The 142,634-nt window shown below is 44.0% G+C and overlaps 6 protein-coding genes and 1 pseudogene across 15 annotated transcripts; 4 read left to right on the top strand and 3 right to left on the bottom strand.

Moving 5' to 3' along the window:
* Nucleotides 1–6,009: 6,009 nt before the first annotated feature.
* LOC132540280 (zinc finger protein 7-like) lies at nt 6,010–45,333 on the bottom strand. Of its 7 annotated transcripts, none has more exons than XM_060197078.1 (6): nt 44,578–45,293; nt 42,588–42,632; nt 42,211–42,337; nt 36,787–36,903; nt 19,867–19,954; nt 6,010–6,600 (listed from the first exon to the last, which is right to left on the bottom strand). In XM_060197078.1, exons 1-6 carry the CDS (start codon nt 44,884–44,886, stop codon nt 6,519–6,521), a joined length of 768 nt encoding a protein of 255 aa, XP_060053061.1. In that variant the 5' UTR covers nt 44,887–45,293; the 3' UTR covers nt 6,010–6,518. The 7 variants fall into 7 exon arrangements, with proteins under 7 accessions (XP_060053061.1, XP_060053054.1, XP_060053052.1 ...); XM_060197071.1 differs by lacking the exons at nt 6,010–6,600; nt 19,867–19,954 and adding exons at nt 30,835–32,648; nt 42,728–42,898 and having other exon boundaries at nt 44,578–44,704; XM_060197069.1 differs by lacking the exons at nt 6,010–6,600; nt 19,867–19,954; nt 44,578–45,293 and adding exons at nt 30,835–32,648; nt 42,728–42,898; nt 44,274–44,571.
* Nucleotides 14,385–16,067, top strand: COMMD5 (COMM domain containing 5). Its single transcript, XM_007516038.3, has 2 exons — nt 14,385–14,485; nt 15,191–16,067. Exon 2 carries the CDS (start codon nt 15,227–15,229, stop codon nt 15,899–15,901), a length of 675 nt encoding a protein of 224 aa, XP_007516100.1. The 5' UTR covers nt 14,385–14,485; nt 15,191–15,226; the 3' UTR covers nt 15,902–16,067.
* A 627-nt stretch (nt 45,334–45,960) lies between the features above and the next one.
* Nucleotides 45,961–48,818, top strand: RPL8 (ribosomal protein L8). Its single transcript, XM_007516041.3, has 6 exons — nt 45,961–46,079; nt 46,323–46,469; nt 46,549–46,690; nt 46,837–47,055; nt 48,134–48,249; nt 48,621–48,818. The coding sequence occupies exons 2-6, from the start codon at nt 46,332–46,334 to the stop codon at nt 48,777–48,779; spliced, it is 774 nt and encodes a 257-aa protein (XP_007516103.1). The 5' UTR covers nt 45,961–46,079; nt 46,323–46,331; the 3' UTR covers nt 48,780–48,818.
* A 3,469-nt stretch (nt 48,819–52,287) lies between these two features.
* Nucleotides 52,288–64,905, bottom strand: LOC103107264 (zinc finger protein 250). 2 transcript variants are annotated; one of them, XM_016185182.2, is made up of 5 exons: nt 64,711–64,899; nt 64,335–64,461; nt 64,112–64,225; nt 63,169–63,231; nt 52,288–53,982 (listed from the first exon to the last, which is right to left on the bottom strand). In XM_016185182.2, the coding sequence occupies exons 1-5, from the start codon at nt 64,750–64,752 to the stop codon at nt 52,685–52,687; spliced, it is 1,644 nt and encodes a 547-aa protein (XP_016040668.1). In that variant the 5' UTR covers nt 64,753–64,899; the 3' UTR covers nt 52,288–52,684. The 2 variants fall into 2 exon arrangements, with proteins under 2 accessions (XP_016040668.1, XP_060053068.1); XM_060197085.1 differs by lacking the exon at nt 63,169–63,231 and having other exon boundaries at nt 64,711–64,905.
* Nucleotides 64,906–89,868: 24,963 nt separating this feature from the next.
* ZNF16 (zinc finger protein 16) lies at nt 89,869–126,143 on the bottom strand. Its single transcript, XM_060197080.1, has 3 exons — nt 125,885–126,143; nt 120,499–120,595; nt 89,869–92,271 (listed from the first exon to the last, which is right to left on the bottom strand). The coding sequence occupies exons 2-3, from the start codon at nt 120,584–120,586 to the stop codon at nt 90,449–90,451; spliced, it is 1,911 nt and encodes a 636-aa protein (XP_060053063.1). The 5' UTR covers nt 120,587–120,595; nt 125,885–126,143; the 3' UTR covers nt 89,869–90,448.
* On the top strand, nt 93,615–94,188 carry LOC132542333 (transformer-2 protein homolog beta-like; annotated as a pseudogene).
* C1H8orf33 (chromosome 1 C8orf33 homolog) lies at nt 126,127–128,821 on the top strand. Of its 3 annotated transcripts, XM_007516090.3 has the most exons (6): nt 126,644–126,829; nt 126,912–126,957; nt 127,028–127,182; nt 127,596–127,680; nt 127,797–127,943; nt 128,272–128,821. In XM_007516090.3, the coding sequence occupies exons 1-6, from the start codon at nt 126,824–126,826 to the stop codon at nt 128,409–128,411; spliced, it is 579 nt and encodes a 192-aa protein (XP_007516152.2). In that variant the 5' UTR covers nt 126,644–126,823; the 3' UTR covers nt 128,412–128,821. The 3 variants fall into 3 exon arrangements, with proteins under 3 accessions (XP_060053155.1, XP_007516152.2, XP_060053144.1); XM_060197172.1 differs by lacking the exons at nt 126,644–126,829; nt 126,912–126,957 and adding an exon at nt 126,127–126,634; XM_060197161.1 differs by having other exon boundaries at nt 126,818–126,957.
* The last annotated feature ends 13,813 nt before the right edge of the window (nt 128,822–142,634 follow it).

The following is a 142,634-nucleotide window of genomic DNA, read 5'->3' as shown; positions in this document are numbered from 1 at the left end:
AAAAAGAAAGAGTGGTCCAGGAGGTGGAGCAGTGGTAAAGCTTTAGACTTTCAAGCATGAGGTCCTGAGTTCAATCCCTGGCAGCACATGTGCCAGAGTGATGTCTGTTTTTTCTCTCTCCCCCTATCTTTCTCATAAATAAATAAAATATTTAAAAAAAGAAAGAAAAAAGAAATTTCATTGCTGTTATCTCTTCTACTCTCTCTACCTCATACACACACACACACACACACACACACACACATATGACAGAAACACATGACTGTGGATGATGCACAGTGCATAAATTATTGTACATACAAGCATGAGATCTTGAGTTTGATCTCCTGTATGGCGTATACTGGAGTGCTGCTCTGGACTCTCTCTCTCCCACTTCACTTATTCTACCTATTACCTGTGAAGTGGATGAAACAGAAAGAAAGGAAGGAAGGAAGGAAGAGAGGGAGGGAGGGAGGGGAAAGAAACCACAGTACTGAAGCCTCCTCCAGTACAGTGGATGTGGGCTTAAACTAAGTCTCATACATGACAAAGCAGCCACATTCCTAAGTTCTGTTCCCAAGTGTCTGCCCACCACCACAGTCTAGGCCAAGAATGCCAACTGTGCCCACAGAGGCTGTTCCTCAGGCGAGCTCTTCACAATGTTTCCCATCCAGCTTAGAGCTTCTCAGTACAGCAAACACCTTCACTGCCCAAAGGAGTTTCACAGTTTATTCACCAGGCATGTATGAATACCTGCTATCCACAGACCCTGTGTAGGAATTGGGGCTCCTCTGTCACTGAATGCACACTGAAATCATGTAGCAAGAGACTTGGCTTGGATAGTGTGCTGCTTCTCCATGCGTAAGACTCAGGTTCAAGTCCAGCTTCTGCTGCACTGAAGAAAGCCTCATTGCTGTAATATATTTCGCTTTATCTCTTTGTTTCTTCATCTTTCTCTCTCTCTCTATATATATATATATCTGCAAAAAATCATTCCAAAGGGGGCCAGATGGTGGTATACCTGGTAGAGCACACACAATACCATGTGCATGGACCCAGATTCAAGCCCCCAGCCCCTATCTGCAAAGGGGAGAGCTTTATGAATGGTGAGGCAGTGTTGCAGGTGTTTATCTTTCTCTCTCCTTTTTTTTTTTTTAAACCACTGCTCAGCTCTGGCTTATGGTGGTGCAGGGGACTGAACCTAGATGGAGCCTCAAGCATGAGAGTCTGTCTGCATAACCATTATGCTATCTACCCTCGACCCTCTCTCCTTCTCTATCTCCCCCTTCCCTCTTGATTTCTCCTTGTCTATCTCTATCCAATAAATAAATAAAAATTTAAAAGTCATCCTATAGGTAAAGCTCCAATGTTGATAAGAAATTATATATGTATATCTACTTGTCCTGTAGCCCTGGACTGCTGGATGTGCAAATATGAGGTCCTAAGTTTGATCCCTAGTATCCCATGTGCCAGAATGATGGTTTGTGGAACATAACATATGGTGGTCCATTTTCAGACTACAGGGTTTAGTGAAAAATTACTAGTAGCTAGCATGTGTAACAAATTCGTCAAGTAGATAAAAACTAACCTTCAGGGGGTCGGGCAGTAGCACAGCAAGTTAAGTGCACATGACATGAAGTGCAAGGATCCTGGTTAAGGTTAAGGATCCTGGTTCTAGATCTGGGTCCCCACCTACAGGGAGGGTTACTTCACAAGCAGTAAAGCAGGTCTGCAGGTGTCTATCTTTTCCTTTTTTTTTTTTTTTTTGCCTCCAGGGTTATTGCTGGGGCTCAGTGCCTGCACCATGAATCTACTGCTCCTGGAGGCCATTTTTTCCCCTTTTGTTGCCCTTGTTGTTGTAGTCTTTCTGTGGTTATTATTGTTATTGTTAACGTTGTTCATTGTTGGATAGGACAGAGAGAAATGGAGAGAGGAGGTGAAGACAGAGAGGGGGAGAGAAAGATAGACATCTTCAGACCTGCTTCACCACCTGTGAAGCGACTTCCTTGCAGGTGGGGTGCCAGGAGCTCGAGCCAGGATCCTTACTCCCATGTTTGCGCTTGGTGCCACGTGCGCTTAACCTGCTGCACTACCTTCCAACTCCCAGGTGTCTATCTTCTATCCCTCTCTCTGTCTTCCCCATCTCTCTCCATTTTTCTCTGTCCTATCCAACAATAACAGCAATAACAATAACAAGAATAAGGGCAACATAGGAAAAATAGGAAAAAATAGGGAAAAAATGGCCTCCAGGAGCAGTGGATTCTTAGTGCAGGCACGAAGCCCCAGTGATAACCCTGGAGGCAAAAAATAAAAACAAACAAACAAACAAACAAAAACTAACCTTCATATTGCAGAACAGTTTGTTGATGTGACAACTGCAAAGTACTTGTGCCTGGAAAGTCCTTGAACTGAACATGCTAATTATTAGCAAAGTCCCAAGTCAGCCAAAGATAAAATTGTTACAATAATTAAAAACTAAACATAATTGGGGATAAAAGTAGATAAAGTAGATAGGTTACTGGACAGGGGAGATAACATAACGATTATACAAAAAGACTTTAGTGCAGTGCTCTGGTTAAAAAGAAAAAAAAAGGTTACAATTATTTCATAAGTGAGTGGTGGAACTTAGGCTACATCAGGGAAGATTGCAGTCAGCTAAAGAGGAACTGGGAGAGGGGACTTGTAAATTCCGCAATAGGATACTTCCTGCAATTGCAGTGGGTGTGCCTAACTACTAGACACCTGATCTTGCAAGACCATAATTAAAAGTTTTGCTTTCACTGTACTTCATGTCTCTGAGTCCATTCTTTGAGCTTGAACAGGTTAGTGTATTTCTCACAATGGTCTGGCTCTCTTAACTAACAAACGAATCTTTTTTTAAAAAAAGAGAACTAGCATGATAGCTATGCAAAAAGATTTCAATGCCTGAGGCTCCAAAGTGTCAGATTCATTTCCTCACACCACCATAAGCCAGAATTGAGCAGTACTCTGTTAATATAAATGAACAAATAACCCCCCCCCACACACACACAAATTGACCTGGATATATTGTACCAAAACAAAAAAGACTCTAGGGAAGGAGAGGGAGGAGGTGAGGGTCCTGGTGCATGATGGTGGAAATAGACTGAAGTTGGAGATAAGAGTGTTTTGCAATCAGTTATCATAGGAAGATGGGAAATTGGGCAGGGGTAGATAGCATGATGGTTATGCAAAGAGACTATCATGCCTGAGGCTCCATAGTCCCAGGCTGAATCCCCCACAACACTATAGGCAAGAACTGAGCAATGCTGGTAAAGGAAGATGAAAAATTATACCCATGTGTCAACAATTGTACTGTAAACCTTTAACCCCTTACCCCAATAAAAATGATAAAAGAAAAAAAAAAACTCGACCTGACATTCACAGCAGCTCTCTTTTGTCCATTTTTGCCACTAGGGTTATTGCTGAGACTTGGTATTTGCATGGCTCCACCACTATTTCTTTTTTTTTTTTTTTTAGTACCATTTTTTTTTTTGGGGGGGAATTAATGTTTTACATTCAACAGTAAGTACAATAGTTTGTACATGCATAACATTCCCCAGTTTCCCATTTAACAATACAACCCACACTAGGTCCTCTGAATCCTTCTTGGACCTGTATTCTCCCCACCCACCCACCCCAGAGTCTTTTACTTTGGTGCGATACGCCAATTCCATTTCAGGTTCTACTTGTGTTTTCTTTTCTGATATTGTTTTTCAACTTCTGCCTGAGAGTGAGATCATCCCATATTCATCCTTCTGTTTCTGACTTATTTCGCTCAACATGATTTTTTCAAGGTCCATCCAAGATCGGCTGAAAATGGTGAACTCACCATTTTTAATAGCTGAGTAGTATTCCATTGGGTATATATACCACAACTTGCTCAGCCACTCATCTGTTGTTGGACACCTGGGTTGCTTCTAGGTTTTGGCTATTACAAATTGTGCTGCCAAGAACATATATGTACACAGATCTTTTTGGATGGATGTGTTGGGTTCCCCAGGAGAGAAATTGCAGGATCATAGGGTAGGTCCATTTCTAGCCTTCTGAGAGTTCTCCAGACTGTTCTCCACAGAGGTTGGACCAATTGACATTCCCACCAGCAGTGTAGGAGGGTTCCTTTGACCCCACACCCTTTCCAGCATTTGCTGCTGTTACCTTTTCTGATGTATGACATTTTCACAGGAGTGAAGTGGTATCTCGTTGTTGTCTTTATTTGCATTTCTCTGACAATCAGAGACTTGGAGCACTTTTTCACGTGTTTCTTGGCCTTTTGTATCTCTTTTGTGGTGAATATTCTGTCCAAGTCCTCCCCCCATTTTTGGATGGGGTTATTTGTTGTCTTGTTACTACTATTTCTTGGTGTGTTTTTTTTTAAGGATTTAAAAAAATATTTATTTATTTATTCCCTTTTGTTGTCCTTGTAGTTATTATTGTTGTTGTTATTGATGTGGTTGTTGTTAGATAGTACAGAGAGAAATGGAGAAAGGAGGGGAAGATAGAGATGGGGAGAGAAAGATAGACACCTGCAGACCTGCTTCACTGCCTGTGAAGGGACTCCCCTACAGGTGGGGAGCTGGGGGCTCAAACTGGGATCTTTATGCCAGTCCTTGCGCTTTGTGCCACCTGCGCTCTTAACCCACTGCACTACCGCCCGACTCCCCCTTTTTTTTTTTTCACCACCACATCATTACTGGAGGGCCAGATGCCTGCATGATGATCCACTGCTCCTGACCATTCCCCCCCTTTCTTTTATTTGATAGGAAAGACAGAAAATAAGAAGAGAGGGAGAGAGGGATAGAGACCGAATGACATCTGCAGCACCGCTTTACCACTCCTAAAACTCTCCTGCTTTCTGCAGCTGTAGATAAGGGGCTTGAACCGAGTTTCTTACACATAGTACTCCATGGCCTTTTTTCTTTTTCTTTTTTTTTTTAGTAAAGGGGGAGACAGAGAGACATAGAAAGGGAAAGAAAAGGATAAAGACAGAGAAGGAAAGACACTTGCAGCACTGCTTGTCAAGCTTCCCTCCTGCAGCTAGAGACTGGGGGCTTGTACTGAGGTCCTCATTTTCAGTAACATATGTACTCTACTGGGTGTGGCACTCACTGTAAGCCAGAGCTGAGCAGTGCTCTGGCATAAACATCATTATCATACAGAGGACCTAGTGGGGGTTGTATTGTTATATGAAAAACTGGGAAATGTTATGCATGTATAAACTATTGTATTTACTGTTGAATGTAAAACATTAATTCCCCAATAAATAAAATTAAAAAAAAAATCATGTTAAGCGAAATAAGTCAGAAACAGAAGGATGAATATGGGATGATCTCACTCTCAGGATGAAGTTGAAAAACAAGATCAAAAGAGAAAACACAAGTAGAACCTGAACTGGAATTGGTATATTGCACCAAAGTAAAAGACTCTGGGGTTGGGGGTCGGGCGGTGGCGCAGTGGCTTAAGCGCATGTGGCGCAAAGCGCAGGGACCGGCATAAGGATCCCGGTTCGAGCCCCCGGCTCCCCACCTGCAGGGGAGTCGCTTCACAGGCGGTGAAGCAGGTCTGCAGGTGTCTATCTTTCTCTCCCCTTCTCTGTCTTCCCTTCCTCTCTCCATTTCTCTCTGTCCTATCCAACAACGAATTGTGTCAACAAGGGCAATAATAATAACCACAACGAAGCTACAACAAGGGCAACAAAAGGGGAAAAAAAATGGCCTCCAGGAACGGTGGATTCATGGTGCAGGCACCGAGCCCAGCAATAACCCTGGAGGAGGAAAAAAAAAAAAAAAGACTCTGGGGTGGGTGGGAGAGGGGTGAGAATACAGGTCCAAAAAGGATGACAGGGGACCCAGAGGGGGTTGTATTGCTATATGGAAAACTGGGAAATGTTATGCATACACAAACTATTGTATTTACTATCAAATGTAAAACATTAATTTCCCAATAAAGAAAAAAAATATATATATAATGACAGAGGACCTAGTGGGGGTTGTGTTGTTATATGGAAAACTGGGAAATGTTATGTATGTACAAACTATTGTATTTACTGTCAAATGTAAAACATCAATTTCCCAATAAAGAAATTATATATATATATAATCATTATCATAATCATCATCCACCTTCATTTATGTGGGCTTCCAGAAAAAGCCAGCAGTAACCTATAATGGAAGCAACTGCTGGATTTTGGGAAGGAGGGAAGGCTGATGGATATCAGAGTTGTGAGTGTGCCAGGAATTTGTGGCCATGTGGGCCTCAGGCAGAGTCTTTCCAAAAGACTCTCCAAAGCTGAGCTCTTCACTGTCTGTGCTGACTGGCCTTTTCCTGAAAAGCTACCCAGTGCTACAGAAAGCCAAAGATGGTCCCAACAAATCAAGGGAAAATGTGTTCATGTATTGCCCCTTGAGCTATACACATGTATTGCAGGAGCTATACACAGATCAGCCTCCCCTGCCCTCTATTTTCAAGCAGCATTTATAGAAGTAGGTGGGGGGGGGGGGTCGGAAGACCAGGATCAGGGTTCAGAGGCAAATAGGGATGGGTCTGAATCCTTCAGATCTTTCTGCTTCTGCTCTCTGTGATGGGCATGCCTTGAACTTCCTCCTAGAAGAAAAAAACAAAAAACCATGGTAGAATTTTGGGTAACCTGGGAGGTGACAGAGTGACTACAGTACCAAACCTGAACGTATGAGGCCCTGAATAGATTCCCTGGCATCACACCCATCCAAAAATATCTATGTACACATATGTTCTTGGCAGCACAATTTTTTTTACAACAATAAAACAAGGGCAACAAAAGGGAATAAACAGATAAATCTTTTTTTAAAAGAAAAAATATGTAGAAAAAAATAAATAAATAAAATAAAATGATGACACACCACGTTAAGCACACATATTACAGTGCACAAGGACCCAGATTCAAGCCCCCACTCCTGTGGGGGCAGGGGGGGAGCTTTATGAGCAGTGAAGATCCCCCCTCAACCCCATCACTTTTTTTTTTATTTAAGAAAGGATTAATTAACAAAACCATAGGGTAGAAGGGGTACAACTCCACACAATTCCCACCACCCAATCTCCATATCCCACCCCCTCCCCCGATAGCTTTCCCATTCTCTATCCCTCTGGGAGCATGGACCCAGGGTCATTGTGGGTTGCAGAAGGTAGAAGGTCTGGCTTCTGTAATTGCTTCCTCGCTGAACATGGGCGTTGACTGGTCGGTCCATACTCCCAGTCTGCCTCTCTCTTTCCCTAGTAGGATGGGTCTCTGGGGAAGCTGAGCTCCAGGACACATTGGTGGTGTCTTCAATCCAGGGAAGTCTGGCTGGCATCCTGATGACACCTGGAACCTGGTGACTGAAAAGAGAGTTAACATACAAAGCCAAACAAATTGTTGAGCAATCATGGACCCAAAGCTTGGAAAAGTGGAGAGGAAGTATTAGGGAGGTACTCACTGCAAAAATATCTATGTACACATATGTTCTTGGCAGCACAATTTGTAATAGCCAAAACCTAGAAGCAACCCAGGTGTCCAACAACAGATGAGTGGCTGAGCAAGTTGCGGTATATATACACAATGGAATACTACTCAGCTGTAAAAAATGGTGACTTCACCGTTTTCAGACCTTGAAAAAATCATGTTGAGTGAAATTAGTCAGAAACAGAAGGATGAATATGGGATGATCTCACTCTCAGGCAGAAGTTGAAAAACAAGATTAGAAAAGAAAACACAAGTAGAACCTGAAATGGAATTGGCGTATTGCACCAAAGTAAAAGACTCTGGGTTGGGTGGGTGGGTGGGGAGAATACAGGTCCATGAAGGATGATAAATGACATAGTGGGGGTTGTATTGTTAAATGGGAAACTGGGGAATGTTATGCATGTACAAACTATTATATTTACTGTTGAATGTAAAACATTAATTCCCCAATAAAGAAATAAATTTAAAAAAAATGGTAGAGCATGTTCCATCCTCCAAAGGGAGGATGGACAACATACTCTACGCTACACCTGAGGAAGATGGGTTGATACTGGGGCAGCTTGCAATGTTCCTACTCATGACCACAGAATGTGAGCTCAGATCTAGAGGGATGCAGAGGTCATACAGGCTCCTAAGCTAATTATAGGCCCCAGATCACATCAAATCGATGGGGTTTACAGTCAACAACATTTATACCCCTTTCCCATATTATGGAGCTACTCTCTTCCCTGATCCAGCTTTCTGGTCCTTTTCCCAGCCATGACATCATCTCCCCAGACAATAATTAGGATCCACCTGCATATAAGATTTCAGGCTCAGGCAAAAAAAGAAAAGAAAGAAAAAAACACTGTAGGCCCTTTGGAATATAACTAAAATATGCCTCCTAGCTATCTACAGAATGGAGCCCCCCAACACTTCATCTGCACTATTCCAGCCTTTAGGTCTATGATTCTTCAACAATTTGTTTGGCTTTGTATGTTAACTCTCTTTTCAGCCACCAGGTTCCAGATGCTAGCAGGATGTAACCAGACTTCCCTGGACAGACAACCCCACCAATGTGACTTGGAGCTCTGTTTCCCCACAGCCCTTCCCCACTAGGGAAAGAGAGAGACAGGCTGAGAGTATGGATCGACCTGTCAACGCACATGGTCAGCGGGGAAGCAGTTACAGAAGCCAGACCTTCAACCTTCTGCACCCCACAATGACCTTGGATCCTTACTCCCAGAGGTTTAAAGAATAGGAAAGCTGTTAGTGGAGGGGATGGTATACGGAGGTCTGGTGGTGGGAACTGTGTGAAGCTGTACCACTCTTATCCTATGGTTTTGTCAATGTTTCCTTTTTATAAATAAAAAATTAAATAATAAAAAAAAAGACTCTGGGGTGGGTGGGTGGGGAGAATACAGGTCCATGAAGGATGATAAATGACATAGTGAGGGTTGTATTGTTAAATGGGAAACTGGGGAATGTTATGCATGTACAAACTATTGTATTTACTGTTGAATGTAAAACATTAATTCCCCAATAAAAAATAAATAAAAAAAGAAACAGAAGGATGAATATGGGATGATCTCACTCTCAGGCTGAAGCTGAAAAACAAGATGAGAAAAGAAAACAGAAGTAGAACCTATGTGGAGTTGTACCCCTCCTACCCTATAAAAAAATAAATAAAAAAAAAAGAAGTAGAACCTGAATGGAATTGGCGTATTGCTCCAAAGTAAAAGACTCTGGGTTGGGTGGGGGGGGGGAGAATACAGACCCAAGTAGGATGACAGAGGACCTAGTGGGGCTTGTATTGTTATATGGGAAACTGGAGAATGTTATGCATACACAAACTATTGTATTTACTGTTGAATGTAAAACATTAATTCCCCAATAAAGAAATTAAAAAAAAATCCCTGGCATATGCCAGAGTGATGCTATGGTTCTTATGCTAAGTAAACTTATTTTTTTCTTTTCTTTATTTATTAATGAGAGGGATATGAGGAGAGAAAGAAAGAACTAGATATCACTCTGGCACATGTGCTGCCAGATACTGAACTCAGGAGGACCTCATGCTTGAAAGTCCAACACTTTATCCACTGCACCACCTCCCAGGCCACTTTTTTCCCTTTCTTCTTCTTCTTCATATATATATATATATATATATATATGGAGAGAGAGAGAGAGAGAGAGAGAGGCGGAGAGAGAGAAAGAGATCACACATCAAAACTTCCTACAGTGCTGTGGGGGCTGGCCTTCAACCTGGGTCATGCACATGGCAAAGCAGCACACCTACTAAAGTGAGCTATTTGATCATTCCAGCTTTTGTCTTTTTGATTTTTTTCTCCCCTAGAGCTCTGCTCAGTACTGACTTATGGTGGTGCTGTGGACTGAACCTTCGAGCTCAAAGCCTCAGGCATGAAATCCACTTGCATAATCATTATGCTGTTTCCCTAACCTCCCTCTCCACTTTTACAATTTTCTTCCATTTTCTTTTTTCTTCCTTTCTAATTTTTAAAAATATTTATTTATTCCCTTTTTGTTGCCCTTGTTGTTTTATTGTTGTAGTTATTATTGTTGTTGTTATTGATGTCATCATTGTTGTATAGGACAGAGAGAAATGGAGAGAGGAGGGGAAGACAGGGGGAGAGAGAGAAAGACACCTGCAGACCTGCTTCACCATGTGAAGCCACGCCCCCTGCAGGTAGGGAGCAGGGCTCTAACAGGGATCCTTATGCTGGTCCTTGCGCTTTGCGCCACATGCGCCAAACCCGCTGCGCTACCGCGACTCCCTCTAATTTTTATTAGTAGGACAGAGAATTTGAGAGGCGAGGGAAATAGCGAAGGGGAGAGAGGGGGCGGGGTGGTGGTGCATTTGGTTAAGCACACATAGTAGGAAGCACAGGATCTGCCCAAGGACTGGCCTCCAGCTCCCCACCTGCCGGGGGTGTAGCTTCATAAGCAGTGAATCAGGTCTTCAGGTGTCTATTTTTCTCTCTCCCTACCTCCCCGCCCACCCCCGATTTATCTGTCCTATCCAATTAAGAAATGGAAAATAATGGCCATCAGGAGCAGTGGGTTTGTAATGCAGGCCCAGTGATAACCCTGGAAGCAAAAAAAAAAAAAAAAAAAAAAAAAAGGTGGGGTGGAGACAGAAACATAGACAAGGCAGACATACTTCACCACAAATGGGAGCAGGGGCTCTAGCCCCAGGTCCTTTAGTTTGGTAATATGTGCACTTAGCCAGGTGCACCACCACTTCATCTCCAGCTTTCTTTTTTTTTTTCTTTCATAGATTTTAAAAAAATAGATATTATTTTTTAATTTTTATTTATTTATTTATTCCTTTTTGTTGCCCTTGTTGTTTCACTGTTGAAGTTATTGTTGTTGTTACTGACGTCATTGTTGTTGGATAAGACAGAGAGGAATGGAGAGAGGAGGGGAAGACAGAGAAGGGATGAGAAAGACAGACACCTGCAGACCTGCTTCACCGCCTGTGAAGCGACTCCTCTGCAAGTGGGGAGCCCGGGGCTCGAACCAGGATCCTTCCGCCGGTCCTTGCCCTTTGCACCACCTGCGCTTAACCCGCTGCGCTACCACTCGACTTCCCTATTTATTTATTTTTAAATATTTATTTATTTATTTATTCCTTTTGTTGCCCTTGTTGTTTCTTTTTATTGTTGTAGTTACTATTGTTGTCGTTGTTGGATAGGACAGAGAGAAATGGAGAGAAGAGGTGAAGACAAAGGGGGAAGAGAAAGACAGACACCTGCAGACCTGGTTCACCGCATGTGAAGGGACTCCCCTGCAGGTGGGGAGCCGGGGGCTCAAACCGGGACCCTTATGCTGGTCCTTGGCTTTGTGCCACGTGTCTTTCATAGATCTTAAAAAACAGAATGAGAATTGAGTCCATGATTATTTTTTCTCATTCCACTTTTTTCTACTCATTATTTATTATTTGTTTATTCCCTTTTGTTGCCCTTGTTACAATTACTATTGTTATTGTTATTGATGTCATTGTTGTTGGATAGGACAGAGAGAAATGGAGAGAGGAGGGGAAGACAGAGGGGGAGAGAAAGACAGACACCTGCAGACCTGCTTCGTGTCTTTCATAGATCTTAAGAACCAGAATGAGAATTATGAGTCCTTGATTATTTTTTTATTCCAATTTTTTCTACTCATTTTTATTTATTTATTCCCTTTTGTTGCCCTTGTTGCAGTTATTATTGTTGTTGTTATTGATGTCGTTGTTGTTGGATAGGACAGAGAGAAATGGAGAGAGGAGGAGAAGACAGAGGGGGAGAGAAAGACAGACACTTGTAGACCTGCTTCACCGCTTGTGAAGTGATTCCCCTGCAGGTGGGGAGCCGGGGGCTCCAACCGGGATCCTTCTGCTGGTCCTTGAACTTTGCACTTAACCTGCATTTAACCCACTGCGCTACCAACCCACTCTCCACTTTCTACTAATTTTTAAAAGATTATTTCTTTTTTCTTTTTTCTCATTTATTTATTTATTATGAGAGTTGGTAGAGAGACCAGAGCACTGCTCAGCTCTGGAATAAGGTGGTACTAGATTGAATTTATGCCTTCTTGGTATATAAGTTAGTGCTCTAACAGAGGCTGAATTGTCTCCACAGGCCTCATGTTGTTATTGTTTTTTTAAAATTTTTATTTATAAAACGGTATTTATTTATTTATTACATAGAGTCAGGGAGAAATTTAGAAGAGGGGATACAGAGAGGGAAAGAGACAGAGCTAAACACCTGCAGCCCTACTTCACCACCAAGGAAGCTTTCCCCCTGCAGGTGGGGACCAGGGTCTTGAACTTGTGTCCTTGCGTACTGTACTGTATGCACTGAAGTTGTGCCATTGCCTGGCCCCCTAAAAGATTATTTATTTATTTATTTTGCCTCCAGGGTTATTGCTGGGGCTCGGTGCTTACACCACAAATTCACTGCTCTTGGAGGCTATTTTTTTCCCCTTTCGTTGCCCTTGTTGCTTTATTGTTGCTGTGGTTATTATTGTTGTTGTTATTGATGTCATTGTTGTTGGATAGGACAGAGAGAAATGGAGAGAGGAGAGGAAGACAGAGAGGGGGAGAGAAAGACACCTACAGACCTGTTTCATCACTTGTGAAGCAATCCCCCTGCAAGTAGGGAGCCTTGGGCTCGAACTGGCATCCTTGAGCCGGTCCTTGCTCTTCACGCCATGTGCACTTAATCCACTGTGCTACCACCCAAAGATTTTAATTTATTAGTGTATGGTAGATATAGAAGATCAGAGCATCACTCTGGCACATGGGATGTTGGGAATCGAACTTCAGACCTCATGTTTCCAAGTCCAGCACTCAGTGCGGTACATCCTGGACTTGGTCTCTGATCATTACCCATTAATTTTCCAAAATTGAATTTTAGCAACATGAACTGTTCCTTGGCAAAAGAGCTCCTGTAAGCTGAGCACTGAGACTTAACTGTTATATATATATAACTCAATTTAACAGTTTGAGATTACCTCCTCCCCCTCAGTGCCCTGCCAGCTTCTATGTTGGGGATGAAGATGGGGATAGGGAACTCCCTTCCTCACCAGGCCTCTCATCCCCACTCTGCCTGGTCTTCCAGCTTCAGGCTGACAAGGACCGGGGTGGCTTAGAAAATCCTCACTATTGTGGTCCCGGAAGTGGCACAGTGGATAAAGCATTGGACTCTTAAGCATGAGGTCCTGAGTTCAATCCCTGGCAGCACATGTACCAGAGTGATGTCTGGCTCTTTCTCTCTCCTATATTTCACATAAATAAATAAATAAATAAATAAATAAATAAATAAATAAATAAATAAATAAATAAATGTGGTCCAGGAGGTGACACACTGGATAAAGCATCGGACTCTCAAGCATGAGGTCCTGAGTTCGAACCCCGGCAGCACATGTGCCAGAGTGATGTCTGGCTCTTTCTCTCTCCTCCTATCTTTCACATTAATAAATAAAAAAAAGATTTTATTTATTTTATTATTTTTTAAAATTTATTTTATTTATTCCCTTTTGTTGCCTTTGTTGTTTTTTTATTGTTGTAGTTATTATTGTTGTTGTCGTTGTTGGATAGGACAGACAGAAATGGAGAGAGGAGGGCAAGACAGAAAGGAGAGAAAGATAGACACCTGCAGACCTGCAGACCTGCTTCACCGCCTGTGAAGCGACTCCCCTGCAGGTGGGGAGCCGGGGTTCAAACCGGGATCCTTATGCCAGTCCTTGTGCTTTGCGCCACCTGCACTTAACCCGCTGCGCTACAGCCCGACTCCCAAGATTTTATTTTTTTATCCCTCTCTGTCTTCTCCTCCTCTCTCCATTTCTCTCTGTCCTATCCAACAATAACAACAACAATAACTACAACACAAGGGCAACAAAAGGGAATAAATAAATATTTTAACAAATATTAATAAATAAAAAGATTTTATTTATTAATGAGAAAGATAGGAGGAGAGGGAAAGAGCCAGACATCACTCTGGTACATGTGCTACCGGGGATGGAACTCAGGACCTCATGCTTGAGAGTCTGATGCTTTATCCTCTGTGCCACCTCCCGGTGCACAACAAATCTTAAAAAAAAAAAAAAATAGTGGTCTGCCAGGTGGCGTAGTGGATAAACCACTGGACTCTCAAGCATGAGGTCCTGAGTTCCATTTCCGGCAGCACATGTACCAGAGTGATGTCTGGTTCTTTCTCTCCTATCTTTCTCATGAATAAATAAATAAAAATTTTAAAAATTAAATAAAAAATAAATAAAATCTTAAAAAAGAGAGAGAGGGAGGGAGTAAAAAAGAGAGAGAGAAAGAGAAAGAGAGAAAGAAAGAAAATCCTCCCGATGCTTGGCCACGGATCCCGTGTACATCCAGCCCCTCGATACCACAGAGACCTGGTCCTCCAGGTTTCCTAGATCTGTCCAGCGGTAAGTCTGGTCCACTTCCGGGTGCCAGGCCTACTTCCGGCAGCCGCGGTACACTGAAATCTGCAGGCTGGTCTCTTCTGAACCACTCTCCAGGTGAGAGCGCGAGCACGAATTTGTGTCTGTGTTTTGGGGCTGTAGGATAGGGGGACCTCTGGAGTGGGGACAGTGGGACAGGTATGCCAAGGTAGCTTGGGCGGCTGGTGGCCTCCAGGGGACTGTCCAGGGCAGCCGGGAGGTTTCTGGTTTGGACCCGCCAAGAGGAGACGCTGGAGCTCACGCCCAGGATGGGCTTTTACAGCCCGCGCTGATCGAGCTGCGAGGCCGGGGCAGACGGCGCGCCCGTCCGCGGGGCTGTCTGTCTTTCTTCTGCTACGCTGGAAGTGGCGGGGACTTCAGAGAGGACAGGCCTGGGGTTTTCAGACTCACCACTAGCGCTTACAGAGCTGTTGTGAGGATTGGAGGTTGAATAGTTAAGGGGTCCCAGGTGGCCCGAGCTTATTGGGTGGCAATCACAACGCTGTTGCATCTCTGGATGCCGAGGTCCTTTTTCTCCTGTCTTCTACCTTTGTTCTATTCCCAGTTTTTGTGGGTGCTGTTCAGTGCCCTGCTTCTCTCCATTTGGTCTCATTCCATCTACGCTCTGTCAAACCCTTTTCCAGAACTGAAGCTGCCCCCGCCCCCTCTCTGCCACCTATTCTCAGCTGCCTCTCTTTTCATTGACTCACATCAGCCGTTCATGCTGTCAGCACAGTCCATGATCCCAACGACTTGGGGGTCACTGGCTCTCCTCTCCTTCAGGCATCTGGGTGACTGAACAAAGAGGAGGAAGCTGCAATGTCTGCCGCAGGCGTGGCAGTTCCATACCTACACCATCCTGGTGACAGTCACAGTGGCCGGGTGAGTTTCCTGGGGGCCCAGCTTGCTCCAGAGGTGGCAGCAATGGCCCGGCACCTGGGGGACCTGGACAGGGGCACGTTCAGAAAGCTGTTGAAGTTGGTGGTCAGTGGCTTTCAGGGCGAGGACTGCCGGGAGGCTGTGCAGCGGCTCAGGGCCAGCACCGACCTGTCAGAGGAGCGGCTGGGTTCCCTGCTTGCAGGCACACACACACTGCTCCAGCAGGCCCTCCGGCTGCCCCCAGCCAGCCTGAAACCCGATGCCTTCAAGGATCAGCTCCAGGAGCTCTGCATTCCCCAAGACATGGTGGCAGACTTGGCTAGCGTGGTGTTTGGAAGCCAGAGGCCCCTCCTCGAGTCTGTGGCCAGGCAGCAGGGGGCGCAGCTGCCCCATTTAGCTGACATCCGGTGGCGGGTGGACGTGGCCATCTCCACCAGCACCTTGGCCCGATCCCTGCAGCCAAGCGTCCTGATGCAGCTGAAACTATCTGATGGGTCAGCGCACCGCTTTGAGGTTCCAGTGACCAAGTTCCAGGAGCTGCGGTACAATGTGGCCCTGGTCCTGAAGGAGATGGCTGACCTGGAGAAGAGGTGCGAGCGCAGACTGCAAGACTGACTGGGGCTTGCCATTCTCCTCTGAGGCCCACACACATCCCTTGTCCCCAGAGCACAGCCCACCTTTTTTAGGGGGCTCTGTGAAGTAACCATGTTACACTGGGAAAAGAAACAATTAGCTTTTTTTTTTTTTTTTTTTTACACAAGTAAAGCAGCTATTAAAAAGATGTCTTCGTGACTGGGCATCAAGCCACACACTTCTTTCTTGGCTGTTGGGCTTGTTGCTGGGTGAGGACACCTATGGCACCATGAGACTTGGGTCAGGGCTCAGGTCCAGGCCAAGGCCATTGTGTAGACACTATTGCTCAGTAGGTCTCACATAGCATTGGAGCTTTCTGTTCCTTCACTTTTGTGGCCTATTTCAGTGTCGACATTTTTATTCGACTAGAGCCGACAGTAAGGGTTGGAAGAAACGGTAGCAGTAACTCACAGGGCTTGCATCACAGGGGTCCCAGGTTTAATTTCTGACATTTTCAGTAGCGAAAGTTGAGTAGTCAAACAAACAAAAAAACACTATAAAATAATTGGTGTAGCTTGTTAGTGAACGTAAGTGATGCAGGAAATAAAGTAGGATTAGGGTGATGGAAAGTGGCTTTTTGTCATAGATTGGGTCAGAGTTTGGCTTCCTTGAGAATGGAGGAAGCTGCCAGTGGTGCACAGGCCAAATGACTGCAGCCTAGAGAGGGCGTGTTGTCACTGGGGCTCAGTGCCAACACTACAAATCCACTGCTCCAGGCAGTCATTACCCCTCCCCCTCCCATTTTATTTGATAGGATAGAGAGAATTGAGAGGAGAGAGGGAGGTAGGGAGAGAGAAAGATAGACACCTGCAGACATGCTTCACCACTTGTGAAATATCCCCACTGTAGGTGGGGAGCGGGGCTTGAACCTAGGTCCTTGCATATACTATATGCATTTAACTGGGAGTGCTACTACCTAGCCCCAAAAATACATATAATATTTAAAAAGAAAAAGAGTGAGTGAGCTTGAGTGCCTGCCTGTTGGAGCCCTGTGCCACCCCTAGCACTCCCTTCCTGCCACCCTGCTCAGCATTCTTTATTGTATTCTCCCAGCATTTACACTATGGCCTGTCCCTCTGATTAAGTGTCCTGGCAAATTAGATGAGTCTAGGGTGAAAGAGGAAGCTGTCTGGGGGCACTGAGGAGGAGTCCTGTAGGGCTCAGCACTGAGCCCCAGTGGAGCAGGTCTGGCTCAGCACCAGGGCATCGTCTCCATATTCTCCACATGCTCCAATGCCAAAGGCACCCTCAAGTCCCACTTCTCTGAGTCACTTCCCTGCTCAATTGTCTGTTATTTTAATTACCACAACATACACAGGTCTGATTTATGGTGGGTTGGGGATTAGACCTAGGACCTTGTAGCCTCAGGTCTTTTGTAAAACCACTAAGCCATCTCCCCGTCCTGTTTACTTGTTTATTTTAAAAGGATTTTATTTATTTATTTATGAGAAAGATAGGAAATAGAACCAGACATCACTCTGGCACATGTGCTGCCAGGGATTGAACTCAGGACCTCATGCTTGAGAGTCCAATGCTTTATCACTGTGCCACCTCCTGGACCATTACTTTTTTTTTTTAAGTGAGACACATAATGATACCAAAGCACACTCAGACACCAGTGGTATTCCTCTGAAAACCAGAAAAGATTGGGGCCAGGTGGTACAAGGACCCAGGTTCAAGTCCCTGGTCTCCATCTGCTGGGGAGGAAACCTCGTGATTGGTGAATCAAGGTTGTAGGTGGCTCTCTTGTCTCTCCCTCTCTATCTCCCCCTCCCCTCTTAATTTCTCTTTGTCTCTAATAATAAATAGAACATATTAAAAAAAAAACAGAAAAGAAAAAAAGTTGGAAGCATATGAAATAGTTTACTACTTTGCCATGTGTGCAACGTGGGTTCAAGCCCAGCCCCCACCCCATTGAAGGAAGCTTTGGTCTCTTTTACTCTCTCTCTTACATGTATTTATTTATTTTAATAAGAAAGAGAGAGAGAAACCAAAACACTGCTCATCTCTGGTTTATGATGGTGCTGGGGATTGAACCTGGGACATCAGACTTTTTTTTTTTTTTAACCAGTGCACTTTTTAGCTCTGGTTTATGGTGATATGGGGGATTGAACCTGAGACCTGGGAGCCTTAGGCATAAGAGTCTGATTGCATAACTATTATGTTATTTTCTCCAGCCTCTAAGTCTTTCTTTAAAAAATATAAATAGGGAGTCGGGTGGTAGCTCAGCGGGTTAAGCGCAAGTGGCGCAAAGCGCAAGGACCAGCGTAAGGATCCTGGTTTGAGCCCCCGGCTCCCTACCTGCAGGGGAGTCGCTTCACAAGTGGTGAAGCAGGTCTGCACGTGTCTATCTTTCTCTCTCCCTCTCTGTCTTCCCCTCCTCTCTCCATTTCTCTCTGTCCTATCCAACAATGATGACATCAAGAACGACAATAACAACTACACCAATAAAACAATAAGGGCAACAAAAGGGAAAATAAATAAATTTAAAAAATGTATATATATATAAATAAGTGGTCCGGGAGGTGGTGCAGTGATAAAGTTTTGGACTCAAGCATGAGGTCCTAGTTTGATCGCCAGCAGCACATGTGCCAGAGTGATGTCTGGTTCTTTCTCTCTCCTATCTTTCTCATAAGTAAATAAAATCTTTTAAAAATATAAATAAATAAATAAATAAATAAATGTATGTTAGGTTTCGTAAGATAGCTTACCTAAGAAGGTATCTGCTTTGTCATGTATGACTAGGTAAGAGACCCCAGGACACCACAAGGGGGAGTACTACACTGTGGACAAAGGATTGGTGCTATGGTCTCCCCCCCCCCCCCTTCTCTGAAAAAGTTGAGCCAGAGTGGCAAAACCCTAGTCAGGATTAATGAATTAAATGAATAATTAAAAAAAAAAAACCTTTGTCAGTTTCTCTCTGTCTGTCTCCCTCTGCATCTCTCAAAAAAAAAAAATTTACCTTTGTCCAGACTGCCATGGAAACCATCTTTGTCTCTCTTTTCCAGACTACTTGTGTTTGTTCTATTTACTTAACTTTTCCTGAGCAACAATGTGTTACTGTAAAGAGGCCATCCTGCTGAGGGGTGTGCTTTATTTTCCTAAGGTGGAAGTCAGAGATAGGCTGCTGGCTATTCTGGCTATTGTGGGGAGCCATCTCATGATTCTGCTTAGATTCATGCATGATTTGTCTCCCTGGATAAATTACTTATGCTATTCTTTTCCTGGTTCAATTTTAGTGTTTTTTTTTTTTTGTATTTATTTGTTTTGGATAGAGACAAATTGAGAGATAATGGGGAGATAAAGAGGGAGAGACAGAGACACTTGTAGCAATACTTCACTACTTGTGAAGCTTCCCCTCAGCAGGTGGGGACTGGAGGTTTGTACCTGGGTCCTTATGCATGGCAATGTGGGCTCTGCTGGCTGCACCACCACCGGACCCCTTTAGTTCTGTTTTTAGAGAGAAACCACAGATAGAACCAGAGAGGGAAAGATAAAAGTGCTGCTTTGCCATGCTAGGGATCAAGTCCAGGGCCTTGTGTATGGGAAGGCACATGTTTACTCAGTGAACCATCTCCCTGACCTCTTTCCCTCTCTCTTGTTATTGAGAATCACAGTGAGGGGGGCAGGTGGTGGCTCACTTGGTTGAGCACACATGTTACCATGACCAAGGACCAGGTTCGAGCCCCTGGTCTCCACCTGCAGGGGGAAAGCTTTGCGAGTGGTGAAGCAAGGCTGCAGGTGTCTCTGCCTCTCTCCCTCTATCATGCCCTTCCTTCTTGATTTCTGCCTGTCTCTGTCCAGTAATAAATAAAAATAATTTTTTAAAAAGAGAGAATCACAGTGACATAGTGGTAAAAGAATTTTGCTTATTGAAACTTAAGAAATAATAACAGGAGGAAAAAATGAACATTTCAACCCCCTCGATATTGATTGGTCAAACTTACCCAGTTTGAGGCCTTCCTGCCTCGGAACAGGTCTTGAGCACCCTCTTCAGGCCAGACTCTGGTGGTGCAGCCATACACAGAGAAAAAGCTGTAGGTGGAATGGGCCGCTAAGTACCAGTCTTAGCGTAGCACATATGTTCACTCATTAATTCAGCAAGGTTAAGATGTCCATGCTTTATATACCATGAATACATGAACTTGGCAGCTGTCACTGCTGCTGAGGAAGCCGGTGCTGTGTTCTCTGCCAGCCCTTCCAACCCACCTGGACTAGGCTTCCCTTGCTGACTTCCAGATCTTGTGACTGTAGAAGCTGACAAGAAGGACTGTGTGAGCCTGCTGCCTTGTGCCTAGAGTGACTGCTGGTCCCAGAATACTGACACATGTTTAAGGTTAAAAGCCCACTAGAGTTGGGGCTTCTGTTGTACAGGGTTACTGCAGCCTAGCGGAGAGAGGGAAAGAAAGAGAGGGGCGCTGGCAACACTGCTTCATCTCTTGTGAAGCTTCCCCCTTGCAAATGGGGACAGTGGCTTGAACCTGGGTACATGGTAATGTGTGTTCACACAGATGCACCATCACCCACCCCATGTTTTAAAGTTTTTGTTTTTTTTTTAAGATTAATTCATGGGGGACAGGTGGTGGTGGTGCACCTGGTTAAACACACACATTAAAGCGTGCAAGGACCCAGATTCAAGCTCCTGGTCCTCACCTGCAGGGGGAAAGCTTCAGGAGTGGTGACACAGTGTTGCAGGTATCTCTCTACCTCTTTCCTTTTCTGTTCTGCCCCCATCCCTCTCAACTTCTTTCTGTCTCTATCCAATAGTAAATAAATAAACATATTTTTAAAAAATTCTCATTTATGACAGGAGGGAGAGAGAACAGAGTATCACTCTAGCACATGGAATGCTGGGGATCAAACTCAGGACCACATGCTTAAGAGTCCAACACTTCATGCATCGTACCACTTCTCTGGGCTCCCTGCAGCCAATTTTTTTTTTTAAATGTCTTGAACTTTTATTTTTTTATTTTATTTATTTATTTTTTAATTTATTTCTTTACTGGGGAATTAATGTTTTACATTAAACAGTAAATACAATAGTTTGTACATGCATAACATTCCCCAGTTTCCCATTTAACAATACAACCCCCACTATGTCATTTATCATCCTTCATGGACCTGTATTCTCCCCACCCACCCACCCCAGAGTCTTTTACTTTGGTGCAATACCCTGCAGCCAAATTTTAACAGTGTCTCAGCCACACACTAGGTGACAGCAGGCAGCTCTTGGCTCACCATGGCGTTGGCATCCATGAGAAAATGCAGACTGTGGTCTGGGAGGTGGCACAGTGGATAAGGCACTAGCCTCTCAAGGATGAGGTCCTGAGTTCAATCTCTGGCAGCACATGTACCAGAGTGATATCTGGTTCTTCCTCTCTCTCTCTCTCTTCCTATCTTTCTCATTAATAAATAAATAAAATAATTTAAAAAAAAAGAAAAGAAAAAATGCAGACCTTCCCAAGGATAACTCAGGAGGGCATAGTTGTCCTTGAAAACTCCTTCCTGGGGAGTTGGGCGGTAGCGCAGTGGGTTAAGCACACGTGGTGCAAAGCGCAAGGACCAGCATAAGGATCCTGGTTTGAGCCCCCGACTCCCCACCTGCAGGGGAGTCACTTCACAAGTGGTGAAGCAGATCTGCAGGTGTCTATCTTTATCTCTCCATCTCCGTCTTCCCCTCCTCTCTCATTTCTCCCTTTCTATCCAACAACAATAACTACAATAAAACAACAAGGGCAACAAAAGGGAAGAAATAAATAAATATTTTTTTTAAAAAAAACTCCCTCCTGCCACTTGTCTGTGAAGGTAGACAACTCAGTGTGGTTACCATCTGATCATGGGTGAGCCTTGGAGTTCTATACTTCCTCTGCCCATTAGGAGCCCCTTTGTCCAGGGAAGTGCCTGGTTGTTTGTCTCCATGGCTGTTGGAGCATCCTAGGTGAGATCTGAGACAGGCTCATATGTGGATGGTCAAGGAAGACCAAAGAAGGCAGGCACTACAGCTTGGCAGGTGGCAGTTTCCCCAAGTGAGGGGCTGACGAGGCTTGTCTAGAACCGCTGCAGAGAAGCATATCTCCATGCTTGCTGGCTAACTCTTATAAATTCACCTTGCAGCCCAGGAGATGGTGCAGTGATAGAGCTTTGGACTTAGAAACAGGAGGTCCTGTGTGGTCTGGAGGTGGCGCAGTAGATAAAGTATTGGATTCTCAAGCATGAGGTCCTGAGTTCAATCCTCAGCAGCACATGTACCAGAGTGATGCCTAGTTCTTTCTCTCTCCTGTCTTCATGAATGAAAAAATAAGATCTTAAAAAAAAATGATAGGGAGTTGGGTGGTAGTATAGCAGGTTAAGTGCACGTGGCGCAAAGCACAAGGACTGGTGTAAGGATCCCAGTTTGAGCCTCCGGCTCCCCACCTACAGGGGAGTCACTTTACAGGCGGTGAAGCAGGTCTGCAGGTGTATATCTTTCTCTCCCCCTCTCTGTCTTCCTCTCCTCTCTCCATTCCTCTGTCCTATCTAACAATGACAACATCAGTAACTATAACAATAATGAAAATAACAAGGGCAACAAAAAGGGAAAATAAAAAAAAAAGAAAGAAACATGAGGTTCTAGGACCCGGGCAGTGGCACGCTGGGTTAAACACACATAGTGTGCAAGGATCTTGGTTAGAGCCCCTAGCTTCCCACCTGCAGAGGGGTCACTTTGCAAGCGGTGAAGCAGGTCTGCAGGTATCTTTCTTTCCCCCTCTGTCTTCCCCTCCTCTCTCTGTCCTATTCAACAAGAATAACAATAATAACAGTAACAACAACAACAATGGAAAGAAGATGGAGCAGTGGATTCGTGGTACAGGCACTGAGCCCCAGCAATAACCCTGGAGCAAAAAAAAGAAGAAGAAACAGGAGTTCCCAGGGTCAGTCCTTGGCACTGCTAGGCCAGACCACCTCTCTGGCCTGTGTGTCTGTCTGACTCTATCTCCGTATAATGGAATAAATAAGATAAATCTAAAGTTCATCTCAAGGCCTTCATGGACTCAGTGATGTACACAGTTTAGACTGTCTCAGTAACATTAGTGTCTCAAGGCTGTGTCCTCGCAAGGGCTCCTAGCATAGGGAAGACATTCCAAGGACAGTGCAGGAGTGTGGAGCCTTGATCACCCAGCCCAACCTGTAAGGCAACTGGGGGCCACATCCTCAGCAGCTTCAGCAGTGGGCTGTGCTCGTGTTGGGGTGTGCACTCTTCAGCTCACCTTCTGATGGCCCCTGGTGTGGTCAGGTTATCTATCATTAGACGCAAGGAAGGGCCCTAGGCCCTCCGAGGCAGATCATCTGCTCACCTGTCTTTGCTCTGCCTCCCCCTTCGCCAGCTCTACATAAGGAGGTCCTTCATGTTCTGATCGCTCACCAGTCTTTTGCCCCCCATCCCCAGCCCAAGTTGCTGCTCCCTTTGGCACTTGTCCAGAATTAATGTATTGTTCTCATCCTTAGTAGACTGACTACGTGACCCTGACTGCTTCCAAGGTTTTTGCTGAGGTCTCGTACTTATAAGATTCCTCCCAAGAGGGAGGCAAAGACAAAGACTGGGGAGAGAGCATAATGGTTATGCAAACTGACTTTCATGTTTGTTTTTTTAAATTTATTTCTTTATTGGGGAATTAATGTTTTACATCCAACAGTATGACTTTCATGTTTAAGGTTCTCAGCTCCCAGGTGTAATCACCACCACCACCACCACCACCGCCACCACCACCACCAAAAGGCAGAGTTGGATACTTCTCTGACAAAAAAGTAAACACACACCACAGCACTGCTCTACTTGCTAAGAAGCTTCACCTGGGTGGTCCATGGTAACCACTTAGGTTTATTAGAGAGAGTGCAAAACACTGCTTAGATCTGGCATATAGCAGTGTGGGGATCAAATCTGAATCCTCTGGGGTCCTCCGGCATGCAAATCCTATGCTCTTAGCATGGAAGGAGGAAGGGAGAGAGAGAGAATGAGAATGAACTAGAGCATCAGTCTGATACACTGGGAACTGAACTAAGCATTTCATTATTTCATTTGCAAGTCCTGTACTCTAGCCACTTACCATCCCCTGGGCTATTCTTTTTTAAAAAACTTAAATTTTTTTTTTATATTTATTTCCTTTTTGTTGCCCTTGTTGTTTTTATTATTGTTGTTGTAGTTATTGTTGTTGATGTCATCATTGTTGGATAGGACAGAGAGAAATGGAGAGAGGAGGGGAAGACAGAGAGAGAGGGAAAGACAGACACCTGCAGACCTGCTTCACTGCCTGTGAAGCGACTCCCCTGCAGGTGGGGAGATGGAGGCTCGAACCGGGATTCTCACACCACTCCTTGCGCTTTGCGCCACATGCGCTTAACCCACTGTGCTACCACCCGACTCCCTTTTATAAAAATTTTTAAAAGAGGCTTATTAATGAGAGAGAAAAAAAAACAGTGCCACTGGCATATATGATGCCCAGGAACCTGAACTTGGGACTTTATGCTTCAAAAGGTTTATCCACTGTGCTATCTCCCAGGCCATAAGATTTATTTCAGAAGGGAGGGATGGATACACACACACGAACACACACACATACAAGAATACACACATACAAACAACCAGTGACCTGGGAGGTGACTTCTATGATGCATGATGCCCTGGATTCCATTCTCAGTGTTGCACATATCAAAACTGCTCTTATTTCTCTTGCTGCCACTCATGAAATAACAAATATATATATTTTTAAACTTTATTAGTGACTTAATATTGATTAACAAAGTTATAAGATAATAGGTATAATTCTGCACTGTTCCCACCACCAGAGTTCTGTCTCCCCATTCCCTCCACTGGAAGCTACAGTAGTTCTCCCAAAGTTGCAGATATGTTGTTGACTATTATTTATTTTTTCAATTTAAAAAAAAATTTATTTTCCCTTTTGTTGCCCTTGTTTTTTATTATTGTTGTAGTTATTGCTGTTGTTATTGATGTTGTCACTGTTAGATAGGACACAGAGAAATGGATAGAGGACAGGAAGACAGAGGGGGGGGAAGATAAGACACCTGCAGACCTGCTTCACTGCCTGTGAAGCAACTCCCCCACAGGTGGGGAGCCAGGGGCTCGAACTGGGATCCTTACATTGATCTTTGCGCTTCACGCCATGTACACTTAACCCGCTGCACTACCACCTGACTCCCTTGATTCTGATTTATGATGGTACCAGGGGATGGAATCTGGAACCTTGAACCCTCAGGCATAAACATCTTTTGCATAACCATGATGCTATCACCTTAGCCTAAGCCTGGAGTTTCACTTATTAATTTTTTTAAAGATTTTATTTATTTATTAATGAGAAAGATAGGAGAGAGAAAGAACCAGACATCACTCTGGCACATGTGCTGCTGGGATCGAACTCAGGACCTCATGTTTGAGAGTCCAAAGCTTTATCACTACGCCACCTCCCAGACCACAACTTACTAATTTTTAAAAAATATTTATTTATTCCCGTTTGTTGCCCTTGTTGTTTTATTGTTGTAGTTATTGTGTTATTATTGATGTTGTCGTTGTTGGATAGGACAGAGAAAAATGGAGAGAGGAGGGGAAGACAGAGGAGGAAAGAGACACCTGCAGACCTGCTTCACTGACTTGTGAAGCAACTCACCTGCAGGTGGGGAGCTGGGGGCTCGAACTGGGATCCTCATGTCGGTCCTTGTGCTTTGCGTCATCTGCACTTAACCCACTGTGCTACTGCCCAACTCCCCACTTACTAATTACCAGAGCACTGCTCAGTTTTTGGCTGTGGTGCTGCAGGGATTGAACCTGGGACTTCAGAGCCTCAGGCATAAGCAACTTCTACATAACTACTATGCTATCTCCCCCCCAGCCATGTTTTTTTTTTTTTACTGACTTTGCAATCACCTTTTTTTTTTTTTTTTAATTATCTTTATTTATTGGATAGGGAAATCCAGAAATTGAGAGGGAAAGGGGAGAAAGAGAGGCACCTATAACACTGCTTCACCACTTGTGAAACTTTCTCCCTGTAGGTGGGAACCAGGGGCTCCAACCTGGGTCCTAGTGCATTGTAATATGTGTGCTTAACCAGGTGCACCACCACCTAGCCCCTACAATTACCTTTACTGGAGCCCAAATTGTCAAGTATAACTTGAAAGGACAGAATATTTCCAAAACCTGCATTCCTCCCTCCCCACTCCCTCCCATAAGAAGTGCCAGTATGCACTATGTCGCTATAACACATTGTTGGGAACTCAAACCTGTGCAGTTGAACTTGAATTCATAATGTCTCACCTGCTGAGGGGCCTGGGAGGCAGCTTAGTGGTAGAGAGCATATCTATAGAATGCTCAGGTGTCTCCCCATAAACAAAATTAAGTGAAAAATAGGACCTTGGAGGTGGTTCAGGAATATGGCACATGCAGATGGCCCAAGTTCATTCCTGGGCTATGGATTAAAACAAAAGTTACAGTCTGGGAGGCTGTGCAATGGTGGAGTTCTAGACTTACAAGCATTAGGCTCCAGGTTTGGTCTCTTACATTGCATGTGTCAGAGTGATACTGTGGTTTTCTCTCTCTCATGAGAGAAAACTCTTGGGACTAGAAAAGTGCTCACCAGGTAGAGCACCTGTAATGCCATGCACATAAACCAGATTTGAGCTTCTCCCAAGTAAGGTGCTAGGGCAATGGAGAAAGTTATTGTGCTCTGGTGTCTACCCGAGTCTACCTGAAAAATAGGTCCTGGAGCAGTGAAAACAAACATGCATGAAGCCCCAGTTGTGTACACACACAGGTTGTATGTGTGGGTAAGAAATGTTAGGGGGAAAAATACTAGGGGGCTCTGAAACCCAATTCCATTAGGACCCAGAGAGAGTAGAGGGGGAAAAGGAAGACATTTGGAAGTAGTAATAGGTATAGCTGTGACTTAAAATAGAAGAGAAGCCAGGACCACAGAAAAAATAGAAAATAGGGGCGGGGTAGACAGTGTAATGGTTATGCAAAAGACTCTCATGCCTGAGGCTTCAGAGTCCCAAATTCAGTCCCTTACACCACCATAAACCAGAGCTGAGCAGTGCTCTGGCAGGGAAAAAAAAAACAAAAACAAAAGAAAGGAAAAATATTAGACAGATAGTTGTAGAGTTGTATAAATAATAGTCAACCCATATCTGTGACCTTGGAAGAGTCACTACAGTTTCCAAAGGAGGGAATAGGGATACAATTCTGGTGGTGGGAATGGTGTAGAATTAATTGTATTGTACCTGTTATTTTGTAACACACTAGAAGAAAAAAGACAAAAATGGTTAGCTGCATGGACACATGAATATCACACATAGCCACAACTAATTCTGCAGCTAGTTTATTTATTTACCAGGGCACAGCACAGCTCTGGCTTGTGGTGCTGGGGGTTGAATCTAGGACCGCAAGGCCTCAGGCACAAAAGTCTCTTTGTATATCCATTGTGTTATTTTCTCAGCTGGAAGCTAATGTTCTATAGTGGCATGGAAGACACTAGGTTTATTCCTATTGAATTTTCAACTAAACTGACATTTAGGTAAACAAATCATGGGTAAAATGAGAGGACAGAGAAGTTGGGGCCTGCTCTGTGGTGGTACAGAACTGACCAGAGACAACAGGTACACACGCAGACCCAAAATGTTGTAATAAACTTTATTTGGGAACACTGAAATTTGATTTCAATTGTTTTTACTTCCTTTTAGAAAAAAGACCAAGAAACAATTCAATGTAATTTTCAAGTGTCTAAAATCGTCATCTTTTGCTTTTTCCTAACCATAAAGAAATTGTATAAACCATTCTCAGACCTGTGACAAACTAAGGAACATTAACAGTTTCAAGAATTTATATGAGGAACCAGTTCCAATAAGACAGCACTAAACCAAAAGTGGCTAGGAGGACAGGAGCTCCTGTGGACAAAAGCTAGAGGCAAACTTTTACAAGACCAGAAGCAAATTGAAGGATCTGGCTAACAACTGGGGTCACTTAGCTGATTTTTGTGCCCACTCTTAAATTTCACTTCCTTGGATACAAGTGCATTTACAGGGATTTAATCTGGCTCAGGTTTGGGTCTCCTCATGTAGGGAAAAGGCTTTGGAGCCACCCACCCACCCAGCTTAATGGCTACACAAAAATAGACTATGCCAGTCCTGCTCCAGGACCACATCAGTCCACAAATAATCAAGCACTGGAACAGAATTAAGTTTTAATCCTCTGGCCCTTTTGTCAGCTTGAAGTTTTTGTTAAGAGAAAGAAAGCAGTATTATGCACAGAAGAACCTGGAAAACATATGGCCTCACCCTCTGGTTCTGACTGTACCCATAGTGCTGCAAAGCCAATTCCCTTCTGGGAAGCATATAATCAGTGACCAACTTGTCTTTCTGAGAGGATGGGATCAGAGACCCTTTCAGTGCTCAGAAGTTCCACGTGCCAGAGAATGGCTGAACAGGTGGGCATGTATACCTATGATGTTGGTTCCTGTCTCATTGTTGGATAGCCCTCAAAGCCTAATGCTTACTTTATAGTCTGTTAGAGAACAAGCCTAACTATCTGGGTGAGTAGCCAAGGAAAGGGTTATAAAACCCATTTCGTCAGTTGATAATAGTCTTGGATCTTTTACACTGACCCTTCTGGACACAAGTTCAGGGTGGAGGAGGGGGTGTCTAGGACCTGTGCTTTCAGTACCGGCATTGCTGCCTGAGAATATATCACAGGGTACCTGGCTCTGCAACAGCTGGCAATTAGGCCAGCCCACTATGGGGCTGAAATCCTCATTCACATGTTGAAATGCCTCCTGAATTCTGTTGTTTTCTGATACCACCAGAAAGCTCCAGAGCTTCCTAGGGCAAACACAATAACTAGGACTCGTTCACTTGAAACAAACCCCACAATCAACTAGTAGCCAGGAGTGCTGCCAAAGCTGCAATATCGGGAGTCGGGCAGTAGTGCAGCGGGTTAAGTGCAGGTGGCGCAAAGTGCAAGGACCGGCATAAAGATCCCGGTTCAAGCCCCCAGCTCCCTACCTGCAGGGGAGTCGCTTCACAGGCGGTGAAGCAGGTCTGCAGGTATCTATCTTTCCTCTCTGTCTTCCCTTCCTCTCTCCATTTCTCTCTGTCCTATCCAACAACAATGACATCAATAATAACTATAACAATAAAACAACAAGGGCAACAAAAGGGAATGAATAAATAAATAAATATTTTTAAAAAGCTGCAATATCTTAGGACCTGCCTTGGTTTAACTACACCAGTGTGGTGGCCACCCAAATTGAGTATCACCTCTGTACCTCTGGGTCCTGTGTGACTATGGGGAAAATGGGCCTTTGCATGAAGACAGATGTCTTTGACTCAAATACTGTCTCTGATTCCTGGTGGTAACACTACAACCAGCAGGTCTCACATGACATCAGTGGGCCACATAGGAACCTGTTTACAGTTGATGAGTCCAGTATCCAGTCAGGGTAGACAATGCAGGCCAGATTCCCAATCGTTTCCTGGAGGCTACAATGAATACTGTGACAGAAAGAGAACTGAACATATGGTGCCAGTTTGCAGGTCAGATAACTGGGTGGCTGACATATATGAAAAAATCACGTTCAGTGAAGAAGGCTTCAGACTAAGGGACAGGCAGGAGGTGATGTTTCCTGCATGTCATTAAAATGTCACATGACATCTGACCTGGGCTGGGTTTTTTGTTTGTTTGTTTGTTTGATTTTTTAACCAGAGCACTGATCAACTCTGGCTTATGGTGGTGGTGTGGGAGTGTTGAATCTGGGACTTGAGAGCCTCAGGCACAAGTGTCTCTTTGCATAACCCTAAGGCTATCTACCCCACCCCCCTGGGCTGCTTCTTAAGGTCCTGCAGTAAATACTTGTGGGGTGAGGCAATACTTAGCATGCCAGTTTCTAACAGAGAGGCTTGCTCACCACTTCTGGTAAAAATGTAAGGCTGCCCAAGTTGTTTCTTGGCTGACACACACCTAGCACATACAGTACCAGGGCCCTGTGCTGCCTCCTGCTAAACAGTTGTGGAAAGGGCTCATTGGTTGGTTTGTAGGTATCCCCAGCTCTGGCAGAGATACATGCTTTGAGGAAATCCAATAAGAGCAAAAGGTGTTGTATAGACACCATGCTCAGATCTCATTGAGTAAAAGGTGTGATTAAAGGATGGTATGTGGGCACTCTTCTGCAGGCACAATTAGAGGTAACTTCACAAAGTGTTTAGCTTTCCTTATGACCCTATGCTCAGATAAGCAAACAGGCTCTTGATTTCAGGAGTCATTGAAGTCACACAGCAAGTCCCGGGTTCACACCTTGTTAATGAAGTTTGTATAGTTCCTACTCAATTGACTTCTACCACAATGATCAGCTCAGGGGGCTTTGGTAGCTATACCCCTGGGATGCTGTAATGGGGGATAAGATTAAAGCTACAAGGTAGAAGGGAATTTGGACTTGGGTAGCATGAGCTAACACACCCTCACTGAAGCATCTGGTACTAAATAGAGCTGCTTGGTTAACTCCTAACCTTATCTGGCAGAGCTCATGGGCTTTCCCATGTCTTTTCTTCATCCAAAGGGTGTCTGTGTGGGGATCCTCCTTCTGTGTACCCAACTGTATACTTGCCTTTGATGAGGAGCACATAACAGGTCACAAATATTCCATCAACTAAATTTTATGAATTTGGGTATTTCTTTTTTTTAACCAGAGCACTGCTCAGCTCTGGCTTATTGCGGTGTGGGGGGATTGAACCTGGGACTTGATGGAGCCTCAGGCATGAGAGTCTGTTTGCATAACCATTATGCTATCTACCCCCCACCCAGGTATTTCCTTTTTTAAGAGCAACCCTGTTTCTTAACTATTATTCTACATTATTGTCAATATAAAGATTCCCATATGAAATAAGTTAAGGCTGTAGGTTTATTCACATTTACAATGGCAAATGCTCTATCCCATGTGAGTTTTCTGGTGCTGAGTAAGTCTTGAGCTCCGATTAAATGCCTTTCCACATTCATTACATTTGTAGGGCTTTTCTCCAGTATGTATTCTCTGATGTATAATTAGATGAGAACGCCACCTGAATATTTTCTCACATTCATCACACTTATGCAGTTTCTTTACAGTACTAGCCTTTTTGCGGCTCATGTGGGCAGAGCCTTCTAGAGTACTCCCATACTCATGACACCACTGGGCTCGAGTATGGATCCTCTGGTGCTCAATGAGATAGGAGCTGCGGCTAAAGGCCTTCCCACACTCGCTGCACCCATAGGGCTTCACTCCAGCATGGATTATCTGGTGTTGGAAAAGGGTTGAGTTTTGACTGAAGGCTTTTCCACACTCACTACACTTATAGGGCCTCTCCCCAGTGTGGACTCTCTGATGGATTGTGAGCTGTGTGCTCATGCTAAAAGCCTTCCCACACTGTAGGCACTCATAGGGCTTCTCCCCCTTATGGATTCTCTGATGGTAAATGAGGCTAGAACTCTGGCTGAAAGCTTTTCCACAATCACTGCATTCATAGGGCTTCTCACCGGTGTGAATTCTCTGGTGCTGAATTAGGTGGGAACCTTGGACAAAGCCTTTCCCACACTCCTCACATTTAAATGGCTTTTCCCCAGTGTGAGTTCTCTGGTGGCGAATAAGTCGAGAACTACAACCGAAAGCTTTTGCACACTTGTTGCACTTATAAGGTTTCTCACCAGTGTGAGTTAGCTGATGTTGACTAAGGCGAGAGACCCATCTAAAAGCCTTCCCACATTCATCACACTTAAATGGTTTCTCTGTGGTGTGAACCCTTTCCAAACTCTCCAGGGTTCTAGGGACTTGTGGTTTCTCTCCCACATGCATCCGCTGGTGCTGAGCAAGGGTTGAGCTCTGGCTGAAGGCCTTCCCACACTCTTTGCAGGGGTAGGGTTTCTCTCCAGTGTGAGTCCTCTGGTGTCTAACTAGTTGTGACTGCTGACTAAAGGCCTTTCCGCACTCATGGCAGGAGTAGGGCCGCTCTCCTGTATGCACCCTCTGGTGATGAATGAGGCTAGAGCTCTGACCAAAGGCCTTTCCACATTCCTCACATCTGTAAGGCTTCTCTCCAGTATGTATTCTTTGATGTTGAATCAGTTTTGAGCTCAAGCGAAAGGCCTTCCCACACTCAATGCATTTGAATGGCTTCTCCCCAGTGTGGATTCTCTGGTGTTGATTCAGTTGTGAGCACAACCTAAAGACTTTCCCACACTCCTCACACCTGAATGCCTTATCTCCATCACAGTGTCTTTGGAATCTCCCTTGGGGGCAGTTAAGTTTTTCCTGGCATTCCTGACATTTGCCAAGTTTCTTCTCTGTGTTAATCTCACACTGCAGAGTAATTGCTGATGTACATCTGAAACTTCTGCCACACATATCACATTTTGAGGATGACCCTTCTGCAGAGCTACCCTGACTTCTATCAGGTTGATGACCTAGATGACCACCTTCCTCGTCATCCTCCTTGAAGGTCTTTCTGGGAGCCAAGCTTCCTGTGTTCTGGAGGAGGGAGTTTACTCTTAGCACAGGGCTGCATGGTTGACTTTCAGACCAAATCTCAGAACCACAGGTGTATCCAAAGTCAGGACTCTGAGGAAGACTGTGTGGGGGAGTTTTGACCATGACCACATGGGATTCTGATTTTAAAATGACAGTGTCCTCACAGGCCTGCCCACTATCAGTGCCAATTGTAGAATCTGAAATAAAAATAAAAAGTCCCTTATCCTTTGTGCTTAGAGAAAGTTGAAGATAGTGGGCCAGGTGGTAGTGCACCAGGTTAAGCACACATAGTATGAAGTACAAGGACCCATGCAAAGATCCCAGTTCAAACCCCCTGGCTCCCTACCTGCAGGCAGGTCACTTTGCAAGTGGTGAAGCAGGTCTGCAGATGCCTATCTTTCTCTCCCCCCTTCTGTCTTCCCCTCCTTTCTCAAGTTCTCTGTCCTATATAACAATATATACACACACACATATATAAATATATAGATAGATAGATAGATATTATTATCCTATATGACAACAGCAACAACAATAATAGCAACAACAATGGAAAAAAGATGGTCACCAGGAGCAGTGGATTCATAGCGCAGACACCAAGCCTCAGTAATTAACCCTGAAGGCCAAAAAAATGCAAAGATGGGGTGGTTTGTGGGGACTGAGCTGCCACAGGGCAGACTGTATAAAGCAAGGATACTTCCAAGGGCAAGGTACTGAGATGTTGATACCTTTGGCAGTTCTCAAAATGTAGTTTCCTTCTTGTACCCACTCAACTGAGCACTTAGCATAGTTAACCATACTTGTATGAGGATGAGACATTAGTGGAGAGGCTCATCTCAAAGGAACTGATATGAAGAAAAACCCATAAATAAGCAAAATGAAGACTGAGGAGGATGTGGAAAATTCACTGAAAGAGGGGGCCAGGTGGTGGCACACTTGGTTAGGCCCACACACTACAGTGTGCAAGAGCCTAGTTTCAAGCCCTTGGTCCCCACCTGCAGGAGTGAAGCTTCATGAGAGGTAAAGTAGGTCTGCAGGTGTCTCTGTGTCTCTTTCTCTATTTCCCCCTTTCATAAATTATTTTTTTTATTTTTATTTTTGCCTGCTTTCTTTTTTAACCAGAGCACTGGTCAGCTCTGGCTTATGATGGGGATTGAACTTTGGACTTCAGAGCCTCAGGCATGGCAGTTTGTTTGCATAACCATTATGCTATTTACCCTCACTGAACATGTTTTTTATTTTAGTTTTTTATTGCCACTAGGATGAGAGGAGGAATATTTGTAACACTGTCCCCACTGCTTGTGAAGCTTCCCAATGAAACCTTAGTGGCAAGAAAAAAAAAAAAGGAAGAAAGGAAAAAGCAAAAACTAATCAGGAGTAGAGGGGTAGGTAGGAAAAAGAGAAGGATGAGGTGAATGAGCTGCTCAAGCACATACAATGGGTTAGCCCAAGGAAAGGCTATCTACTTGGATGGAATATGTATAGGACTCCACATTAAACTCTTCCTCCTTCAGCTGTATCAAATCCCTCCTTCAGACCTGTGCCTACTAGTCCCTCTTTGCTGCCCACACTCACTGGTTCTCAAGACATCTTCCTTATGGACTCTCTAAACAAGTTAGCCTCTTTCTGTTCTTCAGTCCAGACCCCACCTCCTCTGCAGTCAAGATCATATCCAGGATCTTCAAAATGAACATTATGAATATAATCATAACCAATTTCATAACCAGTTTCATGAGCAGCTCAGTTCTACTCCATGGTGAAATTCAGGAACAGGTTCAGGGTTCCTGGTAACTCCTGACATGAGTGCTTAGTTCAGTGATATGCACATTGGTTATGGGTGTGGGACAGGCCACCATACACTGAGCATCTCTATGCATAAACAATAGTCATTCTTCCATTAGTCTTCATGATAACCTAGTGAGATCTAATAGCTCCCTGACAGAGCAAGAGGTTGTGGCTGCCTATAGTTGGACAGCTATGGACATTCAGGAACAAACTTGGATCTGTGCCCTTAAATATGCACCATATCAATCTCATTAGGACCTGAAGACATAGAGACGCTCCTGTTTGGTTCTCATGTATCTCTTTCTCTGTGCAATCACAAAACTTGGCAAGCCCGCTCCTTTAACAGGGCAGGATGGGAGCTGGGTAATAGTGCAGCAGGTTAAGCGCATATGGAGCAAAGCATATGGACTGGCATAAGGATCGCGTTTCTAGCCCCCCCCGCTCCCCACCTGCAGGGGGGTTGCCTCACAAGAGGTGAAGCAGGTCTGCAGATGTTTATCTTTCTCTCCCCCACTATGTCTTACTCTCCTCTCTCTGTCCAATCCAACAACAATGACATCAACAACAACAACAACAATAAACAAGGGCAACAAAAGGGAAAAAATAACCTCCAGTAGTGGATTCATAGTGCAGGCACTGACAGTGACAACCCTCGAGACCAAAAACCAAACAAACAAAAAACAGGGTAGGATGTTCCTTTTGCTTTCCTCTTCTGTGAAGATGAGTATGTATAAGTGTACTCTCTCTGCATCTTTCCAGAAATGCATGGCTCCAAAAGCCAGTCACAGAAGAAGGTCACATTGCCTACTAGGTGTGAGCTGGGTCTTCTGCCAATTAGGAGATAGCAAGCCTGTGTGGCTGGATAGCTGCATATGTGGGAACAAGGCCTCACTCTGGTTTCTGGCTACTGTGTCATGTTTTTTTTTTTTTTTTTTTTTTTAACTCCCCTACAACTGGTTTCCAGGCAGCAACCTCAGGTTTTTCTGTATGACTTAGATCTATCCATACCTACATTACAGTGCACAGAGCAGGGCCTGTGTTTTCCTGTTTACTCACTTGTGATACTCCATGTCACCACCCTAGGTGATCCTATGCCTCCTCCTCTCCTCAACCACTTAAACACCTGCCTGAGAAAGTCAAAGTTGCCAGAATCTAAAGCTGTTCCAGCTGCACTGACAGGACAGGCTTTATTAAACAGCACATGGTAGTTTGTCAGGTGTGTTTCACATGGATTGGTTCTTCCCAAGTATGTAATTTGTCACTACCATGATTCTTTGGAGCCCCACTCACCATCTTGATACTCCCTACTCACCTATCAACAAAATGAAGCTGAGTTCAGCTCACATTTGATTAATTTCTCTACTAGGATAATAATCAAGGAGTAACATTTTTTTTTTCTTTCCCCAGAGCACTGCTCAACTCTGGTTTATGGTGGAGTGGGGAATTGAACCTGGGACTTAGGAGCTTCAGGCATGAGAGTCTCTGCATAATCATTATGCTATCTACCCCCACCCAGGAGAAACTTCTTTGTCATTTTGACTGTGTACCATTGTGTTTACTGGTGATATCCCCACTGGTCCCATCAGCAACACATAACTAAAAGCCCCAGCTTTTTCTTTTAAGTTTATTTACTGGGCCTGCAAAATAATTCACTTGGATAGTGTGCTGCTTTGCCCTGTGTATGAACCAGGTTTGAGCCCAGCCACTACTGCATGAAGAAAGCTTCTGTGCTATGGTCTATCTTTCTCTGCTTCTTTGTTTCTATCTTAAAGAAAAACAAAGGAAAAAAAAATGACAACAATAACAAAAACATAACAACAAGGGCAACAAAAGGGAAAAAATAGCTTCCAGGAGTAGTGTATTCATAGTGCAGGCACCAGAGCTGAGCAGTGCTCGGTAAAAAAAAAAAAAAAAAAAAAAAAAATGAGAGGAAGGGAGATAGGGAAAGAGAAAGGTAGATACAGGGCTGAAGAGACAGCATAATGGAGGGACTGGGTGGTGGCACACTTGGTTGAGCATATGTTACAATGCATATGGAGCCAGGTTCGAGCCCCTAGTCCCCACCTGCAGGGGGAAATCTTTGTGAGTGGTGAAGCAGTATTGCAGGTGTCTCTGTGTCTCTCTTCCTCTCTATCACTCTCTTCCCTCTGAAATTCTGTCTTCATTTTTGTCAAAAGGTGTGTTTTGTGCTTACTTTTATCTCCCCTGAGGCAGGCCTAGGACTAGCTTATACTCGCAATGGGCTAGCCCCTGTGGTCCCATGACATTGCCAGGTACCCCACAAGCTTGCATGATTGACCCCTGGACTCAGTGTCCAGGCTCCCACACTCAGGGCCATTGCTAGGAGCAGATTTTTTTTTGCCCAGAGCACTGCTCAGCTCTGGCTTATAGTAGTGCAGGGGAGAGACTTTGGAGCCTCAGACATGAGAGTCTCTTTGCATAACCACTGTGCTATCTAACACTCCCCCCACCCCCCTGTCAGGAGCACACTCTCTGCACTCTCCTCTACTGCTGTGTCTGAGTACTACACTCAGCTATAGACCCCAGCCTCACCTGTCTGGGATGTCCTTGGCATCTCTGTCCCCTCCACTCCCTGCAGGTCGAGGACCCATGGCTCTTGCCCCTGCTCCAGCCGGGAGATCAGCTCAGGCTTGAAGACCAGGAATCCTGCTGTGGAGGGGTAGAGGAGACTATGTCAGTGTGGGGTGTGAAGGCACAGACAGAACTTTTGATTACAGCATCATGGGTTGGAGAATGGCCTCTCCAACTGGGTCTGCTGGGTCTCTGAGTCTGGAGAGTGACAGATGTCTGGATTCCCGGTCCATTCCTATCACAGAAAAGCCAGGATCCCCAAGAGACCCTATCACCAGAGTCTTCAAAGAACATGCTCTCATTGCCCCAGGGAGAGATGTAGGAACTGCTCTCTTTCAGTTCAGAGCTGGGATGCTCCCACAGGTGGGGTTGGTTAGAAAAGACAGGAGAGGGAGTTGGGCGATAGCACAGTGGGTTAAGCGCACGTGGTGCAAGGTGAAAGGACTGGCTTAAGGATCTAGGTTCAAGCCCCCGGCTCCCCACCTGAGGGGAGTCGCTTCACAGGCGGTGAAGCAGGTCTGCAGGTGTCTATCTTTCTCTCCCCCTCTCTGTCTTCCCCTCCTCTCTCCATTTCTTTCTGTCCTAACATCGACATCAATAACAACAATAATAACCACAACAGCAATAAAAAAATAAGGGCAACAAAAAAGGGGAAAATAAATTAAAAAAAAAAAAAAGACAGGAGCAGGGGCCAGGCGATGGTGCATCTTAGTTAAGTGCACACACTACACCGTGCAAGGATCTGGGTTCAAGCCTCTACCTGAAGGTCCTTACCTACAGGGGGAAAACTTCATGAGTGGTGAAGCAGGGTTGCAGGTGTCTCTCTACCTTCCCCTCCCCTCTCAATTTCTGTCTCTATCCAGTAATAAATAATAGTAAACACATGCAATGCTAGGAACTGAACCATGACCTCACGCACGAAAATCCTACCAATGGAGCTATTTCTCTAGCTGCCTGTCTATTTTTGTCTGAAAAAGTTGGCCTAGAGTGGAGAAGCTGTGGCAGTAGCAGCAGGAGGGGCCAGGTGGTGGCACACCTGGTTAAGTGCACACACTACAGTGTTCAAGGTCCCAGGTTTAAGCTCCTGGTCCCCACATGCAGAGGGAAAGCTTCATAAGTGGTGAAGTAGAACTGCAGATCTCTCTCTCTCAATTTTTTTTTTTTTTTTGGCCTCCATGGTTATTGCTAGGGCTTGGTGCCTGCTCTATGAACCTACTGTTCCTGGAGGCTATTTTTTCCCTTTTGTTGCTTATTGTTGTTATTGTCATTGTTATTGCTGGAAAGGACAGAGAGAAATCGAGAAAGGAGGGGAAGACAGAGGGGGAGAGAAAGCTAGACACCCACAGACCTGCTTCACTACCTGTGAAGTGACGCCCCTGAAGGTGGGGAGCTGGGGGCTCGAACTGGGATCCTTGCGCTGGTCCTTGCACTTTGCACCATGTGCGCTTAACCCGCTGCACTACTGCCCAGCCCCCCTGCAGATATCTCTCTCTTTCCCTCTCTACTCCCCCTTCTCTCTCAATTTCCCTGTCTCTATCTATCCAATAATAACTAGATTAATTAAATAAATCTAAAGAAGAAAAGAAAAGAAATAAAAGAAATAGGTTCAGTTCCTAGCATCACAGACCAGAGCTGAGCAGTGCCCTGGAGGAAAACAATGTTGGGCCTGCAAGAGAGAGAGAGAGCTCATTTTTTTTGAATGATACAGACAGAGGTAGAGTCTCTGAGAAAGGGAAAGAAACCATAGTACTGAAGCTTTCTTTAATGTGGTGGGGGCTGGGCTTGAACCTGGGTCATGACCATGGCAAAGCAGCAAGCTATCCAACTGTATTATTTCGCCAGCCCAAAATAGCTCACTTGGACAGTGTACTGTCTGGGCATGTGTGCTACCCAGGTTCCAGTCTGGCTCATACCATAGTGGAGGAAGCTTTGGTGCTATGGTGTCTTTCCCTCCATCTCTTTCTTTGTGTCTCTATCTGAATATGCCATCCAGGACTGGTGAAGCCCTGAGCATGACAGAAAAGAAAAACAGAGACACCCTCCTCCCCTCTCTTTTTTAACCAGAGCACTGCACAATTCTGACTTAGAGTAGTTCAGGGGGATTGAACCTGGGACCTTAGAGCCTCAGGCATGAAAGTCTTTTGCATGACCATTATACTATCTCTCTCCTCCTGCCCCAGAGAACTCTTTAAAAGTACAAAAACAGGGGCCAGGAGAGTGCTCAGCAGGTAGAATGCATGTCTCATCATCAGTGAGCCCCTGGGCTTGATCCCCAGCACCACATGGAAGCACTAAGGAAACTCCAAGGACAGTAGAACTGAACTGTGCTTTGGTGTATGTCCCTCTAAATATAAATAATTTTTAAATTGCAACCAGGAGGCCACTAAGCAATAGCATGCATATGTGAAGCTCTTGGTTCATCCCCCAACACTGCAGATAATAAAAAAAAAAGGAAGTGGGGAGTCTGGTGGTAGCGCAGTGGGTTAAGCACAGGTGGTGCGGAGAGCAAGGACTAGCGTAAGGATCCCAGTTTGAGCCCCCGGCTCCCCACCTGCAGGGGAGTCGCTTCACAGGCAGTGAAGCAGGTTTGCAGGTGTCTTTCTCTCCCCCTCTCTCCATTTCTTTCTGTCCTATCCAACAAAAAAATAAGAAAAAAAAAGGAAGTAAGGCTGGGATGGTGGCTCACTCAGTAGAGTGCACACATTGCCATATATGAGGACTTGGTCCCTATCTGCAAGGGGGAAGTTTCACAAGTGGTGGAGCAGAGCAGCAGATAGCTTTTCCTCTCTGTCTCTTCGTATTTCTGTCTCTCCATCAGAAAAGAAAGGGCTGGTAAAATAGATCACTTGGATAGTGTGTTGCTTTTCCCTGTGCACAACTCAGGTTTGAGGCCAGCCCTTACTTTACTGAAGAAGTTTTGAGGGAGTTGGGCAGTAACGCAGCGGGTTAAGCACACGTGGCACAAAGCACAAGGACTGACTTAAGGATCCCAGTTCCAGCTCCCAGCTCCCCACCTGCGGGGGAGTCACTTCACAAGTGGTGAAGCAGGTCTGCAGGTGTCTGTCTTTCTCTTCCCCTCTCTGTCTTCCCCTCCTCTCTCCATTTCTCTCTGTCCTATCCAACAATGACTACATCAATGACAACATCAAAACAAGGGCAACAAAAGTGAATAAATAAGTAAATACATATTTTTTTAAAAAGGAGGTTTTGGTGCTATGGTCTCTCTCTTTTACCTTCCCTCTTTCTGCCTCTAAGAAAAAGAAAGAAAGAATGAGAGGAAGAAAAAAAGAGGCTGCCAGGAACAGTGGAGCCATGCAAACACTGACTCCCAACAATAACCCTGGTGGTATAAATAAATAAATAAATAAATAAATAAATGTAAAAATACAAAAACAAAACAAACAAAAAATAGGTGACATGAAATTTATACTGTAGTAAGGGAGCTGAGTGGTGGTGTACCTGGTTGAGCACATTACAGTACTCAAGGACCTGGGTTTGAACCCCCAGTCCCTGCCTACAGGGGGAAAGCTAGCATAATGGTTATGCAAAGAGACCCTTATGCCTGAGGCTCCAAAGTCCCAGGTTCAATCCCCTGCACCACCATAAACCAGAGCTGAGCAGTGCTCTGGTTAAAGTAATAACAGGGTATCCGGCCGTAGCGCAGTGGGTTAAGCGCATGTGGCGCAAAGCCCAAGGACCAGCATGAGGATCCTGGTTCGAGCCCCTGGCTACCCATCTGCAGAGGAGTTGCTTCACAGCTGGTGAATCAGGTGTGTAGGTGTCTATCTTTCTCTCCTCCTCTCTGTCTTCCCCTCCTCTCTCCATTTCTCTCTGTCCTAACAATGACAAATTCAACAACAACAATAATAATAACTACAACAACAGTAAAAAACAACAAGGGCAACAAAAGGGAAAATAAGTAAATTTAAAAAAACCAGAAAAATTGAAGTAGAAATGTTTCAATGAACAATCATCTATTGTATCTCAGGTGATGGCACTATACTGTGGTGATTGTATTAGTTAAGGGACTGTGAGTAAAACCCAAGGAATAAGACCATAAGGTGAAAGCAAATAATAATCGGCAAAAATAAATAAATAAATAAATAAACACTTCTGAGTCAAAATGGCTTAGCATCTCTAACAGAAAATAGGCCACGGCTCTGAGCACTCTCATGAAGCAATCTGGCTTGTATCAAATGTAGTGAGAGTGACAAGATGGGCAGAGTTAGTAACAGAAGAGCCCAGGCGTGACCTAGCCTGCCAAAAGGCACTAGCTGAACCTCTCACCCTGTCTAGGCTCCTCTCTCACTAGTCCCAGGTACTTACATGCTATGGGGCCAATGCTGAAGTTACCCCATTTCTCAGTGGTGCATTTCAAACAACAGGGAGTAACTTACAGGAATACAAATTAGCAAAAAGACAGACATGAAATGAAGCACATTTGAACTGTCCATGGTGAAGAAGAAGGAAGGAAACATGGGAGAGGAAGGTAGCAGGGCAAGAAAGCAGCTTGAAGGCTGGGGAGACAGCAAAATTGTTATGCAAAAAGGCTTTCATGCCTGAGGCACCAAAGATCCCAGGTTTAATCCCCAGCTCCACCATATGCCAGAACTGGCGGGGGAAAAAGGGCAAGCACCACTGGCACAACCATGTGGTGGCCATCAGAACACCTTTGCTCAAGTCACTGTACTTCCTCAGGTATGGAGGTCCAGCAGACAGTTCACTCAGCAGAATTCATGCCTTCTACACATGAGGTTTGGGGTTCAAGCCTCTACCACACAGGTAGCACTGGGGGATGGGGAGCTCCATGGATGGTGGAGTGGTGCTGTGGTGTCTATCGTGTCTCTTTATCTGTCTTTCCCTCTTTCAAAGAAATCAAGAAATGAAGAAACTTGGACTTAATCCTTAGCACCCACTCCCTCCTGCAGCTCTGAGAACTGAATCATGTGCCACGCACAAAGCTTGGAGCCTGTCTAGCTCATTGGGACCCCTTTGGGGGTCAGTTCCTGGCCTGCAAAGAAATATAGACCCAGGGACCAGGTGGTGGTACACTTGGTTGAGCGCACGTTACAGTGTTCAAGGACCCAGGTTGGAGCCCCTGGTCCCCGCCTGCAGGGGGAAAGCTTCACAAGTGGTGAAGCAGTGCAGCAGGTGTCTCTCTCTCTCATCCCTTTCCCTCTCAATTTCTGACTGTCTTAATCCAAGAGATAAAGATTTAAAAAAAAAAAAAAAGATATATAGACCCAAAGTCCCTGTTTAGCCTAAAAGGGCCTGACCACACAACTTTCATATCCCTTCTCTGAGAGACACCTGCTGGGTAGGTGCTGCTATCTCAGGATGGGCTGTGTTGGGGTGAGAGTGGGGAGCCCCGAGGTATAGCCTCACCTAGTCCGGCCACACTGTTGTGGTTCTCTAGCATCACCTCCTTGTAGAGGGCCCTCTGGCCAGGGTCCAGGCATTGCCACTCCTCCCTCGAGAAGTGCACAGCCACATCACCAAATGTCACAGCCTCCTGAAAGGATAAACGCCAGCACCACAAGGACTCCTGAGTACCAGCCCCCCCGGCACAACCTCCTGGTTTGTCTCAGGCACATGCACCACAGGATTGGGCCAGAAGGGCCCCCTGGCTGGAAAATAATAGCAAACAGTTTGGGGCAAGAGAAACCCAGGCCACAGTGATCCAAACCCACCCCCAAGAACAAGGAAAAGGTTTATGTGGACCTGGGAGGAGTGAGTGAGGTCAGAAGTCACTTGGCTCTTACCATGAGGCTTGTCGACTGGGCATCCACACATTCTGGCTGAGAGACCTGTTGGCAGTTAGGAAAAGGATCAGGGTGTTTCAGGGCTCCACCCCTTACTTCTTGGCTAATGGTGGGAGGTCTTGTGTTCTCTGACCCTTTACCTCCATCCCCAGATGTCCTCTGGTGAGGGTGCATGGTGGGGCTGCAGTGCTCATGGCTTGAGTGTCTGCCTCCTGAAGATTTGTTCCTCAGTCAGTGTGTGGTATGTGGAAATCACTCCATGGACAGTAAACCCCCTGTGCCAGGTGCCTGGCCAAGCAATGGAGACACAGCTGTGAACAAGTGCACAGGAACTAGACCATGGAGCAAGGTCTAAGGGAAAAGATTCAATAACCACACAAAGAAACACAGAATTATAAGCTTGGTACCACCAGTTCAAAATACTCTGACTCAAACTGAGGATCACTTTCCTAAGTAGCTGACCTGGCCAAGGTGGTGGCAGTTGGAAGGTTCTCCTTAGGCAAAGGGCCTGAGGTAGGAAGGAATGTGGCCAGAAGAACCATTAGTGTGTAATCTCAGACACTGTGACTGGGGGAGATTGTGGCAGGAGCCAGCAGTTTGATGGATTACAGGGGAAAAGGATGGATACAGGAACCTCCACAATCACCGCATATCTGGTCCATCAGAACTTCCACGGGGCACCAAGCTCCAGTTTGTGAGCTGATGTAGGCTATCCACTGCATTGGAACCAAAGACCCACCCCCGCACCCCGCCCCATGCATCCCTCATGAAGTCAGAATGAAGAGTGAGCATCCTAGGGGAGCTTCGGGTTCAGAAAAGCTATAGGGCCCAGTGAAATAGGCCAGCCTTTTATAGCACCAACCTGCATGCTTGAGGCACCAGAGGTTCCAAGTTCAATCCCTGGCACCACCTTAAGGCTGAGCTGAGCAGTGCTTTGGTATTTCCTCCCACTCTTTCCTTTTTTTTTTTTTTTTTTTTGACCAGAGCACTGCTTAGCTGATGGTGGTGTGGGGATTGAACCTAAGACTTTGGAGCCTCAGGCATTAGTCTCTTTGCATAACCATTAGGCTTATCTACACCAGCCCTGACTTTCCCTTCAATCTATCTCATAATAAATAAATATATCGTGGTCCGGGAGGTGGCAGTGAGAAAGCTTTGGACTCTCAAGCACGGGGTCTAGGGTTCCATCTCCGGTGCACATGTATCAGAGTGATATCTGGTTCTTTCTCTCTCCTCTTATCTTTCTCATTAATTAATAAATAAATAAACAAAATCTTTAAATAAATAAATGTCTTTTAAAAAGTGGGAAGGCCAGGCCAGGTGGTGGGGCACCTGGTTGAGTGCACTAGTTACAAAGCTCAAGGACCCAGGTTCAAGCCCCTGGTCCCCACCTGTAGGGGTGATGCTTCACGACTGGTGAAGCAGTTATACAGGTGTTTTTCTTTCCTTATTCCCTCTCGATTTCTTTCTGTCTCTAATAAATGAATAATAAAAGTGGCTCACATTACAATGTACAAGGACCTGGGTTCGAGCCCCCACTCCACTTGCAGTGGTGACGCATTGTTGCTGGTGTTTCTGTCTCTCTTCCTATCTTCCCCTCCCCTCTCAATTTCCTTCCTATTCAGGAAAAAAAAAGTGGCCATGGGGGAAGCAGTGACCACAGCCGGTTAGGGCCCTCGCCCACACCTGCCCAGGAGAGCGGGGGCTAGTGATGGAGCCTGGGGTCCCCGAGCGGCAGCCGGAATCCAGAGGAGGCAAAACTACGCTGCCAGCGCCATCCTTGTTGTCACTGTAACTAAAGGCAGATCTCCCCGCGGCCGTGGTCTGCAGAAAGGGGAGCCCGCCAGCGGCCCGACCACCTCCGCACCGACGCTCCTGGCTTCCCCCGGCCGCCCGACCCGCGCGCTGCCCCGGACACTGCAGAGCCGGCCAGTGGCCACAACCCCAGAGGACCAGTCACACCCCGCCAGCGGCTGCCGAGCGGACTCACCCGCCCAGAGGACCGCTCGGGGCTTGGAAACGCGCAGCGGCTCTGGGAATGGGCCTTCGCCGCTCGAACCCGCCCTCTCCGCAGACTTCCGGCCGTTCTGGGCAACTGGGAGGCCCGACCATCTCGGTGGTTCCCAGCCAGCAACCCGCACTGGGAAGGGGCGGTGGCCTTAACCGAGAGGGGGCGTGGCCTCGATCTGGAAAGGGTGAGACCGGGAGTTCCAAGTTCTGGGTTGATACTGCTGGTACTTCTCACAGGAGCGCAAATCATTGGTGAGAGGAAATCCTGGTGAAGTGCTCTCTCTTTCATTCAAAAGATAATGGTTATGCAAAAAGACTTTCATGCCTGAGGTACTGAAGGTCCCAGATTCAACCCCCAGTACCACAAATAAACCTGAGCTAAGCAGTGTTCCTATTCCAAAGAGACTCCGGTGCCCCTTGAGCCCGTGGACCATGCTGCCGCTACATCCATCTCCGCTAATCCTAGCACTGTTGTCTCCTGGGGTCTCATGATCCAGTCCCCTCGTTCCACTTCAGCATGTGCCCCAGCCCAGGGTCTCTAGTATTTTTCATGAAGTTCTTTGTGTCCCCCTGCAGGGCACTGGTGATAGAACTCCCTTACCCCATCCTGGCCAGCATGCCTTTCTACCCACTGGACCACGGCCCTTGGACCACATCCCCCTGCTAACTTTATCTCATCAACACAACCACAATCCAGTCAAGAAGTGCCCCCTCTCCAGCTTGCTGATGTCTCCCCTATCAGGACTCGCCAATCCTTCGCTGCCACCTCCAGCGACTTCTCCTGAAGGACCCCTACTCAGCAGCGAGAGCCCCGCTGGCAGGTGCCAAATCAGATTACACGCCTAACCCCTTCTTCTTCTTTTTTTTTTCTAACCCATTCTTTATGGGCTCCTCCCTCATAGGATTCTGGGCTGGTTCTTCCTAAACCCTGGGGTCGCTTTCCTCATCCTTTAAACAGTAGGTGAGTTCCACCCCTCCCTTCCATCAGAACCCTGGAACCTCCACCCCCTAGCTTTGCCCTCCCCATTTCCTGCCGGCTGAGAGGACCTTGAAGGAGAGCAGGGGCAGCTCTCATTTGGGGGTGTCCCTCCATTCCAGCTGTGCTTTCCCCCCAACCTCCCGGTGGCTTCCACTTACAGTCCTCCCTGGCCCTTCAAAGACCGGGGCCTCTGATTCTCTTCCCAACACCCACATCCATGAACGACAGCTCTAACGTTCCCGGGACCCAACAGTGCAAAAATCCCCCGTTCCCGTTCCCGTTCCCCTCGGAAAAAGCAGACTAGCCCCTTGGCCTCCTCCTCCTCTTCCTGGTTCCTGGTGCTGAGGCAGGACCGCCTTGCAGGGAGGACTATTGCACAGACTACATATCCCAGTGTGCACTGCACTCTACCCACCCGGAAGTCAAAATTGCCCCGACACGCCCCGGAAGATAAGGCATCTCGCAGGCTTCACGGCTCCTCTTTCGGCCTCGCTAGGCATCAGGTAGGACGTATTTACGGCGCGGGGATATGGCGCCATCCACCGCCATCCGCCGTCTTAGGGCCCCCGGGGAGCATCACGGCAATCCCAGCAGGGCCCTGAGAGGGTGCCGGGCCTCAAAAGCGGGGATGGGGTCGCGGAGGGACCGGGACCTGGAGGGTGGAGCCCCGGGCAGCTAGGGGCCCTGAAACCGGGGTGGCGGGGTATGCATAGGCCTCCGAGGCGCTGACCGAGAGCCACCCGCAGACCGTCGCTATGGGCCGCGTGATCCGAGGACAGAGAAAAGGCGCCGGCTCCGTGTTCCGCGCGCACGTGAAGCACCGCAAGGGCGCCGCCCGTCTGCGCGCCGTGGACTTCGCCGAGCGCCACGGCTACATCAAGGGCATCGTGAAGGTGCGGGGTGGTGGGCGGGCGGGGTGGGGGCGCGGGCAGCCTCGCCGGGACCCTCGGCTCACGCCACCTCGACCCGCAGGACATTATCCACGACCCGGGCCGCGGCGCGCCCCTCGCCAAGGTGGTCTTCCGGGACCCGTACAGGTTTAAGAAGCGGACGGAGCTGTTCATCGCCGCCGAGGGCATCCACACCGGCCAGTTCGTGTACTGCGGCAAGAAGGGTGAGCCCCGGGGCCGGGTGGGGGCTGCGGAGCCAACTGCGTGCTGTCGGGGTTCGCCCGAAGTCGGGAAGGAGCTCCGCAGCCCCAAGTTGGTGCGAGACTTGCCCGGACCGTCGGGTATGAGACGTCTTCCGACACTCTTGCAGCCCAGCTCAACATCGGCAATGTGCTCCCGGTCGGCACCATGCCCGAGGGCACCATCGTGTGCTGCCTAGAGGAGAAGCCTGGCGACCGGGGCAAGCTGGCCCGAGCCTCCGGCAACTACGCCACCGTCATCTCCCACAACCCCGAGACCAAGAAGACGCGCGTGAAGCTGCCCTCGGGCTCCAAAAAGGTCATTTCTTCCGCCAACAGAGCCGTCGTCGGTGAGTGCGTGGCGTCTGCTGCGGGGTCTGTAAGCCCTGGAGCACTTGGTGTGAGGCTGCACACACCGACCCAAACTTGTGTTCTTGCAGATCGCGCGCTCCTGTACTCAAGAAGCTTTATTTATTTTACCAGAGCACTGTTCATTTCTGGCTTATGGTGGTGCAGGGGATTGAACCTGGGACGTTGGAGTCTCAGGCATAAGAGTCTATTTGCATAACCATTATGCTACCTTCCCTCCGCCCGCCGCTTTAAAAATTAAGGAACATCGATAATGCAAGGGTGACATTTCACTTTTGGTTCTATCTGGTTTATTTAGCTTTTTAAGGTGAAAAGACACGGCGGAAGTAGTTAGGGGTAAATGCGATTTAGAAAGGAAGAGTCCAGGGTAGATAGCATAGAGACTTAAGACTGAGGCTCCAAGTCCCAGGTTCAGTCCCCTGCACCACCATAAGCCAGAGCTGATCCGTGTTCTGGTAAAAGAGGGGGGGAGGGAAGGAGGACAGGACCGTAGAAATAGTCAACCCACATCTGTGGTCTTAAGAGAATTACTGCAGTTCTCAGTGGAGGCAATAGGGCCACAGAACTCTGGTGGTGGGAATAGAAAACAACCTTTTAGGGATCAAGAAAAATAACAGGGCCTGGTTTTGTCCTTGATACTTAATAGCACATATGAATGTCTGGTAAATTCAGTGCTCCCGGATGATGGAAAGGACAGCTTTGGGGGGGGGATGTTCACATTAGACAAAATTATGACTGTTTTGTTGTAGGCTTTCTCTGCTACCTTCTGAATTTGTATCACTCTGATAGTTGTCAGCCTTGAGCCTTGGTTCCAACTAGACATTCCAGGTGCCCCCATGAAGTCTAGAGCAACATGGCAGTCAGCTAACAGGCTGCAAAAAATGCTTCCTGAGGCAGAGGCTAGTAGACAAACTGCCTGGTAGTTGTAACACAGTGCTGAGGATCTTGGGAACACACTTGCGGGAGTAGGGGGTTACTCAGGGAGGGCTGGACCACAGGCAGGGTCCAAACAGGGACCAGGGTGGGTGAACCTTTCTGAACTGTCTTCCTTCCTAACAGGTGTGGTGGCTGGTGGTGGCCGAATTGACAAGCCCATCTTGAAGGCTGGTCGTGCTTATCACAAGTACAAGGCAAAGAGAAACTGCTGGCCAAGAGTGCGGGGTGTAGCCATGAACGTAAGTAGTTGAACTAGCTAGGGTAATGCTGTGCATTTCTAGGCTAGATGATCCTTTTAGGGCAGGGGTGGGGTGCTGTATATAGCTAGCCCTCTTAAATCATTTGATATGGTCCCACCCAGGCAATCACAGGTGAGACTCATTAAAGCTGAATATATCTATAGCTTTTTTTTTTTCTGTGACAATGCTAAGTGCCAATTTAAGTTTGTAATTTTATGTGGTCTGAGAGTGACATGTCATAATCCACATGGCTATTGGTAGAAGGTGCCCCATCCCTGAGTAGAGTGGGGTTCACTGGGTAATGATGGTGGTCATTTGACCCTTCAGAGGTACGGCCATTCCCCAGTTGACACTGTTTCTTCTGTCTGCAGCCTGTGGAGCATCCCTTCGGTGGTGGCAACCACCAGCACATTGGCAAACCCTCCACCATCCGCAGAGATGCTCCTGCTGGTCGCAAAGTGGGTCTCATTGCTGCCCGCAGGACTGGACGACTCCGAGGAACCAAGACTGTGCAGGAGAAAGAGAACTAGGGCAGGGGATGCTGCCAATAAAGTTTGTCCTGCCACAAAGTTGGTCTTGTCTTTGGTCTAAGGGGAGGTTGTACAGGGAGGATGCTGGAGGAATTAGAAACTCAGATTCTTGTAAAAACTCCACCCCCTCTGCAATTACAGAGATGTATATGGAGCAGATCCCTTCAACTGCTTGGGCCAGGGGATCAGGGAGAATTTGCTTCAACAGTTTAGGAGACCTTAGGGGGTTTGCCCTGAAATTTCACCAGAGCTTCAAGCCATGCTTTCCTGGAGGCTTTGGCACCTTAACTATACCCTATCTGAGGTAGGGAGGGAGCCTTCGAGACATAGATGAGTACTGAGTGTCTCTTCATAGGGCAAATTTTTCCTTTTATTGCCTCCAGGGTTATTGCTGGTGTTTAGTGCCTGCACCATGAATCCACTGCTCCTGGTGGCCATTTTTTCCATTTTGTTGCCATTATTGGATAGGACAGAGGAAAGGAAGATGGGGAGAGAAGGATGCATAGATATCTACAAACTTGCTTAACTGCTTGTGAAGTGACCCCCTGCAGGTGGGGAGCCCGGGGATTCAACCAGGATCCTTATTCAGGTCTTTAGGCTTTGCATCATGTGCATTTAACCCCATGTGCTAACTACCCACCCCCAGCAGATTCATTAAAATATATTTATTATTTAATGAGAAAATTACACAGAGGGTCCAGAGCACTCAGCTTTGGCTAATGGTCGTGCTGGGTCTTAAACCTGGCACCTGAGACTCAGCATGAAAGAGGCAGACTTGTAACACTGCACTGCATATGAAGCTTCTGATAGAGGGTGGGAGAATCAGCATGACTGGCACAGTGGTATTTCTCAAGTAGGTGACAATTTTCTAGGGAGAAATAAACTTCCCTCTGAGGTAGAACTTTGAAGTGGTTCTGACTAGGGGGAAAGAGCTCATACTGAGCTCTGGTTTGTTTCTGACAAGCTTTTTCTCTTTAAGAATTTTGGGCAGGTGTAGGTAGTATAATGGTAATGTAAAGCGATTCCTGCCTGAGGCTCCAAAGTTCCAAGTTCAATCCTCTGCACCACCATGAGCCAGAACCCACATGTTAAAATGCACCAGGACTCTGGTTCTACCACTCCTTCCCATCTGCAGGGGGAAAGTTTTGTGAGTGGTGAAGCAATGCTACAAGTGTCTCCCTCTTGATTTCTGGCTATCCAATAAAGACAATAAAAATGGTTCTTTGTTGTGTTAATAAAACCAATTATTTCATTTATTACCAGAGCACTACTGAGCTCTGGCTTACTTGGTGGTGCTGAGGAATGAACCTGGGACCTTAGTCTTTCACATACCATTGTGATCTGACATAATTCGCATTTGTGGCTATTAGAAACAGCTCAGCTACAAATGCAGTTGCAAGGTCTTATGTTTCAGAAGCGAGCAAATCTGATTTTTTAAAAAAAATTTTTAACCAGAGCACTATTCAGCTCTGGCTTATGGGGAGGGGGGCACTGAACCTGGGATTTTGGAGCCTCAGGCATGAGTGTATTTGCATAACCATTATGCTATCTGCCCTAAATAGATATATATTTTAAAATTTCTTTATTGGGGAATTAATGTTTCACATTCAACAGTAAATACAACAGTTTGTACATATGTAACATTCCCCAGTTTCCCATATAACAATACAACCCCTACTAGGTGCTCTGTTGTCCTTGGACCTAAATAAATTTTTAATCATACTCAGGACTGGGGAGATAACAATGGTTATGAAAGACTTTTATGCCTAAGGCACTTAAGTCCCAAGTCAGTCCCCAGCATCACCCTAATCCAGAGCTATGCAGTGCTTTGGTCCCTCTCTCATTAAATTCAAAATGGGTGGGGGATATAGCATAATGGTTATACAAAGAGACTCTCATGCCTGAGGCTCCTAAGTCCCAGGTTCAATCCTCTGCACCGCCATGTGCCAGATCTGAGCAGTGCTCTGGTGTTTCTCTCACTCTGAATCTCTCAAAAATAAAATATTTTAAAAATAAATTCAAAACAAAACATTCATCTTAATATATAAAAACAATAGACTCTTAGAACTAGAAAAAAAAATGCACCAAAGAATAGTCTTTTGGTATCTTAAAAGTGTACAGAGACAACTGGTATAAGAGCTCAGGCTCTGGGCTGAGTGGAGCTCCTTTCCTTTACCCAAATGAGTCTGAGCATTAATGGTCTCCTGGATATAATATCTGTAGACCAGAGGGCTGAATTTGAGAAAAAGATCCAGTTTTGAGTTTTCACTAAAAAACCTAGACTCTTCTGAATCAAAATAAAGCTCAGACACTAACTAGAGGATATATAAAAAAATTTTTTTAATTACATATATTGGATAGAGACAGCCAGAAATAGGGAGAGAAGCACACCAGCAGCACCACTTCACCACTCAAAGTTTTCCCACTACAGGTGGGGACCAGGCGTTTAAATCTGGGTCCTTGCACGTGAGCTCAACCAGGTGTGCCACCACCCGACCTGTCTAGAGGATTTTCTAAGCATCACTGTCTTTTTGATTCATCTTTTGAGTTTTCCCCTTTTTCCAAATAGGTGGTTTTCAATGACATTACAGGATACTCAATAACATTCTTTTTCCATATTTTTATTCACAGAGCACATTAGTGTTTTGAAAGAATATTGAAAGTAATCTAACATCTTAATTTCATTATTTTTTGGTGGTCCAGGGGTGTTGAGTGTGATTTCACTGTCCTGGGCCACTTTTTTTTCATTCAGATATAGACAGATGCAGGTGAGAGGAACAGGACACTAAAGATTAGACACCAAGGCACTGAAGCTTCCTTCATTGCCACAGTACTTCCATTGGTGCTGGGGCTTGAAGCTGGGTCATATGTATGGCAAAGCAAGCATCCTACCCAGTGAGTTCTCTCTACATCCCCAACATTTTAATTTCAAGTGCAATAACTAGTCAATTATATATAGGGAAATTACATAATGGTCTCAGAATGTTACAAGAAAAATGATTGGGAATGTAAGAAGTTTCACTGTAACTAGTCTTTATACCTTAAGACTTAAACTTCCCTTAGCATTCAGTAAAAAAAAAAAAAAAAAAAAAAGTAATATTAACAAGTTATGGCTGTCTTGATCAAAATTGACTACATACAATTTGAATGCATGATTACTTTCCAGTATAGCTTCAGGACATTGATAAAAATAAAATAGGCATTCTCTGCTTGTCTCAGTCTTTTTTTTTTTTAATATTTATTTTCCCTTTTGTTGCCCTTGTTTTTTATTGTTGTTGTAGTTCTTATTGTTGTCGTTGTTGTAGGATAGGAGAAAGAGAAATGGAGAGAGGAGAAGATAGAGAGGGGGAGAGAAAGACACCTGCAGACCTCTTTCACCACCTGTGAAGTGACTCCCCTGCAGGTGGGGAGCCAGGGGCTTGAACCGGGATCCTTACACTGGTCCTTGCGCTTTGCGCCACGTGCACTTAACCCGCTGCGCTACCTCCTGATTCCCTTTTTTTAAAAAAATTTCTAGTTATTCCCTTTTGTTGCCCTTGTTTTATTGTGATTATTATTGATGATGTTGTTGGATAGGACAGAGAGAAATGGAGAGAGGAGGGGAGAAAGATAGACACCTGCAGACCTGCTTCACTGCCTGTGAAGTGACTCCCCTACAGGTGGGTAGTGGGGGCTCGAACTGGGATCCTTACGCCAGTGCTTGCGCTCTGCGCCATGTGCACTTAACCCACTGCGCTACTGCCCGACTCCCTTGCTTGTCTGTCTTACCACAGGAACATGCCAAGAGTTTCTCTTTGGAATAATTTTGTGACACAGAACTGCCAAAGGTAGTTTCCCACGGGGGGCCACACAAGCCTCTAGGCTAGAGGCTTCTCGAGTTTGTGTGCAGACTCTGGCAGCTGAGCTCACAGCTTCTTGTGCACCTTCTGGTGCTGGATCAGGTGGCCGTGCTGGTTGAAGGCGCGTCCACATTCCCCACACTCATAGGGCCTCTCGCCAGTGTGGATCCGCTGGTGCTGGATGAGCACGGAGTACTGGCTGAAAGCCTTCCCGCAGCGGCTACACTCGTAGGGCCGTTCGCCGGTGTGGGTCCTCAGATGGACGATTAGCGTGGCCTTGAGGCTGAAGGCCTTGCTGCACTGAGAGCACTTGAAGGGCCGCTCACCTGTGTGGATCCGCTCGTGCTGCACCAGTGACCGGCGGGCGCTGAAGGCATGCCCACACTCGTGGCACACGTAGGGCTTCTCACCGGTGTGCACTCTCTGGTGCTGGATCAGGTGTGAGTGCTGCACGAAAGACTTTCCGCAGGCGTAGCAGCCGTAGGGCTTCTCCTCTGTGTGGATGCGCTCATGGTTCATCAGGGTGGAGCGGTGGCTGAAGGCCTTCCCGCACTCGCTGCACTCATAGGGCTTCTCCCCAGTGTGCACGTTGTGGTGCTGGATGAGGACAGAGCGGTCACTGAAGGCACGCCCACACTCACTGCAGGTATAAGGCTTCTCGCCCGTGTGCACCCGCTGGTGCTGCAGGAGCGTCCTCTTCACACTGAAGGCTCGGCCGCACTCCTCACACTCATGTGGCTTCTCACCAGTGTGCACCCTCTGGTGACTGCGCAGGACGGTGCTGTGGTTGAAGGCCTTTCCGCACAGCGGGCACACATAGGGCCTCTCCCCCGTGTGGATGCGCTGGTGCTGGATGAGGTGTGACAGCTGAGTGAAGGCCTTCCGGCACTCTAGACACTCGTGGGGTTTCTCTCCTGTGTGGATTTTGTGATGCTGAGCAAGATCTGAGCTCACCCGGAAGGCCTTTCCACACTCATTACACTCATAGGGCTTCTCTCCCGTGTGGATTCTCCGGTGCTTACTCAGGACTGAGCTCTGGCTGAAGGCCTTCCCACACACGCTGCACACATAGGGCTTCTCTCCTGTGTGCGTTCTTTGGTGCTGGAGGAGGTGGGAACTCCGCCCAAAGCATTTCCCACACTCAATGCACTTGTAAGGCCTTTCCCCACCAGGAATAGTCCTGCTCTGGTTCACGGTCTGGCCTTTGGGGGTGTGAGCAGGGCCTGGATTCGGATGAAAGTTCTGTTCAGGCTCCTGACTTCCTTGATGAATCCACCGTGTCTCCACTACTGCTGACATTTCATCTGAAACTAATGGCTCCAAACCCAAGTCTCTACTTTGGTTTTCTGCCTTGTTTTCACAATCTGAAATGAAAAACCCAAAGTGAAAATGTTAACCGCATATTGAACTGAAGAGTAAGTACAATCTTGGAGGTGACTTTGCTGATGAAGGACCTCCAAAATGTATATGGCTCTGTGAACCAGAGGAACACAGAAACCATGGCTGAGTCAAGTAGCTGGAAATGGTGAGTGGGCTAATACCATGGTCTAAGAGAAAGGTGAAAGCTCTGTGCCAGACTGAGGCTGTCTTTCTTTATTTTCTTTTTTAAATTTTTAAAAATATTTATTTATTCCCTTTTGTTGCCCATGTTGTTTTTTATTGTTGTGGTTATTGTTATTGATGTCGTCGTTGTTGGATAGGACAGAGAAATGGAGACAGGAGGAGAAGACAGAGAGGGGGAGAGAAAGATAGACACCTTCAGACCTGCTTCACCACCTGTGAAGAGACTCCCCTGCAGGTGGGGAGCCGGGGGCTTGAACAAGAATCCTTATTCCGGTCCTTGCTCTTCGCACCACGTGCACTTAACCCATTGTGCTACCACCCGACTCCTGAGTCTTTTAAATGTTGACTCTCCTAAAAGCTTAGACCAGGAGAGCAGAAGCAACTGGTGGTGTCACTTTATAAAATATAAATATATATATGTAAATAACATCAAGAAGAAATTATGATGAGGTCGTGTATGATACAGCAAATCTTAACAATGGAATTTTCAAAGTCAACCCAATTGCCAAATAATTTGATTATAGCAGTAACTAGCAATTGCCTTCTTAAACCCTAAGATAGCAGGAACCTCCTACTTTCTCTATAAAGCCCAAATTTCCCCCAGTCCTGGAACCTCTAGGGTGGGAATCACTTTCCAGCATGCTTCTCTCAATTCATACCCACTGATACTGCATCTGCTGATCCCAACCTATTCAATGCCAATGAGTACCACCTCAGCATGCTTCACTTTGGACTGTGTCCAGAGACATCAGGCATGGAACATCAACCCTTCAGCATCATTACTCAGGTGAGACCTTTCCTTTCTCATAGGAGTCTCTAATTCCATTTCTGGTGGTCCACTATCTAACAAAGCCTCAAAACCTAGATCTAGACAGGTCCCATGAGATATGGCAGAAGTACACATATCCATAAATTAGGGGAAAAATATATATATACATTAAAGCAAAAGTGCACAATAGTTTGCAGTGAGTCAATAAATGAAGCAAGCAAGTAGACCTAAAAAGACATCATAAAGTACCTAATGAAATAGTTTCTACTTAGACCCAGATACCCTTCTCACCTCCTTCCTATTACACTTCCCTCAGTCACTCCAAAACTTACTTTATCAAAGTAAGGAGACTGGCATACTTTAATGATGACTCTTTAGTCACTATCAGGCCACCCCATCAGCTGGGGCCCTAATGAGGGAGTCTTGGGATTCCCACACAGACATGATGAGCCTAGACCTTGAATAGATCCCTCTCTCCATTATCATTGGTCATCTCCATCACTGAAGCCCAGCAATAACCCTGGAGGTAATAAATACATAGCTACTTTCTTTTTTTAATATGTATTTATTCCCTTTTATTGCCTTTGTTGTTTTATTCTTGAAGTCATTGTTGGATAGGACAGAGAGAAATGGAGAGAGATGGGGAAGACAGAGAGGGGGAGAGAAAGACACCTGCAGACCTGCTTCACCACCTGTGAAGCAACTCCCTTGCAAATGGGGAGCCAGGAGCTCAAACTAGGATCCTTGTGCCGGTCCTTGCGCTTTGTGCCACATGCGCTTAACCCGCTGCGCTACCACCTGATTCCCACTGATTTATTTTTTAAGATTTCTATGTTTAAAGAAAGAATGATTGAGCAAAGCACTGCTCAGGTATATTTGATGGGGGGTTTGCATGCAAGTTCTAAGCTTTCCCTGCTAACCACCTCCTTGGCTGCATCAGTGGTACTGATTCCCACATACAGTAATGACACTGAGCTCATTCTCATTTTTATTGTTTTTTCTATCAGGAACTTGTTCAAGTTTGTGTCCACTTTTTCTTTTTCCTTTTAAACATATTTATTTTGATAGAACAGAGAGAAACTGAGAGGAGAGGGATTCAGGTGGTAGCACAGCTGTTAATCACAGGTGGCGCACAGCAAGGACCAGCTTAAGGATTCCAGTTCGAGCCCCCAGCTCCCACCGGCAGGGGACCGCTTCACAGGCGGTAAAGCAGGTCTGCAGGTGTCTATCTTTCTCTCCCTCTCTCTGTCTTCCCCGCCTCTCACCATTTCTCTCTGTCCTATCCAACAACAACAACATCAATAATAACTACAACAATAAAAACAAGGGCAACAAAAGGGAATAAATAAATAAAAAAATATTAAAAAAAAAAAAAAAGAAACAGAGAAGAGGAAATAGAAAGGGTGTGGGGAAATCTCCAGTACTGCTCTACTGCTTATGAAGTTTCTGTCCCACAGATGGGGACCTAGGACTTGAACATGGATCCTTGTGCATGCTGATGTGTGCACTTAACCAGGTACACCACCCCTAACCCTGTGCCCACTTTTATTCTGTATATTTGTATCTTTTTTTTTAATGTATTTTTTATTTAAGAAAGAATAAATTGAATTCGACTTCCGGAGGCGGAGCTACGAGCAGCAGATCGCTTTCTGTCCTCTCCTCTCCTCTGCCGGAATCAACTAGGAATACCAAAGGAGACCACCCGGGACTGAAACAAGACAGGACTAGAATGACCACAGGAATCCAGTAAATCACCGGTGAGTACAAACACGTGTGGCTGGTGACAGAGAGGAGAGAGGGGCCAAAGGAGAGATTAAGTGACTGCTAACAGTTCAGCAGTTTATCAGTTGAGACACTACCTCCAGTCTGTTCTACCAACAAGGGGACAGCTTAAGGGAGGAGAGGACTCCACAGAGACTCACCAAGTGCAACTCTGAGTCTCCATTGCTACTACCCTCAGAATCTGGAGCAGTGACAGGAAGGGACACTAGGGGACAGAGATCTAACCAGGAAACTCAGAAGACCTATACCTTGGTGGCATAGCTGAGGGGCTGTGAAAGTCTCTTTACATAACCAATGGATTATCTCTGCCACACCCTGCTTTATCTCTTGGTCAGGAGTCAGTGATTAAGCTAAGAAGCCTATTGATAGTTTAAAAGCCCTCAGGCTCCCATAGCCTACAGGAAAGGAAAAAAAAAAAAAAGAAAGAAAGAGGCTTTTAAACCACTGAGCTCCAACTCAGGGATTGAAATAACTGTTAACTTCCACCACTGTGAACCCTTTAATTAACTTACTTAGAGACAAGTCAATCCAGGCAACAGTGATCAATAATTTGAAAAGTACTGATAAAAGGAACTCATAACATAATATATAAAATGGTTAAAACAACAAGAAAAAATATTGGAGAACCGAACCAGGACAAGCGTCCAGCTAAAAGTCCTCCAGAGGGTGAAGCACAAAATAACGAGTTCAACATCCAAACATTAGCTAAGGAAATAATAACAGGTGTGAGTAAAGAATTTGAAAAAATTGTAATCAGAAAGGCAGGAACAACAAATGAGAATATGGAAGAAAATACTAATTATCTCATGGTTATTAGAGAGCTGAAAGCTGAAATCACTGAGCTAAGAAGGCAACTAGCTGAACAGGCTAAAACAGTATCAGAGCAGGGCAACAAAATAGATGAACTCCAGAAAACAGTAGAGGGCAGAGAGAATAGAATCTATGAGGCTGAAGACAGAATTAGCAAGATTGAGGATGAATTAGAGACAACTAAAAAAGAAGTAAGAGATCTCAAAAAGAGACAACAACAGAGTCCTATGGGATGACTTCAAAAGAAACAATATAAGCATTATTGGCATACCAGAGGCAGAAAGAGAAGGAGAGGAAGAAAGCATTTTCCAGGCCATAGTAGCTGAAAACTTCTCTAATCTAGACAACATCAAAGACATAAAAATTCAAGAAGCCCAGAGGGTCCCAAACAGAATTAACCCAGACCTAAAGACACCAAGACATATCATACTTAGAATGGAAAGGAATAAGGATAAAGAAAGGAACCTGAAGGCTGCAAGAGAAAAACAAAGAGTCACCTACAAAGGAAAACCCATAAGATTAGCAGCAGACTTCTCCATACAAACACTACAGGCCAGAAGAGAATGGCAAGATATCTATCGAGTGCTCAATGAGAAAGGCTTTCAGCCAAGAATACTATATCCTGCTAGACTGTCATTCAGACTAGATGGAAGTATCAAAACCTTCTCAGACAAGCAACAGTTGAAGGAATCAACCATCATCAAGCCTGCCCTGAAAGAAGTTCTGAAAGGTCTCCTATAAACAACCAGACCATCACAACAAATAGGACATATATCAAAACACTCTAAAACTACAAGAATGTCATTAAAATATCTTCAGTCTTTGATATCAATAAATGTCAATGGCCTGAATTCACCTATTAAAAGACACAGAGTAGGAAGATGGATCAGAAAACACAACCCAACAATATGCTGTATAGAGGAAACCCATCTGACTCAACAAGACAAACACAGACTTAAAGTGAAAAGATGGAAAACTATCATACAAGCCAAGAGCCAAAAAAAAAGGGCAGGAACAGCTATTCTCGTATCTGATATAATAGACTTTAAAATAGATAAGATTAAAAAAGATAGGAATGGACACTACTTAATGCTCAGAGGATCAGTCAATCAAGAGGAATTAACAATTAATAACATCTATGCACCCAATGAGAAGCCATCTAAATACATCAAACTTCTACTGAAAGAGCTACAGCAATATATTAACAGTAACACAATCATAGTAGGGGACTTCAACACCCCACTCTCTCAACTTGACAGATCATCCAGGCAGAAAATCAATAAAGACATAAGAGAGCTAAATGAAGAGATAGATAAACTAGAACTATTGGACATTTTCAGAGTCATTCATCCCAAGAAACTGGAATACACATTCTACTCAAATCCACATGGGTCATTCTCAAGGATAGACCATATATCGGGCCACAAAGACAGCATCAGCCAATTCAAGAGCATTGAAATCATCCCAAGCATCTTCTTTTCTCAGACCACAGTGGAATTAAACTAACACTTAACAATCAACAAAAGATTAGTAACAATCCCAAAATGTGGAAGCTCAACAGTACACTTCTTAACAACTTCTGGGTCAAAGAGGAAATCAAGGAAGAAATCAAAATGTTTCGAGACTTCAATGAAAATGAAGACACAAGCTATCAAAATATCTGGGACACAGCAAAAGCTGTCCTAAGAGGGAAGTTCAAGCACACATTAGGAAACAAGAAAAAGCACAAATAAACAGCCTGATTGTACATCTTAAAGACCTAGAAGAAGAACAACAAAGGAACCCTAAAGCAACCAGAAGGACAAAAATCACTAAAGTTAGGACAGAAATAAATAACACTGAGAATAGGAAAACTATACAAAAGATCAACGAAAGTAAATGTTGGTTCTTTGAAAGAGTAAATAAAATCGACAAACCTTTAGCCAGACTCACAAAACAAAAAAGGGAGAAGACCCAAATAAATCGGATAGTAAATGAAAGAGGAGATATCACAACAGAAACCGCAGAAATTCAACATATCATGCGAGGCTTCTATGCACAACTATATGCCACCAAGCTAGAGAACCTGGAAGAAATGGACGATTTCCTAGATACCTACCAACTTCCAAAACTAAGTAAAGAGGAAGTGGATAACATGAACAGGCCCATCACAGCTAATGAAATTGAAACAGTTATCAAAAATCTCCCCAAAAATAAAAGTCCTGGACCAGATGGTTTTACAAATGAATTCTACAAAACCTTCAAAGAAGAACTAATACCTCTACTTTTAAAAGTCTTCCAGAAGATTGAAGACACTGGAATACTCCCTGCCAGCTTCTATGAAGCCAACATCACCCTGATACCAAAAGCAGACAGGGACACAACCAAAAAAGAAAACTACTGACCAATATCTCTGATGAACATAGATGCGAAAATATTGAATAAAATTCTAGCCAACCAGATACAGCAGTATATCAAAAAGATTGTTCATCATGACCAAGTGGGGTTTATCCCAGGCATGCAAGGTTGGTTTAATATACGTAAATCAATCAATGTGATCCACCACATCAACAAAAGCAAGACCAAAAACCACATGGTCATATCAATAGATGCAGAGAAAGCCTTTGACAAAATACAACATCCCTTTATGATCAAAACACTACAAAAAATGGGAATAGATGGAAAATTCCTCAAGATAGTGGAGTCTCTATATAGCAAACCTACAGCCAACATCATACTCAATGGTGAAAAATTGGAAGCATTTCCACTCAGATCAGGTTCTAGACAGGGCTGCCCACTATCACCATTACTATTCAACACAGTGTTGGAAGTTCTTGCCATAGCCATCAGGCAGGAGCAAGGAATTCAAGGGATACAGATTGGAAGAGAAGAAGTCAAACTGTCCTTATTTGCAGATGACATGATAGTATACATGGAAAAACCGAAGGAATCCAGCAAGAAGCTTTTGGAAATCATCAGGCAATACAGTAAGGTGTCAGGCTACAAAATTAACATTCAAAAGTCAGTGGCATTCCTCTATGCAAACACTAAGTTAGAAGAAATTGAAATCCAGAAATCAATTCCTTTTACTATAACAACAAAAACAATAAAATATCTAGGAGTAAATCTAACCAAAGAAGTGAAAGACTTGTATACTGAAAATTAGGAGTCACTACTCAAAGAAATTGAAAAAGACACAAAGAAGTGGAAAGATATTCCATGTTCATGGGTTGGAAGAATTAACATCATCAAAATGAATATATTACCCAGAGCCATCTACAAATTTAATGCTATCCCCATCAAGATCCCAAGCACATTTTTTAGGAGAATAGAAAAAAATGCTACAAATGTTTATCTGGAAACAGAAAAGACCTAGAATTGCCAAAAAAATCTTGAGAAAAAAGAACAGAACGGGAGGCATCACACTCCCAGATATCAAACTGTATTATAGGGCCATTGTCATCAAAACTGCTTGGTCCTGGAAAATGAATAGACACAGTGACCAGTGGAATAGAATTGAGAGCCCAGAAATGAGGCCCCACACCTATGGACATCTAAACTTTGACAAAGGGTCCAGGCTATTGTATGGGGAAAGCAGAGTCTCCTCAACAAATGGTGTTGGAAACAATGGGTTGAAACATGCAGAAGAATGAAACTGAACCACTGTATTTCACCAAATACAAAAGTAAATTCCAAGTGGATCAAGGACTTGGATGTTAGACTACAAACTATCAAATACTTAGTGGAAAATATTGGCAGAACTCTTTTCTGCATAAATTTTAAAGACATTTTCAATGAAACGAATCCAATTACAAAGAAGACTAAGGCAAGTATAAACCTATGGGACTACATCAAATTAAAAAGCTTCTTCACAGCAAAAGAAACCACTACCCAAACCAAGAGACCCCTCACAGAATGGGAGAAGATCTTTACATGTCATACATCAGATAAGAGTTTAATAACCAACATATATAAAGAGCTTTCCAGACTCAACAACAAGACAATAACCCCATCCAAAAATGGGGGGAGGACTTGGACAGAATATTCACCACAGAAGAGATCCAAAAGGCAGAGAAACACATGAAAAAATGCTCCAAGTCTCTGATTGTCAGAGAAATGCAAATCAAGACAACAATGAGATATCACTTCACTCCTGTGAGAATGTCATACATCAGAAAAGGTAACAGCAGCAAATGCCGGAGAGGGTGTGGGATCAAAGGAACCCTCCTGCACTGCTGGTGGGAATGTCAATTGGTCCAACCTCTGTGGAGAACAGTCTGGAGAACTCTCAGAAGGCTAGAAATGGACCTACCCAATGACCCTGCAATTCCTCTTCTGGGGATATATCCTAAGGAACCCAACACATCCATCCAAAAAGATCTGTGTACACATGTTTTTGGCAGCACAATTTGTAATAGCCAAAACCTGGAAGCAGCACAGGTGTCCAACAACAGATGAGTGACTGAGCAAGTTGTGGTATATATACACAATGGAATACTACTCAGCTGTAAAAAATGGTGACTTCACCATTTTCAGGTGATCTTGGATGGACCTTGAAAAAACCATGTTGAGTGAAATAAGTCAGAAACAGAAGGATGAATATGGGATGATCTCACTCACAGGCAGAAGTTGAAAAACAAGATCAGAAAAGAAAACACAAGTAGAACCTGAAATGGAATTGGCATATTGCACCCAAGTAAAAGACTCTGTGGTGGGTGGATGGGGAGAATACAGGTCCATGAAGGATGATAAATGACATAGTGGGGGTTGTATTGTTAAATGGGAAACTGGGGAATGTTATGCATGTACAAACTATTGTATTTACTGTTGAATGTGAAACATTAATTCCCCAATAAAGAAATAAATTTTAAAAAAAAGGATAAATTAACAAAACCATAGGGTAGGAGGGGTACAATTCCCACCACCCAATCTCCATATCCCATCCCCTCCCCTGATAGCTTTCCCATTCTCTATCCCTCTAAAAGCATGGACCCAGGTTCATTGTGGGTTGCAGAAGGTAGAAGGTCTGTCTTCTGTAACTGTTTCCCCGCTATACATGGGCGTTGACTGGTCGGTCCATACTCCCAGTGTATCTTTTCTTTTAATCACAACACTGCTCACCTCTGGCTTCAGGTAGTGCAAGAGATTGAATGTGAGATCTTGGAGCCATGGGCATGACATCTTTTGCATAACCACTATGCAAGTCTCTCTGACCCATACATTTTTAACTTCTTATCAGCTCATTAAATGTGTGCTATGGGCCCTGGGTGGTTATGCACCTGGCTAAATGCACACATTACAATGTTTAAGGACATGGGTTCAAGCCCCTGGTCCCCACTTGCAGGGGGAAAGCTTCACAAGGGGTGAAGCTGGTCTGCAGGTGTCTTTCTCTGCTTCCCTCTCAATTTCTCTCTGTTCTATCCAATAAAATAAATAAAGTTAAAAAAAAAAGAAATTAACAAAATGTGTGCCATGTTAATAAGCACAGATAATATTTACTGGACTACTTCCTGGGGCCCTGAAAACTATTGTTTTTACTATCTAAAATTTCCTGAATTAGTGCTTCTGGTTTCATAGAGCAATAAGATGAGCAAGTTAACTTTAATATTAACATGCAAATTAACACTTCTGAGATAAACACACTTACCCCATGGAAAAGATGAACTGTCTTGTTGATCAGAAAATGTCATGTGATCATATTTGAGGTCATCTACAAAAGTTGAAATAGCAACAAAATACCTGAACCAACAAGTTCTTTCATTTGCTGTTACAATGCATAAATACTTCATTGTCTTCTAACCCATGCTTATGTGAGAGTGTGATTGCTTGCTAAGACATCCATGCAACTCTGGTTTGAGTCTTGGCCCTCATGGCACTGGGTAAAGCTGGTGATATGTTTTCTCTTTCTGTCTGAAAAAAAAAAAAAAAAAGGCCTGGAGCAGTGAAGCTTTCCCCTAAGCACAGGGACCTAGAAGGAACAGATTACCTCATGTGCTCTATGCTCCCATGCACAAAATGCCCTTTTCCTGCTCTGCATGCTGCTCTTATTTATGTATTTATTTATTTCCACCAGTTCTGTCATCAAAGGTCTGTGTCCCCATCCTCACCCACTATAGTTCTCCCACAGTCTTAAAAATAGGTTGATATTCTGTTTTTTTCACATTGCTATACTTGATTTTTCATATTCCACAGATGAGTGGAACCTTTCTGTAGTTATCTTTCACCTCCTTACTTGCTTCACTGAGCATAATCTTCTCCAGTCCCACCCACTTTATCCCAAAGGACACACTATCATCTTTCTCTATTGCTAAATAATACTCTTGTTGAGTATATGTCCCATAACTTTTTTATCCAGTTATCTGTCATCAAAGGGCATTTTGGTTGTTTCCAGGTTTTTGCTATTGTGAATAAAGCTGCTCTTGCTGCCCTTCCTACCCTCCTTAAGGAGCAACTCACCTTAATGAACTGAGTCTGCCTGGCTCAGCCCTGCCCTATCTGTAGGTCCTTTTGCCGGGAGAGGTCTCTTGTGAGTAGCCATAACCTCTGTGGCCTGCTCAAACCTCAGAGAAGGACCAACTCTTCTCACTCACCTGAGTGGCCAATGCCTGGATCCCAACTCTCCTTAGTTTCCTGGCCATCCCGGACCCACGGCTCTTCCCCTCGCTCCAGCTGTGAGATCACGTTGGGCTTAGATCCAGGAAGTCCTGCTCATGGAGAGGAAAGTCCTTGTTGATGCAACATTGGTCATCCCACCACCACTGCCCACCCTACAGGTGTGTGAGGCCACCCAAAGTGCACACAGAGGGGTCATACCCAGTGAGACCACGTTCCCATAGGTCTCCATCATCACATTTCGGTAGAGGCCCCGCTGAGCAGGACCCAGGTGATCCCATTCCTCCTGGGTGAGTAGCACTGCGACATCATCAAAGGTCACCTTGACCTGGGAAGACAGAGGCTGCTGGTCTGACTGTGGCTCCTCTACCACAGATGGGGTGGGGGCAGGTTGTGTGGGAGAGGCCTAGGACATATGTTGAACATGGGGAGAGGAGAGTCACATCTGGAAGGGGCCAGCATTCAGGCAGGATTCAGAAGTCTTTACACTTGGCCTGCCCCAGGGAGCCCTGGTGTGGAGGGCTGAGTACATCTGTGAGGAAACCTGGAGTGCAGTGAGGCCTCAGAGGTGGCTCACCTGCGTGTCTGCTGGAGGTGGCAGGAGCCTGACTGTTGCCATCGTCTGTGCTCTTGGAGACCCCACTTAGATGATGACAACAATAGAGCCTGTGGAACTGAGGAAAGGGGAGAATATGAGGGTTCAGAAAGATCTGAGATGTGGTCCAGGAGGTGGCGCAGTGGACAAGGCATTGGAATCTCAAGCAAGAGGTCCTGAGTTCAATCCCTGGCAGCACATGTACCAGAGTGATGTCTGGTTCTCTCTCCTATCATTTCTCATGAATAAATAAATAAAACCTTAAAAAAAATAAAAAAAAAAAGAAAGATCTGAGATGACTGGGGACAGACACTTGTGCACCCCAAGGATGTTGGCCTCAAGTCTTCATTGACCCCTGGGGCCCTCAGGGTTGTTCAGTTGTATTTGTGGCTGGGAAGCCAGCAAGAGCTCTGGGCAGTTTGCCTGGCTCACCTGGCTTGGTGCAAGGTCCTGCCCACACACTGGGGCCAAGCTGTCACCCTGCCAAGTGTGGCACAAGTGCCCTCCACAGATAACCCCCAATGAGAAGCTGGAAATGGATGATCTGGGAGGTGGTTCAGTGGACAGGATATTGGTCAAACATGAGGTCCTGAATTCAATCCCAGGCAGAACATGTGCCAGAGTGATGTCTTTCTCTCCTCCTATCCCTTTCATTAATAAATAAATAATTTTTTTTTTTTTTAAAAAAAAAGCTAGATCTCCTCTCCGGGATCAACTAGGAATACAAAAGGAGACCACCTGGGACCGAAACAAGACAGGACTAGAATGACCACAGGAACCCAGTAAGTCACCGGTGAGTACAAACACGTGTGGCTGGTGACAGAGAGGAGAGAGGGGGGCCTAAGGAGAGATTAAGTGACTGGTAACAGTTCAGCAGTTTATCAGTTGAGACACCACCTCCAGTCTGCTCTAACAACAAGGGGACAGCTTAAGGGAGGAGAGGACTCCACAGAGACTCACCAAGTGCAACTCTGAGTCTCCATTGCTACTACCCTCAGAATCTGGAGCAGTGACAGGAAGGGACACCAGGGGACAGAGATCTAACCAGGAAACTCATAAGACTATACCTTGGTGACATAACTAAGGGGCTGTGAAAGTCTCTTTACATAACCAATGGATTATCTCTGCCATACCCTGCTTTATCTCTTGGTCAGGAGTCAGTGATTAAGCTAAGAAGCCTATTGATAGTTTAAAAGCCCTCAGGCTCCCATAGCCTACAGGAAAGGAAAAAAAAGAAAGAAAGAGGCTTTTAAACCACTGAGCTCCAACTCAGGGATTGAAATAACTGTTAACTTCCACCACTGTGAACCCTTTAATTAACTTACTTAGAGACAAGTCAATCCAGGCAACAGTGATCAATAATTTGAAAAGTACTGATAAAAGGAACTCATAACATAATATATAAAATGGTTAAAACAACAAGAAAAAATATTGGAGAACCGAACCAGGACAAGCGTCCAGCTAAAAGTCCTCCAGAGGGTGAAGCACAAAATAACGAGTTCAACATCCAAACATTAGCTAAGGAAATAATAACAGGTGTGAGTAAAGAATTTGAAAAAATTGTAATCAGAAAGGCAGGAACAACAAATGAGAATATGGAAGAAAATACTAATTATCTCATGGTTATTAGAGAGCTGAAAGCTGAAATCACTGAGCTAAGAAGGCAACTAGCTGAACAGGCTAAAACAGTATCAGAGCAGGGCAACAAAATAGATGAACTCCAGAAAACAGTAGAGGGCAGAGAGAATAGAATCTATGAGGCTGAAGACAGAATTAGCAAGATTGAGGATGAATTAGAGACAACTAAAAAAGAAGTAAGAGATCTCAAAAAGAGACAACAACAGAGTCCTATGGGATGACTTCAAAAGAAACAATATACGCATTATTGGCATACCAGAGGCAGAAAGAGAAGGAGAGGAAGAAAGCATTTTCCAGGCCATAGTAGCTGAAAACTTCTCTAATCTAGACAACATCAAAGACATAAAAATTCAAGAAGCCCAGAGGGTCCCAAACAGAATTAACCCAGACCTAAAGACACCAAGACATATCATACTTAGAATGGAAAGGAATAAGGATAAAGAAAGGAACCTGAAGGCTGCAAGAGTAAAACAAAGAGTCACCTACAAAGGAAAACCCATAAGATTAGCAGCAGACTTCTCCATACAAACACTACAGGCCAGAAGAGAATGGCAAGATATCTATCGAGTGCTCAATGAGAAAGGCTTTCAGCCAAGAATACTATATCCTGCTAGACTGTCATTCAGACTAGATGGAGGCATCAAAACATTCTCAGACAAGCAACAGTTGAAAGAATCAACCATCACCAAGCCTGCCCTGAAAGAAGTTCTGAAAGGTCTCCTATAAACAACCAGACCATCACAACAAATAGGACATATATCAAAACACTCTAAAACTCTACAAGAATGTCATTAAAATATCTTCAATCTTTGATATCAATAAATGTCAATGGCCTGAATTCACCTATTAAAAGACACAGAGTAGGAAGATGGATCAGAAAACACAACCCAACAATATGCTGTATAGAGGAAACCCATCTGACTCAACAAGACAAACACAGACTTAAAGTGAAAAGATGGAAAACTACCATACAAGCCAATGGCCCACAAAAAAGGGCAGGAACAGCTATTCTCATATCTGACATGATAGACTTTAAAATAGCTAAGATTAAAAAAGATAGGAATGGATACTACTTAATGCTCAGAGGATCAGTCAATCAAGAGGACTTAACAATTAATAACATCTATGCACCCAATGAGAAGCCATCTAAATATATCAAACTTCTACTGAAAGAGCTACAGCAATATATTAACAGTAACACAATCATAGTAGGTGACTTCAACACCCCACTCTCTCAACTTGACAGATCATCCAGGCAGAAAATCAATAAAGACATAAGAGAGCTAAATGAAGAGATAGATAAACTAGAACTATTGGACATTTTCAGAGTCATTCATCCCAAGAAACTGGAATACACATTTTACTCAAATCCACATGGGTCATTCTCAAGGATAGACCATATATCGGGCCACAAAGACAGCATCAGCCAATTCAAGAGCATTGAAATCATCCCAAGCATCTTCTCAGACCACAGTGGAATTAAACTAACACTTAACAATCAACAAAAGATTAGTAACAGTCCCAAAATGTGGAAGCTCAACAGTACACTTCTTAACAACTTCTGGGTCAAAGAGGAAATCAAAGAAGAAATCAAAATGTTTCAAGAGTTCAATGAAAATGAAGATACAAGCTATCAAAATATTTGGGACACAGCTAAAGCAGTCCTAAGAGGGAAGTTCATAGCTATACAAGCACACATTAGGAAACAAGAAAAAGCACAAATAAACAGCCTGATTGCACATCTTAAAGACCTAGAAGAAGAACAACAAAGGAACCCTAAAGCAACCAGAAGGACAGAAATCACTAAAGTTAGGGCAGAAATAAATAACACTGAGAATAGGAAAAGCATACAAAAGATCAACGAAAGTAAATGTTGATTCTTCGAAAGAGTAAACAAAATCGACAAACCTTTAGCCAGACTCACAAAACCAAAAAGAGAGAAGACCCAAATAAATCGGATAGTAAATGAAAGAGGAGATATCACAACAGAAATCGCAGAAATTCAACATATCATGTGAGGCTTCTATGCACAACTATATGCCACCAAGCTAGAGAACCTGGAAGAAATGGACGATTTCCTAGATACCTACCAACTTCCAAAACTAAGTAAAGAAGAAGAGGATAACATGAACAGGCCCATCACAGCTAACGGAATTGAAACAGTTATCAAAAATCTCCCCAAAAATAAAAGTCCTGGACCAGATGGTTTTACAAATGAATTCTACAAAACCTTCAAAGAAGAACTAATACCTCTACTTTTAAAAGTCTTCCAGAAGATTGAAGACACTGGAATACTCCCTGCCAGCTTCTATGAAGCCAACATCACCCTGATACCAAAAGCAGACAGGGACACAACCAAAAAAGAAAACTACAGACCAATATCTCTGATGAACATAGATGCGAAAATATTGAACAAAATTCTAGCCAACCGGATACAGCAGTATATCAAAAAGATGGTGCATCATGACCAAGTAGTTTATCCCAGGCATGCAAGGTTGGTTTAATATACGTAAATCACCACATCAACACATCAACAAAATCCACCACATCATCACATCAACCATATCACATCGGTGATGGGGAAGCTTTATAAATGGTGAGGCATTGCTACATGTCTTTCTCTCCCTATCTCCCTATCTCACCACATCAACATATCAACAAATCCACAACATCAACAAAACCAAGACCAAAAACCACATGGTCATATCAATAGATGCAGAGAAAGCCTTTGACAAAATACAACATCCCTTTATGATCAAAACACTACAAAAAATGGGAATAGATGGAAAATTCCTCAAGATAGTGGAGTCTCTATATAGCAAACCTACAGCCAACATCATACTCAATGGTGAAAAACTGGAAGCATTTCCACTCAGATCAGGTACTAGACAGGGCTGCCCACAATCACCATTACTATTCAACACAGTGTTGGAAGTTCTTGCCATAGCCATCAGGCAGGAGCAAGGAATTCAAGGGATACAGATTGGAAGAGAAGAAGTCAAACTGTCCTTATTTGCAGATGACATGATAGTATACATGGAAAAACCGAAGGAATCCAGCAAGAAGCTTTTGGAAATCATCAGGCAATACAGTAAGGTGTCAGGCTACAAAATTAACATTCAAAAGTCAGTGGCATTCCTCTATGCAAACACTAAGTTAGAAGAAATTGAAATCCAGAAATCAATTCCTTTTACTATAACAACAAAAACAATAAAATATCTAGGAGTAAATCTAACCAAAGAAGTGAAAGACTTGTATACTGAAAATTAGGAGTCACTACTCAAAGAAATTGAAAAAGACACAAAGAAGTGGAAAGATATTCCATGTTCATGGGTTGGAAGAATTAACATCATCAAAATGAATATATTACCCAGAGCCATCTACAAATTTAATGCTATCCCCATCAAGATCCCAAGCACATTTTTTAGGAGAATAGAAAAAATGCTACAAATGTTTATCTGGAAACAGAAAAGACCTAGAATTGCCAAAACAATCTTGAGAAAAAAGAACAGAACGGGAGGCATCACACTCCCAGATATCAAACTGTATTATAGGGCCATTGTCATCAAAACTGCTTGGTCCTGGAACATGAATAGACACAGTGACCAGTGGAATAGAATTGAGAGCCCAGAAATGAGGCCCCACACCTATGGACATCTAAACTTTGACAAAGGGTCCAGGCTATTGTATGGGGAAAGCAGAGTCTCCTCAACAAATGGTGTTGGAAACAATGGGTTGAAACATGCAGAAGAATGAAACTGAACCACTGTATTTCACCAAATACAAAAGTAAATTCCAAGTGGATCAAGGACTTGGATGTTAGACTACAAACTATCAAATACTTAGTGGAAAATATTGGCAGAACTCTTTTCTGCATAAATTTTAAAGACATTTTCAATGAAATGAATCCAATTACAAAGAAGACTAAGGCAAGTATAAACCTATGGGACTACATCAAATTAAAAAGCTTCTTCACAGCAAAAGAAACCACTACCCAAACCAAGAGACCCCTCACAGAATGGGAGAAGATCTTTACATGTCATACATCAGATAAGAGTTTAATAACCAACATATATAAATAGCTTGCCAGACTCAACAAGACAACAAATAACCCCATCCAAAAATGGGGGAGGACTTGGACAGAATATTCACCACAGAAGAGATCCAAAAGGCAGAGAAACACATGAAAAAAATGCTCCAAGTCTCTGATTGTCAGAGAAATGCAAATAAAGACAACAATGAGATATCACTTCACTCCTGTGAGAATGTCATACATCAGAAAAGGTAACAGCAGCAAATGCTGGAGAGGGTCAAAGGAACCCTCCTGCACTGCTGGTGGGAATGTAAATTGGTCCAACCTCTGTGGAGAACAGTCTGGAGAACTCTCAGAAGGCTAGAAATGGACCTACCCTATCACCCTGTAATTTCCTCTCCTGGGGATATATCCTAAGGAACTCAACACATCCATCCAAAAAGATCTGTGTACACATATGTTCTTGGCAGCACAATTTGTAATAGCCAAAACCTGGAAGCAGCCCAGGTGTCCAACAACAGATGAGTGGCTGAGCAAGTTGTGGTATATATACACAATGGAATACTACTCAGCTGTAAAAAATGGTGACTTCACCATTTTCAGCCGATCTTGGATGGACCTTGAAAGAATCATGTTGAGTGAAATAAGTCAGAAACAGAAGGATGAATATGGGATGATCTCACTCTCAGGCAGAAGTTGAAAAACAAGATCAGAAAAGAAAACACAAGTAGAACCTGAAATGGAATTGGCGTATTGCACCCAAGTAAAAGACTCTGGGGTGGGTGGGTGGGGAGAATACAGGTCCATGAAGGATGATGAATGACATAGTGGGGGTTGTATTGTTAAATGGGAATCTGGGGAATGTTATGCATGTACAAACTATTGTATTTACTGTTGAATGTAAAACATTAATTCCCCAATAAAGAAATAAATTTAAAAAAAAAGAAAAAAAAAAGCTTCTTCACAGCAAAAGAAACCACTACCCAAACCAAGAGACCCCTCACAGAATGGGAGAAGATCTTTACATGTCATATATCAGATAAGAGTTTAATAACCAACATATATAAAGAGCTTGCCAGACTCAACAGCAAGACAACAACCCCATCTAAAAATTGGGGGAGGACTTGGACAGAATATTCACCACAGAAAAGATACAAAAGGCCGAGAAACAGATGAAAAATGCTCCAAGTCTCTGATTGTCAGAGAAATGCAAATCAAGACAACAATGAGATATCACTTCATTCCTGTGAGAATGTCATACATCAGAAAAGGTAACAGCAGCAAATGCTGGAGAGAGTGTGGGGTCAAAGGAACCTTCCTGCACTGCTGGTGGGAATGTAAATTGGTCCAACCTCTGTGGAGAACAGTCTGGAGAACTCTCAGAAGGCTAGAAATGGACCTACCCTATGACCCTGCAATTCCTCTTCTGGGGATATATCCTAAGGAACTCAACATATCCATCCAAAAAGATCTGTGTACACATATGTTCTTGGCAGCACAATTTGTAATAGCCAAAACCTGGAAGCAGCCCAGGTGTCCAACAACAGATGAGTGACTGAGCAAGTTGTGGTATATATACACAATGGAATACTACTCAGCTGTAAAAAATGGTGACTTCACCGTTTTCAGGCGATCTTGGATGGACCTTGAAAAAATCATGTTGAGTGAAATAAGTCAGAAACAGAAGGATGAATATGGGATGATCTCAGTCTCAGGCAGAAGTTGAAAAACAAGATCAGAAAAGAAAACACAAGTAGAACCTGAAATGGAATTGGCGTATTGCACCCAAGTAAAAGACTCTGGGGTGGGTGAGTGGGGAGAATACAGGTCCATGAAGGATGATAAATGACATTGTGGGGGTTGTATTGTTAAATGGGAAACTGGGGAATGTTATGCATGTACAAACTATTGTATTTACTGTTGAATGTAAAACATTAATTCCCCAATAAAGAAATAAATTAAAAAAAAAAAGCTAGAAATGGAACCCACACTCCTGTGACAATCCTACCCCCAGGCCAGGCCCTGTGCTCCTAACTGGACTGTGGCCCTCCTGCAGCCATATGGGTGACTTGGCCATTCCTGGTATCGCTGGTGCTCAAATGAGGCAGCAGAGACATGAGACATACTGGGTTCTGTTGGACTGAGTTCAGCCTAAGAACCTAGTGATCTGGCTAGAGTATCTGACAAAATAGTCTGGGGGTAGGCAGGTTCTGGGGACATAACAGGACAAGTTAAGCCAAGGTGAGGTGTCACCACTTGATCCCCTGGGGGAATAGGGTTATATATCAACAGAGTTATGACAGGGGTAATGTCCAGCATGGAGACTCCTCCAGGAAAACAGCACAACACTACCATGAGCACAAAGCTCAACAGGTACCCAGACAGGATGCACTACACTGTGAACTGTCTGGAGTGGGCTGCAGGTATGCAGTTGGGGGACCATAACCCCATTATTGATACATGTTTGCACAGACACATACTGAACTATGAGCCTAAGCTGCCTCTAATGATGGGGGTGAGAGACTTGGGATAGAGAGCAGCTAGCTCTCACTCTGTTCTCCAAAAATACTCATTTCATCCCATATTTCTGTGTAAGTAAAAATGAATTCTTATTAGAAATGCAACATGAGGGAGTCTGGCAGTAGCGCAGTGGGTTAAGTGCATGTGGTAAAAAGTGCAAGGACCAGTGTAAGGATCCTGGTTCTAGCCCCCGGTTCCCCACCTGCAGGGGAGTCGCTTCACAGGCGGTGAATCAGGTCTGCAGGTGTCTATCTTTCTCTCCCCTTCTCTGTCTTCCCCTCCTCTCTCCGTTTCTCTCTGTCCTAACAACATCAATAACAACAACAATAATAAAAAACAACAATGGCAACAAACAGGAAAATAAATAAATAGTAAAAAGAAAGAAAGAAATGCAACATGAATATTTTACTTTAAAGAAAATCTATAATTTATGGGCTGGGGAGCTAGTATAATGATCAGGCTTTGATGTTCCAGAGTCAGTCATTAGCACCACCATAAGCCAGAGCTAAGCAGTGTTCTGGAGAAGAAAGAAAGAGAAAAAGGAAAATAAAAAGAAAATCTGTTTCTATGGTGGGTAGACATTCCAGAGCACCACTTAGCCCTGGACTTATGCGGTGTCAGTGATTGCACCTGGGACCTCTGGCATGCAAGTCCTGTGTGATACTACCATGTATTTCCTAGGTCATACGACATGAGTATCTGATTTATTTCAGTTTATTTTTCAAAAGATTTATTAATATAAGAGAACACCAGAGCATCACTCTGGGATGTACAGTGCCAGATCGAACTCAGGGCCCTATACTTGGGAGTCCAGTGTTTTATCTACTGTACCGCAGACCGCTCGCTGTAAGCTAAGCTTTAGGAAACCATCACCCTAGGAATTACTCATGGTCTTGATGTAAAAGAGCAAGCATGCTTGTTGTTCCAAAGACACCAACCATGGTAATAGGTCATGACAGGCACTAAGTCCATGGTCTTGGGTGAAGGCTACCAGGCCTTCCTCTGTCCTTATTCCCAAGTTTTCCTGCTGGAATGCCCAGCCACTCTTTATCCCCACAAAGCTTGCTGCTCTGAAAGTACCTATATAATGGAGCAGCACTGAGCCATTGGTGAGACAAAACACAATCTTGCAGTACTCCAAGTGCAACCAAACTGATAGCTTCCTACACACCAGCAATGTTTAGTCAGGAAATATAAAGGGGGAAAGATTCCATTCACAAGAAATAAACTAGAAATGGCTACTATTTAGAGTCAAGGTGCTGAGAGGCGAGTAGCCCTGGACAAGAATGGACAGCTCAGAAACAGGCAGAGCAAGGCCAAGTCTACATAAACCAATGGGCAGAGAAAAGGCATCACACTCTCAGATCTCAAATTGTATCATAGGGCCGTTGTCATCAAAACTGCTTGGTACTGGAACATGAACAGACACACTGACCAGTGGAATAGAACTGAGAGCCCAAAGTGAGCCCCCATACCTATGGACATCTAATCTTTGACAAAGGTGCCCAGACTATTAAATGGGGAAAGCAGAGTCTCTTCAACAAATGGTGTTGGAAACAATGGGTTGAAACATGCAGAAGAATGAAACTGAACCACTGTATTTCACCAAATACAAAAGTTAATTCCAAGTGGATCAAGGACTTGGATGTTAGACCACAAACGATCAGATACTTAAGAGGAAAATATTGGCAGAACTCTTTTCCACATAAATTTTAAAAACATCTTCAATGAAACGAATCCAATTACAAAGAAGACTAAGACAAGTATAAACCTATGGGACTACATCAAATTAAAAAGCTTCTTCACAGCAAAAGAAACCACTACCCAAACCAAGAGACCCCTCACAGAATGGGAGATCTTTACATGCCATACATCAGACAAGAGTTTAATAACCAACACAGATAAAGAGCTTGCCAAATTCAACAAGAAAACAAATAACCCCATCCAAAAATGGGGGGAGGACATGGACAGAATATTCACCACAGAAAAGATACAAAAGGCTGAAAAACACATAAAAAAAATGCTCCAAGTCTCTGCTTGTCAGAGAAACGCAAATAAAGACAACAATGAGATATCACTTCACTCCTGTGAGAATGTCATACATTAGAAAAGGTAACAGCAGCAAATGCTGGAGAGAGTGTGGGGTCAAAGGAACCCTCCTACACTGTTGGTAGTAATGTCAATTGGTCCAACCTCTGTGGAGAACAGTTTGGAGAACTCTCAGAAGGCTAGAAATGGACCTACCCTATGACCCTGCAATTCCCCTCCTGGGGATATATCCTAAGGAACCCAACATATCCATCCAAAAAGATCTGTGTACACATATGTTCTTGGCAGCACAATTTGTAATAGCCAAAACCTGGAAGCAACCCAGGTGTCCAACAACAGATAAGTGGCTGAGCAAGTTGTAGTATATCTACACAATGGAATACTACTCAGCTATAAAAAAATGGTGACTTCACCGTTTTCAGCCGATTTTGGATGGACCTTGAAAAAATCATGTTGAATGAAATAAGTCAGAAACAGAAGGATGAATATTTTTTAATATTTATTTATTTTCCCTTTTGTTGCCCTTGCTGTTTTTCACTGTTATTATAGTTATTATTGTTTTTGTTATTGATGTCGTTATTGTTAGATAGGACTGAGAGAAATGAAGAGAGGAGGGGAAGACAGAGGGGGAGAGAAAGACACCTGCAGACCTGCTTCACTGCTTGTGAAACAACTCCCCTACAGGTGGGGAGCCAGGGGCTCAAACCAGGATCCTTACTCTGGTCCTTGCACTTGGTACCACGTGCGCTTAACCCACTGAGCTACTGCCTGACTCCCTCCATAAATATTTTTTTAAAAGACAAAAATATTTTATTATCTCCTACCATTCACTGAAAGTCTACTGAATCTACAAGGTAAGGAATGAGTAAAAGTTAAAATCTTAATTGCACCCTAAAAGGAACTTGAATGATCTACAACAAAACTACTACAGGTAGTTTCTTCTTTCTTTGTTTTTTAAAATCATTTTAGATAAAAAGGTCCTTCCCAAGCAAAACACCAAAAGCAGAAAGCACTACTGCACGCAAATCTAAATTTATACACATCAAATGACTACAAACTCTAAAAACATGTAAGGATATACAACAAGGGTAGAGTGGTTTTCCCAATCAACCAGGAGATGAATTATTCAACAGGCAGTGTTAGAAACAGCAAGAGTTAGGGGGGAAAAAAACAGACTTGGACTTCCAATTTACCCCGTATCAAAGCAAATTCCAGACAGATCTAACATTTTACATGTATCAAGGGAAAATATTTTTATTTAAGAATATAGGGGTGAAAAAAAAAGGAATATAGGGGTGGAGGTAGACAGCATAATGGTTATATAAAGAGACTCTCATGCCTGAGGCTCTAAAAGTGCCAGATTCAATCATCCCCACCACCATAAGCTAAAGCAGAGCAATGCTCTGGTAGACAAAACCAAACGAAACTATAGTCATGAGGTGGTGCAGTGGATACAATGTTGGATGCTCAAACAGGAGGATGCAAGTTCAATCCCTGGCACTGCCTGTGCTACAGTGACTCTGCTTCACTCCTTTACTTTCTCCATAATGAATAAGTAAGTATTTTGCATTGTCTTGGGGCTTGGAAGGAATCAAGTGGATAAAGCACTGGGACTCTCAAGCATGAAGTTCTGAGTCTGATCCCCAGCATCTCTGTGGCAGAGGGATGCTCAGGACTTCTGCAGGTAAGTGGTTCCGGGTGGAGCACAGGACTTGCAAGGGCAAGGTCACACACTGCATATGCCACAGCAATAGTGAATTTTTTTCTTTTTTCTCTTTCTCTCATTAAACACACAAATTATTTAAAACCAAGCACAACACGAAATTCCAAGAGGGCAAGGGTAAATAAATAACAGTGCATCTGACTTGTGTGCAGAGAGCCCTAAATTGCACCCCTCACATCACATGTGCCAGAATGATGAACTGGTTCTCTCTTTCATGCAAATAAATAATCATAGTAACAAAAAGTAAGTAGCTGACAGTAAAAAACTGAAATTACAGAAAAACAAAACAGGGAGTCGGGCGGTAGCGCAGCGGGTTAAACGCACGTGGCGCAAAGCGCAAGGACCGGCACGAGGATCCTGCTTTGAGCCCCTGACTCCCCACCTGCCGGGGGGTCACTTCACAGGTGGTGAAGCAGGTCTGCAGGTGTCTTATCTTTCTCTCCCCCTCTCTGTCTTCCCCTCCTCTCTCCATTTCTCTCTGCCCTATCCAACAACGACATCAATAACAACAATAACTACAACAATAAAACAAGGGCAACAAAAGGGAATAGTTATTAAAAAAAAACAAAAAACCCAAACCAGAACAAAACCTCATCCAAGTGAGAGATAATTTGGGAAGAATATTCTCAACAACATGAGAAAAACTATGAACCAGCAAAGGCTAAAAGGCCCATCTGGACTTCGGACTTGAGGACCCTCCCCCGCCCCAGTTCCCGGGAGAAGAGGGGGCGCAGCACGACTTGGGCTACCCACGCCGGGTCTTCCCGGGTGCAGAAACAGTGCACAAAACTGGGCAGGTTCAAAGATCCCAGCCCAAGGACCGAGGGATTTCTTTCCCTGCTTTCTGACATGGCTTGCATGGGAAGAAAAAAAAAAAAAAATCTTTTTTGCATGCTTCCTATTACAAATATTTTTTTAAAGGAGACATTTGCAAACCATCTTAGGAAAAGTTGCTCTCACGCATTCATAAAGGGGTCTTCCGGGAATGGAGGGCCGTGGGAGGGTGGCGTCCCGAGACGTGGGGAGCCGCTGACGCTGCGGGGCGCGGCCTCCAGTGCTGGGCCCTCGGGAGACCCCGCCTCAGCCTGTTCCCGCCGGGGTCGGTCGTCAGGGAGAGACGGGGCGCGGGGAAGCTGGAGAAGGGGGTGCGGGCAGGAGGGGCTCCCGGGGGCAGGATGTGGAGGATGTGGGATTTCGGGGTAAGGCAGGAGTGCAGGAAGTGGGGGCTCAGGGAGCGGCGTGGGCGTGGGGGGCGCCAGCAGGGAAACGCCTGGCCGTGTGGAGGGCGGCGGCGACGCCCGCAGTCTGGAGCGGGGAAGGCCTGGGCCGCTCGGGCGCCGACAGGAACCCCACTCACCGTCCACACCGCAGCCTCACGCGCGAAAGGACGGCGGCGCACAGCGCACGCAGACAAAGGAGCCGCTCCGCCCCGTCTGCGCACCCACCAATCCCTGGAGGCCCCTGCCCTACCGGGTCCCGCCCCCACGTCCCGGACCAGCCATGCTGGCCGGTCGTAGTCTCCGCTGTCTGACTGACAGCGCCGAGCCCAGACTCCCGCAGCGCGGCCAGAGCGCTCGCGTCACTCAGGCTGCACTTCCGGCAGGCCCGCGGCACTTCCGGCGCGGCCAGTGAACCTATCTTCTAGTGCGTTTCTGTCCTCGCTTGGCTGCTGGCGAGCCCCTCGGCCCACGGGGCCTGCGGTGGTGTGTGGCGGTGGCCCTCTCGTTACCTGCACGGGCGTTTCCGGGCTGGGCGGGGCCCTCGAGGTGAAGCAAACCGATGGGGGGGCGGGGTCGTGGGGGTAGACTTCATTCTGCACGCACCCAGGACCCTGTACTAATGGCCTGAGATCCCAGGCGACTGGAAGGACGAGTTTGTCCTTCTGATCGGTGCTCCATCCCGTCTGACGGAGATGTTGGAGGGCAGTTTAGGGAAAGAAGTACCCCTCCCCCTGCATCCTGCAGGAAGCCCTGAGAAGGGTTCAAATTCAAGGCAGGGCCCTGAAGCCCAGTGTGTCTGCATCCTGCCCCAGCTCTTACTCGGTGACATGCAAACGGAGGCAGGTGTGAGCACCTGAAAGCAAAGGCATAGCCCCTGAGAATCCAGCCCTTCTTCTGAAGGGACTAGAAAGCCTCCGTGTTTCTGTGTCTGTTTTCTCGGAGGTCTATATGCCTTTTACTTTCTTCTCCTTTTCTGTCCTTATTTTCTCCCAATAATTGCTCATCTTCTCCCTGAAGCATGACGGGCTCTCTTTGTGATTGTTCCATGTAGGAGTCAGTCTACAAACCGCCCCTCTCCCCGGGAGGGGACTGGGGAGCAGTCCTTTTACAGAGCCACAATCCGGGTGTTAGTGAGTCCGCCCCACTGCAGACGCTGCTAACAGGAGGAAGAGCAGACCTCTGGTTTTATAACGGGTGTCAGTCTATCACACGCACCCTGGGATTGCAGGAGCCCCATTGCTGTGAAGCTGAGGGTCAAGGTCATCAGTGTTTACCTCCACTACTGGACCCTACCAGGCAGTTTTACGAGCTGGTGGTGGGGCTAAAATAAATGTCATTACACTGGACCCGGTCATTATAAAATCTTGGCACTTATATAAACAAAACTTAAGCCAGAGCCAACACAGTGGATCAGAGAGAAATACATCTTCAGAGAACTGGTGAAATAGTTCACCTGGGAGGGTGCTATCCTGAGAATAATATGGCCGAGAGAAGCTTCAGAGCTGTTGTCTATTAGGGAGAGACTCTGGAAGCAGAGGTGGCCCAATCACACCAGAAAGACAGGGAAAGGAAGGGAAGAAGGAATTCACAACTAATCACATTCACAACTAATCAGCTAGCTGGTCTTTAACAAGGCAATTGCTTCACCTACAGACAACCAAACATGGGTTTGTTTTCATCTCCACTATAAAACCCATCTATCTCCCTGGAGGCCTGTGGTAGCGCAGCAGATTAAGAGCACATGGCGAAATGCAAGGACTGTCGTTAAGGATCCCGGTCTGAGCGCCGGTTCCCCACCTGCAAAGGGGTTACTTCACAAGCGGTGAAGCAGGTCTGCAGGTGTCTGTTTCTGTCTTCCTCTCCTCTCTTGATTTCTCTCTGTCCTATCCAACAACAATGATAAACAACAAGGGAAACAAAAGAGAAAAAATGGCCTCCAGGAGCAATGGATTAGTACTGCAGGCACCAAGCCCCAGCTGTAACCCTGGAGTCAAAAAAAGAAAAATAAACAAGAAAAACCTCCCCTAACTTCTGTTTGCAGAGAGCTTCTAATTACTTTCAGTTTGACAATGCTAATTTGAGTGTATAAACCCTTCAAACTTAAATGTACCTCAGTTAACCTTTAATTAATTTTATTTATTTATTTTTAATAATATTATTTTAATTTTTACCAGAGCACTGCTCAGCTATGGTTTATGGTGGTGCTGGGGATTCAACCTGGGACCTTTGGTGCCTCAAGTGTGAAAGGCTTTTTGCATAGCCACTATACTATCTCCCCAATCCTACCTTTAATTAATTTTAACATATTAATGAGCACAGCATCACTCTGGTACATGAGATGCATAGCATTGACCCTTACCAATGGTAAAAAGCCATTCCACCTTGAATCTCAGAAGCAAGGAAAATAAAAACAAAAATAGGCCATTGGGACTACATCAAACTGAAAAGCTTCTGCACAGCAAAAAGAAAAAAAAAAAAAGCCTGTCACCAAAATAGAGTAGGAAAAGACAGGTACATAGTGTTTATAAGGCAAAGGACTAATAATCAATAATAATGTGTGTGCTTAACCAGGTTGCTGGCACTCACATGGAGTGGATCCAGCCAGGGGGCAAGTCTCTGAACCTCCCTCACTGGCTCTTAGGGACCGAGTGATTCAGAAAGGAGGCATCTGGGAGTATTCTGGTACAAACACTCATTTATTTGGAGATGGGTACAACTTTATATAGAGAGTTAAACAAAGAACATTTTTCACATGTCAGAAATTACAGGTTTCTTAAAGGTCAGCTTGCCCCTATGATAGGGGGCTGGTATGACAAGAATTGATGTGATACATAAAGGTCAAAATGATTATTCTCCATGATGCAGACAAGTTAATTATCCAGAGGCATTTGAGAGAAGCATAGGGGTTAAACCAGTAAGGTGAGGTAAAGAAAAGAAAAACAAAGCTTGATGTAAATCATAGATATCAAAGGACACAAGGAAATGAGATTTTGGGGTCTCACTGCCGGGGTGTATGATAGAGTGTGTTCTCCTATATGATCAAAAGATGAAGTGGATGTGTGAACTTTGAGTGAACCCTAAAGTGGGCAGCCATTTGGCCTGCTGCTAGCAGGGGAAACTAAATGTGAGAGGTTTGTAGGCTTTCTGTGAGCTTGAGAGACTAACAAGGAGAAACTGAGTCTGGGAGACTTTTCCCTTTTGGCTCATCTCTATAAGGAGAGAGGCTAACAAGTGGGGTGTTTTTCCAGACCTCCATCCAAGGATGGGAGAGCTTCCCTATGCTCTTCCAAGCTTTCACATAGTCCCACACCAGGTGTGCCACTGCCTGGCCCACTGAACCAAAATATAGAGTTAAAGAAATTTGGCAACAACCGTCAAATGACCCCTGTTAAAAAATGAGAGAAAGAGGGAGTCGGGTAGTAGCGCAGCAGGTTAAGCGCATGTGGCACTAAGTGCAAGGACCAGCGTAAGGATCCCAGTTGGAATCCCCCCACACTCCCCACCTCCAGGAGAGGTGCTTCACAGGAGTTGAAGCAGGTCTTCAGGAGTCTATCTTTCTCTCCCCCGCTCTGTCTTCCCCTTCTCTCTCCATTTCTCTCTGTCCTATCTAACAAAGACAACATCAATTATAACTACAACAATAAAAAACAAGGGCAACAAAAGGGAAAATAAATAAAAAATTAAAAAAAAATGAGATAAAGAACTGAACAGACTCTACACCAAGGAATGTATTCAGGAGCCAGCAAAATAGTTCACTTGGATAATGCTCTTGCTTTGTCATGGGCATGACCCAGGTTTGTTGATCCCAACTCCCACTGCACTGAGGGAGGTTTCATTGCTGTGTTCCATTTCTCTGTCTCTCTTTTAATTATCTTTATTTATTTATTGGTTAGAGACAGCCAGAAATTAAGAGGAGGCGATAAAGAGGGAGAGAGACAGAGAGGTACCTGCAGCCTCATGAAGGTGGTGAAGCAGGTGGGGACTATGGGCTTGAACTTGTGCACTATAATATGTGTGCTTAACTAGGTGCTCCACAAACCAGCCCTCTCTCTGTTTCTCCATCTCTGTCTTTCTCTCTGAAAAAATAGCTTCAAGAGATGAAGCCCCAGTGATGACACACACAAAAAAGATAAGATATTCAGATGGCCAACAGACACAAGAAAAAAAATGTTAAAGATCACTGATTTTGTGGTCCAGGAGGTGGCGCAGTGGTAAAGCTTTGGACTCTCATGAGGTCGCGAGTTCAATCCCCAGCAGCACACGTGCCAGAGTGATGTCTGCTTCTTTCTCTCTCCTTCTATCTTTCTCATAAATAAATAAAACCTTAAAAAAAAAAATCACTGATTTTCAGAGACATGGAAATCAAGACAAAAAATGAGATGCCACCTTACTCCTGTAAGACTGGTCTACACTAATAAAAGACAAACAGCATTTCTTTAGGCTACTTGGGCACAAAAGTAGAATGTTATTTATTTATGGAGTCGACCTCATGCATGTACAATTTCACCATTCCTGGACTGAATTTTTAAAGTTTTCATTTTCATTTTTTTTTTTTTTTGACAGCACTGCTCAGCTCTGGCTTATGGTGGTGGTGGGGGATTGAAGCTGGAACTTGACAGAACCTCAGACATGAGAGTCTGTTTGCATAAACATTGTGTTATCTACCCTCCCCCCCACCCTAACCATTGTGCTATCTACCCTCCCCCCCACCCTAACCATTGTGCTATCTTCATCTCCCTAAAATTTTCATTTTTAAATTATCTTTTTAAAAATATTTATTTTCCTTTTTGTTCCCCTTTTTATTGTTGTTGTAGTTATTATTGTTGTTGTTGTCGTCATTGTTGGATAGGACAGAGAGAAATGGACAGAGAGGGGAAGACAGAGAGGGGGAGAGAAAGAGAGACACCTGTAGACATGCTTCACCGCCTGTGAAGCGACTCCCCTGCAGGTGGGGAGCCAGGGGCTCGAACTGGGATCCTCATGCTAGTCCTTGCACTTTGCGCCACCTGCGCTTAACCCGCTGCACTACCACCCAACTCCCTTTAAATTATCTTTATTTACTGGATAGAGATAGCCTGAAATCAAGAGGAAAGGAAGACAGAAAGGGAGAAAGGGCGGGGCTAGATAGCATAATGGTTATGCAAAAAGACTCTCATGCCTGAGGCTCCAAAGTCCCAGGTTCAATCTCCTGCACCACCATAAACCAGAGCCGAGCAGTACTCTGGTTACGAAAGGAAAAAAAAAAAAAAAAGAAGAAAAAGAAAGGGAGAGAGACACTTGCAACACTACTTCATTGTGGGGAGTCTGGGGGCTTGAACCCAGCCAGGTCCTTGTGCATATGCATTCAGCTAGGTGCACCACCACTTGGCCCCTTGAGCTGCTTTTTTTTTTTTTTTTTTTTTTTGCCTCCAGGGTTATCGCTGTGGCTGGGTGCCTGCAGTAGGAATCCACTGCTCCTGGAGGGTATTTCTTTTTTTTCATTTTTGTTGCCAATGTAGTTGTCGTTATCGCTGTTACTGTTTAAGGATAGGACAAAGAGATCAAGAGAGAAGGGGAAGACAGAGAGGAGGAGAGAAACACACCTGCAGACTGGTTTCACTGCTTGTGAAGAGACCCCCTGCAGGTGGTGAGCTGTGACCTCTAACTGGGATCCTTGAGCAGGTCCTTGTGCATCGCACTATGTGCACTTAACCTGCACTACTGCCCAGCCCCCCTGAGTTGCTTTTTATTCACACACACACACACACACACATTCCCCACAGCACCAGTGCTCCCCCAAAGTAATTTAATTTGTTAATAAAAGAGAAGAGGGGGCAGGGGTAGATAGCATAATGGTTATGCAAAGAGACTCTCATTCCTGAGGCTCTAAAGTCCCAGGTTCAACCCCCTGCATAAGCCAGAGCTGAGCAGTGCTCTGGTAAAAAAAAAAAAAGAGAGAGAGAGAGAGAGAGAAGAGGAAGAGGGTGAGAGTGAGGGAAAGAGGGAGGGAGAGGGAGGGGGGAGAGAATACCAGAGCATCACTGTGGCATATGTGACATCGGGGATTGAACTTGAATCTCATGTATGAGAATCCAATACTTTATCCACTGTACTACCTCCTGGGGTTCTGCTTCCTATTTTTTACTAGTAAACTAATGCTTCAATGAATACTTCATGGTTTGTTTTTTTGGACTCAGGGACTCATGCATGAGCAACTTTATTGCTATTGGGCTTTTTCATCTAGACAATGGAGAGACATTATAGTACTGGAATGTCCCCTGGTCCCATGACACTCCCTTGTGCTGAAATGCAAACCTTGGTGGAGTGTACGGGACCTATGTAATGCCCCTTTTCTGTCAGTCTTTTCATATTTTGCCAATTTAATTTTGAGATGGATTCCTGGGAATTGCTTGGTTGATGGCATTTGTAATATTTTATGACATATGTTACCTTCCATGTGATCGGACCATCTTGTGTTCCCATCTGATGTTTTCTCACAGCCTGTGAACCAAGTGCATTACCAAATATTTGAAATTTTTCATCAGTCTGAGAAATAAGAAATGGCATTTCAGTGTGGTTTCCTTTTGCATATTTCTTGTCGGTGAAACTGAGCAACTTTCCGTGTTTAAAGCCTTTTTTTTTTCCTTTCTTTTCCCTATTTTTTCCCCCCAACTTGTTTTTTTCTCCTACAATATTGCTTGTATTTTCTATCTGGTCTCCCCCTCCTCCTTCTTTTTTCTTCTCCTTTAAAAAGAATTTACTTATTTATTAATGAGAAAGTAGGAGGAGAGAGAAAGAACCAGATATCACTCTGCTGGTACATGTGCTGCTGGGGATTGAACTTGCGTCCTCATGCTTGAGAACCCAATGCTTTATACACTGTGCCACCTCCCGGACCACTCTGGTCTTCTTCTTCCTCCCCCCCCCCCACTCCTCCTTATCACTGTTATTATATTTTTGTCATTGCTGGGACTTCACTGTTCCAGGCTGACTTTCTCCAGATAGAGAGAGGGAAAGACACCAAAGCACTGTAGTTTCCTTGAAGCCTCCTCCAATGTAGGGAAGCTGAGCTTTCCTTCTACCTCTTCTTCTCTAGTTCCCCACTATACAAACCTGTTATGTAATATCACTAAGTCTCTTTTGAGAAAAACAATTAATTCAGTCAATTCAACTGGGTGGGAAAAGGACTAGGCCAGGACTAGGCCAGTGAAATCAGTCACTTGGATAGTGTGTTGCTTTGCCATGTGTATGACCCAGTTTGAGTCTGGCCCCCACAGCACTGAACAAAGTTTTAGTGCTGGGAGTTGGGCAGTAGCACAATGGGTTAAGCACAGGTGGCACAAAGCGCAAGGATCAGAGTAAGGATCCCAGTTCAAGCCTCTGGCTTCCCACCTGCAGGGGAGTCGATTCACAGGCGGTGAAGCAGGTCTGCAGGTGTCTTTCTTTCTCTTCCCCTCTGTCTTCCCCTCCTCTCTCCATTTCTCTCTCTGCTCTATCCAATAATGACGACATCAATAACAACAACAACAACAACAACAACAAAAACAAGGGCAACAAAAGGGAATGAATAAATAAATATTAAAAAAAAGAATATCAGGAGTCGGGCAGCAGGTTAAACGCACGTGGTGCAAAGTGCAAGGGTCGACATAAGGATACTGGTTCGAGCCTCCAGCTTCCTACCTGCAGGGGAGTCGCTTCACAGGTGGTGAAGCAGGACTATAGGTGTCTGTCTTTCTCTCCCCCTCTGTCTTCCCCTCCTCTCTCCATTTCTCTCTGACCTATACAACAACAACAACAGCTATGACAACAATAACAACTACAACAAGCACAACAACAAGGGCAACAAAATGGGAAAAATAGCTTCCAGGAGCAGTGGATTCGTAGTGCGGGCACTGAGCCCCAGCAATAACCCTAGAGGCAAAAAAAAAAAAAAAGGTTTTTTTAAAAAAGAATATCACAGATTATTCTTTAAAAAAAGTTTTAGTGCTGTAGTCTCTTTCACTCTCTCTGCCTTCTCTGTCTCTAAAAAGGGAAAGAAAAAAGAAAAGGACCTATTATCTTGCAAGTTTCCCATGGCCTATCCTATCTTAGTGATCACCCAGCCACAGATGGGTCCTGATGACTCTGTCAGTGATAGAGACTTCTCAGGCTTTTTCAAATGAACAAGCTGACTCAGCAGGTGTTTCCCTAAGAAACATTCTGGAGACAGCATGGAAGTCAAAAGAGAGAAGCAGATTATGGCTGAGAGAAAAAAAAAATTCAAGACTATTTATTTTTAGAAATACAACATTCCTCAGGCTGTCATGCCCCTAAAATCAGGTCAACTCTACTCAGGTACCAGGCAGGACTAAGGAAGAAGAGAAGCTCAACATTACTGCTCTCTGTGGACCCAGACTTGCCAGCATCCCTCAGCAGGCCATGTCCACCTCTGTTGGGGGTGTGTCTCTCAATAGTGTGGAGGAGGTGAGAGGAGGCACAGAGGAGTTGAGAATGGAGTCACATAGAGAGGAACATATGGGGGCAGGGGTAGATAGCATAATGGTTATGCAGTGAACTCTTATGCCTGAGGATCCAAAGTCCCAGGTGTAATCCCCCATAAACCAGAGCTAAGTAGGACTCTGGTGAGAGAGAGAGAGAGAGAGAGGGAGAGAGGGAGAGAGAGAGAGAGAGAGACAGAGGGAGAGAGATCTGTTTTTTTTTTTAAACAGAATACTCTTGTTAGAATGTCTGATCAGCCCCACACCTATGGACATCTAATCTTTGACAAAGGGGCCCAGACTATTACATGGGGAAAGCAGAGTCTCTTCAACAAATGGTGTTGGAAACAATGGGTTGAAACATGCAGAAGAATGAAACTGAACCACTGTATTTCACCAAATACAAAAGTAAATTCCAAGTGGATCAAGGACTTGGATGTTAGACCACAAACTATCAGATACTTAGAGGAAAATATTGGCAGAACTCTTTTCCACATAAATTTTAAAGACATTTTCAATGAAACAAATCCAATTACAAAGAAGACTAAGGCAAGTATAAACCTATGGGACTACATCAAATTAAAAAGCTTCTTCACAGCAAAAGAAACCACTACCCAAACCAAGAGACCCCTCACAGAATGGGAGAAGATCTTTACATGCCATACATCAGATAAGAGTTTAATAACCAACATATATAAAGAGCTTTCCAGACTCAACAACAAGACAACAAATAACCCCATCCAACAGTGGGGGGAGGACTTGGACAGAATATTCACCACAGAAGAGATCCAAAAGGCAGAGAAACACATGAAAAAAATGCTCCAAGTCTCTGAGTGTCAGAGAAATGCAAATAAAGACAGCAATGAGACATCACTTCACTCCTGTGAGAATGTCATACATCAGAAAAGGTAACAGCAGCAAATGCTGGAGAGGGTGTGAGGTCAAAGGAACCCTCCTGCACTGCTGGTGGGAATGCAAATTGGTCCAACTTCTGTGGAGAACAGTCTGGAGAACTCTCAGAAGGCTAGAAATGGACCTACCCTATGACCCTGCAATTCCTCTCCTGGGGATATATCCTAAGGAACCCAACACATCCATCCAAAAAGATCTGTGTACACATATGTTTTTGGCAGCACAATTTGTAATAGCCAAAACCTGGAAGCAGCCCAGGTGTCCAACAACAGATGAGTGGCTGAGCAAGTTATGGTATATATACACAATGGAATACTACTCAGCTGTAAAAAATGGTGACTTCATCGTTTTCAGCCGATCTTGGATGGACCTTGAAAAAATCATGTTGAGTGAAATAAGTCAGAAACAGAAGGATGAATATGGGATGATCTCACTCTCAGGCAGAAGTTGAAAAACAAGATCAGAAAAGAAAACACAAGTCGAACCTGAAATGGAATTGGAGTATTGCACCAAAGTAAAAGACTCTGGGGTGGGTGGGTGGGTGGGGAGAATACAGGTCCATGAAGGATGATAAATGACATAGTGGGGGTTGTATTGTTAAATGGGAAACTGGGGAATGTTATGCATGTACAAACTATTGTATTTACTGTTGAATGTAAAACATTAATTCCCCAATAAAGAAATAAATTTAAAAAAAAAAGAGAGAGGAAGACTGGTGGCTTCATGGATGGTGGCAGGAGTAGTACACAGATCCCTATCACTGGGAAGAAACTGGAGTCACGAGTGACAACTGCCTTGCAGATCACCCATCAGGTGATTAGAGAGACATACGACTTGAAAAAGGTACAACATGCAGGTACCTGCAACACAAAGGTTTAACTGTATCTCTAGGGGTGGTGGGGGTGATGTGCAGGCACAGCAAGAAAAATAAGAAATCATCCTTATGTGATGACTGTATAGAGATAATCATTTCCTCAATAAAGTGACCTACTGATAAATACATTCTTAGGTTACTAGAGACTTTGAAAGCAAAGATTCCTTTTCTTTTTAGCCACCATAGTTTACATATTTACAAAGAGCAAAGTTCAACACATGACATCACACAATCTTCTTAATGATGATCTCAAAGAATTTTGTAAAACAACAAAATAATATATTAAAGACCTATTACCTTTGTTCTGGAAAAAAAAAAAAAAGAATGTCTGATCAAGTGGGTGGGGGTATAGCATAATGGTTATGCAAAGAGACTTTCATGTCTGAGGCTCTCAAGTCCCAGGTTCAATCTCCCACACCACCATAAACCAGAGCTGAGCAGTGCTCTGGTAAAAAACAAACAAACAAAACAAACAAAAAACAAAACAAAACAAGAATGTCTGATCAAAGTCCTTTAGCATCTTCCCATTCCACTAAAAGTCAGTGTTCTTGTCATGGCCCTGGTTCTTCTAGATATGGTCCCATGACCCCATTCCATCTGCTGCTGGTTTTGTTCACTTCATGTCTAGCTATGCTGACCTTTGATGATCCTTGCACACTTGGGCACACTTGACTAAGGTGTTTGCACTAACTTTTCTCATTGAGATCTCTGACTGCTCTCATTTAAAACTGAAATCCTCAGGCCAGGGAGGTGGCTTAGCAGTAGAGTGCATGTATTAGGCCTTGAGTTTAATCTTGGCACCACATTAGAAAACCCAAATTTCAAAATATCAGACTCCATCTTCTCTAATTTTGCTTCAGAACACTTAAAACCATTAAATCATTTCCTCTCTTCACTGAAATGTAAACTCGAGTCAACTCTTCTACATTTTCTAATCTCTTCAAACTTCCCAAAACCTTTGCCTCATTTGCATCTGATACTTTGCCTATACTTCCTTAAAGCCAGATTATTACTTCTATACAAACTACAAACCTGAATACCTGTAGCTACTTTCTCCTCTCCTATAATAAAGAGGCGCTCACATTACTCATACAATACTGCTGTTGTCCATGGGACTCCATGATGACAAACATATTGTTACTGGGCTAAACTCTCTTAGCTCAAGAGTTTGAAGGATGTGAAACTGAGAAACTGGGGCAGGGACCCAGGTCTACCTACTAAAGGCATCTAGTAGATGTGCCATATTTGCTGATTAGCAGGCTGAGGGAAAAACAGACTTGACTGCTTATGGCAAGACAAGGAGAGGTTTGCAGCCAGGAATGTTGGCACTATAGTTTATATATAGTTTGTAGAACTATAGTTTGGTGGCCCTGGAGGGGATGCAGTGGGGAATATTGGACTTTTAAGCATGAGGTCCTGCACTGCATATGCTAGAGTTGTTCTCTTTATTTTGCTCTTCCTCTCTCTCTCAAAAAAAAAAACACAAAAAACTGAAACCATAGGTTGGTGAATATCTAAATACATGCAGCTGAGTAGGGCTCTAGTACCGGAATCATAGCAGAGCTACTGGTGGCAGAAAGTATGACCTCAGACTGCAGAAAGCTACAAAGGAGTGAGAGATCTTGCTTCCAGTTAGGGGGTGGGAAGGATAATAATTTGATGGTAACAAGTATACACAATATCTGGGGGGAAGGAAAGAATAATCAGGCCTGAAATACTTTCTCCTGATTTTATGTAAACAGAATATTAATTACAGTAGAACTCATCCTTGTGATTAATTACTAAACAAAATAATTACTTTAGTGGTCTTCAGTCAAATGTCAGTTCAGTTTTTGAATGTGCAGCTTCTTCTCCCTGATAATAAATGTGGCAATCAGAGGACAAAATGTAAAACCAAAGGATCCACACAAGAATCCTAGTTCAAACCTTCAAATCCCTGGCTCCCCACCTGCAGGGGGGTCACTTTACAAGTGGTGAAGCAGGTCTGCAGGTGTCTATCTCTCCTCCTCTTTATCTTCCCCTCTCCTCTCAATTTATCTCTGTCCCGTTTAATAATAATAATTATAATAACAACAACAACAATAACAAGTCCTACAGGACATAGTGCAGACACTGAGCTCCAGCAATAATCTTAGAGGCAATAATAAAAAAAAAAAGTAAAACCAATACAACCAAGATCAAGTAGTCATATGAGGCAGGAGCAATAGAGGGAAGGAGGGAGTGAAACTGCAAAGGTTGTCTCAAAGGAGAATCTGCTTTGTGGTCAGTGGATTCAGAGAGGAACCAGACTCACCATCACTCTCTGGTGTGAGTCAGTTGGTGTTTGACCAGCTTTGATCGCTGGCTGAAGGCTTTTCCACAAGTAACACAGTCATAGGGCTTCACTCCAGTGTGAATTCTCTGGTGCTGGATAAGGACTGAACGTTGACTAAAAGATTTTCCACACTCATTGCACTTATAGGGCCTCTCACCAGTGTGGATTATTTGATGTTGAATAAGGTGTGAACTTTGGCTGAAACCTTTACCACATTCAACACATGTGTAGGGCTTCTCTCCAGTGTGAACTTTCTGGTGGTGAATGAGGTTGGAGCTACGGTTGAAGGCTTTGCCACACTGGCTACATTCATGGGGTTTCAATCCATTGTGGATTCTTTGATGCTGAATGAGAGTTGAACTCTGGCTGAAGGTTTTTCCACATTCAGTACATTCATAGGGTTTCTCTCCAGTGTGAACTCGCTGGTGAAGGATCAGGTTGGAGCTGCGACCAAAGGTCTTCCCACATTCTTGACACTCATAAGGTTTGTCACCTGTGTGTACGCCCTGATGCTGAATGAGGGCTGAGCTGTGGCTGAAGGCCTTCCCACAGACACTACATTCATATGGCTTCTCTCCTGTGTGGATATTCTGGTGCTTTCTAAGCACTGAGCTATAGCTAAAGGCTTTTCCACATACATTACATACATGTGGCTTTTCTCCAGTGTGAATTCTCCGATGCTGAATGAGGCTTGAACTTTGACTAAAGGCCTTTCCACAGTCACTGCACTTATAAGGTTTCTCTCCAGTGTGAACCCTGTTATGCTTAATGAGGTTGGAGACACGGCTAAAGGGTTTACCACACTCACTGCAGGCATAAGGTCTCTCTCCAGTGTGGACCCTCTGATGCTTTCTCAGGTGTGAGCTCTGGCTAAATGCTTTCCCACACTCATTACACTGAAAAGGCTTCTCACCTGTGTGGATCCTGTGGTGCTTAATGAGGTTTGAGCTTCGCCTGAAGGCCTTTCCACATTCACAGCACACATAGGGTTTTTCCCCAGAATGAATCCTTTGATGTTGGATGAAATTTGAGCTTCGCCTAAAAGCTTTCCCACATTCACTGCATTCATAGGGCTTCTCACTCATATGGGACTTTTGGTGTTTTTTAAGGCTTGAGTTCTGACTAAAGGCTTTTCCACATTCATCACACACATAATATTTCACTCCACTGTGGTTAATTTGATGCTTAATGAGGTTTGAGTGGACACTGAAGGCTTTCCCACATCCACTATAATGGTAGGGTTTCTTGCTTACATGAGACTTCTGATGATTTTTCAGAACTGAGTTCTGGCTGAAAATTTTTCTGCACTCCTTACATATGAAGGACTTTGGTCCATCATAGACTATTTGATGCTGAATAAGCTCAGTGTTTCCTCTGAAGGTTTTTCCACATTCATTACATATGAAAGGGCTTTCAGCCACGTGAAGCCCCTCATGTTCAATTAGGCCCACATTGTGATGGAAGCTCTGGCTGTAAATGTCATGTGTATGTGACCTTTGTTCATTAGGCAGTTCCTGATACGACATGGGATTTGGGCTCAGACTGAAGCTTTGCTCAAAACCATCACAGTCCATCTCTTTCTCTCTTAAGGTGCTCCAGTTCTCCTCCTGGTAGAGGGACTGTATGTGTCTCTCATGATCAGAGACTCCCCAGTCTCTTTCTAATATATCATCACAGAGTTCTTCAAACTCAGTTCCCTGGTAATCAATATTGGTATAGTTTTCTGGTATTCCTGCCTGTGACTTCAAGTCCTCCAAATTTCCCTTCTGGAGAATTATTTTGCCCTTAGTCCTGATGTCCCAATCTGAAATGACAAAAGTAAAATAATTTGGGGGAAAAGAAAAAACACTGATGTCGTATGCTTTACATTGGTTTGTTCTAACCCTCCCCCACCAAGAGAATTGGATCAGTCCAGTTAATTTCGCAGGCCCGCTTGGCCCCGCCCCAAGGAACCCGGAGAGAGGGTTCCTGAGTTCGAGAGTGCCAGAGTTGGAGGGTTCCTGAGTTCCTGAGTTCGAGAGTTTCAGAGTTACAGAGTAAGAGAGAGTTCCACAGTGGAAGAGTTTCAGAGGGTTCCCCAGTACGAGAGTTCCAGAGTTCCAGAGTTGGAGAGTTCCCGAGTTACAGAAAAGGAAAGAGTGCTTGCGCCACCGCAAAGAGACAGCAGAGTTCTGTTTGGTGATTAGTTTGTCTTGGTTTATGAATCATTGTTCCTGAATAAAGAAATACAGCTGCCCTGCCCAGCCGTTGTCTCTGTGTCTCTGTTACCCGCCCGTGAAGCTAACCGGCCCGGCAAGAGCCTACGAAATTTTAACAACACACTGACAAATCAGGAGAGTGGATCCATAGTTGTAAGCCTTGATCTTATGAGGCACCCCAAGAATGGCTGGGAGAGAACTGAAGCTGTACAGCAACTAAAGACTGGCCTTGCTTCCAGCCTCAGCACCTCACCGCTTGAAACTATTAGAAGTTCTTTGACTGGTTCAGTCTAAACTCTGGTGCCTGGTTATCCCTCCATAGCATGTCATAGCATGTCATAGCATGTCATCATTACTTTCTGCCAGCCCTTCCCTTGAGTGTGTTCCTAATACAGGGGCTCAACTCTTTACTTACAGAAGAAAAATATTATATACCTCAAGTTACTATTAAATATTCATCCTTTTTTAAAAAAAGATTTTATTTATTTATTAAAGAGAAACAGGAGGAGAGAGAAAGAGCCAAACATCACTCTGGTACAGGTGCGGCTGGGGATTGAACTCAAGACCTCATGCTTGAGAGTCCACTGCTTTATCCACTGCGCCACCTCCTGGACCACAAATATTCAATCTTTTTAAAAAACCTTTTCTCTGGGAGCCAGGTGGTGGCACAGTGGGTTAAGTGCACATGGTGCGAAGCACAAGGACCAGCATAAGATTCTGGGTTAGAGCCCCCGACTCCCCACCTGCAGGGGTTTTGCTTCACAGGTGGTAAAGCAGGTCTGCAGGTGTCTTATTTCTCCTCTCTGTTTTCCCCTCCTCTCTCCATTCTTCTCTGTCCTATCCAACAACAATGACAGCAGTAACAACAACAATAATAACAACAATGACGATAAACAAGGGCAACAAAAGGGAAAATAAATAAATAAATAAATAAATAAATAATCTTTCTCTCATGTCTACTTGAAGGTGTCATGTTGGGAATAGGGCAAATCCTGACCCCAACCATTGTCTTGGAGTTTGTAGATTGAGTTTATACACTACAGAAAGAGTTTTAAGAGAAGTGTTATCTAAGTATGTCCCCATTACTGATGTATCCATTGTATACGACCAACAGTCTAGACATTCAAGAGGATTTGCTTTTGTGTATTTTGAAAATGTAGATAATGTCAAGGAAGCAAAAGAGCATGCCAATGGAATGGAACTTGATGAATACAGAATTACAGTTGATTTTTCTATAACAAAATGATCACATATCCCAACCCCTGGGTTTACATGGGGAGATCTACCTATGGCAGCTCACACTTGGGATTACTAGGACAGAGAATATAATAGAATCTGTGATGATTGAGACTAGTATCGCAAGCCATACAGAAGAGGAGGTAGTGGTAGAGGAGGATGGAGAGCTGTTCAAGCCAGGGATCAGATTTACAGAAGACAGTCACCTTTTCCATACTATAGTCATGGTGGATATGGACCATATTCCAGATGTCAATCATATTCTCTCTGTTGATACTAAAGCATGAAGTTGCATGCTTTCTGAAACCTTCCCTATAGTTGGGATATTATTTGTGAACAATATTTCTTTTTTTAAATTGTTTTTATTATCTTCTATATATTGGATAGAGACAGCCAGAAATCAAGAGGGAAGAGGGCTATAGAGAGGGAGAAAGACAGATAGACACCTGCAGCCCTGCTTCACCACTTGCAAAGCTTTCCCCCTGTAGGTGGGGACTGGGGGCTCGAACCCTGGTCCTTGCGTACTGTAATGTGTGTGCTTAACCAGGTGTGCCACTACCCGGCCCCGTGAACAATATTTCTATTGTCTCCTGTTTAAAAAGTGAAGGGTAGGGGCTGAGTGGTGGCGAACCTGGTTAATCATACATGTTATAATGTGTCCCCAAGACTAGGGTGACCTCTCACTTGGTTGCACTTGATGGTTGGGTAAAGAACAGCCCCATGGCTCCACTGCCCTCTGATCTGTCAGGTTCACACCACCTTGTCCCAACTGGAATTTCTAAAATCTGTTACCACAACAGTATTCTGTCTCCCTATTTCATCTAGATGCTTCTGTCCTGCTTGGAGCCACTACTGACCTCAATATAAACCACACTTGGTCACACTCAGAGCCTCTCTGCTCACCATTCTCATGTGTTTGGTGGGAAGAGTTCATGTCTATCACTTAAGCCATGCATGACTCCACACAGTGTATGACAACCCCAGCTAGAAGCTCTGGCATGTCCCTTGCCCCCTACATAGAGTCTATGTCAGACATCACTCTTGTGGAATTCAGCATTTGGCTGACACACATATATGGGTCCTGTACTTTACTCTGATGCTTCCCCCTAGCACATCTGTCATCACACCACTGCTCACCATGGAATCCCTGGGAGGCACTGCAGGAAACAAGTATTTGGACAGCATGACTTAGGGCTCATTATGCTTCTAGCAACTGACCCAGAGAATCCTTTTCTTCTGTAGACAAGGGAATGGAAGGGGATAGTATACATGAAGGGACTGTTCTGTGTATGTTGTCTCCTTGACCTTACCCTCATCCCAATATCCTAATCTGAAATAACAGTCAGAGGGAATAAGAAAATATATGGACTACAAATTAGGAATGTAGTCCCAGATTTCATGGGGGACACAGAAGGTGCTTGAGAACATACATATTACCAGGACAGAGGTAAGGGGACCATACACAAATAAGAGCTTTCCTGTGAAGGGTCACAGAGAGCCCATTAACAACAGCTTTGTTGTTATATGGCCTCTTAAAAAAATCTCAAAATTGTTCTTTGCTTATTGCCTATAGGCCATAAAAACAAACAACAAAACTTCACTTACTGAAGGGCCAGGGAGGTGGCACAGTATGGCATAAACTTGGAAGCATAGGGTCCTGAGTTCAAGCTCCAACATTCCATTTGTCAGAGAGATGATCTAATCTTCTCTCTACTGTGTTAATAAATAAATAAATAAAACAGTGGTCTGGGAGGTGGCGCAGTCGATAAAGCATTGGACTCTCAAGCATGAGGTCCTCAATTCAATCCCCGGCAGCACATGTACCAGAGTGATGTCTGGTTCTTTCTCTCTCTCCCTCTCTCTTTCTCCTCCTATCTTTCTAATAAATACAATCTTAAAAAAATTTAAATAAATAAAACTGGGGGTGGCACAGTAGACTAAAAGCATTGGACTATAAAGCATGAGGTCCTGAATTCAATCCTCAACATCACACATGGCAGCATGAAACTCTGGCTGTTTTTTCTCATAAGTAAATAAATTTTTTAAAAATAAAGTATTTAAAAAAATTACCAGGGAGTAGGGCAGTAGCACAGCAGGTTAAGCGCACGTGGCACAAAGTGCAAGGACTGGTGCAAGGATCCCAGTTCGAGCCCCCGGCTCCCCACCTGCAGGGGAGTCGCTTCACAGGTGGTGAGGCAGGTCTGCAGGTGTCTATCTTTCTCTCCCCGTCTCTGTGTTCCCCTCCTCTCTCCACTTTCCTCTGTCCTGTCTAACAACAATGACATCAATAACAACAATAATAACTGCAACAATAAAACAACAAGGGCAACAAAAAGGGAATAAATAAATATTTAAAAAGAATTTTAAAAAATTACCAACTGTATTTTATGTGGGTCATGGTTTGCTGACATATGCTTAAGATAAGGTCAGTGATGTGGATCTGAAGGTGGTGGCAAATGTGATTATTTTTCAGGTCCAGGCCACAGCTGACTTATAGTTTATTTTTAATTTCACCAGGGTTATGATTGGGGCTCAGTGCCTGCACAACTTCACTATTCCTGCCAACTTAAAAAATATATATTATTATTGTTATAGAGGTGTTCAGAGCCCTGGTTTAAAATTTTTTTTTTCTTTTTTCTTTTCTACCAGAACAATGTTCAGTTCTAGCTTATGGTGATGTGGGGGATTGAACCTGGGATGTTGGATCCTCAGGCATAAGAGTCTATTTGCATAACCATTACACTATCTACCCTCTGTCCCAGGAGCCTTGTTTTTATTTATGGTGATCAAAGTGGATTATGGGACATGAACATAATTAGCATATGGCTGAAGTTAGGCTAACATCAATAGCATATGACAGATACATGTAAACTCACAAGGAATTGTGGGTATAAGAAACTAGACAGGGCCAGGCAGTGGCACACCTGGTTAAGCGCACACATTACAGTGCACAAGGACCCAGGTTCAAGGCCCTGATCCCCATCTGCGGGGGAAGGCTTCATGAGTGGTGAAGCAAGGCTGCAGATGTCTCTTTCCCTCTCTATCTTCCCCTCCCCTCTCAATTTCTGTCTGTCTCTATCCAATAATAAATTAATAAAAATATTTTTTTAAAAAAAAACTGTTTAAACAAGCTTCGGGCTGGAGTTCCCCCCTTTTGGCTTTTCTCCTCTTCACTCCCTCCTGCTCACCCTTTGGCTGTTGCCATTCCTGACTCATCATCTACCCAGACCCGATAATGCCATTCGTTTCCCCTGAGAGCTGCATGTGTTGTAGCTGAATGTTGGCCACCGAGTTTAAGGAGACATGGCTCCCTGCAAGATGTCTAGCAAGCATTTTTCTCCTATTTTCCCATGGTGGTTTTTATGTATCTGAATAAACCCTCATTTCTTAAACCCTATAGCAAAGTCCAACAGAGCTTTTTAGTTTGTTACTTTATGGAGGGAGAGACACACCTGTAGAACTACTCTGCCACTTGTGTAGCTTCCCTCCTGCAGGTGGAGCTGGGGTTTAAACCTGAGTCCTCACAGATGCTAAGTGTGCACTCTATCAGGTGAGCCACCACCTGGCCTATAAGTCTTTTTATGAAGACAAAGGAGATTCTGGAGGTTGAGAAGTCACTTTAGATTTGTTAAATCTTATGTGATTCTCTGCAACAAAAGAAATGCAGGAGGGACCAGCTAACCTAGCAGGGTGTCTGCCTTGCCATGTGCACAGCACAGGTTGGGTCCCCTGGCACAGCACTGGGGAGAACTCTGGCACTGGGGGAAGCTTTGGTGCCATGGTGGCTCCCTCTGCCTGTATCTACAAAGCTGGCCTGGAGGTGAAACTGTATACCTGTATACCTGCAGGTGGGGAGCTGGGGGCTCGAACCAGGGTCCTTGTGCTTTGCACCACATGTGCTTAACCCATTGCGGTACTGCCCGACTCCCAACAAGTAAATATCTATTTACTTTCTCTTTTTTTCTTTTTACCAGAGTACTGCTCAGCTCTGATTTATGGTGGTAAGGGGGACTGAACCTGGCACTTTAGAACCTCAGGCATGAGTCTCTTTGCATAACCATTATGCTAGCTACTCCCACCAAATATTTATTTACTTATGAGAGAGAAAAGGAATGATCTAGAGCAGAACTCTGGGACAAGAACTACTGGGACTCAAACTCAGGATCTCATGCTTGAGAGTCCAAAGCTTTATACACTGAACCACCTCCTGGGCCATACTACCAAAATATTAAAAAAAATATTTATTAATGAGGGATGGAGTACAGCAACATTCTGGCACAAGTAGTGACAAATCAAACTGTGGAACTCACATTTTAATTTTTTTATTATTTTATAGTTTTCAATTTTTAATATTTTATTTATTTATTAGATAGAGACAGAGAGAAATTGAGAGGGGAGGGGGGAGAAGGAGAGGGAGAGAGAAAGAGAGACAGCTACAGCACTGCTTCACCACTTGGGAAGCTTCTCCCCACAGATGGGGACTGAGGACTTGAACTCAGGTCCTTATGCATTGTAGCACGCACTCAACCAGGTGGGACACCACCCAGCCCTTTTTAAAGTCACATTTTTTATATTTATTTATTTTCCCTTTTGTTGCTCTTGTTTTTTATTGTTGTTGTAGTTATTATTGTTGTTATTTATATCGTTGTTAGATAGGACTGAGAGAAATGGAGAGAGGAGGAGAAGACAGAGGGGGAGAGAAAGGTAGATACCTGCAGACCTGCTTCACCATCTGTAAAACTACTCTCCTGCAGGTGGGGAGCTGGGGGGCTCGAACCGGGATTCTTGAGCCAGTCCTTGCGCTTTGCACCATGTGCGCTTAACCCACTGCACTACTGCCTGACTCCCCATATATATATATATATTTTTTTACCAGAGCACTGTTCAGCTCTGGTTTATGGTGGTGTGGGGTGCTTGAACCTGGGACTTTGGAGCCTCAAGCATGACAGTCTGTTTGCGTAACCATTATGCTATCTACCCTCCTTAAAGTCACATTTTTAGGTCCATCACTCTAGTCACTGTACTGCTTACTGGGCTGTCCCTGAAACACACACACACACACACACACACACACACACACACACACACACACACACACACACACACACACACACACACACACACTAGCAAGGCAGCTCACTTGGATAGTGTTCTTGCTTTATCATGTCCACAACCCAGGTTGGAACCTTGCCTCACTCTACTGAAGGAAGTCTCAGTGCTGTGGTGTCTTTCTATTTCTGCCTCTGTCTTTCACTCTGAAAAGTCAGCTTGGAGTGGCAGAGCCCCAGTGATGATGAAAATTTAAATACACATATATTCTTTTTCTCCTCCACTTTATTAGGAAGTTTAATGATTTAAACACAAATGTCTACACAGGTTTCAGTTCCCAGTTCTGCATCATGGATCTCTGCAAAATACTCTCACCCTAATGTCAGACCCTCTTCCCCCAATCTTCCTTTTCCATTCTTTCCCTAGAGTTCCTCACATTGGTCCGTTTGTATATTTTCTTTTTCTCAAGATTTTTATATTTTTATTCATGAGAAAGATAAGAGGAGAGAGAAAGAACTGGACATCACTCTGGCACATGTGCTGCCAGGAACTGAACCTAGGATCTCATGCTTGAGAGTCTAATGCTTTATCCACTGGCCACCTCCTGGACCACTACTTCTCTCTGTATTAAATTTGTTGATTATCTTTATCTATTTATTAGATAGAGATAGCCAGAAATCAAGAGGGAAGAGGGTGATAGGGAAAGAGACAGACAACACTGCTTCACCATTTGCAAAGCTTTCTCCCTGCAGGTGGGGACAGAGACTGATTAGTACTCTGGTTAAAAAAAAAAAAGAAGTATTTAAAACAACAAGGACAACAAAAGGAAATAAATATTTTCTAAAAAGAACTTACTTATTCATGAAGAATGATAGGTGGAGAGAAAAAACCAGATACATTCTGGTATGTGTGATGCTGGGGACTTATTTAACTTGGGGCCTCATGCTTGAGAGTACAATGCTTTATCCACTGTGCCACCATCCGGACCACTATTTTTTTCTTAATATTTATTTATTTATTTTTGGTAGATACAGAAAGACACTGTGAGAAAAGACACCTATAGTACTGTTTGTGAAACTTCTCTTGCAGGTGGGGAACCAGGGACTTGAACCTGGGTCCTTGTGCACTGTAATGTGTGTGCCACACACCCACTTTGTAGATTTTTTAAAAAAGAGTTTATTTATTTATTCATGCGAAAGATAGGAGGAGAGATAAAGAATCAGACATTACTCTGGTACATGAGCTATCAAGGACTGAATTCAAGACCTCATGCTTGAGAGTCCAGTGCTTTATCTACTGCACCACCTCCTGGACTACATTTGTATGTTTTGTTTTTTTTTAAAATTTATTTCTTTATTGGGGAATTAATGTTTTACATTCAACAGTAAATACAATAGTTTGTACATGCATAACATTCCCCAGTTTCCCATTTAACAATACAAACCCCACTATGTCATTTATCATCCTTCATGGACCTGTATTCTCCCCACCCACCCACCCCAGAGTCTTTTACTTTGGTGCAATATGCCAATTCCATTTCAGGTTCTACTTGTGTTTTCTTTTTTCTTTTCTTTTTTTTAAATAATTTATTTCTTTATTGGGGAATTAATGTTTTATATTCAACAGTAAATACAATAGTTTGTATGTGAATAACATTCCCCATATTCCCATTTAACAATACAATCCCCACTATGTAATTCATCATCTTTCATAGACCTGTATCCTCCCCACCCACCCACCCCAGAGTCTTTTACTTTGGTGCAATACTCCAATTCCATTTCAGGTTCTACTTGTGTTTTCTTTTCTAATCTTGTTTTTCAACTTCAGCCTGAGAGTGAGATCATCCCATATTCATCCTTCTGTTTCTGACTTATTTCACTCAACATGATTTTTTCAAGGTCCATCCAAGATCGTCTGAAAATGGTGAAGTCACCATTTTTTTTACAGCCGAGTAGTATTCCATTGTGTATATATACCATAACTTGCTCAGCCACTCATCTGTTGTTGGACACCTGGGCTGCTTCCAGGTTTTGGCTATTACAAATTGTGCTGCCAAGAACATATGTGTACACAGATCTTTTTGGATGGATGTGTTGAGTTCCTTAGGATATATCCCCAGGAGAGGAATTGCAGGGTCATAGGGTAGGTCCATTTCTAGCCTTCTGAGAGTTCTCCAGACTGTTCTCCACAGAGGTTGGACCAATTTACATTCCCACCAGCAGTGCAGGAGGGTTCCTTTGATCCCACACCCTCTCCAGCATTTGCTGCTGTTACCTTTTCTGATGTATGACATTCTCATAGGAGTGAAGTGATATCTCATTGTTGTCTTTATTTGCATTTCTCTGACACTCAGAGACTTGGAGCATTTTTTCATGTGTTTCTCTGCCTTTTGGATCTCTTCTATGGTGAATATTCTGTCCAAGTGCTCCCACCATTTTTGGATGGGGTTATTTGTTGTCTTGTTGTTGAGTCTGGAAAGCTCTTTATATATGATGGTTATTAAACTCTTATCTGATGTATGGCATGTAAAGATCTTCTCCCATTCTGTGAAGGGTCTCTTGGTTTGGGTAGTGGTTTCTTTTGCTGTGAAGAAGCTTTTTAATTTGATGTAGTCCCATAGGTTTATACTTGCCTTAGTCTTCCTTGTAATTGGATTCGTTTCATTGAAAATGTCTTTAAAAATTATGCGGAAAAGAGCTCTGCCAATATTTTCTTCTAAGTATCTGATAGTTTGTGGTCTAACATCCAAGTCCTTGATCCACTTGGAATTTACTTTTGTATTTGGTGAAATACAGTGATTCAGTTTCATTCTTCTGCATGTTTCAACCATTTGTTTCCAACACCATTTGTTGAAGAGACTCTGCTTTCCCCATGTAATAGTCTGGGCCCCTTTGTCAAAGATTAGATGTCCATAGGTGTGGGGCCTCATTTCTGGGCTCTCAATTCTATTCCACTGGTCACTGTGTCTGTTCATGTTCCAGGACCAAGCAGTTTTGATGACAATGGCCCTATAATACAGTTTGAGATCTGGGAGTGTGATGCCTCCGGTTCTGTTCTTTTTTCTCAAGATTGTTTTGGCAATTCTAGGTCTTTTCTGGTTCCAGATAAACATTTGTAGCATATTTTCTATTCTCCTAAAAAATGTGCTTGGGATCTTGATGGGGATAGCATTAAATTTGTAGATGACTCTGGGTAATATATTCATTTTGATAATGTTAATTCTTCCAACCCATGAACACGGAATATCTTTCCACTTCTTTATGTCTTTTTCAATTTCTTTGAATAGTGACTCATAATTTTCAGTATACAAGTCTTTCACTTCTTTGGCTAGGTTTACTCCTAGATATTTTATTGTTTTTGTTGTTATAGTAAAAGGAATTGATTTCTGGATTTCAATTTCTTCTTAGTGTTTGCATAGAGGAATGCTACTGACTTTTGAATGTTAATTTTGTAGCCTGACACCTTACTGTATTGCCTGATGATTTCCAAAAGCTTCTTGCTGGATTCCTTCGGTTTTTCTGTGTATACTTTTTAAAAAAAATTATTTATTTATTTATTGGGGAATTAATGTTTTACATTCAAAAGTAAATACAATAATTTGTACATGCATAACATCCCCCAGATTCCCATTTAACAATACAATCCCCACTATGTCATTCATCATCTTTCATGGACCTGTATTCTCCCCACCCACCCACCCACCCCAGAGTCTTTTACTTTGGTGCAATACTCCAATTCCATTTCAGGTTCTACTTGTGTTTTCTTTTCTAATCTTGTTTTTCAACTTCTGCCTGAGAGTGAGATCATCCCATATTCATCCTTCTGTTTCTGACTTATTTCATTCAACATGATTTTTTCAAGGTCCATCCAAGATCGTCTGAAAATGGTGAAGTCACCATTTTTTACAGCTGAGTAGTATTCCATTGTGTATATATACCACAACTTGCTCAGCCACTCATCTGTTGTTGGACACCTGGGCTGCTTCCAGGTTTTGGCTATTACAAATTGTGCTGCCAAGAACATATGTGTACACAGATCATTTTGGATGGATGTGTTGGGTTCCTTAGGATATATCCCCAGGAGAGGAATTTCAGGGTCATAGGGTGGGTCCATTTCTAGCCTTCTGAGAGTTCTCCAGACTGTTCTCCACAGAGGTTGGACCAATTTACATTCCCACCAGCAGTGCAGGAGGGTTCCTTTGATCCCACACCCTCTCCAGCATTTGCTGCTGTTACCTTTTCTGATGTGTGACATTCTCACAGGAGTGAAGTGATATCTCACTGTTGTCTTTATTTGCATTTCTCTGACAATCAGAGACTTGGAGCATTTTTTCATGTGTTTCTCTGCCTTTTGGATCTCTTCTGTGGTGAATATTCTGTCCAAGTCCTCCCCCCATTTTTGGATGGGTTATTTGTTGTCTTGTTGTTGAGTCTGGAAAGATCTTTATATATGATGGTTATTAAACTCTTATCTTATGTATGGCATGTAAAGATCTTCTCCCATTCTGTGAGGGGTCTCTTGGTTTGGGTAGTGGTTTCTTTTGTTGTGAAGAAGCTTTTTAATTTGATGTAGTCCCATAGGTTTATACTTGCCTTAGTCTTCCTTGTAATTGGATTCGTTTCATTGAAAATATCTTTAAAATTTATGCGGAAAAGAGTTCTGCCAATATTTTCCTCTAAGTATTTGATAGTTTGTGGTCTAACATCCAAGTCCTTGATCCACTTGGAATTTACTTTTGTATTTGGTGAAATACAGTGATTCAGTTTCATTCTTCTGCATGTTTCAACCCATTGTTTCCAACACCATTTGTTGAAGAGACTCTGCTTTCCCCATGTAATAGTCTGGGCCCCTTTGTCAAAGATTAGATGTCCATAGGTGTGGGGCCTCATTTCTGGGCTCTCAATTCTATTCCACTGGTCACTGTGTCTATTCATGTTCCAGGACCAAGCAGTTTTGATGACAATGGCCCTATAATACAGTTTGAGATCTGGGAGTGTGATGCCTCTGGTTCTGTTCTTTTTTCTCAAGATTGTTTTGGCAATTCTAGGTCTTTTCTGGTTCCAGATAAACATGTATAGCATTTTTTCTATTCTCCTAAAAAATGTGCTTGGGATCTTGATGGGGATAGCATTAAATTTGTAGATGGCTCTGGGTAATATATTCATTTTGATGATGTTAATTCTTCCAATCCATGAACATGGAATATCTTTCCACTTCTTTGTGTCTTTTTCTATTTTTTGAGTAGCAACTCATAATTTTCAGTATACAAGTCTTTCACTTCTTTGGCTAGGTTTACTCCTAGATATTTTATTGTTTTTGTTGTTATAGTAAAAGGAACTGATTTCTGGATTTCAATTTCTTCTAACTTAGTGTTTGCATAGAGGAATGCTACTGACTTTTGAATGTTAATTTTATAGCCTGACACCTTACTGTATTGCCTTATAATTTCCAAAAGCTTCTTGCTGGATTCCTTCAGTTTTTTCATGTATACTATCATGTCATCTGCAAATAGGGAGAGTTTGACTTCTTCTCTTCCAATCTGTATGCCTTGAATTTCTTGCTCCTGCCTGATTGCTATTGCAAGAACTTCCAACACTATGTTGAATAGTAATGGTGATAGTGGGCAGCCCTGTATAGTACCTGATCTGAGGGGAAATGCTTCCAGTTTTTGACCATTGAGTATGATGTTGGCTGTAGGTTTGCTATATATAGACTCCACTATCTTGAGGAATTTTCCATCTATTCCCATTTTTTGTAGTGTTTTGATCATAAAGGGATGTTGTATTTTGTCAAAGGCTTTCTCTGCATCTGTTGATATGACCATGTGGTTTTTGGTCTTGCTTTTGTTGATGTGGTGGATCACATTGATTGATTTACGTATATTAAACCAACCTTGCATGCCTGGGATAAACTCCACTTGGTCATGATGAACAATCTTTTTGATATACTGCTGTATTGGTTGGCTAGAATTTTGTTCAATATTTTCGCATCTATGTTCATCAGAGATATTGGTCTGTAGTTTTCTTTTTTGGTTGTGTCCCTGTCTGCTTTTGGTATCAGGGTGATGTTGGCTTCATAACAGCTGGCAGGGAGTATTCCAGTGTCTTCAATCTTCTGGAAGACTTTTAAAAGTAGAGGTATTAGTTTTTCTTTAAAGGTTTTGTAGAATTCATTTGTAAAACCATCTGGTCCAGGACTTTTATTTTTGGAGAGATTTTTGATAACTGTTTCAATTTCGTTAGCTGTGATGGGCCTGTCCATGTTATCCACTTCTTCTTTACTTAGTTTTGGATGTTGGTAGGTATCTAGGAAATCGTCCATTTCTTCCAGGTTCTCTAGCTTGGTGGCATATAGTTGTTCATAGAAGCCTCGCATGATATGTTGAATTTCTGCGGTTTCTGTTGTGATATCTCCTCTTTCATTTACTATCCGATTATTTGGGTCTTCTCCCTTTTTTGTTTTGTGAATTTGGCTAAAGGTTTGTGATTTTGTTTACTCTTTCGAAGAACCAACATTTACTTTCCTTGATCTTTTGTATGGTTTTCCTATTCTCAATGTTATTCATTTCTGCTCTAACTTTAGTGATTTCTGACCTTCTCGTAGCTTTAGGGTTCCTTTGTTGTTGTTCTTCTAGGTCTTTAAGATGTGTAATCAGGCTGTTTATTTGTGCTTTTTCTTGTTTCCTAATGTGTGCTTGTATAGCTATGAACTTCCCTCTTAGGACTGCTTTAGATGTGTCCCAGATATTTTTATAGCTTGTATCTTCATTTTCTTTTTTTTTTTTTTTTTAGTTGTTGAAAATAAGTTTATTAAATATCTATGTTTAGCAATTTTGATGAAATATTAATATGCCACTCAAAACATTTACTTTTATTTATTTTTTTCTTTTTTTTTAACATTTACTTTTAATTGTGACTTTGAAAATTTTTCTGCAGAGCATATTCAAAATCTCCTAGATGAACAGGCATCTTTGCAATCAGAAAATACACAATTGGAAAGTGAGAATCAAAAACTTCAACAAAAACTTAAAGTAATGACTGAACTCTATCAAGAAAATGAAATGACACTTCACAGGTAATAAAAATTTTGTTGAATAGAGGACCTAGTGGGGGTTGTATTGTTATACGGGAAACTGGGCAATAGTATGCATGTACAAACTATTGTATTTGCTGTTGAATGTAAAACATTAATTAATTCCCCAATAAAGAAATAAAAAAAAAATTAAAAAAATTTTGTTGATAAACACCATGAAATTTATTTAAAAATTTTAGTTTAGGTCGTGTATTTATTTGAGGTTCGTAACATAATTATAATATCCTTTACCGTTTAATTTTTTTTATTTTATTTATTAGAAAGGTGGGAGGAACGAGAAAAAGAACCAGACATCACTAGCCCATGTGCTGCCAGGGATCAAATTCAGGACCTCATGCTTGAGAGTCTAATGCTTTATCCACTGTGCCACCTCCTGGATCACAACATTTAATTTTAAGACCAATATTATTATTCTTTAAAATATTTATTTATTCCCTTTTGTTGTCCTTGTTTCTTTTTATTGTTGTAGTTACTGTTGTTGTCGTCATTGTTGGATAGGACAGAGAGAAATGGAGAGAGGAGGGTAAGACAGAGAGGAGGAGAGAAAGACAGACACCTGCAGACCTGCTTCACCACCTGTGAGGCGACTCCCCTGCAGGTGGGGAGCCGCGGGCTTGAACCAAGATCCTTCCCCTGGTCCTTGCGCTTCGCACCACGTGCGCTTAACCCACTGTGCTACCGCCTGAGTCCCAATATTGGAATTTCTAAACTAGTTTATAGAATCCTCTTTAACTTCTACTATGTAGCATATTACTGCTAATTAAATGTTTCAGTATTGCAACCCGGGTCAGGGAATTTGGGTGGGCATCCTAATAAATGATTACACTTTAGTTCCATCTCTAACACATGGAATTAAAGGGCTTCCTTTTCCTCCTGTCAATTGCTCCTGACGAGGTGTGTTATGTCTCAGTCATAGCAGTAGCATTTGCTCAAATGCTTAAGGCAGCTGTGTCCCAAATATTTTGATAGCTTGTGTCTTCATTTTCATTGACGTCTCGAAACATTTTGATTTCTTCCTTGATTTCCTCTTTGACCCAGAAGTTGTTAAGAAGTGTACTGTTGAGCTTCCACATTTTGGCACTGTTACTAATCTTTTTTTGATTATTAAGTGTTAGTTTAATTCCACTGTGGTCTGAGAAGATGCTTGGGATGATTTCAATGCTCTTGAATGGGCCGATGCTGTCTTTGTGGCCTAACATATGGTCTATCCTTGAGAATGACCCATGTGGATTTGAGTAAAATGTGTATTCCAGTTTCTTGGGATGAATGACTCTGAAAATGTCCAATAGTTCTAGTTCATTTATCTCTTCATTTAGCTCTCTTATGTCTTTATTGATTTTCTGCCTGGATGATCTGTCAAGTTGAGAGAGTGGGGTGTTGAAGTCCCCTACTACGATTGTGTTACTGTTAATATATTGCTGTAGCTCTTTCAGTAGAAGTTTGATGTATTTAGATGGCTTCTCATTGGGTGCATAGATGTTAATAATTGTTAAGTCCTCTTGATTGACTGATCCTCTGAGCATTAAGTAGTGTCCATTCCAATCTATTTTAATCGTATCTATTTTATAGTCTATCATGTCAGATATGAGAATAGCTGTTCCTGCCCTTTTTTGTGGGCTCTTGGCTTGTATGATAGTTTTCCATCTTTTCACTTTAAGTCTGTGTTTGTCTTGTTGAGTTAGGTGGGTTTCCTGTAGACAGCATATTGTTTGGTTGTGTTTTCTGATTCATCTTCCTACTCTGTGTCTTTTAATAGGTGAATTCAGGCCATTGACATTTATTGATATCAAAGATTGAAGATATTTTAATGACATTCTTGTAGAGTTTTAGAGTGTTTTGATATATGTCCTATTTGTGGTGGTCTGATTGTTTCAATAGGAGACCTTTCAGAACTTCTTTCAGGGCAGGCTTGGTGATGGTTGATTCCTTCAACTGTTGCTTGTCTGAGAATGTTTTGATGCCTCCATCTAGTCTGAATGACAGTCTAGCAGGATATAGTATTCTTGGCTGAAAGCCTTTCTCATTGAGCACTTGATAGATATCTTGCCATTCTCTTCTGGCCTGTAGTGTTTGTATGGAGAAGTCTGCTGCTAATCTTATGGGTTTTCCTTTGTAGGTGACTCTTTGTTTTTCTCTTGCAGCCTTGAGGATCCTTTCTTTATCCTTATTCCTTTCCATTCTAAGTATGATATGTCTTGGTGTCTTTAGGTCTGGGTTAATTCTGTTTGGGACCCTCTGGGCTTCTTGAATCTTTATGTCTTTGATGTTGTCTAGACTAGAGAAGTTTTCAGCTATTATGGCCTGGAAAATGCTTTCTTCCTCTCCTTCTCTTTCTTCCTCTGGTATGCCAATAATTTTTATATTATTTCTTTTGAAGTCATCCCATAGGACTCTGTTGTTGTTTTCAGCATCTCTTAATCTCTTTTTGAGATCTCTTACTTCTTTTTTAGTTGTCTCTACTTCATCCTCAATCTTGCTAATTCTGTCTTCAGCCTCATAGATTCTTTTCTCTCTGCCCTGCTTTTTCTGGAGTTCATCTATTTTGTTTCCCTGCTCTGATACTGTTTTAGCTTGTTCAGCTAGTTGCATTCTTAGCTCAGCGATTTCAGCTTTTAGCTCTCTAATAACCATGAGTATTTTCTTCCATATTCTCATTTGTTGTTCCTGTATTTCTGATTACAATTTTTTCAAATTCTTTACTCACTCCTGTTATTATTTCCTTAGCTAATGTTTGGATGTTAAACTCATTATTTTGTGCTTCACCCTCTGGAGGACTTTTAGCTGGACTCTTGTCCTGGTTCAATTCTCCAATATTTTTCCTTGTTGTTTTAACCATTTTATATATTATGTTATGAGTTCCCTTTATCAGTACTTTTCAAATTATTGATCACTATTGCCTGGATTGACTTGTGTCTAAGTAAGTTAATTAAAGGGTTCACAGTGGTGGAAGTTAACAGTTGTTTCAATCCCTGAGTTGGAGCTCAGTGGTTTAAAAGCCTCTTTATTTTTTTCTTCCCTGTAGTCTATGGTAGCCTGAGGGCTATTAAACTATCAATAGGCTTCTTAGCTTAATCACTGACTCCTGACCAAGAGATAAAGCAGGGTGTGGCAGAGATAATCCAGTGGTTATGCAAAGAGACTTTCACAGCCCCTCAGCTATGCCACCGAGGTATAGGTCTTCTCCTGAGTTTCCTGGTTAGATCTCTGTCCCCTGGTGTCCCTTCCTGTCACTGCTCCAGATCCTGAGGGTAGTAGCAATGGAGACTCAGAGTTGCACTTGTGAGTCTCTGTGGAGTCCTCTCCTCCCTTAAGCTGTCCCGTTGTTGGTGGACTGGAGGTGGTGTCTCAACTGATAAACTGCTGAACTGTTAGCAGTCACTTAATCTCTCCTTACGCTCCTCTCTGTCAGCAGCCACACGTGTTTGTACTCACCGGTGATTTACTGGGTTCCTGTGGTTGTTCTAGTCCTGTCTTGTTTCAGTCCCGGGTGGTCTCCTTTGGTATACCTAGTTGATCCGGGAGAGCAGAGGAGAGGAGAGAAAGCGATCTCTCTCTCTTTCTTTTTTTTTCTTCCTGGGTTATTGCTGAGGCTTGGTGCCTGCACTATGAATCAACTGCTCCTGTTTCGAGCCCCCAGCTCCCCACCTGCAGTTGGGTAGCTTTATGGGTGGTGAAGCAGGTCTGCAGGTGTCTGTCTTTCTCTTCCCCTCTGTATTCCCCTCTTCTCTCCATTTCTGTCCTATCCAACGACAGCAATAACAACAATAACAGCAACAATGAAAAACAAGGGCAACAAAAGGGAAAAAATGGCCTCCTGGAGCAGTAGATTCATAGTGCAGGCACCGAGCCCAGCAATAATCCTGGAGACCAGCAAAAAAAAAAAAAAAAAAAAATTAGTTATAGACCCCTTGGAACATACCCAAAATAGAATTCCTAGCTTCTTCCTACATGAAGACCCCTAATTTCTTCTGCTTTATTCCTACTTTGGGGTCCCTGTTTATAATAATTTATCCTGCTTTATATCTTACTGCCTTTCAGCCATCAAGTTGCAGGTGATACTATGATTCCATCCTGACTTCCTGGGCTGACAACTTCACTAATGTGTCCCAAAGTCTTACCTCTCCAGAGCCCTACCCCGTTATGGAAAGATAGAAACAGACTGAGAGTATGGATCTACTTGCCAATATCCATGTTCAGTGGAGAAGCAATTACAGAAGCCAGATCTTTTACCTTCTGTACCCCATGAAGACTTTTGATCCATATTCCCAGAGGGATATATAATAGGTACATTTCCAATGGTGGGAACTGTATGGAATTGTATATTTGTTATTTTACCTTCTTGTTAATCAACATTAACACATGGAAAATTTTTTTCTTTTTTTATTTATTTACTTATTTATTCCCTTTTGTTGTCCTTGTTGTTTTATTGTAGTTATTATTGATGTTGTCGTTGTTGGATAGGACAGAGAGAAATGGAGAGAGGAGGGGAAGACAGAGAGGGGGAGAGAAAGATAGACACCTGCAGAGCTGCTTCACTGCTTGTGAAGTGACTCCCCTGCTCGTGGGGAGCCAGGGGCTTGAACCAGGATCCTTGCGCCGGTCCTTGCGCTTTGTGCCAGGTGCACTTAACCTGATACGCTATTGCCCACCACCCCTCCTCTTCTCTTTTTCTTTTTGATACTAGGGTTTCATTGCTCCAGGTAAACTTTTTTCAGATAGCAAGACAGACACTGGGAAAAACGCACCATAGCATGGAAGCTTCCTTCAGTATGGTAGGGGCAAGGCTTGTACGTGGGTCATGTGCATGACAAAGCAAGGATGCTATGGAAGTGAGCTATATTGCCAGTACTTGAGTCTTATTTTTAAAAGTGATTTTTTTTTTTTTAACCAGAGCACTGTTATGCTCTGGCCTATAGTGATGCAGGGGATTGAACCTGGGGCTTGACAGAGCCTCAGGCATGAGTTTGTTATGCTATCTACCTCCACCCTAAAAGTAATCTTTAAAAATTATTATTTTTTTCCCATTGGATAGAGACAGAGAGAAATTGAGAGAGGAGACAGAGGTAGAAAGACACATGCAGCACTGCTTCACCACTCATGAAGCTTCCCCTGTAGGTGGGAACAGGGGGTTTGAACCTGGGTCCTTGAGCATTGTAACACATATGCTCTACCAGGTAAGCACTGCCAACCTCCCTCATTTTATCTTTGTAGCTAAACTAAGGTGTTTGTTTTTGGACAGTATGCATAGGATCACAATTGGGGGGAAACTATTTTGTGTCTTTAAAAAAATTTTTTTAATTATCTTTATGATTGGATAGAGACAGACAGAAATCAAGACGGTGATAGAGAGGGAGAGAGACAGAGAGACACCTGCAGCACTCGCAAAGCTTTCCCCCTGCAGGTGGGGACCAGGGACTCAAACCCGGATCCTTGAGTATTGTAATACATGCGCTCTACCAGGTGTGCCACCACCTAGCCCCTATTTTGTGTCTTTTGACTGCATGGTTCAATACGTTTATTTAACATAACTATGGAGTGGTCTGGGAGGTGACACAGTAGATAAAGCATTGGATTCTCAACCAAGAGGTCCCAGGTTCAATCCCTGGCAGCACATCTACCAGAGTGATGTTTGATTCTTTCTCTTTCTTTTGAATAAATAAATAAAATAGTAAAAAAAAAAAAAAGACTAAGTAACTATGGAGGAGTTGAATTGTGACACTCTTGGTAGAGTAGACATGTTGTCATGTGCAAGGACCTGGGTTCAGGTCCCTGGCCTCCATCTGTGGAGAGGAAGATTCACAAGCAGAGGAGCAGGGCTGGAAGTGTATCTCTTTCTCTATTCCTCCTCTCTCCCTATTTTGCTGCCTCTTTAAGAAAGAAAAAAGGCCAATAGAAACAGGAATTATTGTACAGACACAGTCCCAGTGATGACCCTAGAGGCAAAACAACAACAACAAAACTAAACTAACTACTGATAGTGAAGGGGGCTGGGCCAGGCAGTGACCCACCTGGTTAAGTGCACATAAAACTAAGTTGAAGGGAGTCAGTGGTAGCACAGTGGGTTAAGCGCACATGGCGCCAAGTGCAAGGACCAGCGGTTCCAGCCTCCAGCTCCCCACCTGCAGGGGAGTCGCTTCACAAGTGGTGAAGCAGGTCTGCAGGTGTCTTTCTCTCCCCTCTCTGTCTTCCCTTCCTCTCTCCATTTCTCTCTGTTCTATCCAACAACAGCATCAATAACAACAATAATAACTACAACAATAAAACAACAAGGGCAACAAAATGGAATAAGCAAATAAATATTAAAAAAAAAACTAAGTTGAAGAACCTATGCAAGGATCTGGGTTTGAGCCCCTGGTTCCCACCTGCAAATGGGTCACTTCACAGCAGTAAAACAGATCTGCAGGTGTCTGTCTTTCTCTCTCCCTCTCTACTCTCAATTTCTCTGTCCTGACTGAATTCTTTTTTTTCCCCCTAGAGGTATTTATTTATTTATTTATTTATTTTTACCAGAGCACTGCTCAGCTCTGTTTTATGGCAATGCAGGGAATTGAACCTAGGACATTGGAGCCTCAGGCATGAGAGTCTCTTTGCATAACCATTATGCTATATACCCCCCAATTTCTCTATCCTAGCCAATAAAATTGAAAAAATGGTTGCCAGGAGAGTGGATTCATAGTGCTGACACTGTGCCTCAGAGGCAAAAAAAAAAAAAAGGACTGATAGGAAAGCATTTCTGCAACTTTAAAAAAAAATTTTTTTATTGTTGTTGCTGTTGATGTCATTGTTGTTAGATAGGACAGAGAGAATGGAGGAGGGAAAGACAGAGAAGGCGAGAGAAAGATAAGACACCTGCAGAACTCCTTCACCGCTTGTGAAGTGACTCCCCTGCAGGTGGGGAGCCGGGGGCTCTAACCGGGATCCTTAGGCCGGTCCTTGTGCTTCGTGCCACCTGCGCTTAACCCGCTGTGCTACCGCCGGACTCCCATCTGCAACTTAATTTTTAAAAAATGTTTTATATTTATTTATTTTCCTTTTTGTTACCCTTGTTTTATTGTTGTTGTAGTTACTGATGTCATCACTGTTGGATAGGACAAAGAGAAATGGAGAGGGGAGGGGAAGACAGAGAGGGGTTGAGAAGGATAGACACCTGCAAGCCTGCTTTACTGCCTGTGAAGTGACTCCCCTGCAGGTGGGGTGCTGAGGGTTCGAACCGGGATCCTTATGCCGGTTCTTGGACTTTGCGTCACGTGCGCTTAACCTGCTGCAATACCGCCCGACCCCCTGCAACTTAATTTTTTAAATTTTTTATTCTTTTAGAGAGAGAAAGGGGAAGAGACCACTGTACCAAAGTTTCCTTCAATGCATTGGGGCTGGGCTCAAACTTGGGTCATGCACAAGGCAAAGCAGTGCACTATCCAAGTGAATTATTCTGCTGCCACTTCTACAACTCTGATATTTGTTTTTGGTGTATATATATTCCTCATTTCCTTATCATCACTTACATTTGTGTTCAGTCTTCTACTGTTTGTAGTGTGCCATCTTGATTTTCATCTTTCCTTTTCTTCTTCTTTTTTTTTAGATAGAGAAAGAGTGAAAGAGACTACAGCACTGTGGGGGCTGGGCTTAAACCTAGGTTGCAAAGCAGCACACTATCCAAGTGAGTTATTTTGCTGACCCTTTTTCTTGTGTGTGTGTGTGTGTGTGTGTGTGTGTGTTTACCAGAGCTTACCTCTGGCTTTGGTGGTACAGGGGAATCTCCAGATCTTGGAGCCTCAGGAATGAAAGTCTTTTGCATAACCACGATGCTGTCTCCTTAGCACTTGTATATTATTTTATGGTATTTTCTTAGTGGGATCATGGAGATTATAATTAACATTCTAAAACAATCTAGTTTGTTTTGTTCCTATAAAATTTATTGAGGTACTGACAGATATACCATGATGTAAATTTAAGGTATACAGAATGGCTTGATGAACATACATACTGCAAAATTATTACCATAAGGTTAGTTAATATATCTATCATACCTCGCATGGTTATGACTTTTTGTGTGTGTGTGTGTGTGTGTGATGAGACCCCTCCTTATACTCTCTCTCAGCCACAGTAAAAACTTTCAAGATTTACTCTCAGCAACTTTCAAGTATACAATATAGCATTATTAACTATAATCAACATACTGTACATTTTTTTTTGCCTCCAGGGTTATTGCTGGGGCTCTCGTGCCTACAGTACGAATCCACTGCTCCTGGAGGCCAATTTTCCCATTTTGTTGCCATTGCTGTTGTTGTTGTTAGATAGGACAGAGAGAAATCAAGAGAGGAGTGGAAGAAGACAGAGAAGGGGAGAGAAAGACACCTGCAGACCTGCTTCACTGCTTGTGAAGTGAGCCCCCTGCAGGTGGGAAGCCAGGGGTTGGAATTGGGATCCTTAGGTAGGTCCTTGTGCTTCAGGCCATGTGCACTTAATCTGCTGTGCTACCTACCACCTGAGCCCCATGCCTGGCCCCTTCTATTATCTTTATCTGTATGAGTCCCTTTAGCATTCCTTACAGGGCAGGCCTATCAGTAAACTTTATCAGCTTTTGTTTATCTGGGAATGTCTTAATCTCTCATTTTGTGCCAGATATAGAATCAATGACAGCCCCTACCCCCCACCCAACTTTAATGTCATTCTACTGCCTTCTAAACTCATAGAGTTCTGATAAGAAGCTAGCTGTTAATCTTAGGGAGGATCCTTATAAGAGACAGGCTGCTTCTTTTGTTTTCAAGGTTCTATCTGTCCATGATTTGATTGATCGTAATGAGTCTTGATGTGGGTCTTTTTGAATTTATCCTAATCAAAGCTTGTCAAGTTTTTTGATGTGTAAACTCATGCTTTTTTTTTTTTTTCTTCCATTCTCACCAGTGTTATTGCTAAGGTTCCATACCTGCATGATCACGAAGTTACCATTCCTGTAGACTTTTAAAAACATTTATTTTATTGATAACATTTACATATGAGAGTGTTTGTTTGACATGGAGGTTGGGGCAGGAGAGAGAGATAAAGACATATACCAGAATACTACTTTGGCACAAGCAATGCAAGGATTGGACAGGAACCTCAGGCATCTACCAGTTGAGCTATCTCCCCAAGCCAAGCAGAATCTTTTGATTTTTTAGAGGATGTGAGACAAGAGGTGAGGCAGCGAGGGAGAAGATACCACAGAACCACTCCACCACTTGCTAAGCTCCCCTCTGGTTCCCAGCACATGGTAAAGTACATGCTCTATCACATGAGCCGTTTCACAGTCCCTTTATGGCTCTCATCATTCTGAGATGTTCTGGTCACTACTCTTCACTCTTTCTGTCCCTTTCTTTTTTCTTAGACTTACATGTGTATGTTGGTGGTGTTTCACAGCCTGTTTGGCTTTGTTCAGATTCCTTTGACCTTTTTTTTTTTGTACTACAAACTGAATCATTTATTCTGTCTTCAAACTTGCTGATTTTCTCTATTCCTTGCTCAAATCTGCTGCTGAAACCCTCTAGTGAAATTATATTTTCAGTTGTTACACTTTCTAGCCTGTAATTTCTATTCAGTTCCTTTTTATAATTACGTAAATACAACCTATTGTTCATGATTGTTTTAACTTAAAATTTTTAAATTTATTTTCTTAATTTTAACATATTTGATAATTATTAATTTTGGTTAGAGACAGAAAGGGAGACGGAGAAAAAGAGAGAGACCTGTAATACTCCTTCACTGCTTATGAACCTTCCCCCTGCAGGTGGGGATCAGGGTTTAAATCTGGGTTCATGTGTGTAGTTAACTAGATGTGCCATCACATGGCAATTGTTTAACTTAAAACCTGTTGACTGATCTGATTTCAGCCATCCATCATTTTTCCTAATTTCCTTTAGATTTTTGTCATCACCCCCCCCCCCCACTTTGGTTTTCTTTTTACCAGAGCATTGCTTAGCTCTGGCTTATGGTGGTGCTAGGGACTGAACCTGGGACCTTTGGTGCCTCAGGCCTGAAAGGTTTTTTTTGCATAACTACTATACTGTCTCCCCAGCCCACTTTTAGCTCTTCATCACATTTAAACAGCTGATTTACAGTCACTATTATGTGTTTTTTTCAGAGGCACTTTCTACCAATTAATTATTTATTTTTTATTCCCTCTAGTTATTTATTGGATAGAGACAGTCAGAAATTGAGAGGAATGGTGGGAGCAAAGTCAGGCCTGCTGTATGGCACAGCCTCAGCAGGCATGGGCTAACTGCAAAGCAGGGAGTCCTAAGACTAAACTGAAGCTATTTTTCCTTACACTGATAGTTTAAAGACCTATTGGCTATATTGGATATGCACAAGTAATACCTGGAGACAATAAAAGGAGATCCCTGGGGGAAGTACGTGTGACAACAATTATGGCAGTGAGTATGAAAAGGCTAAAATTGGACTAGGAACAGAAGCTGCTGTACCCATTGGGAGGCTTTCAGAAAAAGAGCTATTTGTCACCATTATAGCTTCTCAATTAGCTGGACTCAGACCAAAAGCCAGAACTACAGGTGGCTTTAGCATGAGTGGCAGACTGTGGTCTCCATCTAAATATAAAGAAGCCCTATTGCTTACCCTCACCCACAAACACCCTGTTTCCACTTACAGGCATCCATGATGAGTATTAGGTTGTGTAGTTAAATAGCTAATGTTAGGATTTATGGGTGGAAGTAAGTAAACTTTCATTAGCTAAAAGTTAGTGAACTTTCATATATGTAAACGTTGACCAGAAGAGAGCCCCCATGGTGTGTGCTTACTTTACAGCAGAAGATTTCTTTAGGTGGACAGCCTACTATAATTTAGTTAGACTCATCCAAGAATGGGTTCATCTTACATGATGTCAACTATATCCGTGCAAAAAGTGTTTAAATAATAAACCTCTGCAGACAGAGAGCAGAGACACCTCTCTCCTGCACCTGAAGCAGATGACATGTCTCTCACTTCTTTATCACTGATTCCCCCTTTCCTTTAGGGACACTTAATAATTTTTGCTGGGGCTGGCTCCCGGCAGAGGAAGGGGGAGATAGACAGGGAGAGAGACACCTGCAGCCCTGCTTCACCACTCACAAAGCTTTCCCCCTGCAGGTGGGAACTGGGGGCTCGAAGCTGGTCCTTGTGCATTGTAACATGTGAACTCAACCAGGTATGCCACCAACCGCCCCCCCTGGATTATTTCTTTAAAATTAATTTTCTGGGGGGGGTCAGGTGGTAGCGTAATGGGTTAAGTGCACGTGGCGTGAATTGCAAGGACAAGCCTAATGATCCTGGTTCAAGTCCCTGGCTCCCCACCTGCAAAGGAGTTGCTTCACAGGCGGTGAAGCAGGTCTGCAGGTGTCTATCTTTCTCTCCCCCTCTCTGTCTTCCCCTCTTCTCTCCATTTCTCTCTGTCCTATCCAACAATGACAACATCATCAACAATAACAACTACAACAATAAAACAAGGGCAACAAAAGGGAAAATAAATAAAAAAGAATATTCTTTAAAAAATTAATTTTCTCATTTTATTTTTTTAATATTTAGTTTTCATTTGATAGGACAGAAAGAAATTGAGAGGGGCAGGAAGGTAAAGAGGGAGGAGAAACCTATAGCACTGCTTCACCACTTGTGAAGCTTCTCCCTTGTAGGTGGGAATGGGCGGCTTGAATCCTGGTCTGTGTGCATGGTAACCTGTGCACTCAACTGTGTGCACCGCCACCCGAGCCCCACTAATTCTTTAGATAGGCAGCCACTCTTTCCTGCTTCTTAGTATTGTGATTTTTTAATTCTTTTTTTTTAAAACTTTATTTATTTATTATTGGATAGAGAGAGAGAAAAATTGAGGAGGAAGGGAGAGAAGAGATGGAGAGAGACAAAGAGACACCTGCAGCCCTGTTTCACCACTCATGAAGCTTTCCCTCTGCAGGTGGGGACTAGGGGCTTGAACCTGGGTCCTTGTGCACTGTAGTGTGTGCTCTTAACCAGGTGCGCCACTGCCTGGCCACTTGATTTTTTTAAATTATAAACTGCACATCTGAGCATCTAGCGATAATTCTGTAACCAGAGTTTTACTATTCTTAACTGTTGGAAGTCTATACTCATCTAACAAATTTTCTGAAATATTTTATTAAAGAATGTCCTCCTTGTCCTACTAGGTCATTGTGATCTGTTTCTTTTCTTTTTCTTTTTTATATTTTTAAGTTTTTTTTTAAATATTTATTTATTCTCTTTTGCTGCCCTTGTTATTTTATTGTTGTTATAGTTATTATTGTTGTTATTGAGTGATCTGTTTCTTTAGCTTGTATTCAGATACTTTTGGGCAGATTCTCTCAAATGCTAACAATGTAAGCAAAATACAACACATCTCTGTCATTGTGAGTTGGTTCTGTGCTGAAGTACAACTTTACTACTATTTATGATTTTACCTTTCAGTGATTCCAGAAATCAGCTAAAGTGGAGCTACAATCTCCACAGAGTTTTTTTTTTTTTTTTTTTTTTTTGGGGGGGAGGCATACCTACCACTCTGGGCACACATGTGAGTTGTTAAATTCCTACATATACAAGGGCACCTTTGAATGTCCTCATTTCCTCAGCTTTCGCCCCAAGGCTTTATATATCTGACTGTACTGCTAAGTGATGTTTGAGGCAGCTGTGAAGTTGAATTGAGGCCTGGGATAAAGTGTTGTACCCTCAAATATGAGTTTCTGAGTCTGATCTGTGGCATCACATATGGTGATGCTCTGGTTCTCTGTCTCTCCTTAATAAAGTTTAAAAATATTTTGAGCCCACTGCTTTCCTACTCAGAATAAGCTCTGAGTTAACAAAAGCAACAGAAAAAAGTACTTTGTATCACTGCTTTATGAAAACTTGTACAGGATAGAACAAATAAAATACTATCTGTAAGATTTGCTCTGGGATCTGGGACTAGGGCTGTGCAGGGAATACATACCACTGGTAAACTACTAAGTGTTTGGGACATAAGCAAGTAAAGTTCCACAAAGCTTTTCTACCATTTTTAAGTTGTCTTTCTCTTGGTTTGCATCAATCCTTTGCTATAAACCTTTTAATGTTTTACAGATCTCTGACAAAATGGGTTGGTAGTTTCTACTTGCTTTTCAGTGTTTATGTGAAGGGACATTAGTTGCTTTCTCCAGGGGCCTTGTGCATATATGATTTCACAATTCCCAGGCCATGTTTTCATTCCGATAAAAAGTTACAGCACCTGTCATATGGTGCTGGGGCTTAAATTTGGATCACATGCATGAAGTTATTTCCTTTTGTTGCCCTTGTTTTATTGTTGTAGTTATTGTTGTTATTATTGATGTCGTTGTTGGATAGGACAGAGAGAAATGGAGAGAGGAGGGGAAAACAGAAAGGGGGAGAGAAAGATAGACACCTGCAGATCTGCTTCACCGCCTGTGAAGTGACTCCTCTGCAGGTGGGGAGCCAGGGGCTTGAACCGGGATCCTTATGCTGGTCCTTGTACTTTGCACCACCTGTGCTTAACCCACTGCACTACTGCCCAACAATGGCTTTTTAAACAAGAGTTACCACCAGTCTTCTTTTTTCTCTTGGGGCTAGAGTTTTAGCCTCCTTCCCCATCCTCTGTCCAGTGTATCACTGAGCATTTGGTTAATAGTGGTTAGTGGGTCTCTTGAGTCACTTCTTTGGACCATGTCATGCCTTTCTTTCTTTCTTCCTTCTTTCATTCCTTCCTTCCTTCCTCACTTCCTTCCTTCCTTTTATGTCTTTCATTTTTTATCTCCCTCCCCTTTCCAATATACCTAAAACTGTTTTGAATCCTTGACAATCTTTTGAACCACAAAGCATTGACCAAGGCACTCCTGAGTATAACTGGATCCATACTGCAGTGTCTTCTTGTGAAAGATCCAATGTCAGATCCCAGTTAAGGAAAACAGAGATTGAGTAACCAGCTATCCCGATAATTCCTCAGAGGTCCAAAGAAGAGATGAGCAAGTAAGGGGTCTTTGGAAAGAAAGCATCTTTGCCAGGGTTCTGAGGGGCTGGCTGGGGGCAGCTGAACAATGTGAGTGCAGCTGAAGGAATAGGGCCAAAGCCTAAATTAGGGTACAGGAACACTACGGCCCTGGTGATTGGACTGGGCAGAGCTCTGTTGGTAGACATGTCACACCCTTCTATGACAGGTGAGAACCCACTCAGGGCACCAGGCAACTTTCTCTCTGACCTGCAACCTTGCTTGCTCAAGTTCATGAGACACCCAATCCCTAATGAAGATGGACAGTACTTGAGATAAGTGCAGAGAGATATGAAGAATGTCCCCCCAGAGTAAGAATATGAGTGGGAAACTCACTCCCAGTACCTGACTGTTGATGTTGAGGGGGGCTGCTTCCTGGTTCAGTGTTGTCACAACAGAATGGACCAAGGAGTGCAGATCCAGGGCAGGTCATGGTGGCAGTGTCACTCACACAGGCCTGGGCTGCAAGGGTCTGGAGGGATGGTCCAGAAACAGGGTTCCATTTCTACCTCTTCAGAGTAAGATGGGTGGCTGGGCATGGCTGGGATCTAGAGATCAGCAAGAACGCAGGTGAGCAGGCAGAGGAAGAGGCTAGCTCCAAGAACCCATCTTCCCACCAGGCAGAGGTCTCTTCTTCTATCCTGAGGCCTGAGGAAGGTCTAACTCAAGGTCTCAGTGACTGATACTATGCTTCCCAATATTAGATATAAGGGGGAAGACTAGCTAGGCCTGGTGACACAGGCTTATGAGCCAGAGTCAGAGGTGGGAGGGAGATACATACTGACCCCCAAGCAAGTTGGGTACACAGTATCTGGCAGGCAACTCTTCCCTGGAAGGGTCCACCCCTCATTCTGACACAACACTGAGTTGAACTACTGAAATCACTCAATGATAACAGCAGCTCTAGAGGCTGCGTGGCCTGGCTGCAGATGTATACATGGCCATCACAGTGTCACCTGGCCAGTTCTGACTTACACCCCCTAGTAGCAGCTACAATGGATGCCCCCATTTCTCTCCTCCTGAATTGTTCTCCCCATGTGCCAGCTGCCCCTGCTCAGATTCCTACCCATTTCTGATGCTGATGTCCCTGGTTCACTTCTGAACCTACATCTACTTTCTGTTAACCTGATGTCCCTGGTTCACTTCTGAACCTACATCTACTTTCTGTTAACCTGCCTAGCTCTGAGGCATCGACACCCCTTATCTTGTAAAGACTCCCAAATATGGGTCCATTGTGAGTCCTAATTGATCCCTCGGAATAGGAAATAAGACAATCCTATTTAGATGCAAGGATCAACTGTCTATTTTCTGTGCAAATGCACCATACCCAGTGGCCCACCTGATAGTGGGGCTTGACCTTTTGCCCCCCTAATCATACCGCATAAATACCAGGTAACTAGCTGATCCTTCTGACATTTAGGGATACAGGGAAGGCTGGCAGATGCTCAGTGTGGACACAACATACTTATAGACTAGATTTCTCCTATAGGACATATATTTTCAGTGTTTCCTTGGCACCTACCCCATGCCAAAGTTTGTTATGGGAACAATGTAAGGTCACTGAGATGGTCGACACTCTCATGGACTTCATCAGAAGAGATCACAGCAAAGGCACCAGTGTTCTGAACAGAGACAGAGGCAGCAGGGAAGTAGTAACACCCTAGGACACTGAAACCAGTTCCGGTGAAGGCAGGAGAAAGGGACTGGCTGGTGGTTGAGTGCATATGTTACAATGCATAAGGACACCAAATTCAAGCCCCCAGTCCTCACCTGTGGTGGTGGGGAAGCAGCGCTGCAGGTGTCTCTCTATCTTCATCTCCCCTATCAATTCCTCTGTTTCTATCCAAAATAAATACTTTTTTTAAAAAAAAAGAAGGGGCCAGGTGGTAGTGCAGCAGGTTAAGTGCACATGGCACAAAGTGCAAGGACCAGCGTAAGGATACCAGTTTGAGCTGCCGGCTCCCCACCTGCAGAGGGGTCTCTTCAGAGGTGAAGCAGGTCTGCAGGTGTCTTTCTCCCCCTGCCCCTCTTCCCTCCATTTCTCTCTGTCCTATCCAGCAACAATGATAATAACAACAACAATAATAATAACAACGATAGACAACAAGGGCAACAAAAATTAAAAAAAGACAAAAAAAGATTAAAAAAAGAAGAAAAGAAAGGTTGGAAAAAGGAGGGGAGAACCAGGCTGGAAGTGCAGACAGAAGCAGGATTATTAGGAGACAAGCTACAAGAAGCCTGGGCTACCACTGAAGATGGGGATTCAGCCACCTTTTAAAAAAATATTTTACTTATTAATGAGAAAGATGAGAGGAGAGAGTGAGAGAGAAAGAACTAGACATTATTCTGGTATATGTGCTGCCAGGGATTGAACTCAGGACCTCATGTTTGAGAGCTATATCCATTGTGCCACCTCTTGGATCAACCCCCCCTTTTTTATTAAAAGAAAAATTGGGCCAGGGAGATATCACAGCAGTTATAAATAAGCCTTTTACAAGGTCCAAGGCTCTAGAAGTCCCAGGTTTAGTCCCTGGGTACTACCATAAACCAGAGTTGAGCTATGATCTCTCATTAAAAATAAGAATGTCTTGGTGGGGGAGATACCATAATGGTTATGCAAACAGACTCTCATGCCTGAGGCTCCAAAGTCCCAGGTTCAATCCCCTACGCCACCATAAGCTAGAGTTCAGCAGTGCTCTGGTGTTCCTCTCTCTCTCTCTCTCTCTCTCCATCCTTCTCAAGAAAAAAAAATAATGTCTTAAAAAATAAACATGCCTTTAATTAAAAGTGTATTTTGGGGACAAGAGATAGTTTACCTGGTAGAGTGTAAACACAGACACATACAAAGACCCAGGTTTGGGCCCCAGACACCATCTGAAAGCAGTATGCAGGGGAAGTTTTAAGAATGGGGAAGCAGTACTGTGGTGTTTCTCTTCTTTCTCTGTCTTTCACCCAGTATCTGAGTCCCATCAGCATATATATATATTTTCTTTTTACCAGAGCACTGATTAGCTCTGGCTTGTGGTGGTGGTGGTGGTGGTGGTGGTGGTGGTGGTAGTGGTGGTGGTGGTGTGTGTGTGTGTGTGTGTGTGTGTGTGTGTGTGTATTGAACCTGGGACTCAGGCATGAGAGTCTCTTTGCATACCCATTATGCTATCTATATCTACTCCTGCCTCTCTACCCAAAAATCTTTGTAATCTATTACAACAGTCTAATTAGTCAAGACTAGATCCTCAAAAGTGACCTAATTTTTTTTCCAGGCTGGGGAGAGAGCTTACTGGTGGGGTATCCACACTGCTATATGCAGAATCCAGGTGTGAATCCTGGTGCCACAAGGGAGGTAATGGAGGAAGCTTCAGTGTTGTGCTGTATAAACATTTACTCTCTCTGTTGAATAGGAAAAAAAAAAAAAGACAGAAAAGAAAAAGCCTGGAGCAATGAAATCATATATACAAGGTTCTACCAAAACACTTTTTTAGTGCTGTGTATGCTCTACAGTAGAGCTATCTCATCAGTGCTCATGCACATTGAGAGACAAAAATGAAACCTCTCGGGAGAACTGCTCTATGGGATGAATGGGGTGGCCTAGAGGAGATTCAGATCAGGGAAAGAAAGCACTGCTGTCAATATGGCAGCAGAACAGAGCAAGTATTACCTTCAGAACAGAGCAAGTATTACTTTCATGTCAGAGTACAGGAGGACTTAGCTTTCTCTTACAAGAGGAGACATTTTTCTGTTCATTTTATTTTAAAACAAGATCAGAAGAGAAAACACAAATAGAACTTGAACTGGAGTTGGTGTATTGCACCAAAGTAAAAGACTCTGGGGTGTTGGGGGGGAGAGTTCAGGTCCTGGAACAGGATGGCAGAGGACCTAGTGGGGGTTGTATTGTTATGTGAAAAACTGAAAAATGTTATGCATGTACAAACTATTGTATTTACTGTCAACTGTAAAACATTAATGCCCCAATAAAGAAATAATAAAAAAAATAGGAAAGCTATCAGAGGAGGGGATGGGATATAGAATTCTGGTGGTGGGAACTGTGTGGAGTTATACCCCTCTTATCCTACGGTTTTTGTCAGTGTTTCCTTTTTATAAATAAAAATTTTTAAAAATTATCATCATCATTGTTTTATAACCAGTGCACTCATTGCTCAGCTCTGGCTTATGGTGGTGCAGGGAAGTGATCCTGAGACCTGGGAGCATGGTGTACATAATCATTAAGCTATCTCCCTGCCCCCCTAAAACTGTCATGATCTGCAGAGCCAGGTCACATTTACACACACACACACACACACACACACACACACACACACACACACACACACACACACAGCATTGGAGCTTCCTCCAGTGCCACTGCATCTACTACATGGTGCCAGGGTTGGAATATTGGAAGGCAGATGCCTTACTCAATGAGCTCTCTCTCCAGTCTTTAAAATTGTTTTAAAATATTTTATTTTATAAGAGACTGGCACAACTCTGGCATTTGTGGTGATGGGGCTTCATATCTGCAAATCCTGTACTCTACCTATTGAATTATCTCCCAGGCCACTACCAAACACTCTTATAGCTACCATCACTGTAACTGAACAGTGTACCCCCAGTCCAATGGCTGAGTACACGTTATAATGTACAAGGATCTGGGTTTGAACCCCTGGTCCCCACCTGTAGGTGGTGGGAAGCTTTGTGAGTGGTGAAGCAGTATTGCAGGTGTCTCTCTCCCTATCTTCCTTACCCTTCTCGATTTCTGACTCTCTCTATTCAATAAATAAATAAATACAATTTAAAAATTAAACAAAAGAAAGAAACCTAAAAGGTAACAAGGACTGAATGGCCAGGGAAGTTCAGGATTTGCATGTGTGAGGCCCTAGTAGTACATATGCAGGAGAAGCAATGAAACACTCCAGTCAGCTGCTCAGTTTTCCCTCCCAGCGTCTAGTATACCTTTCCAGATTATGCAAGGCCTGCACAAGCATTTAAAAAATATATAAATTATCTGAAACCATGCTCCTCTTATGTCCTGCCTATCTCACATCAGTCTAAATGGGAAACACTGCATCTGTGGGTGACAGAATGTCCTCCTCATCCTCACTGTCCACAACCTGGTCTCCAGAATCCGCAAATGTGCTATACCACCCAGCCCAAAAAGCTCTGCAAAAAGAATTCGGGTGATGGGTCTGGGTTAGCCTAGTGAAACCAATTTCTCTACATCAGCCCAGGAAATATCTGAGACTCTGAGATCCCCGGGTCATGTGGAGTCTGTCTTCAGGAGTGAGAACGAGAGCATCACTCTGGCACATGCAATGTCCGGAACTGAACCCAGGACCCCGTGCTGGAGCTTTATCTACGACCCCATTTCCCAGGCCTGGGAGTCTGTCTTCAGAAGGCAGGAACAGTCAGCAAGGAGAAGGGCACTTCCATGTAACAACCCCAACTCCAGGAAACGTGGACAGACCAACAGCTCAAAGGACAGCAGACACCCCTTCACAGACGCGACAACGCTCCTCCGGCTGCGGGCGCTCTTTCCCCGCAGCCCCCCTTGGCCCGCTGGGGGAACCCAACCGCTCCGCACCGGCCTGAGCAGCGCCGCCGGCCGCGGTCCTCGCACCCGCGCGGGGCCACCGTGGCCGCACGGCGGACGGGCTCCCGCTGCAGCTCCGCCCTGAGGCTCTGCAGCCCCCTCCCTGCAGCTGGGCTCGGCCTCGGGCCGCACCGGCATCCTTCGGGGGGCGCTTCCTGGAGACCCTGCCACTGCCTCCAGGCCGAGCCGCCTTAGCCCCCCTGCCCACAGCTCCCACCACTCTTCCCCTAGACTGCCCGGGGCTGGCACCCACCGCAGAGATACTGGAGACGTGCCGGGAGGCGGTCCGTGGCTGGGAGGTCGGACCCCGCGAAGGCCCCACCTCCCGAGGTCGCTTCAGGGAAGGCCGCAACGCGGCCACACTGGGGCGGCTCCCTCGGAGGCGGATCCAGAAAGTCCCGCCCCCACTTCCGGCCCGCGGCCCGGCTGAGCCTTTCTGGGCGACTGGAGGCTCGCCGGTCTTGCCCGCCCCTCTCAGAGTCGGGAGCAGGACGTTCCTGCGGCCGGAGTCAGACGGGGAGCTGTGAGGTGGATGCAATTCGTTACTGAATGATGTGAAATGTGAAAGACTATGGACAGAAGATCAGGAAGGCCAAATCAACAGCTGACAGCGCCTCTGTTTTTGGCGGAGGACCAAATGCCAGAACTGAATCCCCTAAACCGTGGTGCTTTGACTGGTAGATGGAATAACCCAAATTACTTTTTCCTCTTTTTAATTTTTTAAAAATTTTTGTCAGAGCACTGTTCAGCTCTGGTTTATGGTGGTGCTGGGGATTGAACCTGGGACCTCAGAGCCTCAGGCATGAAAGTTGCTTTTGCATCACCACTGTGCTATCTCCCTTGCCCTAAAGAGCGCATCTTCATGTTCTGGCCGCTGCAACATGTCCACTGTCCAAAGCTGTTACTTTTCCTGCTTCTTTCTCAAGACTATTTAGGAGATAAACCGAGAAAACCTGGCGGTTGATGGACTATTAGGGGCCTTGGAAGAGCATGGAGTCTTGCTGTGAGTCCTGACATTAGTCTGGATTGAGAAAGCCTGTCCGTAGTGTTCCGGGCTAAGTCATTCACACTCTGAGCCCGCCCACCGCACCCTTCCTCGGGGGTTGGAATGAGTAGTCGCTCGTGTGTTTCCGGAGGGGCGAGTTACTTGTCGGACTCGGGTCTTTAATAGGCTCCAGCACCGACTGCACACATGGCGGTGAGCTATGCGCCCATCTGCGGGGGGCGGCCTGGGGTGGTCAGAGGCCTCCAGTGACCTCGTGCTGCCCAACTCTCTCCAGGCCCTGGAACGTCCTGCCCCGGAGACGGCTGCGGCCCCCGGCCCAGGTAGTGCCCCTGCATCCCGGCCCCGCCCTCGCCCCTCCACGGGGATTTCACCCCTCGCCCTTCTGCGTAGGGCGCCCCGAGAGCTGTGACGCCGCCCAAGGTCCCGCGGCCTCTAAGAAGCAAAAGAAGAAGAAAACCCGGAGCCGGACTTGTGTGCCCGATGGAGGCGGGAAGGCGCCCGGAAAGCCAGCTCCCGAGGAGGCTCCGCGAAACGCCGAGGAGCAGGCAAGGGCCCGGGACTGCGGGGCTGCGGCTTTGGGGCTGCTTGGTCACGGTGTCCCGCCTATTTCTCACGGCCTCTTTCTTCTTCCTTTTTTCTTCTCCTCCTCATTATTATGATTTCCTCTCTAGGGTTACTGGGGCTCGGTACCTGCACTATGAATCCATTGCTCCCAGTTTCCATTTTACTGGGAAGGACAGAGAAATTGAGAGAGAGGAGGGGAGAGAGAGGGGGAGAGAAAGACGGACACCTGCAGACCTGCTTCACCACTTGTGAGGCGACCGCCCCCTGTAGGTGGGGAGCCGGAGGCTGGAACCCAGATCCTTGCACGGGTTCTTGAGCTTCACACAATGTGCACTTAACTGGATGTGCCACCGCCTGGTCCCCTGTCACGGCCACTTTCCTCCATCTATTGCAGGCGGAGCAGTTGGCCCGGGAACTGGCCTGGTGCATAGAACAGCTGGAGCTAGGCCTGAAGATGCGGAAGCCCAGCGCTAGACAGAGTGAGGGGCCCTTTGGAGACTTGGCGGGAGGTGACATTGACAGTGCTGCGGCTACGTGTACCTCCAGGGGATGGATTCTTGTGGGGTAGATCACCAGCCTTGATTTTTATCCGCAGAAGAGCAGGCCATTGGGTCAATTAAGACCCTACGCAGTGAAAAGACCCCCCTGCCCCGGAAGAGGCAGCTGATGCACTCCTTGTTCGGGGACTACAGGGCTCTTATGGAAGTTGAGAGGCAGGAGACCCTGCGGGTGCTCAGGGCTGGTGAGTGTGTGTGTGTGGGGGAATATCTAGTTAAAGGGACAGGGAGGGAAAGCCTAGAGAGTGAAAGGAAGAAACAAAGCAGCAGGGTTGGTGACAGGAAGTGACAGGTTTAGGAAAACCCAGGAGATGGTGGCGAAAACCTGGACTTGGCAGCCAGGGGCACCAGATTAGTGGGATTCTAAATGGGGTTGGGGCGGTGTGCTGATAATACCTAGTAATCATCAGAGGGATAGTACCTAATCTGTGCGAAGAGATTTGAGTTGTATGGGCACAATTAACAGTAACTGTTACTACACATTTATGACGGCAATTTTCCTCTTCCCAACAGCAGCCCACTCAGCCCGGGTGAAACCTGTAGGGGAGGCAGCCAGAAAGAAGAACGGAAGAGTCTGCAGGTCTCGCCTACCAGGAGGAGCCAAGGCCACCCTAGACACTCCTGAGGAAGAGTTTAGGTTCAATTTCTTTTAACCTCTTCCATATCCTGGAGCAGCCTCCCTCCTTGGGTGATGCTGGTGTTTGTCTTGGGTGCAGAGCCATTCTGGGATTATGTGAGATTGGCCTGTCCCTGACAAGTCTGTGAATGACTGTTAGGCAGAGGTGAGACCACTGTTTTGGTTACTGTCAGACAAAACACAAAACCTCCTTGCAGGTTTTCTGATGGGGTGACCTGTCCCTCCTGCCAGAAGTGGGAGGTTCATCTAGGAAAAGCTTATGTGATGAGTGTTCAGCATATTTTAGAAAGAACATTTTGCTGACTCTGGAGAAGCCTCATAATTGTATACTGATACTCATTTTTGAAACGATGTCCTGCCAAATGGTGTAGTACTCTGTCATTAAATCATATTGTCCTAATAAAACTTTTTTTTTGTATAAAAATGGATGAGTGATAGCATGTGCTGTCTTAAGAGGAAGTACAGATGAAGTGACTTTGCTGGTCCACTCTTTCACCCCAAAACTTGGGTCTTTAGCTCTGCTTAGGGAGTCATTGTGACTTCCCACAGGCCCTACTTCACTTTTGGCTCAACATTTCTTGCCCTAATGGTCTTGGTCAGTGACTTGGCTTGAGCCTCAGTGAATGATGACTTAAGATAGTTGCTTTAGGTGTCAACTTCTGGCTCTTTCCTACTTTGAGTTGAGTTCTCCAAGTGACTTAATCCTCTTCAGTGACTTTGATGCCATTTTGGTGGTATGTCCCAAACTTATCTTAAGGTATCTGGAACTCAGTTGCCTTCTTAACGTCTCTGCTTGACTGCTTCATGGACATTTCCAACTTGACGTTGAAAACATTTGATTAGACCTCAAATGTCCTTTCCTCTTCATTGAATGTCATGATACTTGGTTGATCATATCCTATACCTGGTTCATCATCAGTATTTGTTTGTTTGTTTATTTATATCAGCACTGCTCAGCTTTAGTTTATGGTGTTGCGGGGGATTAGACCTGGGACTTTGAACTTTCAGGTGTAAGAATCTCTTTACATAACCATTATGCTATCTAACCTCGCCCTTCAGTTCTCTTTTTCCAGTGTAGATATTTCAGTACTTTAGCTTGTTTGGAAACAGCCTTTAGAATAAATCTCAAATCCGTAGTGTTTTCGTGCTTTCTCCTCACTACTAGGCATCCTAGTGGTGGTTCCACCACTTACCTGACTGTTGCCTAAGTTGCCAAGTGCTAATTTTCCTTGTCTCTTCTCCCATCTGTCTGTCATCTGCAGCCAGAATAATTTCTCCTGTGTGTTGTGTCCCACTTCTTTGACTCCGTCCGTGACTTCATAGCCAACAGAGGACATGCACCTGTTTAGGTTTATTACTGCTTCTCTCATTTGCTCCTGAAGTAACCAGACTTGGTCCTGTCTCAAGATTTTTAATCTTGCTGTTTGTTTTCCTCTACTCTTATATCAGCCTGACCCACTATTGGGAGAGTAGCCATGGATGGAGAAAGTGTTGGGTTGTTGGAAAAGTCATGACATATTTGTGTTTTTCTATGCAAAGCTGTGTCATGACTTTTCCAATAATCCCACTAATACTGTCCTATCATCAGTTTGAGGTGGGGAGGGACATACAGAGGTTAGCTCTGTGTGATGTTCCCAGCTTCACAGTTAGTCCAGACTTTGGGAACTGCATGAGGGAACACAGGAACAGGAAATACTTGAAGACAGGTGGTGCACTTCTTGGTGTCTAGATGGTATGTCAACCCAGCTGCTCTATCCATTCTTAGACTATCTGTTGGGGACCATTCTTTGACCTGTACCCAGTGGTATCCTTGGCAGTGAGTGAGTCTTCCATGGCTTGTGTGTGTAGGGGCCATAACTAAACCACATTCCTCTCCTAGGCCTCAATTCCCTATCGTTCTCTCTAATGATTTTTAAAGTCTGCCTAGGTTACATGTGTCTGAAACAAACACCACTACACTGACTTCTTCAGGGTTCTCTGGACCCCATTGTCCTTGCTTTATGCAGAGACCCCACTCAGTGAGTGACCTGTTGCTTCCTCAGTCACTACTTCTTTTTTTTCTCTCTTTTTTTCATTAGTGATTTAATATTGATTTACAGAATTACAGGCCACACCGTTACCACCACCAGAGTTTTTTTTCTTTTTCTTTTTTTTTAAAGATTTTGTTTATTTATTAATGAGAAAGATAGGAGGAGAGAGAAAGAACCAGACATCACTCTTCTGGTACATGTGCTGCCAGGGACTGAACTCAGGACCTCATGCTTGAGAATACAATGTCTTATCCACTATACCACCTCCTGGGCCACCAGAGTTTTGAATCCCTAATCTCCTTACTGCAAGCCACCACAGTTCTCCTAAGGTTGTAGAAATGTGCCAACCATCATCTCTACAACTATCTGTCTATATTTGTACATAATTGCTCCCTTTTTCTTCTTGGCCCAGCCCTCTGTTTCCCTCCAAGTCACTCATGACCCTATTACTACACCCAAATGTTCCTCCCTTTTTCCTCCTCTCTCTTCGTGTGCTGATAGAACTGGAGTTCAGAGCCCTCTTATCCTCTTCCTCCTATCACTTCTCCCTCATTGACAGTATGGATCAAATTGTTTCTGGGCTGCAGAAAGTAGGAGTTCTGGCTTTTGTAATTGATTCTCCACTGGACTTAGGCATTGGCAGGTCAATCCATACCCCCAGCCTGTTTCTGTCTTTCCCTAGTGGGGTAGGACTTTGGTGAGGTCATCTGCCCAGAGAAGTCAGGATGGAATCATGCAGTCATTACTTCTTTCCCGGGGTTCACATGGCCCTTCTGTGCTTCTGGATCCTGGTATCCTGAGCTCTCTACTCATATTATCCCTCCTCTCTTGGCTTTCCTCTACCCAGGGCATCACTCAGTTTTCCCCTCTTCCTTTCTCTGGTTCTCTGTCTTTACAGATTTTCTTCTACTGCTGCCATACTTTGCCAAACGTTGACTCTGGGAGGTGAGGTGGCCTGGATGTGCAGAGCAGCATGCAGAATTTCAGGAGCCTGGCTTCACTGAAGGTGTCAGTAGGTCTGAACTAGGAAAGTCATGGTGTAGCTGTGGAACTCAGGTGTCCCAGGACACAGGAGGTGCCTGTGACAGCCCTCTCACTGCATGAGGAGGGCACATTCAGGCCAGATTCCACAGAGCCACTTAGCTCGGGGAGCCAATAAAAATGGTGAACTAGGAGTGCTAATGGTACCAACCCACACCTCATCCTTCTCCCATGTGTGAGGACTCTGAAAGCCAGAACCAGAGTTGGTTTTTGCTAAGTCCCTGGATACAGTCACAGTGACAAAACTTCTCATGTGGTATGTGTGTGTAGTGGGGGAATGCAGGAGGCCATAGCATTGGCTGGTGAGAAGCAAGGAGCTAGGAGGCATCAGTTGGAGGAGGTGAGGATCTTGTGCTGCTGGTTGTTGACCTTGACTGGCAGTATGGGTATGTGATGTGCCTCACAAAGGACCACAGGCCACATCTGTGAGGCCCTTGCTGACTAAAACCATACCAAAGCATCCTTAAAAGTTATAAATATGACCTCTAGGGAGTCGGGCGGTAGCGCAGCGAGTTAGGCGCAGGTGGCACAAAGTGCAAGGACCGGCATAAGGATCCCGGTTTGAGCCCCCGGCTCCCCACCTGCAGGGGAGTCACTTCACAAGAGGTGAAGCAGGTCTGCAGGTGTCTATCTTTCCCCCTCTCTGTCTTCCCCACCCCCTCCATTTCTCTCTGTCCTATCCAACAATGACAACAATAATAACTACAACAAGGGCAACAAAAGGGAATAAATAAATAAATATTTAAAAAATATGACCTCTAGGTGGCAATGGTGTCAGTATTTTGAGTGTTAGTCACTTGGACATTGTACACATTGGTCTACATCGGATAGAGAAGTAGAGCCAACCACAAAAACACAGCCATATTGAATGGGAGGACATTTTCTCCACAAAGGCAGAGCAACAGTGCTCCTTTGTGTATCACTTGAGAATCACACACACATACCACCCTGTTGTTTTCGCCGGGCTGGCTTCACGGGCGGGTAACAGATGACCAGGGATTCATGGTTGAGCTGTAGACAGTATCTCTTTATTCATGCAGGATGCAGCACAATCTATACCAAGCTAAGCTAAACTAACAACTACAAACAATATTGTCCTTATAAATATACTAGCCCAGTAGGGTGGGAACAGGATGCGACGCAGAGAGGGTGGAGAGAAAAGTGACTGGTGAAAATCAGGGTGTGACAAGGAGAGGGGGCGGAGCAGGTAAGAATTCTACCACTGAACCACCAATGCCCTGGAGGGAGGGTGGTGTTTGTTAACAGGTTATGTAAATAGAATACAGTGTTATGTAAATAGAATGCAGTGTTAAGCAGGGGGGATTTAAACCAAATGAAACAGAAGGGGTTTTTAGAAGCATACCAACAATTCCCCCTTTCTTTTTAACTAATGGCCATAGTATCAGGATTGTGGGGTGAACAGAAACCTATATCTTACAGGCGTTTTCAAAAGAACTGGCATAAGACATGGAAAACAAAATAGGCGAGCAGCAATAACCAGTGTGATGCCAAGGGGAACGTTTCTTGCCTCAAAGGGCAAGACCTGGCAGGTGAAAGGGCATTTCTTGCCTCTGGGAGCGCTTCATGCCTCTGGGGACATCTCTTGCCTCAAAGGGCGTTTCCTACCTCTGTGGGCATAACCTAATAAGGAGGGGGAGTTTTCTGCCTCTGTGCACAGAGCCTGCAGGCGACGGGACATGGTCTATAAAGTCTCAAGGCAATTGGCTGAAGTTAGTCTTTGAGAAACACAGCAGCGTGTACCAGTAAGTCTGATGGAGGTGTCAGTCCAAAGTAGCTGACCACAGAAGAAAATGCCAAGGGATGAAACGCTGCATGTCTGTCTCGATGGGGAATGTCGGCCACCGGAATTCTGCTTTTCTGTAGAGAGTGATCTTTGGAGTCTGTGAATCTGTTTCTTCAGGTCATGCCAGGTCACATCATTGGTTTCCAGGGGTGTGTTGTAGTCATTCCATCTTGTGGGTGATGTCAGAGAACAGGATCCAAATGGATTTCCAGGAATTCCATTTGAGTAGATGCTTTTTCATGTGAAGATTTGACAGCTGAAATTCACTTCTTGTCAAACAGAACTTGTAGCAGATTAGAAGTTTACTATAATTGATAACTCCATTATAATTGGAAGTCCTTTCTAGTATGATTTTAAGGTTGTTTAAACAGTTTAAACTCAATAAGATGTGGAAAGGTAAACAGAAGAACCACGGTTAAAAGCCTCAGGCATGAGAATAATTAACATAATAATTGCACTATCTGCCCCGCCCATAACTCATACCATTTCAGGATTAAACGTTTCAGATTTATGCCAAGATGTAAAAAAGAAATCAAAGGCAGGAAAAAACAATTTTTTGGATTGTTTCTGTATGTCTCTAGAAATCATGGCTGCATCCAGCATTTTTTTTAAGTCAGTGTCAAGCAAAAATTCAGTCATTCAAATCACTCTCTTATGAAACAGATCTCACCATGTAGCATCAAGAGTCCCCGGAGGGCGTACTAGTCAAAAGCTCCTCAAAATTCCATTTAGGGTGCTTCTGACTGTTCCTGCTGGATTGCTTCAGGCAATTACATTCCTCCATGAGGATAATTTCTGGAACCATCCGTTCCACCCCGGTTCCATGGCTGCCAGTTCTTAGCAACATCGCCCCGCCAGATATTCGTCGGGATGCAGCATCATCTAAGTTCATTTCCCATGTCTACGCTCGACCGGACCTGCCAATATACGCAGATATCTTCGCCCACCCTGTCCAACGCTTGACGTCTCGTCACCCAATCTGGTCCCCTACGCCTACACTGAACTTCTCTGTTCCAGACTCTTGGAAACAGAGTTGGCAGTCAGCTGAGGTAAAGAACAAACATCTCATCACAGACCCCTGCAAGCGTCAACCCGGCTTTGACCTAGCACATTATGATTGGGCCCTCCTCAATCGCTATTGAACAGGCCATGGCCGGTGCACCACTATGTTCAACCGCTGGGGAGCCAGAGATGACCCGAACTGCCCCTGCGGCTACAGACAGACTATGACCCACATAGTCAATGACTGCCACCTCTCCAGATTCAAAGGAGGTCTCGAAACTTTACATCAGGCTCAACCTGATGCTGTTGACTGGCTACGGAAGAAGGGCAAACGCTAGAAGAAGAAGGCACCCATTTTTAAAAGTGTCTTCCCATCGAAGAAAGAATCCAATCAGGAGAGTAGAACTAACCATGTGTCTCCATTCTTGGGGACTGCCAGGGTACTGGAGAACGCTCCTCAAATTAGAGTAACTGCCTCATGATGAAACAGTAGAGGTTTTGGCAAACCTCTTCATAAGTAGAAGAGAAGACCATAGTGCATAGGTAAGCAAAGTCTTCACTTATCTGGGAGTTGCACAGGTCCGGTCCCACGTTGTAGGTGCCATTATGTTGTTTTCGACGGGCTGGCTTCATAATGGTGCCTACAACGTGGGACCGGACCTGTGCAACTCCCAGATAAGTGAAGACTTTGCCTACCTATGCACTATGGTCTTCTCTTCTACTTATGAAGAGGTTTGCCAAAGCCTCTACTGTTTCATCATGAGACAGTTACTCTGTCTCTGGAACATTTTGCTCAGGGCCACACTTTGTTTCCCTTACCGGGAACTTTGGTTTCTTGTGACCCTAATCATAGAGCTTGGGAGATGCATGGAGATTTCTCCTTGGACTTTCTGGATTCCCTCGCCCATGTTTCCCGAGGAGAAGGACTGCATTTTGCTCCGGGCCACAATTTGGTTCTTTATGACCGTGATCATAGACCTTGGGATATGCATGGGGATTTCCACTGGGACTTTCTGGACTTCTTCTCACATGTTTCCCGCTGAAAAGGACTACTCTAGTTTGAGGAGCGTTCTCCAGTACCCTGGCAGTCCCCAAGAATGGAGACACATGGTTAGTTCTACTCTGCTGATTGGATTCTTTCTTCGATGGGAAGACACTTTTAAAAATGGGTGCCTGAAGCAATCCAGCAGGAACAGTCAGAAGCACCCTAAATGGAATTTCGAGGAGCTTTTGGACTAGGACGCCCTCCGGGGACTCTTGATGCTACATGGTGAGATCTGTTTCGTAAGAGAGTGATTTGAATGACTGAATTTTTGCTTGACACTGACTAAAAAAAATGCTGGATGCAGCCATGATTTCTAGAGACATCCAGAAACAATCCAAAAAATTGTTTTTTCCCACCTTTGATTTCTTTTTTTTTTTAATATTTATTGTATTTATTTATTCCCTTTTGTTGCCCTTGTTGTTTTATTGTTGTAGTTATTATTGTTGTTGTCGTTGTTGGATAGGACAGAGAGAAATGGAGAGAGGAGGGGAAGACAGAGAGGAGGAGAGGAACATAGACACCTGCAGACCTGCTTCACCGCCTGTGAAGTGACTCCCCTGCAGGTGGGGAGCCGGGATTTGAACCGGGATCCTTATGCCGGTCCTTGTGCTTTGCGCCACCTGCGCTTAACCCACTGCGCTACAGCCCGATTCCCCTTTGATTTCTTTTTTACATCTTGGCATAAATCTGAAACGTTTAATCCTGAAATGGTATGAGTTATGGGCGGGGCAGATAGTGCAATTATTATGTTAATTATTCTCATGCCTGAGGCTTTTAACCGTGGTTCTTCTGTTTACCTTTCCACATCTTATTGAGTTTAAACTGTTTAAACAACCTTAAAATCATACTAGAAAGGACTTCCAATTATAATGGAGTTATCAATTATAGTAAACTTCTAATCTGCTACAAGTTTTGTTTGACAAGAAGTGAATTTCAGCTGTCAAATCTTCACATGAAAAAGCATCTACTCAAATGGAATTCCTGGAAATCCATTTGGATCCTGTTCTCTGACATCACCCACAAGATGGAATGACTACAACACACCCCTGGAAACCAATGATGTGACCTGGCATGACCTGAAGAAACAGATTCACAGACTCCAAAGATCACTCTCTACAGAAAAGCAGAATTCCGGTGGCCGACATTCCCCATCGAGACAGACATGCAGCGTTTCATCCCTTGGCATTTTCTTCTGTGGTCAGCTACTTTGGACTGACACCTCCATCAGACTTACTGGTACACGCTGCTGTGTTTCTCAAAGACTAACTTCAGCCAATTGCCTTGAGACTTTATAGACCATGTCCCGTCGCCTGCAGGCTCTGTGCACAGAGGCAGAAAACTCCCCCTCCTTATTAGGTTATGCCCACAGAGGTAGGAAACGCCCTTTGAGGCAAGAGATGTCCCCAGAGGCATGAAGCGCTCCCAGAGGCAAGAAATGCCCTTTCACCTGCCAGGCCTTGCCCTTTGAGGCAAGAAACGTTCCCCTTGGCATCACACTGGTTATTGCTGCTCGCCTATTTTGTTTTCCATGTCTTATGCCAGTTCTTTTGAAAACGCCTGTACGATATAGGTTTCTGTTCACCCCACAATCCTGATACTATGGCCATTAGTTAAAAAGAAAGGGGGAATTGTTGGTATGCTTCTAAAAACCCCTTCTGTTTCATTTGGTTTAAATCCCCCCTGCTTAACACTGCATTCTATTTACATAACACTGTATTCTATTTACATAACCTCTGTTAACAAACACCACCCTCCCTCCAGGGCATTGGTGGTTCAGTGGTAGAATTCTTGCCTGCTCCGCCCCCTCTCCTTGTCACACCCTGATTTTCACCAGTCACTTTTCTCTCCACCCTCTCTGCGTCGCATCCTGTTCCCACCCTACTGGGCTAGTATATTTATAAGGACAATATTGTTTGTAGTTGTTAGTTTAGCTTAGCTTGGTATAGATTGTGCTGCATCCTGCATGAATAAAGAGATACTGTCTACAGCTCAACCATGAGTCCCTGGTCATCTGTTACCTGCCCGTGAAGCCAGCCCAGTGAAAACAACACCACCCAAACAAAAATTTAAGGATCTGATGGCTCAGTGGTAGAGTGCATATATGTTCAGAGGCTAGACAGCTCCTAGGTCTGATTAATTTGTTTACTCTTCTCATTTTTCCCCCTTTCTATTTTTTTTAAATATTTTATTTATTAATGAGAAAGATAGGAGAGGGAAAGAACCAGATATCACCCTGGTACATTTGCTGCTGGGGCTTGAACTCAGGACCTCATGCTTGAGAGTTCAGTGCTTTATTCACTGAGTCATCTCCCAGACTACTCCCCTTCCTATTTTATTTGATAGGATAGAGAAATTAAGAGGGGTAGGGGAAATAGAGAAGGAGAAAGAGAAGCCTGCAGACCTGCTTTACTGCTCATGAAGCATTCACCCATAGGTGGGGAGCAGGGACTCCTACCCAGGTCCTTGAGCATGATAATGTGTGCATTCAACTGGGTGTACCACTACCAGCCCCCTCTTTTAATTTTTTTATATTTATTTATTCCCTTTTGTTGCCCTTGTTTTATTGGACAGAGAGAAATGGAGAGAGGAGGGGAAGACAGGAGGAGAGAAAGATAGACACCTGCAGATCGGCTTCAATGCCTGTGAAGTGACTCCCCTGCAGGTGGGGAACTGGGGGCTCGAACTGGGATCCTTACACCAGTCCTTGCGCTTTGCAGCATCTGTGCTTAACTCGCTGTGCTACTGCCTGGCTCCCTAAACATTTATTTTTAAGAGAGACCAGAGTCCTGCTCAGCTCTGGCACATTGTGGTGCTGGGTTTGAACTTGGGACCTTTGGGAACTTGGGCATGAAAGTCTGGTGTACAACAGCTTTGCTATCTTCCCAGCCTTTCTTCTTGATATGTCTAAGACATGAACAACCTACAAACCTTTTCTTGGTAACCTCATTTGTTTACTCAAACCAGCAAGTTTTTTATTTTTTATTTCTTTATTGGGGAATTAATGTTTTACATTCAACAGTAAATACAATAGTTTGTACATGCATAACATTCCCCAGTAACCAGCAAGTTTTTTTAAAATTTATTTCTTTATTGGGGAATTAATGTTTTACATTCAACAGTAAATATAATAGTTTGTACATGCATAACATTCCCCAGGTTTCCATTTAACAATACAACCCCCACTATGTCATTTATCATCATTCATGGACCTGTATTCTCCCCACCCACCCCAGAGTCTTTTACTTTGGTGCAATACGCCCAGCAAGTTTTTATTGAAGCCTTATGACATTTTTAAGATAGGAACTCCCAGAGTAGGAATTAAATGGGAAAGTTAGTGGTGAAGGCATTTCTGGACAGGTAGAAAACTTTATACAGTAGAGTCACTCCATTCCAGCAGTGGACCTATTAAATGAATTAACCAGGACCATTTGGTGGCACAGCTGGTTAAGTACACATGTTATAATGCATAAGGACTCTGGTTCAAGCCCATAGTCCCCACCTGCAGGGGGTAAAGCTTCACAAGTGGTGAAGCAGTGCTGCAGGTATCTCTATTTTATTTCTGTGTCTCTCTTAAAATTTTTATTTATTCATGAGAAATGATAGGAGAGAAAGAACCAGACATTACTCTTGTACATGTGCTGCTGTGGATTGAACTCGGGACTTAATGGTTGAGAGTTCAAAGCCTTATTCACTGCGCCACCCTCCCGGACCACTCTGTCTTATTTCTCTGTCCACCTTCTCTTATCAACTTCTCTCTGTCCTATCATATTAAATAAAGTTAAAACATTTAAATGAATTAACATGATGAATAACTGATAACTGAATAAGCAAGTTCTTGTAATTCCATGTCTCTGAGAAACTGGTAGGGAGCAGGTACCAAGGAGGGGACAGTTGTAGTGTGTGGTCGGACATTTCATTGAGGACAGCAGTACAACTAGCAACAGTGGTGACAGGCAGGCTTCCCTTTTGCAAGGCTCCTGAATATAGAGCAACATCTCTGGACACAGAGTAAGGAATCTGAACAATATCAAGAGAGAGATTTCCCCATGAATTTGGGAGATAATTCATAGCAACAGTAATTTCTCACAGTAAGGGATTGGGGGAAGAAGCAGTGCTTTCCTTCATACAAAAATTTGTAGTATTTTAGATCACTGGCAGGAATCAACCTCAGTTTATACTCAAAGAGATTAGCTAATAAATCAGTATCATGTTCAGGGTAATTGGAGTAAAAATATATCTCAATTAATGTTGAACAAAAGGTAAAGTCATGGACTGGGGGAGACAGCATAATGGTTATGAAGAAAGCTTTCATTCCTGAGGCTCTGTGGCCCCAAGTTCCACCCCCAGATCTTCTGTGAGAGGTGATCTGATCTCAGCTTCTTTGTATAGCTCACTCATTAAAAAAATGAAAAAATATTATGTTTTTTTTTAAAGCAATGTCACAATGGACAATTTCATTCAAAGGATAGAATCAGATTTCTATTCTAATTCTGTTTGAATGTAGTGTATATAGGTGCTATATTAATAAATTGGTACACCTGAAATAGTGTTAGTTGCAATGAATGATCAGTGAAAGTATAAAGAAATTATCCGTGGTTTGGGAGGTGGCACGGTGGGTAAAGCACTGGATTCTCAAGCATGGGGTCCCAAGTTCAGTCCCCAGCAGCACATGTACCAGAGTGATGTCTAGTTCTTTCTCTCTCTCCTCCTATCTTTCTCATAAATAAATAAATAAATAAATAATTTAGAAAAGAATAAGAATCTTTCATGCCTGAGGCTCTGCAGTTGCAGGCTCAATCCTCAGGACCACCATACCAGAATTGAGCAGTGCTCTGGTCTTTCTCTGTGTGTTTTTATATCTGTGTATCTCTCATTGAAATTATAAAATAAAATATATATTTTTAAAAAGAAATTATCCATAGATGACTGTTGGTATACTTCTAAGTTTTTTTTTTTGTTGCTTTGCTTGACATTGTAGTCTATTTACATAATCACTGTTTTACCTGGGTCCTGCCCTGCCTGCAGGGTATTGGTTTAATCTCCATTGGTTAGATGGAAGCTTTCTATGTTCTGTTCGTGCTCTTTTTTTTTGCTTCGCCCCCTCTCCTAGTCATTTCCTTTCCCTTACCACTTCCGGTGAAGAGATGCATAAAAGGAATGTATCTGATTAATAAACGAGATACTGCTTCCCCATTCGGCCATGAGTCCCTGGTCATCTGTCTCCCACCTGCGAAGCTAGACTGGCAACTGGCACTCCGAACTGGGACTGGCATTTGGCGCCCAACCAACGTGGGACCTAACCTGCCCATCCCCCAGATAAGTAAACTTGGGTACCTATCCACTATGGGCTGCCTTTCTACTTATGAAGAGGTTTCCCAACGCCTCTACTCTTTCGTCATGAGACAGTTTCTCTGTCTCTGGAACATTTTGCTCTGGGCCACACTTTGGTTCCCTGAACGGGAACTTTGGTTCCTTATGACTGTGATTGTAGAGCTTGGGAGATGCGCGGAGATTTCTCCTTGGACTTTCTGGACTTCTTCTCGCATGTTTCCCACCAAGAAGGACTACTCTAACTTGAAAAGCATTATCCAGTAATTTGGCAGTCCCCAAGAATGGAGACACATGGTTAGTTCTACCCTCCTAATTTGATTCTTTCTTCGATGGGAAGACACTTTTAAAAATGGGTGCCTGCAGCAATCTAGCAGGAACCGTCAGAAGCACCTTAAATGGAATTTCATGGAGCTTTTTGGACTAGGAAGCCCTCCAGTGACTCATGATGCTACATGGTGAGATCTGGATAATCTGGTTCAAGGTGAAAGAAGCAAATACTGCCTACTGCTTTTCTCTCAATTCCCCTCTCGTTGTTATCTCAGAATATCTTGAGTTTGCTGTCTGCTTTCAGTTGCGTTTCATAAGAGAGTGATTTGAATGACTGAATTTTTGTATGACATTGACTTAAAAAAAATGCTGGATGCAGCCATGATTTCTAAAGACATCCAGAAACAGTCCAAAAAATTTTTTTTCTCTTGATTTTTTACGTCTTGGAAACGTTTAATCCTGAAAATTGTATGAGTATGGGCAGGGTAGATAAAGCAATGGTTATGTTAATGATTCTCATGCCTGAGGCTTCTAACCATGGTTCTTCTGTTTATCTTTCCACATTTTATTGAGTTTAAACTGTTTAAACAAACCTTAAAATCATACTAGGAAGGACTTCCAATTATAATGGAGTTATCAATTATAGTAAACTTCTAATCTGCTACAAGTTTTGCTTCACAAGTAAGTGAATTACAGCTGTCAAGTCTTCACATGAAAAAGCATCTGCTTAAATGAAATCCCTGGAAATCCATTTGGACCCCTGTTCTCTGACATCGCCCACAAGATGGCATGACTACAATGCACCCCCCCCCCCCCGAAACCAATGATGTGACTTGGCACGACCTGAAGAAACTGATTCACAGACTCCAAAGCTTACTATCTACAGAAAAGCAGAATTACAGTGGCTGACCTTCCCCATCGAGACAGACGTGCAGCATTTCATCCGTGGTCATCTGCTTTGGACTGATGCTTCTATTGGACTTACTGGTACACCTCTTGGACACTTTACACAACTTTACAGCAGTTTCCCTTTATGCTGCTGGGTTTCTCAAAGACTGACTGCATCAGTCCATGGACTTTGCAGCCAGAGCCTTGGGACTCTATAGACTACGTCCCCTCACCTGCAGGTCCTGCACCCAGAGGCAGGAAACCCCTCCCTCCTTACTAGGTCCTGCCCACAGAGTCAGGAAACACCCTTTGAGGCATGAAATGCCCCAGATGGCAAGAGATGCCCACAGAGGCAGGAAAAGCCCTTTGAGGCATGAAACGCCCCCAGAGGCAATAGATGCCCCCCAGAAGCAAGAAATGCCCTTTTGTCTGCTAGGCACTGCCCTTTGAGGCAGGAAACACCCCTTCAGGCCTCCCCTTGGCATCACACTGGTTCTTGCTGCTTTCTTATTTGTTCCTCCATGTCTTCTGCTAGTTCTTTTGAAAATGCCTGTATGATATAGGTTTCTGTTCACCCCACACTCCTGATACTATGGCCATTAGTTAAAAAGAAAGGGGGAAATGTTGGTATGCTTCTAAATTCTGCTTCTAAGACCCCTTCTGCTGCATTGCTTGACGTTGTAGTCTATTTACATAATCACTGTTTTACCTGGTTCCTGCCCTGCCTGCAGGGTATTGGTTTAATTCCCACTGGTTAGATGGAAACTTTCTATGTTCTGTTTGTGCTCTTTTTTTTGCTCCACCCCCTCTCCTAGTCATTTCCTTTCCCTT

This window comes from Erinaceus europaeus, chromosome 1 (assembly GCF_950295315.1).
Source record: "Erinaceus europaeus chromosome 1, mEriEur2.1, whole genome shotgun sequence".
Lineage (NCBI taxonomy): Eukaryota > Metazoa > Chordata > Mammalia > Eulipotyphla > Erinaceidae > Erinaceus > Erinaceus europaeus.
The sequence above is the reverse complement of the archived record's forward strand: the minus strand, read 5'-3'. Positions and strand labels throughout refer to the sequence as shown.

Bases quoted from the DNA above. Each gene is read 5' to 3' on its own strand.
- COMMD5 (XM_007516038.3), top strand. From the start codon at position 15,227: ATGTCTGCCGCAGGCGTGGCAGTTCCATACCTACACCATCCTGGTGAC.
- LOC132540280 (XM_060197064.1), bottom strand. From the start codon at position 44,886: ATGAAAGAGAGAGCACTTCACCAGGATTTCCTCTCACCAATGATTTGC. The intron at 42,633-44,577 runs GTGAGTCCGCTC...AACTGCCAACAG, and splicing joins CCGAGCGGTCCTCTGGGCGG to GTCTCTCAGCCAGAATGTGT. The intron at 42,338-42,587 runs GTAAGAGCCAAG...TTATCCTTTCAG, and splicing joins CCCAGTCGACAAGCCTCATG to GAGGCTGTGACATTTGGTGA.
- RPL8 (XM_007516041.3), top strand. From the start codon at position 46,332: ATGGGCCGCGTGATCCGAGGACAGAGAAAAGGCGCCGGCTCCGTGTTC. The intron at 46,470-46,548 runs GTGCGGGGTGGT...CTCGACCCGCAG, and splicing joins ACATCAAGGGCATCGTGAAG to GACATTATCCACGACCCGGG. The intron at 47,056-48,133 runs GTGAGTGCGTGG...CCTTCCTAACAG, and splicing joins CGCCAACAGAGCCGTCGTCG to GTGTGGTGGCTGGTGGTGGC.
- LOC103107264 (XM_016185182.2), bottom strand. From the start codon at position 64,752: ATGGCAACAGTCAGGCTCCTGCCACCTCCAGCAGACACGCAG. The intron at 63,232-64,111 runs GTGAGTGAGAAG...CAACTTTTGTAG, and splicing joins TCCAGGCATTGGCCACTCAG to ATGACCTCAAATATGATCAC. The intron at 53,983-63,168 runs GTAAGTGTGTTT...TTTTCATTTCAG, and splicing joins CAGTTCATCTTTTCCATGGG to ATTGTGAAAACAAGGCAGAA.
- ZNF16 (XM_060197080.1), bottom strand. From the start codon at position 120,586: ATGCCCAGCCACCCATCTTACTCTGAAGAGGTAGAAATGGAACCCTGT. The intron at 92,272-120,498 runs GTGAGTGACACT...TTGTCATTTCAG, and splicing joins CCCTTGCAGCCCAGGCCTGT to ATTGGGACATCAGGACTAAG.
- C1H8orf33 (XM_060197161.1), top strand. From the start codon at position 126,837: ATGCGCCCATCTGCGGGGGGCGGCCTGGGGTGGTCAGAGGCCTCCAGT. The intron at 127,681-127,796 runs GTGAGGGGCCCT...TTTTATCCGCAG, and splicing joins GAAGCCCAGCGCTAGACAGA to AAGAGCAGGCCATTGGGTCA. The intron at 127,944-128,271 runs GTGAGTGTGTGT...TCTTCCCAACAG, and splicing joins CCTGCGGGTGCTCAGGGCTG to CAGCCCACTCAGCCCGGGTG.